The following is a 138,840-nucleotide window of genomic DNA, read 5'->3' as shown; positions in this document are numbered from 1 at the left end:
GGTTTGGGCCCTGGGCAACCTGATCTAGTAAAGGTGTATGTTTGGTGGCCCTGCCAGGCAGGGGGTTGGAACTACATGATCCTTGAGGTCCCTTCCAACCCGGGTCATTCTGTGATTCTGTGATTTCAAATCTGCATTATCACTTTAGGATATGCCTTATCTCTGGTCCTGTTGCACAAAGAATAATATTCCTCAAACAAACAAACAAAAAAAAAACCAGTCACGTAAATAATAATCTTATCTTACCTCGTTAACAGTATAATGTGGTTTTCTTCTCACTTCGCTTCCTTAACAAGGTGTAAAGTTGCAGTTTGCCTGATAAAGCAGGGCAGTAAAAACAAAAGTGCAGTTAGTGTTTGAACTGTTTAGTCATGAAATTGAAACTACAGAAGGAGCTACGGTCAATAAAGAGCTTTCAGATATCCAGATCAACTTGAATTACAGTTCTTTAAGCGGTGGGTTATAAAGTTACTGATAAGAGCGCTGTAACTGTGAGATATAAAAGTTTATCTCCCAGCAGTAATGCCAACATACAGCGCTTCATTAAAAGTCATATTCTGAGCTTTCAGTGCCCTATCTGAGGAATCAATGCTACAATCAATTCTGACAGGAAAGGCTTCCAAGCCAATGCATCTTATTTCTAGTCTACCTGCAAAGATAGAAAGCATTGGTCAGTGAATACCCAACTGTGAGTAGTTAGATGTCACTTATGTTAATGCTAAATGTGCAATCCAAGGGATGTTTACTGGGCAACACGTTTTGGAAAGGAGAACTGAAAAATAAGTAACCTTGAGGAATTATTATTATTTTTTTTCCATGTTAAATGTTAGGCGGTGCACTTTTACATGTAATTCAATCAAGATTTGTGCCATCAGCTGCATAGAACTGTGGCTCTACCCATATCTCGCCACCAACATGAGAAGTTATACATGGATTTGTCTACAAGTCTGGAACTCAGCCACTCTTTCTGGGAAAGTGTGTGCCTATGACTCAGTACACACATACTTATCTATTAATATGTTTGCAGAAGCAAACCTCACATCATAAAAATATATTGCAGGGTAATTCAGCTGTTACTAATTGTATGGCCTAAAAGCAAATTGTTTAATGTTTTGTTAATATTTGAATATAACGGGGTTTTTTTATCTTAACATGTATCGATAACGTTTCTTTTTTTCAACAACTGTTGCCCCTTAGAGTTTCTGCTGGAAAGAAATGGAACTGAAGGAATTTTGTGGTCGTTAGATGAATCCAATTCATAGAGATTTAAAATACTTGGTTAAATTACAGTAAATGTCTGAAGTAATAGGTTGTACTTTTTATGTCTGATGTTAAGTTTATCTGTCATTTAAAGTTAAATGTATCCAATTCCAGAAAGTACTGAATTTCAGTAAAAATACAAGGATTCCAGTAACTGTGCTGGATATTCCACATTCCCTTTATTGAGTATATTGATGTAGTCTCAGCTTTGATCAAGTTCAAAATGCCAACTGTGGTTTGGTTATGGGAAGAATTTGTCCTTTTTCTAGTGCTAGGAGTCCTGCAGTTTGCAGCACCTCTGCAGACATTTAATATTGATGGCCTCAGCTCCAGGAGGCAAGATATTCCCCTTCACAAGTGTTGTGATGAGGGAGGACAGCCCCGGTCTGCAATAAGTGGGGAAGGTGGAAGAGAGATTTTGCCTCCTCTTCAAGAGCACAGAAAACAGAAAGGACAAACCAGGACTCCAAAGCCTGGTCAGAACGCCTGTAAAACAGTACTTGGGATAATCTGCTAATGAACTGCTGTGTTGGCAGCTAGTTTGGTGTCAAGCGGTTCTGCCTTTTGTTTTAATAGCCTAGCTGAAGAGGCTTAACCTTTAACATTCACAGTGAGACTCTGCTGGCCAGCAGCCACCTTTACTGTTGAAAATCTGCAGAGTCGTTGGCAAAAGGTCTCTCCTGCAGACCAGTAAGTTCCTGCCAGTGAAAGACTTCAGGAAAGAACTGCTTCTCTTAATGGTTGTTGCTACTGCAAGCAGACAGGCTGTACTGTTTAGGACCAGGGTGAGTAAATAGCCTGAAAGCTTTACTAACACCTCACATATGATAACCTAATGACACATCTTTGTTTTCTCATAGGTATTTAGTCTCTGATACAGTGAAGATACTGCAGTGGAGGAAGCCTATCTCAAGGCCGAATTATATATATTATATATATATATCAGGGCCATGTATATAATATATATGATATATATTATATATACATATTATATATATATATATACATATATATAATGAATATGTGTATATATATATATAATATATATATATATTCTGCTCAAGACTGAACGTAATAAATTCACTGTAGAGGAGTGTGCGCATTTAACTGTGTCGGTTATGGCCTTAACAGTTCGTGTTAATCAGTACTTGTATCTCTGAGGTAGTAATTTGCTAACAAATTTTTCATACAAAATATGGATCACCCATTCATTATATTTCATCCATTATTCTAACCACCGTTATCACTGTATGGCTTTGTAACTGCTGATAACTGCACAAAGGGCACATTAACAAATTAAACTGCTTTGCAATTAAGGTCGGGGCAAGCTGTCTAATTTGTTGTACTCCAGCTGGGACAGATCTGTTTGTGTCACTGCTCTTGTGTCATGTCGTCCAAACATGCCTTCACTGATACATAAGGTTGTCATCTAACAGCTGACACTTAGCTGCAGTTCTTGCTGCTGGCCACTTCATGGTTTTATCTCATTCATAGTTGTAATTACTATGACAAGTGCAAGTTGTTTCGCAATGACAGCGTTGTTTTTTTAGTGACAGTGTTTATTCTATCTGTAATGCAGCCAAGTCTGGGTCAGGTCCATAGCGCTGGAAATGAAAGTAGTTGGTAACCCTGGATATATTAATTTCAGCTAAATAATGTTAAGAATTTGTAATGAAATAAAATAGGAGGAGGTAAGGTAATAGGCAGAGTTAAAACCAGCAGTTCAAACAGCAGTGTTTTTGATGGAACTACTTCTATGGGCAAAGAAAAAAGAAGAGAAAGAATATGATTACCAGGGAATTGCATGCAAGCATTTGAAAGCTTGTGAAATACATACAACTGCTAAAGCCAAAGCAAATGCTTTTGATTCTAATTCAACACACTGCCTCCCCTGATTACACATTAACACTTTCCTAAGATGCAGCCATGCGATTTTTCTGAATAAACAATATAATATTAAAAAACAGAGGGTTTTCATAGGAACGAAGTATTTTTAAGTCCTGTGCCCTTCCAATTTTACCTCCTTGGCTTCCTTATTAAGAAACAGAAGTGTTGAAGTCTGTGAGAATTAAGAGTTTTCAGTTCCAAACGCTGCCTCAAGACTGTCATCAACCTGTTCTACCAAAATGGATGTGCCGAAATTTTGAAAAGGAAGTCTACCTTTCCCCTCAACCCTTTCCAAAGAGATTGGCCAAGGCTCATTTTCTAACATGAGCATTTCCGTGAGTGTTTACATATATTTAGGAAAGGGAAAACTGATGTGGACTGTTGAGTTTCCCTGGTGAGGCCTCATCTGGAATATTGTGTCCAGTTCTGGGCTCCCCAATACAAAAAAGACAGGGATCTCTTGGAAAGAGTCCAGCGGAGGGCCACTAAGATGGTGAAGGGCCTGGAGCATCTCCCCTATGAGGAGAGACTTAGGGAACTGGGTCTGTTTAGCCTTGAGAAAAGAAGGCTGAGAGGGGACTTCTTATTTGAAGTGCTATGCCTCTTTTGGTATCTGCTTTATTTCAGAATTGATCTGCTAGCACTGAGTAGAAAGTAGTGAGTCAGCAGATGTTCTGAGCTTCTAAAGGAATTGAAGAACAAAAAGGCTGAGCTGGTGCAAGGAAAAAGCATGTGTCATTACAAGCTACAGCTCTATTGCTTCAGTGAGTACCCCTATGGAATTATTTTCTTCACCTCCCTATCACTGCAAGTGATGAATGTATGAAGTCTTCATTTGCAGAAGCTAGAATATCTCATTGCTTTATCATTAGCACACCTACAAAGATGCAATTTTGAGTCTGGAAGGTAATTTGGACTTATGAGGGCAAATGTTCTTGTACAGGTATTATGTTGCAATTTAATGTTATCAGAATAAATCAGCCTTGAGTAAAGTTCAGCAAGGAGAAATATAAGGAAGGAAAGGGAGAAAGGCAAGACAATTCTATGATTCTATAATGCTAAGAAATGCAGTGTGCTGCTACTCCAATAGTATCTTTAAAAGCTGCTCCTTTTCATTTCACCATGTGTGAAGAAGGGCTGAATGATTTAGCAGTATTTACTTCTAGAAAAATTATTAAAAGATAGTAATCTTCAGATATCCTTAAAGAATGCTGTCAGTTGAAGAACCAAATGAGTTGGGATATTGTGAGTACTAATGCAATGAAATATGATACAATTGAAATGAGTAATTAGTTTAATTTAGATCCCTTAAGGGTCTGACTTCTGTTAATGACTTTCTATGATAAGTCATTCATGAAGCTCAGGGGTGAACAGAGTGAAAGAGAGAATACAGAAGCCAACTGTATCCTGGGCTTCATCCCAAACAGCGTGGCCAGCAGGGTGGGGGTGTGATCCTGCCCCTGTGCTCTGTGCTGCTGAGGCCGTACCTGGAGAGCTGCATCCAGAATGTGGAGTTCCCTGTACAAGACAGATGTGCACCTGTTAGAAAGCATCCAGAGGTGGGCCACAAAAATGATGCAAGGGATGGAACACCTCTCCTATCTTCTTTATATGATATCCCGTCACCAAAGTATAGCTGAGCATTTTGTTCCTCATTGCTCCAGCTGAGCCCTCATTGCAGGCCTCATTTCTATTGCCAGCCTGCATACGACCGGAGGAATTTCAGCAGCTCTGAAGAGGCAGCACAATGGCAAATGAAATGTACACAAGGTCAAGGAAGTACAGATGACTTACATCTTGCACGTGATGTGGTAACAATACTGCTTCCAGAAAAATGGTTCTAGGTCACCCTGCCTGAGTGGGGCATAGTACAAGGTGGCCTCACAAGGTCCCTCCCAACTTCAGCTGTTCTGTGAAAAAAACACAGCTATTCATTTAGGCAGTGAAGTGTGTGGCTCTGATCAACGTGGTGTTTGACTGATACATGTAGAAATCAAACAACCTGAGCCAAAATGTGCACAAAACTGATCACTGGAGGTGGGCTGAGGACAGCTGCCAGCTGCCCACCAAGCCACTCTCACTCCCCACCCTTAACAGGACAGGAGCGGACAGCCGGTGACTGGAAGCAACTAACTAAAATTGAGTGGTGACATTTCAACATACAGCAACTTAAACTGCTGCTGGTCATTCAGTGGACTTGACAGAAAGTACTAGCAAAGAAAGCATTACTTAGGGAGGGGTAAGGATCTGCTGCCTGCCCTAACAAACCAGAGGACAGCTCTAAATTAATACTCTGGGAAGAGAGTAGTTGCTGTCCCACTGGCCTTCCTTTACTTTTCTCCTTTCAAAGTTCTGTCTTGTTACACCACGTGATTTCTTGTTTCTAAATAGCAAATATGGTATTACTTAGATCCCTTTTTTAGTAAATATTCCCTAGAAATTCTGGGTCAAGATATAGCATAGGGCTCACAGATATAAAAACAGAACAGAGGACATGGTTTGTGAGTTTTCTTGGTCTTGTCGTACAAGAGGAGGCAGACTATGAAGTTGAAAACTAGTCTATTTGGAGCCAAGTGTCATCTTTTCATTAAAGAACAAGATAGATTGTGAGCCCGGTATCACACAGTGAGGGTCTCAGAGAAAGTGCAATATTCTCCTGTCTTCAATTACTACTTCTGGATATTGATGTTAAAGGTACTGAAACACAGGTTGGGACACCAGGTGTAAATAAGCTAGGATAAATTCTCTGTCACCCCAGTTCTGCTGAAAATATGCTGGGGTTTGGGTGTCTTTTTTTGCTTCCTCTCAGAAGCACTGGGAATCAGCAACAGTTACATGTGCACAATTGGGCTGAATGAACATAATGCAGTACAGCGCATTACGTGCTCCAATGAGCTCAGCATTTTCTTCGAAATAAAACTAGGTTTAGCCCACAGAGAGAGCATGTCAGTGATCAAACTGTACTTGCCTCGAGGAAAAACAGGAGGAAGAATCTCTAAGGTTTAATTCTATAAAACGAAGTTTCAAAGAGACTACTGAAGTGCATGTAATTGTTCCTAACTCTTTCTGAAAGGTCAATTCTTAGTTCCCTTCAGGACAGTGTAAGAAATACAAGTTTCATAACTGGTGAGAAAGTCCTTCGTTTCTGTAGGAGGTCAGTTCTAGACAACACAGGCTGTTGGGAATTTCATTTATGCAGAGACCCATTTCAGGTGTTACTGTACAACTAATAGGGCTTCAAAAACCCTGTTCCCATCTGTAACAGCCCATGCAAATGTTGAATTAGATTCCTGCTTACAGCTCTTCTTAGCAATTACATTTTATAACTGAAAATGCAACCTTCAGCTGTTGATGCTCTTAAAGAGGTACCAGTCCTCATGGAAGGCTCTGTTACAGTTCCACCCCAAATTCTTTAAAGTCCTTTTCATTTACAAAGGCTGTTTTTAATATTCTCTCTATTCTTCTGATGCCACTACTCCCACTACTGTATATGGAAGAATAGAACCCGGCTTTTAAGGTAAGCTCATCTATCAATAGCAGCCAAGTCACACCACTTGTGCTAAAGTGGCAAGGCAGAAAATAACTTTTTTTACATAAGTGTTTTTTTCATTGGTAGATTTATGGTAATACTGAAAGATCATGTCCTGCTAGACATAGCACATACACTAAAGTATAGCAACAGAGTCTGTACTGTTACATATATCAAATAGAATCATAGAATCATTAAGGTTGGAAAAGGTTCCTAAGATCATCCAGTCCAATGATCAAACCATCCCCACCATGCTCACTAACTACATCCACATTTTTTTAACGGCTCCAGGGATGGTGACTGCACCATCACCTTGGGCAGCCTGTGCCACTGCCTCTTTCCTATAAACCAATTTGAACTCCCTCCCCCACCAGCCCCCAGTGCAACTGGAGCCCATTCCATCTCATCCTTTCAGGAAGCTGCAGAAAGCAGTGAAGTCTCCCCTGAGCATCCACTTCTCCAGACTGAACAATCCCAGCTCCCTCAGCCACTCCCCATAAACCTTGTGCTCCAGACCCTTTGCAGTTCTGTTGCCCTTCTCTGGACACACTCCAGGGCTTCAGTGTCTTTCTTGTAGTGAGGAGCCCAAAACTGAACACAGTACTTGAGCTGCAGCCTCACCATTGGCAAGTACAGAGGGACAGTCACCTCCATAGTCATTAAACACAAACATCAAATAAAAGCACAGAGTTCTGTGTCATTGTGTTTGAACCTACAACTTTTCGATTCAATAAAATATGGTATTCATAATGCTACATGTAAAAACTTGATTTACTTAGGCTGTGCAGTAGGAACAAGTCTTTAGAACAAAACTGTTTGTATGTTTGCTGGAGGTTTTCGTGTTTAATACATACCCTCTGAACTATTAAACCAGCAACAAGAGAATCCTAGAATCCTTATAGTTGGAAGTGACCTCTGAGGGCAATCTAGTCCAGCTCACCTGCAATGAACAGGGACATGCAAAGCATGAGCAGGTTTCCTAGGCCCTGATGCAGCCTTGCCTTGAAAGTCTCCAAGGATGGAGCATTCACCACATCTCTGGGCAACCTGTGCCTTACCACCCCCATAAAAGACTTTTACTTATATCTAACCCAAATCTCCCCTCTTTCAGCTCAAAACCATTTCCCCTTGTTCTATCATAACCAACTCTGCTAGAGTCTGTCCCGTTCTTCCCTGTATCTCCTCTTTAGATACTGAAAGGCCGCTCTCAGGTCACCTCAGAGCCTTCTCTTCTCCAGGCTGAACAGCCCCAGCTCTCAGCCTGTCCTTGTAGGGAGGTGTTCCATCCCTTGGATCATTTTTGTGGCCCTCCTTGGGATGTGCTCCAGCAGCTCCATGCCTCTCCTGCACTGAGGACTCCACATTCTGGGCTCAGTACTGCAGGTGAGGCCTCAGCAGCACAGAGCTGAGGGACAAGAAGAGATGCAAAAGGAAGCACATTCAGATTACATGATTGCCTGTCCCAGCTAACAAATGGTAAAGGTCCTATAGACAACCAGGTCTGCAACAGCTACAACGATGTCAGCTCAGTAGATGCCTCCCCTCTGCTTAACAGCCAGTAATTTTTGGAAAAACAATTGCTTATTTCATTATGTAGGTGAATGTTTCAAGCGTCCTCCATCTTAGTAAGACACCAGCCTACACATAACTCTATCAAGGGCAACAAGCACCAGTGCAGGAATATCAGCTGCAGTGAGACCAAGAACTTAGAGCAAGCCTTTAGAGACATTTGCTCTTTAGAGGGTTGCTAAAAGCATCACTCTTAATCACACAGGGCATAAACACCAAAGCTGGACAGTCCTTCAGTGGGTGATGCCCAGAGCCCCAGTGCAGTGCTGGTCAGCCAGGCTCTGTGCTGCTGTCCTGGCATGGATGCTGCTAACTTCACAGCTGGCAGTTTAAAACAAAGCCTTAGTACTGCGTGATTCTGTATATACAAAACCTAAGTGTGTTAAAAGGTAACAGGGCAGAGTGCTACCTCAGCAGCTTGGAACAGCAGTGGTACTGCTATGGGCCACTAACCACAACGTGTTCCAAGAGTTTGGCTGAAAGCCCTAAAAGCAGCGCAAGAGAAACAAACCTTCTATACTCTCTCTATACACCTGCAATGCTTTGCCTTGAAATGAGAGAGGACTGGCAAAGCCGGTGAAGCACATTGGAAGCATTGTGTTACTGCTGCCTTCCTGCTGAGCTCGCTGAGCGACCACTAATGCCCGGCACTGCTGCGGAACCGCTCCAGCGGAACGTCAGCTGCCGCAGGAGACGGCTGCACGCTGCGTCTGTCTGCTCTACAGCGGCTCATGCAAATGCAAAATAATTGGAAAGATCAGATGAGCTCTCTCTAAACAACTGAGTTTCCAGCGGTTGGGTTACTGCCAGCTGAACCAGCGGGATTTAAAATAAACACGAGTTTCTGCGCCAGTTGCAGAGCGCCAGATGCGCTGAGCCCACCGAGGGGGCAGTGCTGGGGTGCAGCCCCCCACGGCACACGCAGCCAGCTGGGCTTGGGGTCACCGTGCTCATTTCCTCTGCTGAAGGGCTCTTCATTGCATACAGCAATCTTGGATTACGAAGGAGCATGGGCCGCAGCTCAACTGTTTTAAGTGCTGCCAAGAAAAAAAGGGGACTTGGGCAAAGGCCAAGCTAGCCAAGCACAGAATTGCCAAACCAAGGCTTTCAATAAATCAGTTCCCAGAAAGTCATGAGACTGGCAATTTAAAGAAAAAAAAAATACACTCGTGAGACTTTAATAATAGTTTGGGGTTCTCTTCATTTCCTTTCTGTGCTCTTATTTCCTTTCTTTGCAAGCCTGGGAAAGGAACTTGCTTGATTCTTTTCTGATTCTCAATTCCTCACTTACCATCTGATTCTGAAATGATGCAAGGAAGGCTTTGATTAAAGTATTATAGAAATGATAACACGTGGCAGCTTTGAGTGCCCCACTGTTCAGGTTCCAGATGCGCTCCAAGGCTGCCAGAAAAAGGGATCATTTTTCCTCATTCGGTTACACCATTGGAGACAAAACATAACTGATAAGCTTATTCCAAACCAGACTCTATGCAGTCCCTAATGTACAGTGCCTTTTGGTCCACCCATGTCTGCTTCGCGTGGCTTTTGTTTTTTCAGTCTTTTTTATATATGTATTGATAGATAACAGATATGATGATGCACATGCATAAATATTTGCAGCATCAGAACCTGGTCCTTTTCCACATGTGCACAGAGGTATCTAATATGGAAAGTTCTCTTACACAGCTGCTTATGTGTACCTTAAGAAGAAGAGCCACTTTATTGCTTTATGCACTGATAAACATTTCTGTTTCCAGTCACATCAACTGTGACATCTAATGAAAGTGACCAATAGCAACAAAATGTATTTCAATTCGCAGCCTTGGCCGGAGGGTAGTTTCAACACACATGCATCTGATTACTCCAGTTTCTTGCCAGTTCTCCAAATTCCCATTTTTATTCTATATACTCATTAGAAATCTGTCCATTTCCTCCTTCGGGATGCAAAAAACCAGATGAAAACTTTCGCCTCCCTCCATTACCGCTCTGCTCAGCACTATGATCAAGTGCAGCCCGAGCTTGCTGTGCCTCCTGGCGGGCACACAAAGCTCCTGCAAGCCTTTCTATGCTACCTTTGTACTTCACTTTCCCTAACAATCTCACACCAAACGCTTTCTCTTGTGTCATTGAGCTGCTTCTCAGCACAAACTAACAGACTGCCTTTAGAAGTAAGTGTGTTCCTTTCTAGGAGGCTTGTACTCTTCAAAGATAACAAAGACCAACATGCAGTACTTGTATATTACTCACTCCACCTGGAAATGACAGGACAGGATCGATACCCTTGCTTAATGGAGAGCTCTGCCTTACTCTTAGTTGCATGTATTTTTACAGAACAATTGTAAAGACTTCTGAAAAAGAGAGTGCAATGTGTTACAGGTAGTTCATAACAGCACTGTGCAGAGAAGAGAGGTGGGCTCCAACCGGGTTCTGCCTCATTCCCAGAGCTCCATCTCTTTGAATGACAAACTCCAAACATTTCTATCTGTTCCCCACTGCATTTCAGCTGCTGTAGTGAAACCAGCAAAGACAAAGCAACTGAAAACAAACCACTTTCTTGCCCTGTTGTACTGCACTTATCAGATCCTCAGCAACAAATGGGCAAAGTTCTCAGATCCAAATCACCCTTTAACTGCAGAACTTTCTGGCAGCCCCACATGGATTCTGATGGCACTCAGATAACCTGCCCTTACAGAAAGGCTTACGAACCACTTTAATTCTCAACATAAAAACAACCACGTCACAAACATGTCTTCATACCGTGTCTCCTGCAGATGAAAAACCAGGAGTCGCAGTGGTCATCTTCAGTAACTTGTGGAGATTATCTGATGATCATTTGGATACATGCAGAATGTTGTTATCCTCCTAAACCCTGAAATTTCATGCCAGATAGGAGAAATTTGATTCCACTGCCAAGCAGCATAAAACAAACCAAGATGAGACAGCTGCTCCCAGAATAAACTTTCTTGTTTTGTAAGCTGGTTGATGGAACTTAAAGGGCTGGAAACAGCCCTTTCACCTTCTTTTTGTTTTTTTGCTAGGTTATTTTTGCATAGGTAACCTCTAAGAACACTCTACACACCTGGCTGCATGAACACCACACAGCAAAAGGGAGGGTGAGGCAAGCAGGAGCAGGACTGCGTCATCTTCACCCCAGGTTCCTATGAACTTCCATGGCACTACACCCCAAAGCCTCAGTTATAAAGCTGGGGGCAGAAGATTGTATAAATACATTGGTGTTATCTCATAGAAATTGTTTGCCATCTAGTGGTTTGTTGGTCTCCTGCAAATAGGAGCTTAAAAATAATGAATAGGAGTACATACTTGCAATATATATATATGTTTCCCAGTATACTGGAATCTACACAAATGCATAGGAAAGATGAAGCTTGTATAGCAAAATGTTTATCCTTACAATGAACACGGGGGTGGGCTCTGTGTTTGGAGGTGGGAGATGTCAGGGAACAGCGAGAGATGGTAACTCTGCAAGGGAACGTGGCTGGAAGCCAAGTGGAGCAATGAGGCAAGGAAAGCAGTCACCTCACCAAGGAGTCAGGGAGCATAGCAGCAAGCCAGAATCAAAATTGGTTTCCAAGATAGCAGTCAGGGTCAGCAGCAGTTAGTTGTTCACTCAGCAAGGCCACGGTGACGAGGCACATCTAAGGCCATATCAGGATGCTAAGTCAGTGAGTCTGAGTCAAGGCCAAACAGACCCTTGGAGACGTCAGACAGTGCAAATACAGCTGCTGCATGGCTGCACTGTGCAGCAGGCAACGGCCAGCATAAAACATCTGCTTCAAAGAGGCCCCCAGGAGGAAGGACAGACAGCTCCTCACTTCTAGCTTTTACTGCAACAGCTCTAATCAGTGAAGGCTCTGACTTTGGACTCTGCCAACTGAACATTTACATAGGGGTGATGTGCTCAGGACCATGGTCATCTAAGGGCAATGACAGAGCCAGGGAATGTGCTGAACGTGGGGGGTAAAGCTGGTTAATGGAAACAGCCTTCGTCATGAAAGCACCATATGGATGTAGGTCCCACATGGAAGGAACTGAAACAAAAAAATGCTTCCTGGAGCACAGGAAGTTCTGCATGAATGTGTGCAAGATCTTCTTTGTAGTGAGGGTGATGGAGCACTGGAACAGGCTGCCCAGGGGGGTTGTGGATTCTCCTTCTCTGGAGATATTCATGACCCGCCTGGACGCCGACCTGTGTGACGTGGTGTAGGGAGCCTGCTTTGGCAGGGGGGTTGGACTCAATGATCTCTAGAGGTCCCTTCCAACCCCTACAGTTCTGTGATTCTGTGATTTGGGACTACTAGTTTGATGTGTACACAGAAATAACCAGATATAATCTTAGGATGTATGATGGCTGTAGAGTCCCTGTACAAGTGAATGCAGCATTTAACTAGTTGCCCAGGTTTAACATGGATGAATTCAAAGTAGCACATGGAGAAATTAGGGAATATGGGAAAATTAGGAGAATTACATAAGAGTTTCATGTCTTGTGAAATCAGCTGAATAAAAACAGAGTATAAAACAAAAGGGCTGGAGAGGATACAACAAACTGTGAGTGAACATCAGAAAGGTTAAGAACCATTTAAACTCATGGGCAGCACTGGGCAAGAAAAAAAAGATATCTATTATCCTAAAATAAAAATTACTTTAAAAAATGAATTATTTGAAAGTTAACACATAATTAGGCTTTATGCTCTTCCAAGGAGTGAGAGTGATCTTTTTATTTATTTATTTATTTTCAGTGGGGTTAATACCAGCTAAAAAATAAAAATGAAGCAGCAGATAAATACTTTTCTGTTGAATTTCTTGAACTGTACATGACAGCAGAGGTTTAGACTGGAAGGTCCAGAGGATTTCTTTCAGATTTATTTCCTGTTTTAACCATTAATTTACCAAAAGCAGCCTCTGGATAAAGTCTGATTATCTGATGCACTCTTTTGAGCTTACAACACTAGAAATCCGCACAAAGCTGAAGTTATCTATATGCTGCCTCATGTATGTGCATATATGATCCTATGATGTCTGAACGTTTACTTTTTCTGATGTTTCAAAAGAGAAATTCAGTGACACTGAGCTCACAAGTGTGAGGGAATAGCAGCATACCTGCCGAGGATCTGGCCTCGTGCTATTTTTCAGACACTACTTTTCTACATATTCATGAATATTGACTGCATTTATGCAAATATAGAATCATAGAGTCAGTTGTGATCGAAGGGACCTGTCAGCGCCTGAGGCGGAACTGAAGGAACGAGGCGGGAACGTCGGCCCGTCCAGCTACTCGGCGCTACGTTACGCAGTTTACGTACCGCCGTTCCTCCCACCCCGCGGTCTCCTCTCGATGCCGCCAGGAGGGGGCGGGTAGCGCGTTACGTAGATGGCGTAGACCGCTGCGAAAGTCGCCGCAGCTTGCGCCAGAGGCGTAAGAGCCGAGACTTTGCCCCCACCCCTCCCGGTGCCGAGGCCTCGCGCTGCCGCCCGACGCCATGGCCGCTCCGGCACCGCTCCGCCTGCTCTTCCGGGCCGCCGCAGCCCCCTCCCGTCTTTGGTTCCTCTCCGCCTTGCCGGCATCTGGAACGGGGCCGAGCTGCAGCGCCGCGGCCGTGAGGGCGTTGCGGCCGCTCAGCCTCTCGGCGCGGACGGCGCGCAGGTAAGCGGGTCGGGGCGGCGGGCGGGCTCCTCGTGGGGCGGCCGGGGCCGAGGGACGGTGGTGCCGGGCCGCACTGCGTGACCTTCCCGCGGCGCCCTCTGTGCCCTGACCCGCTCCGACGCCTCCTCGGCTCCGTGTCGCCTCTCCCTCAGGCCGAGCTCCGCGTTGCTGGAGGTCCTGTAGTGTCTGGGGGGGCCCGGAGCTCGGCCTGGCCGGGCCTTGCGTTGTGAGCGGGCTGCGGGCGATGCGTGTTGGTGGAGCCGAAGTGCGGAGTAGAGCTGCTGGGCTTCCTCGGGGAGGTCATCGTACGGCGCCATGCTCGCTGCTGGGCCGCTGGGAGCACAGCGGGGACCCGTCCTTGCTTATAGCATAGCTCTTCACCTGATCTAGTAAGTGTGTATGTTTGGTGGCCCTGCTAGGCAGGGGGTTGGAACTACATGATCCTTGAGGTCCCTTCCAACCCGGGTCATTCTATGATTCTATGATTCTATGAAAAGTGCTTGTACTTAAGCTGTGTGGAGCCCCTGACCAGTCTTATAATGTCACACAGCCCTCACCTGTAGGTTTGCACTTTAGTAGGTATCATCAAAGCCTGCCTTCCCATCTGTACCTCGAGCATTCAAACAGCCTGCTTCCAGTATTGAAAATACAGATTTAAAGGCCAGATTATCTTGGCTGTCAGGCCCTTTGACTTAGAGCAGGGCCTCCAGCCAGCTGCCCGGCACTGTGGGTGAGCCTGGATTGCTCCCAGCTGCTCTCACCACTGTGGCTGGACTCATAGAATATCCCAAGTTGGAAGAGACCTATAAGAATCATCAAGTCCAACTCCTATAGATTCATAGAAGTCATTTCAGTAGTTTGCTTTTAATCTCTCCTGTAGATGCTCTTTTAAAGCGTTGCCAAGGCTTCAAAAATTAAAGTTATTGAACTAGGTACAAATGGGAGGAAATAGATTACTGTAAAGGGAAAATATTTTCTTACCTGATTGTAATTACTTCCTCAATTTACTGCTGTTTTTTTTTCTTAAGACTTACTTTATCTGGATGTTGTATTAAGACCTGGTTCCTTAACTTTGTGCAATCAGCCAGTGTCAGTCCAATAAAAAGATTGATAATAGTAGATGCGTATAAACTCACCTATACTTTTGTCTAGAAACTGAAGGCCTAGCTATATAAAGTCATCAGCAGCAGGGATTCTTGTGAGCAGAGGTTTCCAAGGGTGTCAGTGAGCTATCAGGCATTGTTTTCATTCCCATCTTTATTTTTATTCAGCCTGTTTTTTCCTGTTATCCCCATTTTGCATTTAATGGGGAACAGCAGCTATCTAACAGCTCTCCTATAGTATAGAGACTATGAGTTGCAATATTTATGCTTTATGTAAATCACATGAAATATGTTTGGTTCTTTCCAGGAATCCTGAGGCTATTTATGCTTGCGCAAGACCTGGCATATATTTCATGTTAGTTTTCTGTGAGCAGTTCACAGAGCGGTGGGGGTTTTGTTGCTCTTGTTGTTTGTTTGTTGTTACTTTTTTTCTTTCCCCATGTAAATGATGTCTGGGTAGACAAAAGTTGCTTGAAACTTATAAACCCTAAATTTCTTTCTTGCAGTTTTGGGCCCCTCACTGCAAGAAAGACATTGAGGCCCTGGAACGTGTTCAGAGGAGGGATACGAAGTTGGTGAGGGGTCTGGAGCACAGGCCTTATGAGGAGCGGCTGGGAGAGCTGGGATTGTTCAGCCTGGAGAAGAGGAGGCTCAGGGGAGACCTTATAGCTCTCTATAACTTCCTGAAGGGAGGTTGTAGTGAGCTGGGGGTCGGCCTCATCTCTCGTGTAATCAGTGATAGAACTAGAGGGAATGGTTTTAAGCTGTGCCAGGGGAGATTCAGGCTGAACATTAGGAAGTATTTCTTCTCAGAAAGGGTAGTCAGGCATTGGAATGGACTGCCCAGGGAGGTGGTGGAGTCACCGACCATGGGAGTGTTCAAGAAACGTTTGGGTGTGGTGTTGATGAATATGATTTAGCTTGGAAGTATTGGTAATGGTTGGACTAGATGATCTTCTACGTCTTTTCCAACCTTGATAATTCTGTGATTCTGTGATTCTGTAAATGTTGTTCCACACAGGTGGGATTTTTCTTCTGGTGGAATCTCTCCATTCTGACCCTGTGACGAGTGACGTGCTTACATTTCTGGAAGCATTTTCAGCAGTCAGGTTCACATATTGTAAAGCCTCAGTGATTTGGAAATTAAACCTTCTGTCTGTGCAAAGGATACTTAAGATGTCAGTCGCAGGAATCACAGGGTGGGACCTCAAGGATCATGGAGCTCTAACCCCCCTGCCACTTGCAGGGCTGCCAGCCTCCACATTTACAGAATCACAGAAGAGAGAAGAGGCCAACCCCCAGCTCACTACAACCTCCCTTCAGGAAGTTATAGAGAGCTATAGATCAGATTGCTCAGGGCCCCATCCAACCTGGACTTAAACACCTTCAGGGACAGGATATCCACAACATCTCTGGGCAGCCTGTTCAGCTCCAGGAAGACAGATACTACTTGAAGACCAAAGTGTCTTAAACTTTGTTACAAATAAATTTCAGTTTCAGTGATCAACCAGGTGGATCAATCCTCATAGGAGGGATTAATTTTGTAACGTTCTTTAACAAAAACTGATGGGTTAAAGATGGCACTTCAGTTGGGCATGCCCTGCCCTGTTGCTGCCCCACAGCTGGTAGAAGCCAGTGTAAGATGGTGGCTGCAGAAAGAGGGGTGTTGTTCCTGTGTTCTCATTTTAAACAGATGTGTCATGTAACAGGTAGATCTGACTGTACCAGTTCTGCTGTTCCTATGGCCTCAGGGCTGCCAAGATTGGTTTTTAGCCCATTCTCTTTCCAGCCCAGTTCACTGCAGGGCACTTGTGAGTGCTGGAGGTGAAGTGAACAAAGGAGGGATGGGAGATCTGTGGTTAATCTGGCACTGCTGTTATTCCAGTGTAATCACTGAGGAAGATAGTTCAAGTGCGTTGTGAAAACCTGCCTACCAAGGGCCACTTAAGGAGACACTTAGGAAGGTTCCAGTCATCTCAGAGGACTATAGTCAGACATCTTGCTATTTGGGCTGTGTTACTGGTGATTGCCTTATGCTGTAGTGGGAGAAAGTGTCTGTTGTAAATATTGAGTGCCTTTTTAAGCACTTGCATTGATAGACGCCTTAAGCCCATGTAACTGCATCCCTGTCTCCTGCTAGGATCACGTTTGTCATATTGACAGAAATGTTCTGGTGAATGTCACTCCAGTCTTCAAAAAGGGCAAGAAGGAAGACCGGGATAACTATAGGCCAGTCCTGGTGCACGACAGGTTGACCATGAGCCAGCAGTGTGCCCTTGTAGCCAAAAAAGCCAATGGCATACTGGGGTGTATTAAAAAGAGCGTGTCCAGCAGGTCGAAGGAGGTGATCCTCCCCCTCTACTCTGCCCTGGTGAGGCCTCATCTGGAATATTGTGTCCAATTCTGGGCTCCCCAGTACAAAAAAGACAGGGATCTCTTGGAAAGAGTCCAGCGGAGGGCCACTAAGATGGTGAAGGGCCTGGAGCATCTCCCCTATGAGGAAGGACTTAGGGAACTGGGTCTGTTTAGCCTTGAAAAAAGAAAGCTGAGAGGGGACTTGATCCAGGTTTATAAATACCTGAGGTGTGGGAGCCATAGTGGCGAGGCTGGTCTCTTTTCAGTAGTGCGTGAGGACAGGTCTAGGGGTAATGGGATGAAAGTACAGCATAGGAAGTTCTGCACGAATGTGCAGAAGAACTTCCGTACGGTGAGGGTGACGGAGCACTGGAACAGGCTGCCCAGGGAGGTGGTGGAGTCTCCTTATCTGGAGATATTTAAGACACGCCTGGACGACGACCTGTGTGACGTGGTGTAGGGAGCCTGCTTTGGCAGGGGGGTTGGACTTGATGATCTCTAGAGGTCCCTTCCAACCCCTACAATTCTGTGATTCTGTGGCCGGATTTACGTGGCAGTAAAATGAATACAGCAACGTGCTGCAAAAGTAACCCCAGCTTGGAATGATCCTATTTAAAGGTGCGATACCTCTAGCTAAGAACATTTTAAACTGTTATGTTTTTGTATGTCCAACTTAGGAAGATACCCCTGTGTACAACAGTACAAGCCTTTAAAGCCAATACATTTATGTATTTTAAAAAATGCCATCACCTTCGATTACAGTGATGAGATTAATGCATCAGACACTGTTTGAGCATCACACAATAGACGTTAAATAGAATGTTGGCAGTCTGATTCATCTAGTGTTCAATACCGAAGCACACAGTTGGCCAGTGCTTCTGAAGGAGAACTGATGTTTCTCAGAGAAAACAGCCGAGGCGCTGACGTGCTCCCTGCCCTGACGCCTCGGCTGAAAACCGTCCCGTTGTGCCCCTGGCAACGGCTGAGCCCACGCTGCGGGCTGTACGAGCAGCACGGGGTGCCCCGGCCTCATGGCCTCCCGCATCACGGCGCTGGATGAGCACATGGCGGTTGGCTCACGGGCTGTCATAGGGCGCTGCGGTTCTGTGACCTCAGAGCTCATTGTGCTGTCAGTGCAGAGATTCTTGGATACGGGGAAGGGTGTCAAATAAGCAGAGGTTTGGTCTCTGCGTGTATCTTGGGGATGCTTTGTCCGTGTCTACAAGCGCACACACCACACACAGGCACACACGTGTAAAGACGCTTCGATGTGATAAGAGGGACCGCACAAAGGAGAGGCACCAAGCAACGGATTCACGAATCAGGCTTTATTGGGAGGCAGACCCGGAGACTGTCACAGAGCAGCGAGGGCCGGAGGTGCAGCGCTCTCCTCACGCACTGACAGCTGCAGGGCTGACACCAGGAGCATGCCGTGTTCCAGCCGTGTCCGTGTCCCTGGCCTAGAAGACAACAAACCCTCCTCCACCACCCGCGCTCACGGTGATGCGAAATGGGAGCAGAAGCGCCTGGACTCCCACTCACAGTGGTTTCCACACCGTGCCCATCCACCCCTTCCTCTCCCTATCTCTTCTTCACTTCAGCCCCTGCTTCTCCCCATCCCTTCTCACCTGGGCTCCCTGCTTCCCCCTATCTCTTCTCCCTCGGCCGCCTGCTCCTCCCCACCCCTTCTCACTGCAGCCCCTGCGTTTCCCCTCCCTTCTCACTTTCAGCTCTGCTCTGCTGCTGCTCGCTTGCCGCTGTCCGCTCTGCTCTGGGCTGCCGGCTCACTGGCACTGCCGCTCACTGGCCACTCGCCCTTTATATACCTGCAGGGGGGGTTCCACCGTTCTAACCTCTGTGACTCTGCCTCCCACATCATCACCATGGCAGGTGGACGCTGGGAAGCTCATGGAAGGCCCGCCCCTCAAACTGCCAGCGTCTTCTTGATTTATTTAGTTTTGCTTTTTTGCAGTTCTAATGAAGTAAAATAACCAATCGTAAAACACACTGTAACTCCAATTCAAAAAGTGTTTAATATATGGTACCCACAGCACAACGTGGTTTCAACAATTATTTCATTAAAACCTGGTACAAAAACATCTCAAAGAGGCATTTTCATGGGCTAAAGTTTTAGAAGGAGAAAAGATTTTGAGTGGAGACCACGCATTATTCTGGAAGCAAATCCTCTCTCCCCAGTTCTTTGTCAGCAAAGTCATCTTCCTCTGTTCTCTTCCTTGCTGCAGTTTTTAGGTCTTTCTGCTTGTGGGCCAAGCGGGTCTTTGTAGGAAGCATCTGGGATTTAAACAAGTACATTTTGAAACAGTTGATCTGCAGTCCTTTTAGGCCTTGGTTTTAAACACCTCTAATCAAACACCAGACTGCTTTCCTAACATGACACATCTGGAAAGGTTTCTTCTTATGGCAATGCAGACTAGAAAGATCACTGAAAGGAGAAGAAAGATACCACATTTGGATTCTCAAGATATTTTTCCTGACCAAACCTTGCAGCAGACACACAGGAACATAAAATAAATGTTTAGTTGGGCCTCATTCCTTAATATGTGCAGATCTTTAAAGTGAGCTCTGAACTAAATGTGGTAATTACTGCGCTGGCTCTTCCAAATAACACAATTTCCTCCTACTTCCCCTCTCTTTTGACGGGTCTGGGAATTCACAAGTGCGTAAGAATACCCACCTTGCCCCTATTATCTTACCGCTGCTGCTTTGCATAGGGCTCGAGCTTGTTCCAGGCAAAGCTTTTAGTTTGGCACTCAGTCTTTCCGCCCTTTGCTACCAACCACAGCAGTCAGAAACACAGGGCAAAGGCCGTCAGCCTCACCTCTGTCCAGGGCACAGGTGAAAATCGGCAATCGGCTTGTGCGGATGGCATCTCTAGAACAACTGGTGATAAGCGAGGTTATCTAGGAGTATATGCTATGTTTGTTCACACAAGGGGAGGTCAATGCCTCGACGCAACTCTGGTGGCCTTTTAATGAAAGGATACACGTAGCTGGTGGACGGCGGGGAGTGGTCGATGTATGCTAACCCTGATTTCAGTAAGCGCTTGATACTGTTCCCCAATAGAGCACACTATCTATCACAAAGAGCATGAGGAAGTACTGGCGAGAGGATGAGTGGCGATACAGGTGTCGACAGAGTTGGGGTCGACCACACTTGGCTCGAACTGGCCAGTGAGTGCAGGGTTTGTCGTTGGCGTGTGCAGTGTCTGGCGTGGAGCCTGTAATATGAGCGCGTCCCCCAGGGGTCTGTACTGGGTCCGGTCTTGTTCAACAGTCTTCATCAACGACCTTCGCCAATGGATGAAGGGATAGTGACCACCCTCAGCAAGTTTGCTGATGAACCGACAGCTATGGGAGCGATTGGCTGATACCACCTGAAGTGCCGTGCTGCCATTCAGTGAAGACCTGGATGGGGCTGGAGGCTGGGCAGTAAAAACCGAATTGAGGTGTAAAGCAAGGTAGAGTCCTTGCAAACGCTGGTAATAATAATTGCATGCACCAGTACAGGCTGGGGGAAGAGCTTTCTGGAGAGGAGCTCCTGCTGCGAGGGACCTGGGCCGTCTGGTGAGACGACAGACTGACCATGAGCCAGCAGTGGTGAGCCCTTGTAGCCAAAAAGCCAATGGCATACTGGGGTGTATTAAAAAAGAGCGTGTCCAGCAGGTCGAAGGAGGTGAATCCTCCCCCTCTACTCTGCCCCTGATGAGGCCTCATTTGGAATATTGTGTCCATTCTGGGCCTCTCCAGTACAAAAAAGACAGGGGATCCCTTGGAAAGAGTCCAGCGGAGGCCAACTAAGATGGTGAAGGGCCTGGAGCCATCTCCTCTGTAGGAGAGACTTAGGGAACTGGGTTGTTTAGCCTTGAGAAAGAAGGCTGAAGGGGACTTGATCCAGGTTTATAAATACCTGAGGTGTGGGAGCCATAGTGCGTGGGCTGGTCTCTTTTCAGTAGTGCGTGAGGGACAGGACTAGGGTAATGGGATGGAAACTACAGCATAGGAAAGTCTGCACGAATGTGCGCAAGAACTTCCTTTACGTGAGGGTGACGGAGCACTGGAACAGGCTGCCCAGGGAGGTGGTGGAGGTCCCCTTACTCTGGAGATATTTAAGACACCCGCCTGGAACGCCGACCTGTGTGACGTGGTGGTGTAAGGGAAGCCTGCTTTGGCAGGGGGGCTGGACTCGATGATCTCTAGAGGTCCCTTCTGACCCCTACAATTCTGTGATTCTGTGAATGAGTGTTTCAGTGAGCTCTGAAAGGACTTCTTCAAGAACTTGAACAAACAAAAAACAGCAACATTGTTGCTGGTTTACTTTAGCTCTCCAAATTGGAATATCTACTTGCAGATGTAATTAAACCTATTAGCAAGGTTGTCTGTTGCTGAAGGCAGTGGATTTTGCGCTGTGTATCTGGAAGGTGGGTGCTGGTTTCCTCATCCTTGCTGTGGGAGGCAGGAAATGCTGAGCAGAGGAGTGGAAAGAAGAGCACAGTGGTAACTTAAACTTCTGTGGAAAGGCTTGCAGGAAGTGCTCCCTCAATACCACAGGTGACTGCAGACACAGATTGTATCATGTGAAGATGCATCTTCTAGGATTTCAGGATTTTGTTATATTGTGAGCTTCGTTTGAATCATGCAGGTCCACAGTGGTGGCCCTTTGTTATTGATTATTATTTTGGAATTAATTTATGATTAATAGTCACCTGCAGTTGCCTTCCAAAAAGTAGGCTGAGGGGTGATACAACAGGAGTTGGTCACAGCATCACGATGTGATAGCAGGTACTGCTGCCACCTGAGCTTACAGCTGGCACAAGTGCATTAAGTGTAGAGCAGTGAATGTGTTTGTTTTTCAAAATGAGCTTCAACTTTAATTGCTAGAACTGCATTTGCTTTTGTAGCCTGTTCCAAAGGTGGTTGACTTGCTGATGTGACATTAAGGCCACTTTAAATTTTATTAATATTCAGCCCTACAAGTTAGAGTTTCCTAGGAGGTGGCTTGGTTTTTCAGGCTTGTATGTGTTCTGTGTTGTAGATCACTTAAAGCAAACAGTTATTACAAAGAGCATATGTAATATGAAGTGAACTGTTCTCAGTTTGAAATCCACATTTAAGGTATAGATGTTGCATTAGCTTTCAGTCATTTTATGTGTATCTCTCACCTCTCAGCATGTTTCTTCCCTGTCTAGCGAGTTTTTCTTGTGTTGTTCACTTGCTCTGATGAAAAGCACAGTTTATTCTAATGAACTGTGTTTTATTTGCTATTATATTAACGACTCTCCTTTAATTTGCATGTGAAAGGAAACCGTATGGAACACCTGATTTGTTTCCATATCAAAAGCATTAGTCTTAAGAAAAATAATTCCCTTGCATTCTGCATGAAAACTTAAGTATACACAACTGCCTAAAAAGCAAAGCAGGAGACTTTGCTGTGATGTCTGTGTTGAAATTTTGATGCACTTCACTAGAAATATTTACAAGGTGAAATTCTAAGAGAACCTGCAGTCAAAAAAGGTGGATACTTTTGGACCACTTCTGTTATTGGAAGGAGAACAGAATTCGATTGTAGAGGTAATGAAATACCTGAAGTTCTAACCAAGCATGGGAAAATCGTAAACTCGGTAATTGTTTTTAGTGTTATCTGCCAGATCATTTTGTAAATGCAAAGTGTGAGTTCCCAGAGAAGTGTGAAGTACTTCAAGTCAGCTCTTTTAGTTGGTGAAAATACAAATAGTGTGTCTAAAAGAAAGCATTGAATCCCTTTCAAGCATCAGGGTTCTGTATGGGTTCTAGTGACAAAACATAAGCTGAAGGGGTTTTTGGTGTTGTTTTTCATGTCTTTGTGTTTAGTGTCACCAGTGAATGCCTGTACCCATTACAGCTTTGAAAAGTCAGTAACTCCATTAGAGTTCTGTGTTCCTGCCGTTGATAGAAGTTATTGTTGGAGCAGTATTCAATCAAATGTAAAGATCTAAAATATAATGGATTTGCTTCTTTAGTTCCATTATGTGCTTTTCTTTTTCAGCTCAGAAGATAAAATAACTGTTCATTTCATAAACCGTGATGGTGACAAGCTAACAGCCAAAGGAAAACCTGGAGATTCATTGCTGGATGTTGTTGTTGAAAATAATCTAGACATAGATGGTTTTGGTAAGTGGATTCCCTGAATGCTATATTCAGTGTCTGGAAATAAGGATCTCTTACCAGTTTATTCATAAATATTTATGAACGTATTTGTAAAACCTGGATGTGGAAGAGAATCCAAATAAAATACTTATAGAATATTTTGGATCTAGTTCTTAAAGACATTTGGGGTGAGCCTTGCTTGAAGGAATTGAAGGAGTATAATGGTGACAGAATGGTGTCAAGGAGGAATCCTAAGAATAATAGAATGGTTTAGGTTGGAACAGGCCTTGGAGACCCTTCAGTTCCACCCTCTGCCATGGGCAAGGACATCTCCCAGTAGACCAGGTTGCCCAAAGCCCCAGCCAGCCTGACCTTGAACACTTCCAGGGCACCAGATCTCTGTGCAGCCTGCTCCAGTATCTTACTTCCATCTGAGTAAATAATTTTGTCATAATATCAAATCTAAATTTACCATTACTCTTTGTCCTATAACTTACACTCTCTGACAAAGAGTCCCTCTCCAGCTTTCCTGTAGGCACCTTTCTTTAGGTATTAGAAGGCTGATATAAGTTCTCCCTGGAATGTTCTCTTTGCCAGGCTGAACAACCCCGACCCCCTCAGCATGTCTTCACAAGAGGGGTGCTCCAGCCCTCTGATCATCCTTGTGGCCTCCTCTGGATCTGCTCCAACAGCTCTATGTCCTTACAACAGGGCCCCTAAAGCTGGATGCAGTACTGCAGGGTGCGATCTTACAAGAGTGGAGTACATGGGGACAGTCACCTCCCTTATCCTGCTGTCCAGGTTTCTTGTGATGCAGCTAAGGATACAGTTGGCTTTTGGGGCTACAATTGCATGTTGCCAGCTCATGCTGAGTTTTTCATTGACTTTCTTCCCCTATCCCCCTGCCCCTCCTGATCCTCCCTTCTTAAGTCCTTCACCTCATGGCTGCTCTCAATTCATTTTCCTCCCAGCCTGTATTTGTGCTTGGAATTGCCCCAACCTGGGTGCAGGACCTTACACTTGCACAGGTCAACCTCTTCAGATTATCCAAGTCCCTCTGGATGGCATCCATTCCCTCTGCTGTATCTCGGCCTCACCAGTCAGCTGAGTGTTGTCTGCAGACTTTTTTGAGGTGCTGTCAATCCCACTGTTTATGCCACTGTCAAAGATGTTAAATTGTGCCAGTCCCCCGAGGGACAACTGCTTGTCACTGTCTGTCACAACTAGACATGGCCACAACTCTGGGTGTGACCATCCAGCCCATTTTTTATCCACTCGGGTCCATCTGTCAGATCCATGCCTCTGGTGCAGAGACAAGAATGCTGTGTTGGGGTAGTATCAAATGCTTTGTGCAAGTCCAAGTAGATGATGTTTCCTTTGTCCTCCAACACTGTAACCTTGTCACAGATAGTTACCAGACTTGCCAAGCACAATTTGCCCTTAATTAAGTCATAACTGGTTGTCACCAATCACCTTCCTATTTTCTATGTGCCTTAGCATAGTTTCCAGAAGGATTTGCTCTGTGACCTTGTCAGGCACAGAGGTGTGAGTGACTGGCCTGTAGTTCTAAAAAGAAAAAGATCTTCCTTTTTCTTTTTAAAAAATAAGGGTTCTATCTCTCCTTTTCCAGTCAGTGGGAACTGTACTGAACTGCTACAACTTCAAGAATACGATGGATAGCAGCTTAGCAACTTTGTCTGCCAGTTCCTTGGAATGCACTGATGCATCCCATCAGGTCTCATGGACTTGTGTGTATTCGGGTTCCTTAGATACCTTGAGTCTGATCTCTTCCTACAGCGGACAGTTCTTCACCCTCCCAGTCCCTTTGCCTTCTGTGACTTAGGCAGTGTGTCTAGAGCAGTTGCTGATTAAGGCTGAAGCAAGTAAGTCTGAGAACTTCAACCTTCTGCATATCCCACATAACCAGCTCTTGTTTCCTTCCAGGGGGGGGCTCACATTTTCCTTAGTCTTCGTTTTATTGCTGGCAGTGTTTAAAGAAGCTTTTCTTGATGCCCTCTGTGTCTCTGGCCTGATTCAATTCTATCAGTGCATTAACTTTCCTAACCCGATCTCTGTCTGCTTGGACAATTTCTCTGTGAAGATGAGAGATGCCACTTGTGAGATTTCTGAGCTAAAAGCTTCTGAAGGCCACACTCAAATGGTGTATTTCTAACAGTGCTGAGTTACTTCTCTATTGTTGTGTGATCTGAATTTGTTATTTGGCTTTTTGTAGCGTATATCGCTGTAGTATTTGAATGACCAATGAAAGAAACAACCAGGTATATGTCAGTTTGCAAAGAAGAGCAGAAACTTCTTATAAAAGAAGTGAGGTAAAGGAGACTGATGTGTTCGGGGTATTGTAACTCAGCACAAGTTCTGTTTAGAATCAAAACAGAAGTTAAGAAACCTCCCTTTTCCTCCGAACTTTGGACTTTCCAGTTAGTTCCATGGTAGTTACAGGCTTCTGACTATACAAAGCAAACTTTCAGAGCATTTGCTTAAATTAATGAGAGTCTAAGAAGGAATAATGCAAAGTAAAGCAGGAAGTGGGATTATGGTTTGCATGAAGAAATTGCAGAGTGGGGGTAAGTATATTAGCTCAGCACAGCTTAATGTGTGTTTTATTCAAGTATGAATACATGCCGTTGCTAGTAGAAAAATCCGTAAGGTTCTAAAGAATATTATTAAGGGTTGTGTACATTCAAAGAATAAACCAAAAAATGCACAATGAATTGACATAGCTACCTTTAGATGTCATTAAATAAATCCATTGTATAGGTGTATGGCTTCTCTTTAGTCTGCAGTTAAGGTCCTCTCATTTCACATTAATTTCAGCCGTGTTAAAACATATAGTAAAGTGGACTAAAAAAGATAATGTTGTCAATAGACCGTAAATAATATCCAAAATATTTGAGATACTTTTACCAACCTTTAATTGTAACATATATAACAATTCGATAATAATTTGATAGTGAAGCATCATACTAGAGCAGAGAAATAATGCAGTGGAAATAGTGTAGAAACATATTCTCTTTTGAGAGGGGGGCTGGACAATGAGGAGAAAATGTAAAATGCAGGTGTTATCTATTTACTTGTATCACTAGGGGGCATCCTATGTGCAGTAATAGTGGTAGAACTGTGTGTATTGAAACTAAACTGCTGCACAATTCATCTGCCCTGGAGTAGTTTGCTGCTGCTTGGCAGTTGCAGTAAGACCTTCTGCTGTTTAAACAGTCTACTGTGTCTGATTTTTCTTTTTAACTTATTTATTACAATTTTCCCTAATGTTAAAAGACACACATTATTGATGTGACCGCTTCTACATTCAGCACTTTAAAGTTTCCCACATCTATTTTTATGTACATGAAGATGTGATATATTTTCAAAATCGAATCATGCAGAACAGTATCATGCCTGGTTTGAAGATGTGTTGCTAATACCTTTCTGAAGTGTAGCAGCAGAGTGCTTTCTGCGTGGTTTTTCCAGTCTGGTGATGAGTTACACTGTTTATTATGTTAGCATAAACATGTTCTATATTAAAGTATTGGTGTGAAATTCAGTTATCTGGAATTTTCTGTTAACTTGCTGTTCTTTTTAGGTGCGTGTGAAGGAACATTAGCCTGTTCAACGTGTCATTTAATCTTTGAAGACCACATATTTGAGAAACTAGATGCAATTACTGATGAAGAGATGGACATGCTAGACCTGGCATATGGTCTCACAGAAACGTAAGGCAATGTAATGCTTTGCTACATCAGTAAATGGAAAGGAGGGTTTGCAAGTGGAGCAGTCCAGTGTTCTTTGAAAGCACCTTAATCAGCTTTTAGTGAATAACTACATTCTGTTACATGGGTAGGACTGGGAAGTTGCAATATTATTTGAGTTCATACTAATGTTGGTACTGATCATAGAATCATAGAATTACCCAGGTTGGAAAAGACCTTGAAGACCTTGAAGATCATCAAGACCAGTACCCTAACTTTAAAAACCTTCTGCTAAATCATATCCCTGAGCACCACATCCAAATGGCTCTTAAACAAGTCCAGGGATGGTGACTCAACCACCTCCCTGGGGAGCCTATTCCAGTACTTAACTACCCTTTCTGTAAAGAAGTTCTTCCTAATATCCAACCTAAACTTGCCCTAGTGCAACCTGAGGCTGTTTTACCTCATCCTGTCATTTGTCATTAGTGAGAAGAGACCAGCCCCACTTTCACTGTAAGAACCTTTCAGGTACTAGAAGAGGGCGATAAGGTCTCCCCTCAGCCTCCTTTTCCCAAAGTGATGATGAAGTGTTGGTGAAAATGTTGTCCATTATTGTGATTCTGATCAGTGACTCTTCTTACTTGTCTGATGTGGGAGTGTCAGATCCTGAAGTATGATCAAAATCCCCAGTTTCTGGTAGAAAAACTTTGCTACTGTGTTCCTGTGTGTGAACTTCCTTCTTGCTTCCCTTCTGTTTTCTGATCCTATCAATCAGCAGTTAGTTAATTTGTTTTATGGATGTGTTTACATTAGTATCTTAGTTTGTATCAGACCCTCCTTTTGCAGAACAGTAGAATTATCAAAGTTGGAAGGCATCTTTGGGCTCCTCTGGTCCAGCCCCTGCTCAAGCAGAGCTACCCAGAACGAGGGTACCCAGGACCACGTCCAGGAAGCTTTTGAATATCTCCGAAGAGGAGACTCCACAGCTTCTCAAGCATTTGTATCTATTGATAAGATCTCTCTTGAGCCTTCTTTTCTCCAGGCTGAGATGTTCTACATGGCTTTGTCTCCACTCATGTCAGAGTGTTTTACTCTTCTGTTCTTTATCCTCCCCACTGTCACATGCCTCATAACATTCTCATTTCAGAGCATTTCGTTTCACACACCTGTTCCTAGTGGGCTGCCTGCTGCTGTACACATAGCCTGTCTCAGAGAATGTAGCCACGTGAGGTATAGGTAGTTGTACTGAGTGAGGTTTATTAGCTCTTTCCTTCAGGTTTCAAAGGAAGTGCTTCTTGAAGCTTCTGTGAGTCTTTCCAGTCATCTCAGAGGGCTAGAACTGGCCTGTACAGTATTAATTTTTCAGTGTGTCTGCAAGGAGGTATTTTGAATTAAGCTTTTTATCTCCTTTTGCCAGTAACACTGGAATCTTGTAGAAATTTGTTCTGCATGACAGTGCACTTTTTTTTTCTCATTTCAGCCAAATCTTATCTTTTTAGGAGATTGAGAAGGCAAAGAAGTCAAGCTAAGAAGCCTGTTGCAGCTTCTATTTTTCTCTGTCCATCTTTTAATTAAAGGCTTAAAACAAGTTTTTTGTTTTGTTTTTTTAATTGAAGAACTGAAAAGCAGTAGGAAGCCAGAGTTCTCTGTTTAATCCCAGTATTAGTTTAATCCAAAGAATTTTGAGAGAAACTAAGTTTTAGACCTTCTGAAGACCTTTAGCCTTGAGAAAAGAAGGCTGAGAGGGGACTTGATCCAGCTTTATAAATACCTGAGGTGTGGGAGCCATAGTGGTGAGTCTGGTCTCTTTTCAGTAGTGTGTGGGGATAGGACTAGGGGTAATGGGATGAAAGTACAGCATAGGAAGTTCCGCACGAATGTGCAGAAGAACTTCTTTATGGTGCGGGTGACGGAGCACTGGAACAGGCTGCCCAGGGGGGTTGTGGAGTCTCCTTCTCTGGAGATATTTAAGACCCGCCTGGACGCCGACCTGTGTGACGTGGTGTAGGGAGCCTGCTTTGGCAGGGGGGTTGGACTCAATGATCTCTAGAGGTCCCTTCCAACCCCTACAATTCTGTGATTCTGTGAAGACTTTGGTGTTTTGTTGGTTTTTCCTGTCATAGAGTCATTTCTATGGCCAGAAATCTTTCATGTGTGAAAGAACAGCTTTCAGAACAAGTGAGTGCTGAAGTGATCCTCTGGTTTACTACAGGTTGGTGTTATGTTAGGGCAGAGCATTGCAGTAAAAGTTTAAGTTAAAGTTTTTTCTTGTCACTGACTCTGGAACTGGAGAAGTTTCAACTAGCAGCTGTTGTGAGTATTAATATGTCTTAAAATGAGGGGCTGATTAAAAAGGCTAAAGCAAACTTGTTTGTTTTTAGAATAATGCTTCAGAATAATAGGGGTTATTCAACATAATAAGATGAGAGGGAAGAAAAGCAAACCCTGGCAAATTAAATGTTTAAAAAATACTGAGATAAAAGCCAAACAAATACTTGTCTACTTTTCAGCAGGCTGTTTGTTCTTATCAGAAGCAAAAAGGTCATCTGCATGAGGAACTAATAGATGATGCAGATGCTGCACTTAAAATGCAAAGAGATAATGTAACAGCAGATGTTTTTTGCATTGTTTTCTCTGGAGCTTTTACAGGATCTCCTTGCGCTGAAAGCTTTCTTGAAAGATCTCTCTTATGTGTCTGTGGAAGAAGTAGTATTACAAATAAATCAGTAGTAACAAATGGAAAGGGTAGGTGGTATTCATCCAGGAGTTCTAAAGGAACTCATATGACATTGCTTCATGAGATTTGATTAGTTAACTTAACCAGCTTCCAAACTATAGGAATGGAAGGTAGCAAGTTAACCATTAAAATATCATTATTGACTATAGAGAACAGTTAGTTCCATACTGGGTTCATTAGGCTTGTGTCTATTGCCTGTTGGCTTTTTTAGCTTTTGCTAAATAGTAGTAAGGAAAGAATTCAACAGAGCTTAGTTAGACAGAAGTAACAGATATGGGAGTTCATAAATGGATCACAGAACATGAAGGTTACTTCATACTTCCAGAAGGTACTTGGCTTCCAAAGTCCTTTACTGAGTTCTGGATTGCTGCAGGGTAAGAGCAGAGAGCCGTTAGTTGGTCAAAAATAATGTTTTTCAACAGGATAGAAGTACTTTTCTGTCTTGTAAATGTAGGTGGTCAAGTGGGATCTGAAACTCATGTGTGCTAGATTTTGTACATTGACCATATCTATGAAATACCTGGGGAAAAAAAAAAGATGAAGACTAAGATGACAAAGTTCGTATATAGTACTGTGTTTCTGGGAGGGGTAAAAAAACAACCTTGGGGAATCTTTTCCAATTGACTGACAGGAATTGAATTTGTTGTTAATAGATCACAAAATCATAGGGCTGGAAGGGACCTCTGGAGATCACCTAGTCAAACCCCCATGCCAAAGCACATTTCTTACAGTAGGTTACATAGGAAAGTGTCTGTGTGGGTCTTAAATATCTGCAGAGGAGACTCCACAATGTCTCTGGGCAGCCTGTCCCAGTGCTCTGTCACTTTAGAAGTTCTTCCTCATGTTATACAGAACTTCCTGTGCTCCAGTTTGTACTTGTTGCCCCTTGTCTTGTTGTTGAGCACCACTGAAAATAGAACAGCCTGTCCACTTGGCACCTTCCCTGTAGATATTTATAAGCATTGATAAAATCCCTTCTATATTCTCTTCCCCAGGCTGAACAGTCCAGGTCTCAGCCTGTCCTTAGAGGAATGCTGTAGGCCCCTAGTCATCTGTGTGGTGCTCCACTGGTCTTTCTAGGAGTTCTCAGTCATTCCTGAACTGGGGAGCCCAGAACTGGGCATAATACTCCAGATGTGAAGGCTTGAATGGCTTCCATTGGAAGGAGTTGGCAAGTCATTCTTTTGGGGGGCCCAACCTTCTTAGGCTGTCAGGGGAGGGAAGAATTGGGTTAGAGGTCCATGTCAAGCACTGCAGAAGGATTTGTATAGGAAAAGGTGCTTTCTTACTGAAGGTGTTAGTTAGCTTTATGTAGTTATTTGTACTGCCACATAGCACTTCTTTGTCCTGAGCCTGCTATTGCAGATGAGGTTAAATGTATTGTTGTGCTACAGAGTACACGTGCAATTAGCATTGGCTGTTTTTGAGAAACAAATTTCAATCAATTTAAGCCTTGCAAACAGATCTCTATAGTAGAGATGTACTTTGCGATTTAATTTTTAAAGCTACTGTTCTGTAGTATTCATTAGTTGAAATTTTCTGGTAAGATACTTTATGCATATGTTCTAATAATTAGAAGCTGATGTATACAGTCATTAACATCACTTTTGTATCTAGCACTGAGTTGGAAACTTCAGTAGTTGATCACTGTGTGCTTGAAAGTGTTACGTGTTCGTATTTATGTAACGGTACTTCTTAAATGATTTCTATGCCTACATTTGTATACTGATGAAATTATTTTTCAACTGGTGACATGGGATATTGCCCATCCTTGCTGAAGTTTATGGATTCAGTACTTAAATATCAGGGCGTATAGGTTGAATTAACTGAATTCCTTTTGCAAGGAATGAGCTTTGAGCTCTGATGTTAAAACAGTCCAGCTGCACCGTGCTGGACTGAAGAAGCAAAAATGGAAGAGAGGATTAATTCAGTGGTGACTATTGAGATTAAAAATGATTTTAAGAAGCTGTTTAAATCTGCTGCCTCATCCAATGCACACAAGCTGTGTTTGCTTGTTTCTGTGATCATAAAGTTTTGGTTGGGTGGGTGAATTTTTAGGACCATAAAGATGCTTTTCAGAATATGTTCCTGTTTTTCATGGAGTATCATCATCCACTTTCTTGTAAAAAATCCAACGATCCTCAGCTGTAATTGTCTTTGTTTATGAACTGCTAAAAAGTTGGCAGGCTTCTTTCATGTGTGTAATTGCTGGCAAACGTGTTAAGCTCGCAGTGAGCGAGTTGTGAAGAGATGGAATTTGAGACGATAGAAGTTGATGAAGCTATAATTTGTGCATGTAATGAGGTAGTTAATGTACCCCATGTGGCAGCTCATGCATGCTCTCCATTACCTTACCACAGAGGTGTTTCTTTTGTTAATTTCAGTCATAGGAAGATATTTCTTCTTAGATACCTGTTTAAGTGCTAACTGTGTTAAGAGGAGATAAATAGGTATGGCAAGGGAGGTAGGTATGGTAAAGGGAGGATGGTTGGACTAGATGATCTTATAGGTCCTTTCTAACCTTGTGATTCTATAATTCCATGGAATAGATACTTTGTCCTGTAAATATCTAAGGAAAAACACAGAACTCCAGGTAGAAATTCTGTAAAAATCCAAAATGTTTGACTTGGTTATGAGCTTTTTGAAAGATACAAGTGACCCAAAAGTTCCTAATCTCTTCTCACTCGGGTTGTACCTTGTTGGGAAGCTATAAAAGTTAAATCAACCAGAGCTGCCAGGTGAGTTGTACAAATGTGTGCTCAGTTTTCTTCAGCTGACTTAAGGCTGTGGGTAAGTTAGTCTTTGCTTTTACTGAAGCTTTCCATCCGATTGCCTTGGTCTCTGCAGAGATGCTGAGTGTTCTGTGGCAGATCAAGTGTCTGTCCCTACCTTTGGCTGAACTATTAGTAAGTCACTGAAAATGGAAGGGTCACCATTTGTACGTTTCCTCAGCAAGTGGGAAGTACTCAGGTTAAACTTCCCAACATAAACATCCCAAGTTAAGGATGTAAGTCTATGACTATGATTGATATGACATATATTTGTGTTCACACAAGCTGCTTCTCTTGGTTATGACCATGCAGTAGTAGGAGGTCACTTTCTGGACCATAAAGTGTTTGGGTTGGCTGAATGTTGGGGAAGTGGGGCTGTAAATACTGGTAGGTGTACAGTTGGCTAGAACTAAAACCAATATTATTTCCTTACAGATCGCGTTTAGGCTGCCAGATCTGCTTGAAGAAGTCAATGGATAATATGACTGTTCGAGTACCAGAAGCTGTTGCTGATGCCAGACAATCAGTAGATTTGAGTAAAAACTCCTAAAAGAAAACATCGTAGGAGTTTCAAAGAAGCTTAATTATTTTTATAACTTATTTTTAAATGTGTAATTAAATATGGAAACTTACATAATTGTGAGTTATTTTATATGACTATCAGTACTAGATTAACGCTATTTTAATTTTTCTTTATAGAACCTCCTATATTTTTACGCTTCGGATGCAATAATACTTCTAAATGATCACTGGACTATAAATGTTAACAACTGTATTACAGGTTTCATATAATTTTTCTCTGCCAAAACCTTTCTTGATGACTGAAAACTGAATCACTTGTACAAGACTTGCAGACCCCCTGGGCATTGCGAGGTGTGAGGCCTAGATCTGATAGCTGGTCTTGTGAGATTGCAGAAGGGCTTTTTCATGTGTTGCTCTTAAAGATTTATGCTCAGAACTAATTTACTTTCTTAGTGAATATGATACTTCCTTTGCAAGTAGTGGATTTTCTGGTAGTTGTTTTCCAGTTTTTGTAACTTACTAGAGATGTGGCAAATCCCATCTCATGAAAATATTGTTAAAACCATAAAAACGAGGGGCCAGTACAGAACTGGGCACATGCAATTTGGTTGTTGCAGTATGTCGCAACTGTGGAGGTTGAAAAGGGCTTCGGGTAAAGGCTTGGAGCTGTATGAAACAGGAAGTAAATGCAGACTCTTACCATTCTCTGAAGTTGGATGGCTGAACTGAGGTTGAAAAAGAGATTGATGTAGATTGATGGCTAAGAAAACTCAGTTGGGTCTTATTTTAGTTGTTCTAAAGTAGGCTAAAATAAAGTAATGTCTAAGACTTGCATTGGTTTACCTGCTCATTGTTGCCAAGATAACTAAATGCAGTGGCTGTCACTAATACAGCACTTATTACTTTTATAACATTATTTTAAGATTTAGGGCTTATTATGCATGTAACATGTTTATTTACATTTGAATGCTTTAATGCATTCATTAATGCCTTATTTGAACTGGTGACAATGATGCCTGGGCATCTTTTCTTGCATTGTATTTATGGAGAGGAAAAAAACACAAACTATTTTTCCAGTGTCGAGTATTGGAATTATTTTGCACTTCATAAAAGTGGGGGGGACAGGAAGTCCCTGTTAGAAAAAGAAATATTTTCTAGAGCTGTTTTGAGGGGATAAAAAGGCTTGCGGTCCTTGCTTTCCTCTCTGAGCAGACATTCCTTTGCTTTGTGGTGCTCACTTTGGACTTTCCCCTAAAGCAAGGTATGCTTCATGTGCGAGATCTGCTCAGAGAGCATTAAGGAGTTGGAAATGAGCTTTGTATCTCATCGAATTAGAAGTACAACTTCAGAGTTGAAATTTCCTGACTTATTGAAAGCTGGAGAGATTGAGGTTGGTTGGAGAAGTGTTCTGAAGATGCTGCTGTCTTCCTTTGGAACTGCTGTGAGCAGCTGTAATTTAGAGGTTACCCTTCCACAATCACATAAGCTCGCTGTCTGTATTGCCTTTATCCCAGGTTCATTTATACACTGCACTTCTTATTAAATACCAAACTTTTATCATTTTTACATGAGACACAGCTCAACTTCCAAGAGAGAGAACTCGGGTCATAACCAGATGTGCTGCGTCTTACAGGAGAAAGGACCTGAAGTTTCAGTAGAGATGTGACGTTTCAGGGTGGGGCGTGTTTGATTGCGGGGCTCTCTGTGTTACTGCAGCACTGAGCTCTTCTCCTGCATGGAATCTTGAAGTGCTTAATGCTGCCCTGAACAAAAGTGAAAAGTCTGCTGTCCAAGTTTTCCTTAAAACACAACAGAACAAGCTTGGTTTATATGTGCTGCTTCTTACTATAATGAGTTGGAGTCTCCTCTAAGTATGCCAATGGGGGGAACAGCAGGACAAGACAAATGGGGGGAAAAAAACACCTTCGAAATCCTTTTGAATTTTGGAAGAATTCCATGGTTCATATAAATATAAGTGTCAAAAGACAGAAGAACAGGTGTGGAATCCCCACCATCTCAGATATACTTGTGTCCTTTTTGTCAAAGTGATTTGCAAATAAATCTTATTTTATACCACTTTCTGACACACCTTGTTTGTATTGATCTGTGCTCCCTTGGGATGTGTTTCTGGGTATAAGGTGGAACTTCACCTCGTGGTGCATAGTCACATGTATGTATGAACTGTTGCTCAATCACACGCAAAGCATCAAAACTAAAGATGTTTGTTTGAGAAACTATTGTTTCTCAGAGAAAACAGCCGAGGCGCTGACGTGCTCCCCGCCCTGACGCCTCGGCTGAAAACCGTCCCGTTGTGCCCCTGGCAACGGCTGAGCCCACGCTGCGGGCTGTACGAGCAGCACGGGGTGCCCCGGCCTCATGGCCTCCCGCATCCGCGCCGCTGGGATGAGCACATGGCGTGGCTCACGAGGCTTTCATAGGGCGCTGCGTTCGTACCTCAGAGCTCATTGCTGTCATGCAGAGATTCTTCGATACGGGAAGGTTCAAAATCAAGCAAGTTTGGTCTCCTGCGGATTCAGGGGACGCTTGTCCCGGCTACAAGCGCAACACACCACACACAGGCAACACACGTGTAAAGACGCTTCGATGTCAAAAGGGACCGCACAAAGGAGAGGCCACCAAGCAACCGATCTACGAATCAGGCTTATTGAGGACAGTACCCGGAGACCTGTCACAGAGCACGAGGGCCGAGCACGCTCTCCTCACGCACTGACAGCTGCAGGGCTGTACACCAGAGCATCCGTTTCCATGCCTGTCCGTTCCTGGCCTAGAAAACAACCAAACCCTCCTCCCACCACCCGCGCTCACGGTGATGCCGAAGGAGTCAAGAACGCCTGGACTCACTCAAGTGTGTTCCACACGTGCCCATAGTCCACCTCCTCTCTCCCTAATCTCTTCTCACTTCAGCCCTGCTTCTCCCCATCCTTCTCACCTGGGCTCTGCTTCCCCCATTCTTCTCCCTCGCCCCTGCTCCCCCAGACCCCTTCTCACTGCAGCCCCGCCGTTTCCCTCCCTTCTCTACTTCAGCTCCTCGCTGCTGGCTGCTCGCTCTCCGGGCTGTCCGCTCTGCTCTGGGCTGCCCTCACTGCAACTGCGGCTCTACTGACGGCGGCCTATATACCTTGCAGGGGTGTTCCACCTGTCACCCTGTGACCTGCTCCACATCACCCATGGCAGGTGGACGCTGTGGATGCTCAATGGAACCCGCCCTCCAACTGCCCGTCTTATTGATTGATTAGTTTGCTTTTTGCAGTTCTAAGAAGAAGCAAATACCATCGTAAAACATCACCGTATCTTCAAATCCAAAATGTAATATTTGTAACCAAAACATAAAGTGTTCAAACAATATTTCATTAAACCTGACAAAACCTATCTCAAAAGAGGCATTCTTCATGGCTAAAAATTTAGAAGAAAAGATCTGAGGGACCACGCATTATTCTGGAAGCAAATCCTCTCCCAGTTCTTCAGCAAAGTCATCTTCCTCGTTCTTTCCTTCGCGCAGTTTTAGGTCCTTCTGCTGTGGGCCAAGTGGGTAAAGCATGGTCACACTGCATCTATTCCTTTAAAGTATAGAAAACATTTGTTAATCAATAGAATCATAGAATTACCCAGGTGGAAAAGACCTTGAAGATCATCAAGTCCAACCGGCAGCCAACCAGTACCCTAACCTAAAACCCTACCACAAATCATATCCCTGAGCACCACATCCAAACGGCTCTTAAACACAACCAGGGATGGCGATTCAACCACCTCCCTGGGGAACCTATTCCAGTACCTAACTACCCTTTCTGTAAAGAAGTTCTTCCTGATATCCAACCTAAACTTGCCCTGGCGCGACTTGAGGCCATTTCCCCTCATCTTGTCACTTGTCACCAGTGAGAAGAGACCTGCTCCACTCTCACTGTAAGCACCTTTCAGATACTGGAAGAGGGCGATAAGGTCTCCCCTCAGCCTCCTCTTCCCCAGACTAAACAGCCCCAGCTTCCTCAGCCTCTCCTCGTAGAGCTGATTCTCCAAGCCCTTCACAAGCCTTGTTGCCCTTCTCTGGACCTGCTCCAGCACCTCCATGTCCTTTCTGTACTGAGGTGCCCAAAACTGAACACAGTACTCGAGGTGAGGCCTCACCAATGCCGAGTACAGGGGCAGGATGACTTCCCTAGTCCTGCTCAACACCCCATTCCTGATACAAGCCAGGATGCCTTTGGCCTTCTTGGCTGGATTTACATGGCAGAAGAATAAATACAGCAACATGCTGCAAAAGTAACCTGTCATGGTTTAATAATTTTGTAATTTTGCTATCAGTATTCCACATCATAACATCATATAAAGCATGAATAATTTTACTGAATCTGCAACTTATAGAAGAAGACTACATCTCCCAGAGAACAACACGATAGGTCACGGGACCTGGACTCTATATTAACTCGGTCGCAGAACAGACTGACGTCTTTCGAGTTCTGGCGTTCAGGGGAGTGTGTTTGGATTCTTCAGCCGTTCACCTAGATTTCACAGTAGGCCTCTCAGTTACGGGACTCATTCTCTCTCCTATTTTGCTTGATTTGTTAGCTCAATTTTCAATTATATTGTATTCTATTGTGTTATCCTGTATTTCGATATAGTATTTAGTAAATAAGTGTGCCTCCTTACATCGTTGCCGCTGTTTTCTTTTCCTAATTAACTTTTTCCTTTTGGCCTAGGGCCCTTCCGGGGCCCATGGCCCCAGTCACGGACGCAGGTGGATTTTTCATTCAAACCGTGACATAACCCCAGCTTGGAATGATCCTATTTAAAGGAGCGAAATCTTTAGAAAAAAGCGGAAAAAGGGAAAAGCGCCCCACGCCTCGCCGCATCTCTCCTGGCCTCGCGTACCAGGAGGATCGCGGACGCTCACGGAAGAGGCGAGCACTCCGGTGGGGAGAGAGCCCAGCCCCGAGCTGAAGGAAAGAAGGAGCACGCAATGCAGAGAACAGACCGGTAGGTTGGTGAAACACAGCTTGATTGTGAGCCATGCTTGTAAAGGATGGAAATGTTTTTCTTTTATTGTCTCAAAGTTTGCTTTGTGAGGCCTTTCTGATGGGCAACTGCTAACTCTCTAGGAGAGTGAATGGTGGGTGTCATCGTGACACAGCACCTCTGCTCATGATTGCAAGCAGGACAGGCAGTCTTTCTCAGGGGTGCGGCTTGGAGGAGCTGACCACTGCGAAAGGTGATAATGCTTGTGCCTGGCAACAAAGGCACCACTCCCTTATGGCTTATCTCTTGGGCCAGGTATGTCACACTAAACTAAGGAGAAAAAAAAACCCATAGAAATGGAGGATAAAGGGCCCTTGCTAAACTGGGGACTTTGGAGACAAACTCCCAAAGACACTTTTGACGGAGATTCCCTGAGGGGAAAACCTCCTCGGAAGAACCCCGGGACCGGCTTGCTGTGGAGCAACCTGGCTGTCTCCCATCCCCCGCGGTGATCAGATGAGTTCCTGAGATCCACGGACCTACTGTGTACCTCGCTGGACCCACGGTGGTGACTATCTCTTTTGCTGTCTGCAAAGACTCCTTCCTTATATTTCCTACTTTCCCTATCGCCCACCTTCCCTTCCCAATCTCCCTAAAAACGGCTAGGACTTTAATAAACTGGTTGGACCAACATTTGAACCGGTGCTTCTTAATCTCACGCTGGGTATACACATATCAAAGAACCTTGCCTCCCTCCTATAAATTGGAGGGAGACAGTGCTTGAATCGGTGCGGATCAAGCACGAAGGAGAACTGATGTTTGTCAGAGAAAACAGCCGAGGCGCTAACGTGCTCCCCGCCCTGACGCCTCGGCTGAAAACTGTCCCGTTGTGCCCCTGGCAACGGCTGAGCCCACGCTGCGGGCTGTACGAGCAGCACGGGGTGCCCCGGCCTCATGGCCTCCCGCATCACGGCGCTGGATGAGCACATGGCGGTTGGCTCACGGGCTGTCATAGGGCGCTGCGGTTCTGTGACCTCAGAGCTCATTGTGCTGTCAGTGCAGAGATTCTTGGATACGGGGAAGGGTGTCAAATAAGCAGAGGTTTGGTCTCTGCGTGTATCATGGGGACGCTTTGTCCGTGTCTACAAGCGCACACACCACACACAGGCACACACGTGTAAAGACGCTTCGATGTCATAAGAGGGACCGCACAAAGGAGAGGCACCAAGCAACGGATTCACGAATCAGGCTTTATTGGGAGGCAGACCCGGAGACTGTCACAGAGCAGCGAGGGCCGGAGGTGCAGCGCTCTCCTCACGCACTGACAGCTGCAGGGCTGACACCAGGAGCATGCCGTGTTCCAGCCGTGTCCGTGTCCCTGGCCTAGAAGACAACAAACCCTCCTCCACCACCCGCGCTCACGGGTGATGCGAAGGAGCAGAAGCGCCTGGACTACACTCACAGTTGTGTTTCCACACCGTGCCCATCCACTCCTCCCTCTCCCTATCTCTTCTCACTTCAGCCCCTGCTTCTCCCCATCCCTTCTCACCTGGGCTCCTGCTTCCCCCTATCTCTTCTCCCCTCGGCCCCTGCTCCTCCCCACCCCTTCTCACTGCAGCCCCTGCGTTTCCCCTCCCTTCTCACTTCAGCTCCTGCTCTGCTGCTGCTCGCTCTGCCGCTGTCCGCTCTGCTCTGGGCTGCCGGCTCACTGGCACTGCCGGCTCACTGGCACTGCCCTTTATATACCTGCAGGGGGGGTTCCACCGTTCTACCCTCTGTGACTCTGCCTCCACATCACCATGGCAGGTGGACGCTGGGAGCTCATGGAAGCCCCGCCCCTCAACTGCCAGCGTCTTATTGATTGATTTAGTTTGCTTTTTGCAGTTCTAATGAAGAAGCAAAATAACCAATCGTAAAACACACCGTATCTTCAAATCCAAAATGTTTAATATTTGGTACCACAAACATAAAGTGTTTCAACAATTATTTCATTAAAACCTGGTACAAAACCATCTCAAAGAGGCATTTTCATGGCTAAAAATTTTAGAAGAAAAGATCTGGAGTGGACCACACATTATTCTGGAAGCAAATCCTCTCCCAGTTCTTTGTCAGCAAAGTCATCTTCCTCTGTTCTTTTCCTTGCTGCAGTTTTAGGTCTTTCTGCTTGTGGGCCAAGTGGGTAAAGCATGGTCACACTGCATCTAGTTCCCTTTATAAGTATGAAACATTTGTTTAATCATAGAATCATAGAATTACCCAGGTTGGAAAAGACCTTGAAGATCATCAAGTCCAACCGCAGCCTAACCATAGTACCCTAACTCTAAAAACCCTACACTAAATCATATCCCTGAGCACCACATCCAAACGGCTCTTAAACACAACCAGGGATGGCGATTCAACCACCTCCCTGGGGAACCTATTCCAGTACCTAACTACCCTTTCTGTAAAGAAATTCTTCCTAATATCCAACCTAAACTTGCCTCTGGAAACCTCTGGCCAAACATCTTGATTTTATTAGTCTTTTTGACATATAGGAAGTCAATGTAGTGTTTGAGATCTTTCAGAACTTTTAGCATAAGTTCTCTTCAGGACATCTTCGGTAATTAACAGATTTAGAAAACATTATGAACCAGCTTACCAGAATTAAGTAGTACCATGGGCTGCTCAACTTTGAGAAGAGGAGGCTCAGGAATATCCCATCAGTGTCCATAGAGAACTGAAGGGCGAGTGCAGAGAGGATGGAGCCAGGTTATGCTTGGTGGTGCCCAGTGCCAGGACAGGAGGCTGTGGGCATAAAGTGGCACCCGGGAGGGTCCCTCTGAACACCAGGAGCACTGCTTTGCTGTGCAGGTGACAGAGAACTGGCACTGGCTACATGAGGGCTGTGGAGTCTCCTTGGGGATCTTCCGAAGTCTCTGGAGGCCCCTTGTGTTGGGAGCAGCAGTGCTGGCTGTGCGGTGTGTTCTGGCAGTACTGCAGCTTGCACTTCTAAAATAGGGCTATGACTTGTATCAAATGTAATTTATTTCAACGTTTTTGCTAAGCCAAAACATAGTGGTCTGTTTGTTTTGGAGGGATGGGGCGCAGGCCGTGAGGATGGGCTGAAGGCTTTTTCCTTCTGTCCCTGGATTTGGGTCAAGTGTTTGCAGCCTGAGGCCGATAGTCAGAGCAGCCGCCAGCAAAATGCTCTCCCAGGAATGAACTCAAATAACGCTCGTCTCCCTCCAGGCCTAAAGTGATGACAAATTCTCGGCACCCTCCTGTATATTCCTGTATCTGGAGGAGGAGGAGAAGCCCCATCCTGTGGTTCTGGTAGGCACTGCCTCATTTGGGAGCTGCCAACCAAACCTGTGTGTTGGGCACTCGGGCAGCGCTGGGCTCAGAGCCAGCATTCATCTCACACTTGTGAAAGCTTTAAAGAAAAGATTTTGCTCAAGCACAGGCATTTCTGGTACTTGACCCCCGGGAGAAGGTTAACTTTACAAAACTCTGGGACCTGGAGGTCCAGCTGGGAGGAAGCAGAGATGTATTGAACCTGTTATTTATGGTGAGCGTGGTGCTATATGGTGTGCTGGGACAGGCCCCAAGCTGCTCAGCTGACAGTGCCTGTTAACTGCTCATAGAGGCAGTGAAATATTGCAGCGAATGCCCTGTGATTACTTCACACTTTTATTCCAGTAATTAATTCCTCTTGCCAGGTAATTGGTTTTAACTCTTTACTGCTGTGCCCAGCCTCATCCATTTATCCTGCACCAAAGCACATTCCCATCCGGAGCATGGGCAGCATGGCAGGAACCCTGTGTTCTCCAGGAACTCCTCAGACTTCAGTGTTTCACATCAGAATAACCTGGTTTATTTAAAATACATTAGCATTTTCTGCTTAAAAGCACTTTTTCTCCCTCCATGCAACTCTCAGATGCAGGCTGCTGGAACTGTAATTGCTGGAATTGCAGAGGGACATCCCAGCCCCTGAGCCTTCTTCTCATTGAAGAATGCAATGACTGTGATCATCATAACTCAATTAAGCTGGAAGAAAGAGGAACACAAGTGCTGAAATCTGAAGCAGGAATCCTGTGCCAGCCTTCCCCACTGACAGTCATTAATCCCCTGGAACTGAACCTGGACGAACTTCCCCTTCCCTCCCAGCTACCACATGCCTCATCTCTATGACACCACTTGTTTTCTCTCACAGCTCTTTTCCTCTGTTGTCGAACATTCCTCTGAGATGAGGCCTTCCACCTTCATCCCTGGCCAAGCCCCCTTGCCAGCTCCCTGGGAGGTTTGTGTCCATGTGCTCCTGCATCTTGGAGCTGCAGCTACACTGGGATCCTGCATCATCTCTTTCCCTTCCTCCTCTGCAGTCTGGAGTTTTTTAGGAAGGAGAGTCCTTCCTCCTGCAGGCCTGGGGCCTCCAGTACAGGAAGGATTTGGAGCTGTTGGAGTGGGTCGAGAGGAGGGCCACTAAGATTATCAGAGGGCTAGAGCATCTCTCCTGTGGAAGACAAGATGAGGGAGTTGGGCTTGTTTAGCTTGGGGAAGAGAAGGCTCTGAGGAGACCCTCATTGTGGCCTTCCAGGACATGAAGCGAGCTTACAAGAAGGAAGGGAATGACTTTTCATGTGGTCTAATAATGACAAGACAAGGGGGAATGGATTTAAGCATTTGCTCTAAGGAAACAGCACATCAATAAATCTAAAAATTCCCCTATGTCAGTGATGAAAAAAAAAAAAATCTGAAGAAGCTTTTCAGAGATCAAGGCTGAGGAGGAGAAATAATAATTGTTAGCTGACCACCTAGTTGAAATGTGGCCATGTTTATTACAGAGAACCAGCCCTTCCCACTCTGAAACCCGATCAGAGCTGTGGCTTTACTCCAAACAAACAGCGTTATTCAGGTGGGGTGGTTTAGGCAGTAAGAGTAGTTGAAATCTCTCAGACCATGGAGAAGGTACAGATCACAGAATCATAGAACCACAGCATCGATTGAGTTGGAAGGGGCCCTTAAAGGCCACCTGGTCCAACTCCCTGCAATGAGCAGGGACACCTACAGCTCCAACAGGTGCTCAGAGCCCCATCCAGATTGACCTCGAGTATCTTCAGGGATGGGGCATCCATCACCTCTCTGTGCAAACACACTTACTATAAAAAATGTGTTCCTCATCTCCAATTGAAATGTCCACTCTTTTAGTTTGAACCCACTTCCCCTTGATCCTACTAAATAGTCTGTCCCCTTCCTTCTTACAGCCCCTTCAGATATTGAAAGACTGCTCTCAGTTGACCTTGGAATCTTCTCCAGGCCAAACAGCCCCAGCTCTCTCAGCCTGTCCTCATAGGAGGTGTTTTACCTTGCGTCATTTCTGTGGCCTTCCTCTGGATGCACCCCAACAGGTCCATGTCATCCCTGTACTGAGCGCTCCACATCTGGACACAGTACACTTGGTTTTCCATGAAAACTTTTTTGGTTGAGCTCGACAATCACTCATGGCTTTTGGTATTTAGTATCATGAAGCTGCACCTGGCTCTGAACTGGCTAATTCTGTAGTTGATCTGGCAAGGTCTGTCTCCATTTGGTGTCTGTTGGACATGAGGTATCTTGCTTTGATGGTGGGATTGTATGAGTGGGAGTGCCTGGAGGGCTTGAGAGGCTGTGGGTAAAGCTGGTAGTTCCAAGGAAAGTTATTTCAAGGTCTGATCTTTCAGCTACTTTGTAATTATCCAGCTTTCTTCAAGATGTTCTCAGAAGGAGAAAGAATCTTATGATCTTAGGTGGGAAGCTGTTGGCTTTTTCCCCCTGTCAGTCTGTACGAAGTACATAAATACTCAGATAGAATCATTTTTATCATATCAAATTAAGGAAATTAGAGTGGGAGGATTAGAGGAATTTTTAATTATCTCTGGCTCTGTATCTAAGGTGTTTTTTTCTGTGATGAAGGCAAATCTTTTCACCTCCACAGAGCAGCTCCAGGATCACAAGAATCGCTTCTGCTGGGCCCCGGATGGTGAGAACTCCACGGCTGTGGCCACTTCTGCTTGCTGCAGTGGAGAGATCGACTCTTAATCTCTTCATTTCAGGATCTTAGCTTGTTTTAGCTTGTTTACTTATAGAGAGATCTGTACTGTGCTCCTCTGCTTATGGAGCTGTATAATCCCTGCTGCCTGTGCTGCCCATGGAGGGATGCTGCACTTCTTGGGCCAAACATCAAACAGCGCATGGGATAAAAAAAGGTAACGCATTAATTGTGTTATTTAAATGCATTTAGTGGATATTCCCTATCAGTAGTAATGACATTTTTGGGAAGCTTTTGTTACAGTGTAAGATAAGAATAGAATTAATGGCTCCTGAAAGCAATTACTCTTAAAATCATAGCTTGTCTCAGGAGCTGAAGGAGATGTGGGAGCTCCTGAGCAAGGCCAGAAAAGCTGAACATGAGGAGACATGACTCTTACTCCTGAGCCAGGTTTCTACCTGATAAATTCCACAAACACACCCACTCTTTGCTTTTTTCCCCTTTAAATGAGGAGAAGGTCACCCCTGGGCAGCCCGAGGGGTTGCCAGGGCACCTACACATGCAGTAGCCACCGCAGTAGTTCAAAGCAGAGCTTAAGTGGTCGGTTGTGGCTGCTGCTGCCAAGGGGTGGGTGCAGCCTGTTGCTGGCAAGGAGCCCTTGGGCAGCTTCTGGGGTGTGCACTGCACCAGAATTCTGCTGCTTCACTCTGTTCTGCATAGGCCACTTCTGGAGGGATTCTGACTGCTCTTCAATGCACTTCACAGATGAAACAGTCCTAAATCACACCTGAAGCAGGATTTTATCTAAATTCCAACTAAAGCCACCAGAATTCCACCTAAATCCTAAAGAATCTGTTAGCCATCTGCTTCCTTCCATTCCCTGTGATAGCACCAGCTCAGGTGATGTTGCCCTTTTACTGATTTAGTAAATGTGTATGTTTGGTGGCCCTGCTGGGCAGGGGGGTTGGAACTACATGATCCTTGAGGTCCCTTCCAACCCAGGTCATTCTGTGATTCTGTGATTCTGTAATTCTGTGCCCTGCCTGAATCTCAGTCTCCTTGTGTCTGAACAGCTCCCCACTTTGGGTGCTCCTCTCTCACCCCAGCTTTACTGCAGTTATTGCCAACTCTGTGAGTCCCTGGGTGGTGACAAGCATCCTTTCTCTGCACCATATCCCTGGGGCTGTTGTGTAAGGCAGAACCTTGCTTTGCAGCACTTTCTGTGGCAGGATTTGTAGTAAAATCATACAGGGTGGACTGGAAGGAAATCTGAGGTGGCAATGACCAGATGGCCTTCAATCTGAGTTCTAGGTGAAAGGGATTAAGCCAAAAGTAGAGGATTGCTGCTGGGGCTGGGGGAGGATCACTGTCCCATCTTGCTGTCTGCGCTGCTGAGTGGCATCCTCAGATGTTAATGAGCACAGGAGCAATTTTGGACACAGAGAGCCCTGCAGCCACCCTGAGAGAGCAAAACATGCTCTTGGCTTAATGAGGAGATGGGCTGAAAGCATTGCACTGCAGCTCGCTCGTTAGCCTGCAGCAGGGAGGGATAAAGCCAGAGATTTGCCTGGTTAATCCTCTACCCAAAGCTGGCACGAGAAGGAATGAGAAAATGAAAGGATGTGCGAAATACCAATAAATTGGATTGATGCGGTTAGTCAAATGCATATTGTGGAAGTGTTTGAAGCTCTCCCTGGAGTTTTCTTCTTTTGGAAGAAGAAGACTTAAGGCAATTGCAAAAAAAATGATAGGCAGTGAGTGAGCAGCCCAGCCCCTCTGCTGCCTGCCTGCTGACACAGCTGCACCCATCTGCACCCATCACTGCTCCCCTTCCCCAGTGGAGCATAATCATAAAATCACAGAATTTTTTGAGTGGGAAGAGACCCTTAAAGGCCATGTAGTCCAACTCCCCTGCCATCAACAGGGGCACCACAGCTCCATCAGGCATTCAGATCCCTACCCAGATTGACTTTGAGTGTCTGCAGCGAAGGTGCAAAGCAAGCTGACGGTGGGCAGGAAACATGGCATGTACAAAAGGAGCTGGAAGGGCAGTCACCAAGTGAGAGCTCCTGTGGGTGCCTGCTCAGGAAGCAGCTCTGTGGGGGTCTCTCCTGACCTGTTCACTTCTGCATCTCCAGAGAGTGACTCAGTTCTCCGGGTATGAAACTGGGGGTCTATGCTATGAAACAAATAACAGCAAGAAAATCTAATATCAAAATGACCTGACAGTACCTGACCTGGGACAAGACACCACCAAGATGAGGTTTGGCTATGAGAAGCTGTAGGATGTCCAGCACAGAACCAGCTGTCTGTCACAGAATCACAGAATGATTTGGGTTGGGAGGGCCCATAAATCCCACCCAGCCCCAACTCTCTGCCATGGGCAAGGCTGACCCCACCAGCTGAGGCTGCCCAGAGCCCTGTCCTACCTGGCACTGAGCACCTCCAGGGATGGGGCAGCACAGCCCTCTGGGCAGCTGTGCCAGTGCCTCACTGCCTTCGGAGTAAAGAATTTCCTCCTAATATCTAACCTAAACCTGTCCTCATTTAGCGTAAAGCCATTCCTCCTTGTTCTGTCACTATCTCCCAGTGTAAAAAGGCGGTGACCACAAATCTTCACCCACTTCTGCCTGCAGTCCACAGTATCACCTGCAAAGAGCATGGTGTGCAGACAAGCTGTGCAGCCACTGGACAACAACCCCATGCCTCCCGTTTTGCTTGCAAAGAGCTGCTGCCCAGTCTCTCCCGCAGCAATAATAACAATATTGCCAAGCATATGCATTTCTGGTTTTACTAAAGCTTGGCATTTCAGATAAGAGACTTCAGAGAGCTAATTAGCACGCAGGCTCATTAAGTGCTAGGAAATGCGGAAGGTAGATGGGGCACCCAGGCTGTTAACCCATTTCCCAAAGGCAAATGCATCTCTGCCTCTTTCAGCTTTACGCAGAACAACCCAAATCCTTGGAGCTGCTCAGGGAACCCCTTTATAGTATTGACCTCTTCTTGTGTTGAGGATCCTTGAGCTGTGGCAGTGAGGCTGTGGGGCAATGGCACATCCCTCCTTGCCATTCCAGCCCATATCTGCAGAGAGAAAGGAAACCCGAGGGAAGGGATGGCAGCTCTGCACTCTCATTCTCCTCTTACTTTTTCTAACAACGTACAGAAATGGCTGTGGGTTCGTGTGGAAGATAATTAATGATAGTAAATAACATTTCCTTGTGCTAGGAGTGAATAGTGCCCTGTGTTTGGACATCTCATTGTGACAGTGCTCTGTATTTAATTCAGCTTCACAGCAGAGGCGCACTGAATTATTCATTGCAAGTAAATGATCTGAAGAATGCAGCCTCTTTTTTTTCCTGTTGGCCAACCTCATGAGTTTCCTCTGCTGCTCTTTCCTGCACACAGCAGTGTCCCTTCAGCAATCTGTGCAGCCAACCCGCAGCACAGGGCTTTTGTTAGTTGTGAGCATGTGTGAGTGTGCTGGGGGCTGCAGGAGGAGGGTAACGGCCTCTGTGTGCTGCTAAGGGGGAAACAGCAAAAAGCAATGCTGGGCACGCTCCTCATCTGTGAATACATAAAACACACACGTATGTGCACCCAGCCTTTTGTACACACTGGGGATCAGGGTGCATGGTGCCGTGTGGAGCCAGGAGTTGGCCTTGATGATCCTTGTGGGTTCCTTCCGACTCAGGACATTAGTAAGCCTACAAAGCAGAGATGCAGATGACGCACTTTTGGGCTGGTTTTGGTGTCAGGCTCTGTGTTACCTATCAAACTCATCCATTCTGTATCTATCTGGACAAATATGAACCTCTTCTACACAGCTTCAGCCAGTAAAAGACTATTGAAAGGCAGAGGGCTGTACCCAAGGAAGGAGGCAGAGCAGGTGCCATCTCCAGCCCCATATCTGCAGGGTGGCTCCTCCTCCATGGATGGTCCCAGCACTGTGTGGGTGTGTGGGCTGCCCTGTCTTCATGCTCTGGGATCCCACCACTGGAAGGAGTTGTTCCTCTGAGGTATTTGGTCAAAAAGCTTTAATCCATCACTATTTGTGATGTGTCTGTCAGTGAAGCCCCTGAGTTGAGTAGCACTGGGCAGCCTCTCAAGGACAGCGCCCATTGAGTCGTCCAGAGCTGCACTCAATGTGGAAGTTCCCTCTCCAGCAGCCTGAACATGGGGCATGTGGCAACACATTACTGCAGCTTTGGTTTGAGTCTCATGGAAAATGAATGAAAGTAGAGACTTTTCCGGGCTTTTCACACAACATTTCTGTTTGCTGCTTTTTGTTGTTGTTCTGTTTGTTTGTTTCTTCTAAAGAATAAGGTCACCTTTGTTAGAAGGTTTTGTTTTTCTGTTAAAAAGAGATCATTCCAAGTGTATTTTTTCCTTTGGAAATACATAAGCTGACAGAAAAAGAAATCTGAGGTGCATGCTTTTGTCAGCTCCTTGTAATCAATAACACCCACATAAAAGAAAAAGCTGAAATCGGGCATCAGCAAGGAAACAGGCTGAGCTTGTAACATTTGGACTGACCTATTTTGTACACATTTGCTGAGAGGAAGATACATGACAGCAACCCAGCCTTCTGCCTGCAGCCTGATGCATTACCTTGGGTTGGTTGGGTGCTCAGATGAACATCCCTCACGCATTATATGAAGGCCGCACTCAGATGCACTGACTGGGGTCCCAGCTTCACTGCTGTCAGTTGGGATGTGGTGCATGGGAGATGGCATGAGCTGAGGACATTATGCTTATAAAAATGGTTGGGATCAAGTTTCATCATCCTGAGAATGAAGAAATATTTGCTAAGTTTCTACTTTAAGAAATAATAGAGAGATCTCTGCAATAGAAATTAAAATGGAGAGCAGAAACTTGATAGGGAGCAATTTTTCCAGGAATGCAGGAACATCTGGTTTGGTTTCTAATTTATTTAGAAAATAGGCACGTGGGCTTTTGCCTAGTGAGGAATTTAAGAACATAGATGACATTACTGTGCTTCTCTGGGACTATTTGTACTCTAAGCCAAGCCCAAGGCCAGGCATGCTGCTGACGTTCACCTTTTAGACTCTTATTGCAAGGAAGCTGTGAGGGGTCTGGAGCACAAGGCTTATGGGGAGTGGCTGAGGGAGCTGGGATTGCTCAGTCTGGAGAAGAGGAGGCTCAGGGGAGACCTTGCTGCTCTCTGCCTGAAAGGAGGATGTGGTGAGGTCGGGATCAGCCTCTTCTTACACAAACTGTGATACGATGAGAGGGAAATGGCTTTAAGTTGCCCTAGGGGGATTCAGGTTGGATTTTAGAAAATATTTATACTCAGTGAGAGTGGTGAGGCAGTGGCACAGGCTGCCCAGGGAGGCGGTGCAGTCACTGTCCTTGGAGGGGTTCAAGAAACATGGAGATGTGGCACGGTGGGGATGTGCTGATGGCTGAACAGAGGCCTTTTCCAACCTTAATGATAATGAGAAGTACAACATCATTTGGATGCTCACCCTTCAACCGTTTCTTGCGGGCAATGAAAATTCATCAGAGCTTGCATAGATCTTAGAAATAATTAGCAAGAGAAAAATGTACGGACCTGGTTTTCCCTCTGCACATTTCTGTTAATATTTAGTAGGGAGACAGCTGTGCCACGGAACTATTCAGATGGGCAGGAGCAATGAAGTGCATCTTTCACTGCTCTCATCCACAGAGACCCATTTCTGCTGGAAAAGGACACTGAGGCCTGGACATCCTTGGCTGCCTGCTCACCTTGGTACTCGTGGAGTCAAAAACACTAATAGAAACAGGACAGTGGTGTCCAGACATCCATTTTGTAGGCAGCTGTGCCAACAGAGCACCCAATGGCTGCCTTCTTTTGTCCTGCCTTGCCAAGCTGCCTCGTTCAGCTCTGCAACAGGGACAGCTCGTCTCAGGGTCCTCAAGGGCATTTCAGCCAAAACTGTTTTGTCCAAATATGATGTTTTTAGTTGGTCACTTGCACTAACAAAGGAGGAGGTAAAGCATGAGGACTGAGCCTTCCTTCCCCTCTAACATCAGAATTACAGCTGCCTTACAGAGCAGATTTGCAGCAGTTTGACGGAAATAGTTTGTGACAAGAGAATCAAGTGCAAAGCAATAATTTCTGCATTGAAAACACCTCTCACAATAAGGTCACCAAATGGCTAAATTCTGAGACATTCAACTGAATGCGGCTGGCAGTAGCTACCAGACTGCCTGTCCTCAAGGAACTGCTGACATTTGTAGTGAACCCATTAAGAAATCCAGACAAAAAAAGGCCTGGAGCAAACCTGCTCTTAAGAAAAAACCATTACGGAGTGAACTGTACATATTTATAAAGGACAATGATGCCCAGGACCTTTAGGCTCTGTGTGACAGCCGTATCCTAAGAGAAATATTCAGCACCTTTAACCAACTGCATTTCCCTGTGGACACCGGTGGGTCAATTAGTTTATCCCCACAGTGGTCTCTGTACAGAGATGTGGTCAGCTCAGGGAGCAAAGGAATCCTTCTGTGAGGGAGAGTTCTGTCTGGGATCCCTGAACACTGAGAAGAATTTCTTCTTGGAGAGAGAGGTAAAGCATTGGAATAGGCTGCGCAGAGCAGTCCCGATTCCTGGAGGCATTTATGAGACGTGGTTGTGGCATTAGGGGACACGGCTCAGTGATGGGGCTTGGTAGGTCAGGTTGATGGTTGGACTTGGTGATCTTGAAGTCCTTTTCCAAGCTAGATTTTATTATGGTTCTGCAATTGTAAGACCAGTCATACAGATGGAAACAGGGAACAGAGGAGGCAGGTAAGTGCCAAATGTCACAGAGCACACTGAGAGCAAAGCTGGAAAGGAAATGTAGACCACCAAATCCTGGGGTAAGAGTACATCTCAAGAATAAGGAAGAAGTTGTACCAGTGGGTGTTAGCAGAAGCCTGGCGGTTGGAAGCATGGCTAAAGGACAGCTTCACTCTGAAGGTCACCTTCAGTATTTCCCAGATTACTGAAATATTATTCCTGTCTCACCTCCCTGGGGTGCTCAGGGGAAAGACCAGTAGAGAGCCCTGCTACACGGATGTTGGCTCCCCAACAACAGCACACCTGGAGCTGCCACATATTGGAGTCCTCAAGGTCACATCCAACACTCTGAAAAGGCTCAGTACAATTTATTTTAGAACTTAATAGCATTTAATTCCTTTAGTAAGCACCACAGACAGTGATTTTCTCCATTAGTGCTCATTTTAGTGACTGCCACAGAATGAGCCTTGTGCAGCAGCAGGGTGCACGTCTTTCAAGACAGGAGTGTGTATTAAATTGCGCTGGGTCTACATCCAGCTTGTTCACCATATGTTTAAATTTGAAAGCGCTCTAACATTAGCTACAGCTCAAAAGCAGACACGTAATTTGTTTCACATCGAAGCACTCTTGGATATACTTTAACTTCAGCCTAGAGGAGATAAATGACTTGCTGGAAGATACCACTTCTAGGACAGAACATTTATATTGTAGAGACTAGAGATTTTTCTAAAGCTTTATTATTGTTGCAATGAATCAGCGTTTGCTCCTTGATGTAATCTTGGCAGGGTGGCAATGTGCTTTTTGCTGTTCTGAAAAGAAATGCGGAGTAGCTGTTTTATTTCAAAATAACATCATATTTTTTTTTTGCTTTGAAGGAGGTGCATATTGCAGAGCTGTTAGATGACAGGTCTCAAAATACACACAAAGGGTTTTACCTTTGGAAGGTGACTATGACAGACCAGATGCTACATAGTATAATTTTTATTAAAATAGATAAATATGAGAAATGTGAAAAAAAGAATTAGTAGTTAAGTATTTGAGCTCGTAAACATGCTGGTATAGTACCAAGTGTGCGGTATTTTATTGCATGACAAGGTTGTCTGCAAATACCTCTCTGTTCGCTGATAGAACCACGAGCAGGGTTAGAAACACAACCAGCAACCTTTGATTCCATATCTTCCGGTAAGCATATTTCTAACTTTGTGAACACCCACCCCAAACCTGATGGAGATTTCCATTCTGCCTGGTACTGAGCTAGCAAGCTTTCTAACTGAGACCAACTGGAAATGGCTTATAGCTCTGGGCAGTGTTTGCCTTTCTCAGAAGTGCTGAGCAATTGGGGAGCATAAGTAGCTTTACCAGAGAGTAGCTGAACAGAATAGGATCTGAAACCCCAGGATTGGACTGTACAAACTGGAGTGGGGGAGGGCTTTTGAGAATGGAAAGCTAATTAATGAATGCATGCAATTTCAGAAGCGCTGCATGCAAGCACACATGCCCAGATGTGTTTTCTTTAACCTTGTTGTTCCTTCTTGCCTTCTCCGTCATCCTGCTGATGTTAAATAACAGATATTGCTCCTCTCCTTCCTTTCTCCCTGCCCCAATATCTACTACCTGAAGGTATCTTTGCACCTCCATATTGGCAAGAGTGTCCCGTTAGCAGAAAACAATCTTTTACTTTTTTTTTTTTTTTCCAGAAGAAGAGCAGAATGGTCAGAATTCCTGTTTGAATCACATGAAAACTGGCCAAAGTTAAGAGCATGACAACATGCACTTTGACTGATGGCACCCAAAGAGGAGAAAAAATGCTGCCCTCCTTTCCTGGGCAACATCCACGGTAGCATCGCTGGGACTTTTGCTTCGGTGATAGTTTGCAGAACTAGAAATAACCACCTAAAAAACATCACAGAGAACATAAACTGAATGGATGACATAACAAATAATATTTAATATATAGCATTGAATGCATACACATCAGTACCAGTGCTGTAACAACAGAACAGAACTCATAAAATTAGCAGCAGTTTTTGCAAGTACAAAAATACACATTTTTTCAGAACATATATAATAGCAAAATTTATCAGGATATATTATACAAACTCAAAGAATTTAGATAATGCAATACTTTTAATATATTATATGATGTTTTAGGTGCTGCATAATAAAATTACATGTGTTCTGCTTGCAATAATACATAACGCCATTTACAGCGATGTTAAGGAACTATTCACAACTTAAACATGAACAGAACAGCCAACGAAGCACAATAAATGACTGAACACACAGAGCAGGGAGGTGTTAGTTACAAGCTTCAGCATTTATCTTTACATATTTTTGAGCTCATTTCTTTTCTTTCCATTGCAGCATGAAAGAAATAACTACACCTATCGAACGTACCCCAGAAACATACAGAAAACAATACACTTATTCCTTGGAGGGCAACCAAGGTCATTCCTATCGGTTTCAGAACAGTAGTATAATACCACAGTTATGGGATCTACACTGACTTTGCACGCTACGTCAAAGCACACACGACTGAGACTCACATGGGCAAGGCTCAACACACAAGTGGTCACGGGGTGTCCCAGCAGGCACCCTGCTGCCCGAGGGGCTCTGAGAGCAGGGCGCTTTCTTACTTAGAGCCTGGGATCTTGTCAGATTTTCAGGAGTTTCTGTTTGCTTGCTTTCAGCAATGTGGATTATTCTTACAATATTCTTTTGCAAAGTGTGATGTAGGAACGTTAACAGTTTCCTGGAAAAAGAAAACCCATGAGTTCCGGGACTGCTCAATTGGATTTGAACAACCTGGATACCGAACTTAAAATGAACACGCGTTAACACCGAAGGCATTTTCTTTATGGTGTTTATTTTAAGTGTTAAGATTCCTCTGCAAAAAAAAGAGCTTTGGTCAGTCTCTTCAAACTTTGGATTGCTGCAGTCCTCTCCTAGACCTCCTCTTTGATCTCAGATCATGAAGTCTGTCTCTTCCTGCGACTTTCAGAGGTAATGGCTGAATGTCGGGCTTAACCAGATAGCCATCAACTCCTTCAGTAAGTTTCAGAGGTGCCGGCCTGCTGTTGGGCTCCAGCAAGCTCCCCTCAGCCAAAGCCTCGGTAGGCTGTGGAGATGGGGGCACCCTACTGGGTGCAACCAAATAGTCATCAGGAGGCTCAGCAGCAGTCTCTTCTTGTTTCTTTACTGGTTGAAAAGTGCTGATATCAAAAGGGGAGGAGGTTTCAGTTGGGGTAAACACAGATTGGTCTGAAAACTGAGAGAAAGCACTGTCCAGGGAGCTCATTGATGACAGAGATGGAGATGTGCCGGGAGAAGACAGGCTAGAAGAGCTAAATCCTGAGCAAATATTTAATCCTTCTGGCGTTGGAGGCAGAAGGCAATGGGGCAAGTCTTTCTTTTCAAGATTTTGGTTTGTGTTGTCACTTTTACCAATGTTAATCCCTATGATCAAGCTCTGGTTGATAAGCTTTTGTCCTTCCATTTGCAATGACCGAAGCTGATGGAGATAGTCTTCATCTTCATAAGAGAGGACAACATCGCAACTGGCTTTGCGTGCTGCCTTCTCGTGACCATCACCAGCGTGGACAAAACTGGGGGCAAGGAGGCCGATGGCGGGCTCTGAGGAGCGCCTGTGTCTCCTTAAGGTTTTGAGGACACCTGAGGTAGTTGCCGAAGTGAAGCCCAATGCGCTGGAGCAGAAAGACTCCTTCTCTGAATTTTCTTGCGATGCAAACTTACGGTGTACATCAACAGAAATTGTCAACTGTTTCGATTTGGTTTTATTTTGGATTTCATCCACCTCAGTCTGCTCTGAATCGCCGTCACTCAAAGTGAAGATGGACTCCCTGCTCCTGTTATCCTGATCTCGGTTCTTGATCCAGTCACTGGAAGAGGAGTCGGCTTCATCATTTGCCTCATTTTCCAGGCTATCATAGGAAGAGTCATTCAGATGGAGGGAAGCCACATCTGCAAGGACAAACCAAGTGGTAGCATGTCAGTGACCGAACCACCCTGCCTGCCTGCATTTATTTTTGCTAGTATCCTTTAATTTTAGGAATATTGGCCATTTATTAAAGTCTCTTCAAACTGAAATGTCAGTAATTTCAGAAACAAACGGTGCCTAAAAATACTTGAAATTAGCGGTCAGTTGCAGTTCTGGTTCTCTTCAGCTAAGAAACACAGAGTAATTGGACAAACAAGATTTCTTTGTGCTTTGGTGTTGGTCTTTTTTTTTCTTTTAACGTTAAGACTTGAGTAGTACAAAAAAATCCAGCTCAGAACAATAATTTATATATAGCATATTAAATCAGAAAATTATTGAATGTTTCTTTCTTTTTGTTACTGAACAGTGAAAACATCATTTAACCTTTCATTCTCTCTCCTATACAACAGAAGAAAGCAGGGCACACTTCATTCAGCTAAGCCGTGCACACATGTACCCTGTTCTGTAGACATGATAATTGGAATTACATTAATCTCTTTTGCTCAGGGCTATGCTAAGCTGACTTATCTCACATTTGCAGCAGACTGAGTTCAGGTATGGGTAGTTACCATGCCTCAGTGCCTGCTGGAAAACTTCCTCAGACACATTAACCTGCCATGGGTATGAGATCTCAGTTGCAGCACAGCATCACAGGATGGCTGAGGCTGGCAGGGACCTCTGGGTCCATTGGCTGCCCTGCTCCAGCAGGGACACCCAGAGCAGGATGCCCAGGGCCATGACCAGGCAGCTCTGGAAGATCTCCAAGGAGGAGACCCCACAGCCTCTGGGCAGTCTGTGCCAGTGCTCCATCTCTCCATCATCTGGTGCTCAGAGGGAACCCCCAATACTCCAGTTTGTGCCCACTGCCTCCCTGTCTTGGCATTGAGCAGAGCGTGGCTATGTCCTCTTTGCATCCTCCCTTCATTTTTCTATGGACACTGATGGGATCCCTCCAAGCCTCCTCTTCTCCAGACGGAGCAGTCCCAGCTCTCAGCCTCTCCTCAAAGGAGAGATGCTCCAGACCCTGAATCATCTTGCCATCCCTTTGTTGTACTGTCTCCAGCAAGCCCATGTTTCTCTGGTACTGGGGGGGCCAGAAATGGACTCAGCACACCAGATGCGGCCTCAATGGTGCTAAGCAAAGGGGAAGGTTCACCTCCCTTTGCCTGTTGGTGATACTTTGCCTAATGAAGCCAAGAACCCCATCAGCCTTCTTAGCAACAAGGGCACACTGACGACTCAAGTTTGTGGTTCTATTTCTGGGTAGGGGCACAGGTCAAATTTCACAATATTCCACTGGAGGTCATTCATGAAGAGTTTTGGATTTCAACAGAGTCAGTCTGGCATGCCAGGACAAATGCCATTGCCACTTTCACTGTAGTCCTGTTATATCAAAATCTATTTTGCAGAAATGCAGCTTTACATTCATTTAAGGAGAGACCTGAGCCTCCAGTCAAAATCCGTTTTCTGAGAGATGAGGTGTGAAAAAGAACAAGAACGATATTCTGGAACATACTGCATATCAGCCAACTACACTGCTGGCCATTTTCAGTCCCCTCTTCTATGACTTTGCTACTCTAGAAGCAAAACCTGCCTGTTCCATTAAACATCTGGAGAGCTCTCTCTTGACGATAAAGGATGCTTTCAGCCCTAATATAACAGAGCGAGAACCGTACTGTAACTCTTGTTGATCACTGACTTTCTGAAATACTGAGAAGACACTGTCTAGAACACAATTTCAGTATTTGAGATGAAATCTTCTTGCTCTCTCCTTTCCTCCTTCTTTCTTCATTTATTTCCCCCCCACCTTCCCCTAAGCTCCCTCTCCCCTTTTTTCAACGTATTGGCTCAGATGACTGGAATAGAAGCGTGGGATTCTTAGGGAAAGCTTTTTGTGGTGTGGTTTAGTTCTGTGGCAAGATGGATCACTGACTATCACCAATACTTTGGGTAAGGAAAAAACAACAGGAGTACATGGGAACACCATGTGAAGAGGGAATGGCCTCCTTCCATGTACTATAATCAATCTTTGTTGGTCTGGGATTGGCTAATAAGATCAAAACTTCATCTTCGTTACCTGAGCCACTTTCTCTCTTGCAAGTCATCAGGATTTCTCCAAAGAGGGAGTTAATCTCCTCTCCAAAAATCTTGCAGCAATTCTCAGTGAGAAACTGCACCAGACTGGAAATCTGCAACAAAGCAAGAGGAGAGAGATGTTTTGTCACATCTTGCATTATTACATTCAGGGCAAACTCATCTTACAGAGGAGGAATACAAGCAAGCTACTCATCCATGAAGTGTTTAAAATAGTCTAAATGGAGGGGCTCTCCCCAGCAGACCATCCCCTGGTGGCCCAGCCCTGAGCTCTTGCCATAAGCCATCCCTGAGCTCTCTCAGGTGTGCTGAGCCAGGGCATGCAGGGATGTGGCTCTGCAGGTGATGAGGGAGCCATAGAGAGCAACGTGGCATCTCCTCAACAACACCCTGCCTTGTATGTTATACCCTGTCACTAGAATTATTTTTACCAAATGTTTCCCACATCATACCAAATTCCACCTTCTTCAGCAAAAGAGTAGCTGGTAGATGGCATTCATCCCATTATCTCTTTCCCTGACACCCACTACAGTCCTATCTCCTATCTACATCCCTCTGACCCTTGACTAGGGTCCAAATACTGCTGGTCTTTACACATATATCTTTTTCATTTTTACTCTGTCCTGTTCAAGGCCATCACAACTGGGGATCTTTTCAATGACAGAAGTCCTCTGCTAATGCACTGTGTATTTCTTTATGACCTCTCTCCCCTTTTCTCAGACAGATAATAATTATGGATTTATGAATGTTTCTGGAGCACTGGTAAGAGGATGAGAACTGATCTGAAGAGGTACCAACTATCTCACTTTGGTAACCAATAGGCTGTATAGGGATATGGTTATCTGTGTTTGCTACATTGTGGTGTCTCCTACCTTTTTTGTGAATTCACTTTCTATATCAGGAGTTGAGGAAGCAGGAGGCCAGAGCAGGCTGGGCGCAATGCAGATGGCAAGATTAAATGCATTCATCTGGTTCTCTTCAGATCGCATTTCTATGCCATGTAGTACTCCAAAGATGTAACGCAGGAGAACAACATTAGCTCTGGGGAGTTGCTCTATTAACCTGAAAGCATGTACAAATGTCATTCTTCAAATTACCGACTAGAAAAAGTAAAAACCTTGAAGATAACTCTGTATTTCATCTAAATTGCTTGACAGTTCACTGTTCACTGAACCAAAAAGTCCAGTTGTCACTACCCACCCTCTAGTTGCCATAGGTATGTATGTATGCACCATGCACCAGGTTCACTGGTGTACAAAGCTCTGTTCCCCATAACATAAGCTTTGCCCATTTTCTGCTTGGTATCATCTACAGAGTGGAGGCTTTCCTTGTCACTGAGCTCATGTTTCATTTACAATTCCATCTTCAAAACAGTCACTAACATTAGAGATGAATGTGGGAGAAAATATGAGGAATTGATTTTTGCTCCCCAGGACCTCCATTTTCCCTGTGGATAACTCTGGTTTTGGTATCAGGCAGAAATCCAGGTCTTGGACAGCAAGTTTATAAACATTGTACATGTTTCCCATGAAAGGATATTCCATTTGTTGGCATCCACAAAGCAGAAACGTATGACAAAAGAGAGTCAGAAATTTGCCCCATATAGGCTCTCCCTTAAATATATATGTGAGTTTAAATGCTCTGTCATATACAAAGGTATTTTAGCACTTATTTAAACTGGTGGATTTTTTAATTGCAAGTTTTGAGTGGAATGTTTGGGATTCTGCATTCTGGGATATCATTTTACAGAAGCAGAATACAGAGAATACGCGTAACTCTACCTTTGGATACTTTTTATCTTCTCTTCATTATTTCCTTGATCCATTACAGAGACCCATTTATCACAAAGCTGGGATGTCAAAATGCTGCCTGGGATGTTGCGAAGAAAATCCTTATCCAGAGAAAAGAAGAATAAAATGTGAACAGCTGTTCTGGAGGGTGGGAGGAAATAGGAAGAAGCAATGCAGATACAAGAGGATGTTTCAGTGGGGCAGCACTAACTGATAAGCATCTTGATCCACACAGCAACCAAAACCAGCAGAAAACTATCTCAGATAAAGAAGCACTTTGGATTATGCTAAAATGGAATTTTTTCCTGACCTGTCCTCACTCTTTCTTATCAACGGAGGTATTTGGATGCTTCATCTGCTGTTGGTGAACTGAAAAAAAACCCTGCAGTGGGTCTGGTTATTTTGATACTGTATGTCTGCATTTACTTATCACTTGAATTCATCCATAGCTCATTTGTTCCCCTCAGCTGACAACTTTCAACACCACCAGACCATACGCACTCCCAGCCTACCTTCCTCTGGGCACAGTCCCTTGTGGTAAAGGAATATTTACCCTGGTCAGGGTTAGTCTTCCAGCTCTTGTCTCCTAAAACCTCAAATAGCGGCAGGTAAACTGCTGCAGCTTGGAAAGAAGCCCAAATTCCTGCTTCTCAAGTCCCAAATCCCAGCTTCCACAACTAGTTAAGGTAAGGGAAGCTACGGTTTGTACAAATAACACATTCACTCTTACTATGATGCTGGCCCCTATACTCTTAAATGCACATCCTAAACCATCAGCAGCAATGCAATGGTATCTTACCCATGAAAACTTCTCATGTGGCAGCAAGAGAAATGCTTTTTTTGATATATTTATGGGTTTTTTTGTTTGTTTTTTTTTGTTTGTCCAAAGCAATGTTTGCTTCAGAATGAGGAGGGGATGATAACAATTTCTTTTAAGCTAAAAACTACACATAAACGGACACACTATAATAAACTGTGAGGACAGATATGCTCCTTATAGCTGACATTTTAGTGAAGGCTTGTGATGCTTTTTGCACAAGCAACATTGCTTTTAACATAGAAGTTTGTAGAAGATAATCAACGAGAAAATGAACTGAGATTTGTTGGGCAACATGATATACTAGCAAGGGTCTGAATAAAGAAACAGGACTGCAAATCTGCCTTTCTGGTATTTAACTGACTTTCAGGTGAGGCTAAGAGAATGATGTGAATGTGTCAGCCCACTATTCTTAATTGAGCCTACTAAGTCTTCTCCACTTGTTTGTGCCTAAGATCTGTGCTGCTCTCACCTGAGAAGGGAGAAAGGAACATTTTTCACATACCTTAAACAAAGATGCTGTCACAAAGATGGATTCACAGGCTAAGTCCACTTCAGCTCCTGAATCCAGCTTCTCCTTGAGCTCTTTGCAGGTTTTTGCACTTCCAGAGCGTCTGAAAATACCCTCGGTGGAAGGGCCTTCTTGGTACAGGAGGGAAAGCATATCCTAAACACAATTAAAAGGCAGAGAGGGTTTCTCAGAAACATGTTTTACCACTGTAATATTGTTTTACCAATTTGGTCACAGGCAAAAACCTCTGAGTCCTCAGAAAGTTCACACACAGGTCAGGGCTCTCCTCCAGACAATGCCAAGCTGTACAGCACAGCTATGGCCCGCAGTGCTGATTTTGGTACACATCCCTTCAAAAATACTGTGCCACCACTGCTGAGCACTGACCTCATGGACGATCTCCTCCAGGGTCTGGGTAAGTTTTAGCCAAGTCATACAAACAAATAAATGCTGTGGCATGGGAAAAGGCTATTGTCTACCTAATGCAGAGCCCTCTGCAGGAAGATAGATAAAAAACCCTCCCTGCTCACCAGCATGTTCAATCTCAGCACCGATCAGAGATGATTTCTGTTCCAACTGACACCCTGATGTCTGTAAAAAAGGAGATTTCACCTGCTTGGAAAGCGATTGTTTATATCCACCTGTACTTCTCCATCAGATCATTGCTGGATTATGCCCCTTCTGGGCTTTGGGAGCAGAACAGCACTCTGCAAACAGCTCAGGGCTGCTGGTGAGACCAGCTGTAAGGCTGGATTGGCTGCTGGCTCCTTTGGGCTGTCTCTCTGACATGCCCACCATCACCTCTCCAAAGATTTGCTCTAAGAAAGAGGTAATGGCTTCAAGCTGCAGCAGGGGACATTCAGTTTGGATATCAGGAAACAATTCTTCTCAGAGTGGTGAGGCAGTGGCACAGGCTGCCCAGGGAGGTGGTGCAGTCACTGTCCATGGAGGGGTTCAAGAAATGTGTGGATGTGGCACTGAGTGATGTGGTCAGTGGGTACAGTGGGGACAGTTTGACAGTTGGACGAGTTGATCTTAGTGGTCTTTTCCAACCTTAATGATCCTGCAGTTCTGTGATTCTAAGCAATGTGGGAGTTGTCACCTTTATCTCTTCTGAGGGAAAACACACGCACACAGTCTTTGTAACTATGTGCATGCACACACTGGTCTGAGGACTGAGTTATCAAAAGGCAAAGGAAGAAAAGGTACAAAAGGAGAGAGCCTGACATCACAAAACCAAGCCACTCTAGCAGTAATGGCTAAGCAGAGGCTTCTGGCTTCTCTCAGAGTCTGGTCCTGGCACACATTAATGCAGATATCTCTAATGGAAGCTGTATTTTTAATCTTTACTTTCTTAATGTTTCTTTCTTGCTCCTGTAGAAGTGGAAAGAAATGTGTGTGCAGCAGGAGCACCTCGCAAGGCAGCAGGACTCATGTCAGCATTTACATTTGTTTTGTGGGGATCTACAGCTCTGCTGACAAAACACCACTCTCGCTGCATAAACAAACACCTTTAAAATATATTTGGGATAAAATAGCCACAAGATCAAAGTTGGAAAAAAAAAGTAGTAAATCCAAAAGATTACACAAAGGAAGCTAATGGTGTAAGATAATTCAGTGAGGCAATGACTAACAGAGAGCCCTTCAGCTGTGAAATCAAGTTTGGAGCTTTGCAGCAGAGATATCAAATACGCCTGCAACATTCATTCCTAATATCTCCCTTCTCTTGCAGATAAATCCCACCTCATATCTCAGATGCAGTTTTCCATTCTCCAGAGATGCTGCATGAAATCAAAAGCAAGTTACATTTTGTGGCATAAACACAGTGTTCTAAGATTCAAACCACAAAACCTACCAAGCTCTGATTCTATCCTTAGTAACTCTGCACTTTCTTCAGATACAATTTGCCTAGTAGTTCTGTTTTGAAGAAATTTCCAAAATGCAGCTTTGGCTCCTCTCTCAAAGGGAGAGAAAGAGACACCAGGTCCTCATAGGGCTCATCTCTAGAGGGATTATTTAAATAGTGATAAAAATTTACACTGCCCCCTCAAAAGAAAATAGCAAACCCACGCTCTCAAAAGACCTGAAAAGTCCTGGTGTGATTCACTGTTCAGGAAATGATAAAGCAGCACATCAAGCACGAGCTTTAGAGACAAACACATCTGTTACTGTAAACTGATGTAACCCCATAGATTTCACATTGTTCCAGCTGGAAGCCAGTCTGCTGAAATAAAGTCCAATCCTGCAGGTCCATGGTGGGAATTGCTCCCTCCCTTTGGTAAACATTTCAATTGCTGCATCAACAACAGGATTCCTTCCTGACCCAAAATCACAGAACCACAGAATCATTCAGGTTGGAAAAGACCACTTATATCTTTCAGTCCAAACGTCAGCCCATCACTGCCATACCACTAACCATGTCCCTCAGTGCCACATCACCACATCTCTTGAACCCCTGTAGAGGTGGTGACTGCACCATCTCCCTGTGCCACTGCCTCACCACTCCTCCTGACTAAAAATGAGGACTCAGAGTGCTTGTCTGCCCTGGGGTGGGTGTCTTCAAGAAAGGCTCTGGAAAGGTTGGAGGGCAGGTGGCATTTCTGTGCAAGCATGGGCTGCCTATACTGGACAGCAGATATCACCTGCTCGTGGTTGGGAATTCTACAGAAACCTTACAAGTGATTTGAAAAGTATGCGTGAGTATGGTGTTTATTTGCACCACATAAGTGAGGATTTGGGAACCAGCCTTACAACATGGGCTATAGAGAAGCAGCAGCCCAGAGCAGTCACATGCTTCTCAAGCTGTCTGGCATTAACCAGGCCTGACCACAGTGTATGTTAAAAACCAAAGTTTTTGTTGGGAACCATAGATGAGGTTTCCTGCTGTTTTCTCTGCTTGAGTAATTGCGGTGTCCCATTTCCACAGCATCTCCGTGTTCTCATTGGCTGCACAAAGACATTCCACCACTGTAAGAGCCAGCCCTGTGCCTGGACTCACCAGGAGAGGCTTGGGCAGGTTGTCGTCCTCGCAGATGGCTGTTAGCAGCAGCCCAAAGAGCTTCCCAGGGGCAGCAGATGTCGAGGAGAGGGGAGCGTTGTCCAAGTGGGTGCCTGGGCCACGCCAGAAAGCCCAATTTATGATGGATCTTTTCCTTTTAAATGACTTCTGGCTCAAGTCTGTGAAAAGAGAGAGGTGTTTATTAGAAGAAATGCATTTCAATTCTAACTCCAGTATTTGTTTTGCAGTGGTTGCTGTGGTATCGAAGGAAAAAATGTCATGAACTGAACCAACATCCTGGCATCCGGCTTGGCCTAATCCACCATGTACATACCTGTGCGTGTGCGTGTGACTGCAGCCCAACCACGCTCTCAGGAGGATCACCAAGAGCCACACTGCACAGCCTGACCGCAGTGTCAGCACCTCAGCCTGAGCACTTTGCATATGGTTGGCCTGTGCTCAAGGCCTCATCTCCCATCTGTAGGTGTGAAACCACAGACCTTCTTTGGGACAAGTGCACACACAAGCACCACCAGCCTCCCCTTGGCTGACTGTCTGGAGGTACCCAACTTCCCCCAGCACTGTGATGAGCTTCTGCTGTTGTAGAGGGCAGAGGGTAGAACTAATACTTGCAGAAGGACAGATTGCAACATAATACCAGATTTTTCTCTCCTGTACTTTACTATGTGTGGTTTTTAGCCCAGGCAGTGATTTTTCTTATACATCATTCCAATCTGGAAGATCATGTTCCCTTAGGGAATGGGTGGAAGGCTTTTCTTTAGCGATTTACAGGATGAAAAGTTACAGTTTAACTCAAAATGTGAACATACCCATACTAAAGCCTGATGAAAAATTCCTTTCATAAAAAAATAATGAGGATATACATTTTAAGCAGCCCAAAGCTCCATGAAATATAAGCTTGGCAATGTCTATGGCTTTACTTGACACATCATGTTTTGGGAGAATATAAGTACAACTTTCAAAACAATAATTTTTCTTTCAGGTGAGCAGGGCATTTGCACATGACTATGGCTTGCTCCACTTAGAACTCCAGACACACAATCACAAGTATAGTTTGGTGTGGCTTTTTTCTGACAGCGTTGTGTATCTCAGCATGTCAAAATTAAGGAGAGATTCTATTTTAGAGGGGAAAAAAAAAAAAAAAGAGTAGCAGAAATGAAAGAAAAACAGTGTCAAAATAAGGAACTTTTCTCAGACTCATCTCTTGAAAGCCACGGCCCAAATGGACGATGTGAGCAATGGGTAACTGTGATTAAATGCAGCTCTCCTGGAACAGGAGGCAAAGCTGAATGGATGTTCTTCAGCACACCAGGACAGAAACCAACAAGTAATGCCAGGCAGCAAAATGCCACCTCACTTACAAAATCAACACACTGAGCAACAGAACTCATTCGTTTCCCATCCCTATTTCAAAGGGGGGGGGGGGGGGAAGTGTCAGGGTAAAGAGCAAATGCAAAGAGGAAGATGTACGTTTTCCCTTCTTGAATCTCTGCAGAGCTACATTTGGTGTACAGCCTGCTCCCAGCCAAGACAGATGCAAGTTATCACTCTGTGGAAGACACAGCTCCCATATGCAGACACCAGAGTGCACCCCAGGGCCTGCTATGGTGGGTTATTCTAACCCAGAATCAGAAAAAAAAGCAACACCACGTTGGCTGCCCATCTTGCTCGGAGCTCACAACAGGAGCCATCTGCCTAGGGATCATCTGGGCTCATATCTTACACACAGGGGATTCGGTTTCTTCATTGGCAGCATCTCAGTTGCACAAGTGCTCATTTCCTCTTCTCACAGACTAATCGGGAACTTCCAAAGAAAACCTCAGATCTGCTTAGAAACACAGTGTCCTTCCTGACCAAATCCTTTCAAACAGTTTTCAAAGACCTTCTTTCTGTATTGAGACCAACTCGCTGACAATTTGCTCTCTCTTTTACCAGACGACTAAATAACAATTTGGATGACAGACGAGTCACTGACAGCAGTCAGCTCTTTCAAGTCAAACTTAAGGCAAATTAGCATCTATGGTATTTTTTAGATGTGTACTCATGAGCATGACTTAATGGCCGTGTTCAGCAGCAAGGTGCTGGTTCTGTTATGTGTTGAAAAGCTGCAGGAGGGAAACATCGTGGTGTTCCCACACAGTAAATTCTTCTGTAGGTTTTTCAGCTATTCTGCCAGCACTGCTGACACAGCTACAGCAGCACAGTTGGTGTCCACACAGCTTCTTATCTCACAGGACAGCCAGTAGTCAGTCGTGTCACCACCCATACGGCCTCACGTGGTTCAGCTGAGCAGTTTCATAGAGTCATAGAATCATTTCAATTGGAAAGGACCCTTTAATGACCACCTGGTCCAACTCCCCTGCACTTAACAGGAACACCTACAGCTCCACCAGGTTTCCCAGAGCCCTGGGAAGCTTCCCCTTTGTGTGTCTGGTCCAGCAACACCAGTGCCAGGGGAGCTGATGTACCACAGATGATGGCAGTGGGGTGGCAGGAGGAGGATGGTCTTGGTGGCACAGAGTTGCTCAGCCTCACAAATGTGAGATCCTGGCCAGGGTAACATTTGGTTAAAAACTGTACGGTTCTGAACTTGCCAAGGGTGCATGCCATGTCTGTACTGTGGTTACAGGGAGAGGTGGCTGAAGATGCTGCTCAAACTTGGATTCCAAGTTTCTGGTTTTATCACGAAAAAGAAACAGAATATTGTTAGTGCTCAGGTAGCACCACCACCAGAAGAGCAACCACTTGCTGAGGAGCAGGGAAATCCTCTCCTGCCTGGGGTGAGTTTCTCTGGAGCAGGGAAGGAGGGTTACATAGTGTATGGGCATCAAAGAGTGGGCAAACAAACCCTCCTCCCTATAAATTACCCTATATGTGGTGCTGTGCCCAGTGGTCCCCCAGCAGTCCCACACTGCTTGGTTTGCTGACCTGAAGACAAGCCCAAAACCAAATCATAGCCTTAGCTAGCACAAAGACACCCTTCATCCTTTTCCAAAACCAAAACAGGTGAGAAAGTGGTGGGAAGAGCATGATGAACAGCAAGGTGATCTGGTTTGCAACAACCAGACCTACACACTACTCTAATCGGTTCGATCAGCAGAGGATGGAAGCAGGTAAGGCACAAGGACAAACAGCTTCTCCTCCAGCCGTGTGGCCCTGGCCCTCCTTCAGTTGTACAGGCAGCCCCAGTGCCAGCCTGGCCCCTTCCCACAGCTCAATCCGTGCTGCCGACATCACATCTGTGCTGATTTGCATTCCTATTTTCTCTTGCCAGTCAATGTCAGCTGCCAAGCGGGGCCTGTAAACCTAATTACACCCCTCTGCTAGATTGCCTCATTCTTGAAATATGCTGTGAAGTAATACATGATACAAATTACTTGGGGAGAGGGGGGTAAAGGAGTGTGGAAAGGAAATTAATTTATATAAAAACACAATCAATTTCCGGAACAATTTGTAACAGGTAATAATATTGCCTTGCTACGTTTAATTTCTCAAAACATTACAAATGGATTCTACTCATACATTTTAGGAGATCTTGGCTATTGGGGGCTGCAAATTATAACAGAGTGCACGTATATTATATTTATTGATATGGAGTCATTAATAGGGAAGAAGGGCAGAATACCCAACTATGCTTAGCGTGATAGCATGTGAAGCACAATAAGAACACACTGTGGGATGAATCCTTGTCACATGGTGTTTATAGCCTAACGCCCCAGCCTGTAAAGATCTGCCCATATGTTCTACCCGTGAGCAGTCACCGTATCGTTGACAACAAAGTGCAAAACAGAGAGCAGGTGCTCATATTTTTGCAGGACCAAGGCCAAAGGCAGGAGAAAATATTGCTGTCTTCACCTTACACAGGGAATAGTGAAATAAAGAAGCAGTATTCCCTCACTGCACCTAGGTACAGTGCCACAGAATCATGGAGGTAGAAAACCACTTAGATCTCCCAGTCCGACCATTAAGCCATCCCCATCGTGCCCACTAGTGATGACCCTCAGTGCCACACCTCCACACTTCTTGAACACTTCCAGGGACAGTGACCGCACCACCTCCCCGGGCATCCTGTGCCGCTGCCTCACCACCCTTCCCGAGAGGAAATTTTTCCTAATACCCAACCTGAACCTCCCCTTGCGCAACTTGACAGACATCTGCCCGCTGCTTCTCACTGCCCACCCTCCATCCCAGCACTCTATCTTCCCCCAGCCCTGCCAGGCCACGGGCAGGCTCTGCGTTCCGGAGGCAGCGGCAGACCACGTACCGTGCAGCGGTGGGCTCTCGGCCAGGCGGCTTGGCTTCAGCACAAACTGGCACTGCAGCTCCTGGGGCAGCTGCTCAGTCAGGAAGTAGCCCTGCAGCTGCCTGGGGCAGGCACAGTGCTTTGAGCCATGGGGCATCGCATCGCGGATGTGGCTCATCTTGATCCCAAAGGGATATTCGTGGCCTGTGCAAAAAGAAATTCCTGTCATGTGGGCTGGACTGGCTGGAGGCTCTCACAGCTCCCACCTACCTTGGAGGAAAAGCATTTTACATGCTGGCCACAGCAATTTCTCAATTACCTGAGAATTGTCACTTTTCTGCATGTTTACACTGGCATAAATAATACTTGGGCAGATATGGAGTCACTGCATTCAGGGTAACTAAGCATATGTAAAGCTGCCATCAGACCTTGTACAGCTGCATCACATAAAAGCCCATCAGTAGAACAGGAGTGACTGTTTGTGTGTTCAGTGTCTATTCTTTCTCTTGCTTTACATGTGACACTGAAGGTTTAGGTGCTGGTTTCTCATACAATTCTGTCAAGAAACATGATTCTGGGAGCAGTCACCTGTCACCTGAGTGTGCAAAACAAACAAAGTCCACTATGAAAGTGATGCTCCCTGCCTCTGCACGGTAATGAAGCCAGGAGAAACACAAGTGCACCTCCTGCCTGAGGCTGAGAGGAAGGAAACACAAGTCCTAGGGCTGCTGCAGGTGAGCTGCAATCAACGGCACCTTTTGGGACTGTGCAGAGGCAACTCATTTCTGGAGGAGCTTTCAAAACTGCCAGCAGAAAGACACGTTTTGAACTTGTCTAAACACATGGCAGCTAAAGCATATTAAATCTGATATGTATTAGTTAATTAAACTGGTTACCTTGTACTTAAATTTGAGGGCTGATAGTGGAAGTAAACCTATTTGAGACTGTAGGTAGGGTGAAACTGAAATGTAGTCAAACTGCTTCAAATGTGCACCCCTGATAAAAGCCAATAAAAGGTTTATCTGATAAACCTTTGTGTAAATATCAGGAACAGCATCAGTTGGATTCTTCTTTTACAAAGCTTGTACCTCAAACTTCCAGTGAGAGAGTGTCAGTTAGACAGGTCTGCCTCATCTCTAAATGCTCTGCTTCTGTATTTAAAACTACAAGTGGGATTTTACCTGGCTGAGCTACACATAATAGTCTACAAGACAATGTTTGGTACATTTCAAAGACAAAACAACATGCAATGTCCATAAGGTGTTCAGGTTAGACATTTCATACATATTACTGTTGTCTGACTACAGCAAAGCATTTGTAGCTTAGGATGCTTTAAGAAGGAATGCTAAGATTCACAGGAATTAGATTTGCAGGAGGAAAACAGAAATTCCATGATTTTTTCTTGTTCTAATTGTGTGTGAACTCTTATATAGCACAAGTAATGCTGGACTTTTGTGGGGGAAAGGTTCTTAATATTGGGAGGATTTATTCTCGGAGAATCACAGGCCAAAATCAAACCAGCCCATTTCATCACTTCTCAGCTTTGGGTTGGTTTCTGGTGACAGAATGTTTAGAAAAGCATTTTAGAAAGTGAATAAGAAATAAGAACAGTTTGCTCCTACTCAGAGGGGAGCTGCCAGCCGGTAAGAGAGTCATAGAATCATTGAGTTTGGAAAAGAACTCTAAGATCAAGCAGTCCAACCATCCTCATCGTGCCCAATGACCACATCCCTCAGTGCCACATCTCCACATTTCCCAAACCCCTCCAGGGACAGTGACTGCACCACCTCCCTGGGCAGTCTGTGCCACTGCATCACCACTCTTTCTGAGAAGAAACGTTTCCTAATACTCAATCTGAACCAACCCAGTGCAACCTGAGGCTGTTGCATCTTGTCCTAACACTAATACAGATCTGCAGAAACACAGGTCTGCAAAGGCCCACTGGAATCAGGTGAGCTGTGGAAGCACAGAACATTTCTCAGAACTCTGCTGAGCTGAACTGAGGAGGAGAGGAGAGTAAACAATGCTATGGGACTGTAGGAGGAAATATGGCAAAGCTGGAGCAGCTCCATGGGAGGAGGCAGCTGAGGGGAGAGGTTGGCTCTGGGAAAGACAGAGGCTTGTGCAGCCAAAAATAGCAAAAACAGAGCAGGAATAAATGAGCTTTTTCTGTCTCTGTGAATGTGACACAATCAGACACGTTGCTCATCAGAATTAAGGATCAGCATCTGCTTAGCTCCCTAAACAGGCAAACTTGGTGACAGGGAAATAAGAGGAAGAAAGGGGAAAAAAGCAGCCCAAAAAACAGAAGAGGAAACTGCACATCAGTATTCTCTGCATTTCTTGCTTCCTTCAGCACTAAAAACAATGAGTGAAAGCTGAAAAATAAGATGATGTCACCAACATACCAATGAGAGGGTATGGAGCGTCTTCTCTTCCTGAAATCACCCACAGCTTGTAGTCTTTCTCAGAGCCCTGTGGAAGCAAAATCAAGAATAAGTTTGCCAGCCACTACAAATAAGTTCGTGTCAGGTTTCTCACAATATAACCATAACCTGCACCTTGCCACTGACATCAGTGGAGCCCCATTTATTTCCACAGTGCCTGAAGTTGCTACCATGCAAGTTTCTGAATTCTCTACCATGGGGAATTCAGCCCCTCACCTGCAGCCATCCCAGCTGGTACCCAAGGGACTTGTGGCACTCAGCACGCAGCCTTGTATGCCCTGCTGTGCAGGTGCTGGGAGTGTAAGGGCTCAGGAGCATTGGATGCTGCTCTAAGGCTGCGGAACCCTCCTTCATAATGCACAGTGGGGAGGATAAATTTACATCAAAGGAGACAATTTCCAGAAGATTGGAGAATGTGAGCAACTTTAGGCAAAGCCTGTAAAACTGCTGATTTGAAAGCACATTCTACATATTGCCCTTAGCGTAAATACACGAGTCAATGTAACAGCTTACTTGAAGGAGGTGAATAGCACGTTATTTCAGATATGAAAGCGAGGCAATAGAGACAGAAAGAATGCCATTTAATACTAACCACTTCCAGAAGGAAAGGCAGCAGTGAAGTGGATAACTACATTGTATGAAACGCGAACTACTGCACCTTAAATGCCTTTTCAGTGAGGATAATTAAAGCCTAAAAGTTCCCTGGCTACAAAAGATGATAAATACCCCAAAGCCGAATTAAGCTCAACAATTAAATCCTACCTCTTTGTAAACAGATTTGCCCACTGTTAGGTACTGTCTGGACCTTAATGCAGTGTCCCAGAGCTCCTGAGACTCTCCTGTTTGCTGCACACGCCCACTATAGTGCCAATACACCCCATAAAGACCATGCGGTTCGCTCGCTGAGTGACAGAGCTCTCTGGGCAATATTAGCACTGTTGTTAAGTCAGCTAGCAGGAGGCAGAAGGAAAATAAATAGGCTTTGGAGACATCTCTGGTGCCTCAGGGCAAGCTGCCAGGAGCAAATAAATACAGCTGAGGAGCACAAGAACAGTATTTACTTTTCCTTTTAAATATATATATATATATGAAGGGGTTAGTTACTGGGAAGAGGGGGCAGGGAAGGAGAAGAGCCAGGCAGGGCTCATCTCCTGATTGCAAATGTCCTTTATGGGCTTTATGAGGCTGTTCCAGAAAAAGCAGTGAGTGTACCTACGGAGCTGGAGAGCCCAAAGCCCTTCTGTCTGTTCCCCTTGAACATCTGGGAGAAAGGCTCAATGTCATTTTGTGAGAACTGGTTGTCATTTTATCAGAGAAACCAGAGGGAAAAACCCCGATGCATGAAAACAGAGTGAGCTCAGACAAAGTAACATGAACCACACAACATGGGGAATGTAGTTTTTATAACTGCTATTGAAAAGTCATAGAGCTCCTTTCAAGTGGTTCTCTCTGGACATGAAAAGCCCCTCGAGATGGTGCATAAGGAAAAGCTCCCTCGCAGTCAGATCAATCCTTTGGGGGAGCTGGGTGATATATAGACTGCAGCTTAATTTATTTAGCTCATCTGATTTTATTGCTAATCTGATCATCTGCCACTAATGAAAAAGGCTTTATGCTATGCAGATGCAGTGAAGAGATGCAATATATTACTCTGAGCAAATGATTCCATGGGCAAGATTGTACATCTTGCAGAAGGCTTTCTCTTTTTTTTTCTACTTGAAATAAGATTGTAAAGAGGAGGAATGGCTTGACAGTGCTACATGCAAAAGAACACAGAGCTGCACCAAAGCAGCTCCTCCTCCCATGCACCCCAAACAAAACAGTCTTTTTTAGTAACACCATCTTCCTGATTTTTCTGTAAAAGAAATGAGAAAATGCAAACGACATCCATGAAATAGGCAAAAATGAAATATACTGTGATACAGAATCGCAGCTGTAACATAGTGTGGTCTTCATTCTTGACATAGACTGGTTCAGTCTTAGGCAGTTTCAGACTGTTGCTTCAATTGGATGAATTCAGATTCTGTGTGATCACTTGGTTACTCTCTTCTCACATGATACCAAAGATCTGTGGGTGTTTACAGGGTCTGATCTGGACATGCAAAAGCAGCGCTTGTGCCTGTAATCTGGGGACATAGCTGACCATGCATTTCTGCATATTATGAAACTGACAGACAAGCAGGTCAGCAGGTTTCCTGCTCACAATGAAGTACACAAAAGGAGCTGCATCGAACTCACTTTTTTTGTATCAAGATTCTCCTCTCACCTATCAGCAAAATGGATTTAAAAGCAACTTCAAACACAACTTATTCATCACAGGGATGGGAGACTTATCCAACACTTTTAAGGTGTTTGATGATCTCTGGAGGTCTGTATATTAGCGAAGTATCGCTTAATTCCAACGACACTGAATTGCTAATGATAAAGGCTTTGATTTATGTTCACATCCTAAGTCTTGGAAAAGGTGCAAGAGAAGATTTGATGATTAAAAGCGACTCATTAAGACCAGTGCAAGTACTCACAGAAATTCCCAGCTGCTGCAGGGCCATGAGAATGACATCATTGGCTGTATCAACATTGGTTACATTTAGGGTTTTTGACTGCAAACAGAGAAAAAGGAGAAAGGCAAAATGGCATTAAAAACTGGATTTGCACAGAGTATCTGAAGTCCAATAACTGCATGATTCATTGCCAAAACAAAGGGGAGTTAAAATTTTGCTGAATAAGGAAGTTATACTGCAGAGAAAGACCCAGCTGCCTGAGACAGAGGTCTGACTCCTCTGCCTTGTCACACACTGCCTGTATTCGCTCCCTGCTTCCCCGAGAGCTCCATCAGAAGGGCACAGTGCCATGATTCCTGGGGACGAGATGCATGCATGTCCCCTTTGAAAATAAAAGAAACATTTCAGTGCTTTTCAGGCTTCATATCAATTGTAAATCACTTCCTTCCCTTTCTATTGAAGAACTCCTGGTAAGAGCACACTGTACATAGGCTGTTCTCTATATTCTTTGCCGCTTTCTATATAGTCTTCTCAAAACTAGATCTGGCTTAATACCAGAAACACTTCCTCTTGGGAATGTGTCCTCCAGTTAAAAACATTGCCCCTCCAGCACAGTAGCAGTAAAGAAGAACAAAGTGGGCACAAAGGCCCGTTTTCTACACAGCAATGGCAAGACTCAGCACCTGCTGCCCAGAGCCAGGCCTCCTCCTGAACCATGGGATGTTGCTATGCACTATCATGCTGCACGTCACACATTTCAGGATTAACAACTCCATTCCCATCCCTGCTGCAGTGCACAGCACCACTGCAATCACCTTGCATAGCGGAAAAGCAGGTGGGGAGAGCATGTCCAGAACACCTTTTCTCAAACCTCCCAATGTCCCAAAGGAAGGGCGGCGGGGAGGGGGAGGAGGGTGCAGAACCAGGATGTCAGTGTCCCTGCCCATCCCAGGACAGTTTGCTGTAGCCTGCAGCTCCGTGCAGCACATCAATTTTATGCTGGCCATGTGATGTTTAGGTGAAACAGCCGCCTGACATTCTGCATTTAGACAAGATCTGAGCTGTACAGTGTGTAAGTCCCTGATGGTAACAAGCTGCCATGGCAATCAAATGAAAGTAGTGAGAGTATTCTACATCTTGCTTGAGGACATATCTGAATGCTCATACCATAAAAAATTTAACATTTGCCCAAAGCACTGACATCTGGCTCTCAGCAGTAGGTCAGCACATTTGCATAAGTTTTGCTCTGGGCTAGAATATAATAAAACGGTTTATGCCTTGTGTTTACCCTTCCCTACCCTCCAAAAAAGAGAAATATTTCTCAGGCATCCCCAGCTGCTGTAGTACAGGCAGCAGAGTGCCATAAGAACTATTTGCATCACTAAGTTTCCATCTGCTCCTCCTCATCTGCTTTATTACTGGTAACGGCTAGGCTGCAGTGTGTCATTTCTAGGACCAAGATCCATTTCTAGGATCAGGAAACTGTATTTGGCACATGAATTAACTACAGCAAAGGAGAAAAGATATCCAAAATCCCCCCAAACAACCGTGGAACAAGAGTGCAACATCGGGGTGCAGGTGTGCTTTATAGACATTTACACCTGAGCCCACCTTGATCTGCAGTCCTTCATTTGGAATACCACAATTATTGTTCATTAACATTTCTCTTAGCAACTCAGCAATTCTATTACAATTCACTTTGACAGAGATTTTCAGAATAAGGCGGAATTCTTTATGTTTCTGTCACTGCCAAGTACAGAATTCAGTGTTGAGCAAAGACATCCAATGAAGTCTAACTGCGGTGAAAACTTCTCACATTCCTGAAAACGCTCTTTGTGCTTCTGAGCATGAGATACGTGTCTTAAAAGTACCATTAGAAGGAAAGGACAAATGTCAAAGAAGCAGAGGGAGAATGGATGGATTACCACTGAATGCCAGCACATCACTGGGGGAACTGCCTACCTACAAGGATTTTGTTTAAAATGGTAAAAAATGGCTTGGAAAAAAAGATGCAAATCACTCTGTAGACAGTCTTTCTCTACCAACTTCCTTTGTGCCCACAATGTACCAACATCCCCGAGCTGATGAAAACCACATTTAGGGCAATTTCAGAGTGTTCATGTACACAGCTTTACAGATTTATGATCATTATAAACAATAAAACACATTGCAGCATTGCAGAATTGAATGAAGGCAGCTGTGAGTTTAAATCAGTTTTAAAAGCAAAAAAAAAAAAAAAAAAGGAACACTGTACTTGCATTTCTGAAAATGTTTATGCATGAATTCATTTAGATATGGTTTGGGGGGGGTTAAACTCTAAAGTCTTTAGCTTGTGTGTTGGACCCAGTATTTCTAATCAAAGAATCATTAAGGTTGGAAAAGACTGCTAAGATCATCCAATCCAAACATCAGCCCATTCCCACTGTGCCCACTGACCACATCCCTCAGTGCCACATTTCCACATTTCTCGAACCCCCCCACGGATGGTGACTGCCTCACCACTCTTCCTAAGTAGAAATTGTTCCTAATATCCAACCTGAACCTCTTCTGGCACAAACTGAGGCCATTCCCTGTCATCCTCTCACTGTTACCTTGGAGAAGAGGCCAACCCCTTCCTTACTAAGAACACTGTCTTTTAAAAAGAACTCACTCAGTAGAGACAGGAAACACACACTTGAGGGCCGCATATGCTATGTCTTCTAGAGGGGGTTAGATCCTTAAAGGAGGCTGTAACCCAAAAGAACCCTCCCATCCCTGACATGCACAGGATTTACAGATGATGTGGATTTATACCCCTAGATTAGCTCAAGAGCACTTACATATGCACAGGTTCCAACATCCTTTGCAATGATCTTCAGAGGAATGCTTTTAGGATAGTCTTTTTCTTTCTCTTCCCTTATTCGACTGCCAAAACAAATGCAAAACAAGTGAATATTTAATATAGTAAACATAAAGACCAACATTTAAATAGCAATCAAGCAGAAACCACGTAGGAAGATCATTTTCATATCTATTGCAATAGAAAGACCTCAGAGAAAAGGAAAGCCTCCAGCATGTTCTGACCATAGTACCTAGAAATACCCCGCTGTGTCCAAGTTGCTACACTGCAGAAATCAGTGTAAACAGCAGAAGAACCAGATTTAAAATCCACACGTAGACTTCCCAGCAGTTTTCATTTTAAAGAGCCCATCAACATGGCATCATTCTGCTTTAGAATCACAGAATCACAGAACTGTTTGAGTGGGAAGGAACCCTTAAAAGCCACCTAGCCAGACTCCCCTGCAGTGAACAGGGACATCTGTAGCTCAGTCAGGTCATGGCATAACTCAGTGATTATTTGAGAACATGACAACTACTTATGAAGGATGTGAATTCCTGATCAGTTATTGCACAGGAGGGTCTATACAGCTAGGCCTAACTATGAAGAACGGGATGCAGCAAAGTCAGGACAGTTTTAAACAGAAATGCAGATAAAACTACTAATCACTGTAATGTCTCAGGCTGTACCATCAGCTTCTGCTGAAATCATTTACAGTTCATCATCCAGAACAGTGAAAGAGACTGAACAGGAGAAGAGTGAATTATAAATCACCCCCAGGAGGGATGACTTGAACAGCCCTGTGAACTGCAAAGAATGAAATAAAGTTTAGGCGTAGAGAAAACAAAATCACCTTAGTAGTATTCTGTTCAAAACGTTGACTGAAATGAGGTCTCTGTTTACCCAGACCCTTGTGTATATCCTCTGACTTAGGCTACATTTCATACAACTGAAGTTAGCCCCACTGCACTGCACTGCCATGAACTGCAGATAGGTTAGAACAGGGGATTCGGAGCTGGGCTTTGTTAGATGCCATCAATTTCAAAAGAGCCACAGTCTCAACTAGAGTGAAGGTGGCAATGTATACTTAACAGTGAAGGAAAGAAAATACATTACAAATAGCTGCCGTTTTCTGTTGGGCCATGGGCAGCAACAGGGAAAAGAGTTTTCCTCCTTGAGTAGTAACTGGTGCACAAAGGGCACATGCAGCTCTCAGCAGGGAGAAGGTGTGGAATGACTTTTTCCTTTCTTTGGAAGAGCTTCTATAATTATGGCATTTGTACCATTATTTAGGAATCACTGGTCTAGATGGCTGGGAACTTTTTCAGTGCCTTCAAAGACTCTATAATAAAGTACCTTTGCAAAAAGGAGAGCCATGTTTCCTTCTGCTCTGCAGACCTGTAAGAATTGAAGAAAAAGAGAGACAAATCAGCTGTCATTCTGATAGCAAAAGAGCCCGTGTGCAAACCACAGAGAAATGGATTGCTTCTTGGTTGCAAGTGCCACAAATACATACCAAAAATAAAAGGCTTTTTGAAATTTGAATGAAAAACCTGTTTCCCTGCAAAATCAACAGGAAAGGCTGCCAGGGAGATCAAAAGCCCCTGTTGTTATCTTGATCACAGAAATCAAAGCTTTACTGTGAATTCAGATAGGAACTGATGTCCAAAGAGAAGAGCACTCTGCTTAAAAATGATAACTTAATTTAAAAGTATAAAGGTATTTCCTAAGGTATATAGGTTTCTTTCTATTTCTGCCATTTATCTTCTCATTTACTACTTGGCTTACCACCAAATTACAACATACACATATAAACTGCTTCACTCAGAAATGCTTAACTTTGTACTTTTTAACACCTGTCTTGTTTCAACACTTTCAAGGATACAAACCTACCCGGGTAAATGCAGCTAATAACAGGACAGCACAAGGAATTTAACCTAATTTTGTGCCAACTTCCTTGATCCAAATCCTGTCCCAGATGGAGTAGCTGCTATTCCCTCTGCTACTTATGCAAATCAGGTTCTTCATATTGTCAGAGCAGGCATTTAGGGAACTACAAATCTACTGAATGATGCCGCTTCAGGGGCACGCACTTCACAAACACTGTGACTGTGATTCTGCTTTGGCTGCTTCAGCTCTGTAGGATATGCAATCTGTGGACTCACACATGGTGTTTTAGATTTTCTATGTGCTTCCAGACGTAAAACAATTTCCCTTTTATATATCTCTGATTCTGGATTGCTGCTATTGCTTTCATACTCTCCTAGTTTCTGATAGCTATAAAGAACCACACACTGTCTCCAGATCAAAGCTCATGTTTATTGGCAGGAGTTCGATTAAAAATCAATAGAAAAATTCAGTTTTGTTTCAGGATTATTAAGCCAGGAAAAAAAAGTCAAAGCAGAACAAACATCTCAACAAAGAACAGTTTGTGCACAGCACTCTGTGTGGATATCTGTGGATATGAACAACGTGACACAGAAATCAAGCCACACGTGTCAGCTTTTGCTCTCTGAGGGTAAAGAGGAAAATGCATTTTCCAAGTCACAGCCACTGTCTGGGATTTAAGGGTGACAGTGCACTCCCTCACCCACAGTGAGCACACAGCCCTCCCACTGAGAGTGCAATTAGTCTAATCACTGACATTTCCTCTATAGCCCTTATGTGTTCTGCAGTCAGTGCTGCAAAGATGGACCACGGTCTTTCAGTGATTCTGCTTCAGGAGGAATTCTGACATTTTCACTGGCACAATTTTATGAAAAGAGAAATAGGAAAAAGTCGCTGTTTTGCTCTTTGTCTCCTACTACTTCCAGTACAAGCACTTCTGTTTGAAGTTGTCCTGCAAGGGTCTCTTGGATCCTAATAATTAGCTTGATTGTCTACTATTTCTAGTTCATTTTATTAATTAACTGAAGTGTGCAACCAATTATGTTAAAAACAAACAAAAAGAGACTCCCAACCGAGCGAGTCTGCAGCACAGAAAGTGCTGTGCCAAAGCACACATCCTCTCAGATTTTTTAAGTGATAAGGGAGTATTGCTGCTACATTTGCAGAGACTGAAGGTGGGGCAGAGAGGGTGATTTGCTCACAGCAGTAGAGGAAACTATGTTAAGAGTCTTCCTTCCTATACTTCTTCCTTCCTATATTCACCGGTTCTGAAATGACTCTATGGCTGTCTCTACCTCTCAGCCTAAACGCATTTCAGTAACTTGTTAAATAAAACATACCTCGTTTCTTACCTGAAATTTGCCACACAGTTAGTGGTGGGCCAGCCCAAAACAAAGGACCTGTCTGGGTCGGTGCTGCCTTCGCAGACTTCTTCTGTGCAAAATGCTGTCCACATCTCACAGAGACGTGCTTGGCACTTCAGTTTGAAATGAGAGTGCGACCTGATGGCAGAAATTCACGTTTGTCACACACAGGAATACATAACGAGACAGGTTAAATAACTTAAGGTTTCCTCTTCCTTTGAGCGCATCTGAAAGGAAAGGATGGAAAGAGCAGTTCTGCTTTAGTTAAAGAAACCAACGTTTTGTTTGGCTTGCATGTGAAAATGTAACAAATTCTGATCCAAGTGGGATCAACAGAATTGATATGGGAGATAAATAGGCTGCTTGTGACATCATCCACTGACATCTTGCTTTCCGTGACAAAACTGCCCATGACTGGAGCTCACCTCCAAATTTCACCATCAGGCAAAATCACTCTTTGACTTCAGCAACTTCAGCTCTGCTGAGGTGTTAACAGTACAGTATGATTGCTTAGCTCCATGGTCAACAGCTATGGTGATTGTGAATAGCAACAACTTGACCAGACTGAAAAAGCTAGTCCTCAGGAAAGACACAACAGCTTGGGTCATGTCAGGCCTCCACAAACCATCTGCAGGACTTCACAGCATCACAGGATTGGTAGGGATAGAAGGCACCTCTGGAGGTTTTCTGGTTCAAAAGCTTCCTCATGTTCAGAGGGAACCTCCTGCTCTCGAGTTTGTGCCCATTGCCACATGTCCTGGCACTGGGTACTACCGAGCAGAGCCTGGCTCTGAGTTCTTGGCAGCCTGCCTCCAGGTATTTATGGGCACTGATGAGATCCCCCTGAGCCTCCTCTCCTCCAGGATGAACAAACCCAGCTCTCAGCTTCTCCTCACAGCAGAGGTGCTCCAGTCCTTTCATTATCTTGACAGCCCCTCACTGGACTCACGCCAGTATGTCCATATGTCTCTGCTACTGGGGTGCCCAGAACAGGACCCAGCAATCCAGATGTGATCTCACCAGAGCTGAGGAGAGGGCAAGGATAACCTCCTTTGATCTGCTGGCAATGCTTTCCAAATGCAGCTACGAATACTGTTTGCCTTCTTAATGACAGAGGCACAGTGCAGACTTGTGTTCTGGAACACTGTTGATTCGTGTTCACATGTCCATCAGAACCCCAAGTCCACTTTTGCAAAGCTGTTCTGCTGTAAGAACACCTACTGTGTTCTCAGAACATCTACTTATTTACAAAGAAGGCATATTACATGATTTTTCTAAATTCTTGAAATTTAATGTACATCCAAACCACGAGCCTGCTGTGCTAACAGGGAAAGGCTGAAGAAGAAATGGCTCTTCCCTGAAGGCCCTTCTAATCCGAGGACTACAAACAAGAGCATGTCAGCTCATCGCGCTGTTGCAAATGTGGATGGGGATAGTGCCAGGCAGCATGGTGATTAGTGCTCTATAAATAAATATGCCAGGTAAGCACTTCGTTAGAGCTCTGGTACACGACGACTACCTTCTCAGAGATTAGTCTTGTTTACAAGGTATTTGATTAGAACAGACTGAACTAATGCAGTCTGAAGCATGAAAATACTTGGAGTTTGCAGCTTTAAAGAGGATTGAGATGAACTTGCAGTACCTCTGTTGGTCCAGCTGACATTGTGCTGACAGGTATCTCTGAACAGAGCACTGCTGATAACCCTGCCACATTCACAGTGCTGGGAAAGAAAAGACCTCCAGTGCACACCACAACAAAAAGGTGCACTTGAGTGAGAACACTGTAAAATACTGTAAAATGCCATCTCAAACTCTTGCATTTTTAAGCCATATTGTAGTGTTTCCTGCCAGCTGAACATTCCAGCTCTCTTTAAGCTATTACACTTTGTTACCCTGTCCAAAAGAAGCTTAGAATATTTCAATATGCTCATCATTGAGCCAATCTGTGATCTAACAGATAAGATGAATACAGAAAGGAGTGCATCAAGACTGTTCATGGAATGAACTGTAAAAAATGGAGACTTACAGCCAAATACAGACATAAATTGTAGTGTAAATGTAAATAAATGGGTGCTTGGCCTGGCAGCACCATTAAGACTGGGGTTATGCTGGGGATAAGCCTGCTGAGCTTCCCTTTCTCAACTCCTTTTCCCCAGTATTCAGTACAGTGAACTCTCTACTGGCTGCTTCACTTATTAGCATTTACAGTTCATAAAGCCAGGCCCCCGCAGTGCCAGCAGCAGGTGTTGGCAGGGTGAAACACAGAGCTGCTCACCCCGTCGTTCCTGATGTATATCCTTACCCTATTTGCCATGCCTAGTCACAGCTCTCAGCTATCATCAGTATTCGAGTGGCCTGGTTTCTAGAGGCACTGAAACGGGAGCCTCCATTAACATCTAAAGGGCCTGAGGTATTTTATCCCCATCTGCCACATCCTTTCTCCAGTCCATGAGTTCTCAGTGTTGGTGAAAGGTGGGCTGGCTATTTAAGGGCCAAGGCATTACCTCTAGAAGTGAATTTATCATTACTGACTAAGGTAGAAGCAGGGCTGAACACTGGAAAAATGGAAAGAGTATTTCATATTTTTAAAGATGATCTTTATCTAAGGTAATTTTTTAAAGCAGTCCTGTAAAGATCAGGCAGATCCAATTTGCACTGAAATCAAAGAAAACTCATGCTCATCAATGGTGGAGGTACCGATGTACCCCGAGATGTCTTACCTCTGCAGAGCAAACTCAGTTCCTTTGGCTTTCTGTAAGTGGCAATTGGATACCTTGAGGCTGTTAACAGATGGAAGATTAACTTCTCACTAGATTTGCTAATCTTCTTAATAGGACTTTCTGACAAAAGCATTAATGGAACTAGTGGGCAATCGCTACCGTAATTCCACGTATTTACTCAACCATTAATTTCTATGTCCAGCCAAGTTCGGAAAATAACCCTAAAATGAATGTATTTATGTGTGTGTGTGTTATGGAGAAGAAAGAGGAGGCCATTTCCTTCCCTTATAAAAACTTATTTGAGAAACCTCGATCAGTGAACTGAAACGTCCTTGAACTCTGCTGAATTAAAACACACACTCTCTAGAAGAAATCTAATCAGTAAATGGAAAACAGCATACGATTTTGCACTCTTACTATAGGTTTAGTGAAAAAAATACCCAACCCTTTCAATCAATTAATGTATGGCAGTCCTCACACGAAGGCATTAAATGAAGGGACAGAAGAGAGACAAGCACGGGGTATTAGTCTTATTTTTCACCAGCTGGGCTAATGGATGAACTGAAAAGATAACAGTCTGCATTTAAAAAATGATTATAAAGTATCAGAAAATTGATAGGCACCTTGTCCAAAGGCACACGAGATCAGCTGTGGAGAGGACTCACCTCCCCACATTTCCATGGGAGCAATGCCAATTCATTCCTTTTAAGCAGGAGCTCAGTGCTGGGCAGGACTTCGCTCAGCCAACTTAGAGGACACAAGATATTTGTTGCTCCTCTTTAGAGGAATGTACACCCATTTGCCAATCACACAAAATCTAATTACACATGAGCTCCTTTGTGCAGTGACCAGCTACCTCCAGCTCAGCTGGCACTGACAGTGCTCTGAGCTGCATGTAAGAGCCATCTCTTAGATGTGTATAGGCTCCAAGTTAAAAGAACTGCCTAATGAAAAGAATAATACAAACTTTTAACACCTGCACATGGAATAACCTTGAAGTTAAGTCAGACTCATCTGCATCATCAATTCTGTCTACACATTATCCTGGTGACCCTGTGGTCCGACTCTGTGTCCATTATTGGAAAGTCAACAGCAATCCCTAGTTATGGCTGCAGAGCAGTACGTACCACTCAGGTTTTCCTCTAGGAATCAGCAATGGTATTTTAGTGTGTGGTACCTTTAAAAATGCTGATTTTCACATAGTGTTCATTAGTGACAGCTCTGATGTTTAAAAAAAAAATGCTGTCAGGGAGGCTATAGAGAGAACATCCCAATGAGTTCTTTAAAATGCATGAATATAATTCAAAATACACGAAGCGATATCACTCCAAAAACTATTTTTATCATTTCTAGCAAAGATGTGGCTTATTTCTCCCCTTTTCTTTCCACATGCAGAAGCACAATTTGTTCTGTTCCAACTCCATCAAACATTGCAGACTCCTCACCACATTAAATCAAGTGCTGTAAGAGCTGTTATTTTCTCCCTGGGGACCATATTTTGGAGTGGTGACACAGAGTAGGGCTTTCCAATGCTACTGGGAGCCAGCCAGACCTGCAGGAACGCACAGCTCAGCCTGGGGCTCAGCATGCTGACTGGAGGGACTCACCTCACGTGGCTTCAGCCTTCCACAGCTCAGGAGCTCACACCTAAGGCGGTGAGATGATGCCACTGAGCAGCCATTGGGAGCACCCCCCTCTCCACTGCTGATGCTGTTTTCTAAAGGGTTTGCCACAGGGAGGTGCTGGCTTTCCCCTGCTGACACAAAGGACCCTACAAACCTAGGTGAGCTGCAAATACTCATAAGCATTTGAAAGCTTAAATGGAGATGAATCCCAGCCTAAACACAACACAGTCACAAACAAAGGCAATAACATTTATATTACTGCTAGAGCAATAAGATGTCCTGTAAATATCTCAGTGTTCACACCCACCCTTAGCAGAGCATGTCTGGGTACAGTACTCTCCGTGTTGTCACACCACATAAGGTGAAGGAGTTCATCTGGGGGGGTTGCATTCACTATGTGTGATTCAAACAGACACTGTTCAGATTTATACTGAAAACACAGATTTATTCTGGCTTTTCCCAGCGGCCTCTGAAACAACTGCTTAAGCAAAGAGACACATCGCAAAAGCCCAGGATTCACATTGAGATTACCCACCCTGTGAGACTACAAACAGTGCCTAACAGAGAATGAAGCTGTTTCAGGATCCTTTATGGTTATTTTCCCATAACAACAAGCGAAAGCACCCTCTAAAATTGCCTTAAACTACAAATGCTGCATGAAGCTGGCATGCTAGACACAGCTTGTAAATCTGATTTAATTGTGAATGGTAGAGTGAACAATCAGAGCTTAGCAGCAAGCCTGACTGCACAGGAGCTCGGCCCAGACCATTGAGCACGGCTTCCCAGCCCCATGCTGCTCCTGGCACAGCACTGTGGTGCTGCCAATGACTTCTGTTCTAAGGCAGCTGCTCATCAGCTGCTTACCACCTTTCTTCTCAGAAGGAGTGGTGAGGCACAGGATGATGAGGGAGGTGGTAGAATCACCATTCCCAGAGGTTTTCAAGAGAAGGGTGGATGTCACACTGAGTGATGTGGTCTAGAGTGGTCACAGGCATGGGTTGATGGTTGGACTAGATGATCTTAGTGGTCTTTCCAACCTTAAAACTATGATCACTGGAGAGCATCAAAGCAGCTCCCAGGTAAGTGTGAAAGCCTGTAGCCTCTCACCGACACAGCAACCCCATAGGATTGATGATGACTTTCTAATGCAACTTTCAGTTAAGGGGATCCCAAGGGACACACTGAGCAGTGGTGAGTTTAATAATACTCAGTTCGCAAGGCAGGGAACTTGATATAAGCAGTGTGTTCAAGAACATCTGCTACTGCTCTGTGCTGTGAACAATATGGGTTCTAATGTCTAAAAAAGTGACTGCTGAGTTCAGACACCTAACTCATGTTGACCGAACAAAAAGCTGCTTGATGATTTAGGGGAGATTTACTACCAAAAAAGCATGAAGGAATTCCTCTACAGAGAAATAGGGATACTCTGTAGGAGGGGATGCCATACTCACTTGGACTTGGCAACAACCAGAAGGTCTGTGAAGAGGAAGAGGTGTCGCTCCTGGGTCTGCAAGCCTGTCTTCAGCTGCACGTGGCCATCAAGGAGGAACGTCCTGTTGTGGCACATGAAGGACTGCACAAGGGGACATGCCTCTGGGCTGATGGGGGAGAAGCAGCCTTCCCTGCAAATGGAAACAGAGGGAATAAAGGAAACCAATTAACCCAGATGTCAGTGAGTGAGGACTGGGCAGAGACTGTTCACACCCACTGCAAAAAGCAGATGTCAGAACCAGATCTGGGCTTCCTGCACTATGGTGTGCTTTACCTAAGGAACTTCTGGATTAAAGCCAGGACCTATCAGCATTTTTTTCTCCAGATCTTGTAGATCTGACTTTTCCAATTACTTGCATTCCCTAGAGGTCTTTCCAAATGAAACCCTTCCTTTTGGCTGAACAAACAGTTCTGTTTTTATTCAAATATATTCTTCATATATTCTTCAACAAGCAAAAAGAAAAAGAAAAGTCAAGCTAAATCTCGGTTGGATCAGCTTGGCAAGAAAAGCCTGAAGTGAGCAGCTTTGAGCTTATGGTTTATTCCTATACCCACTGGAATGAAAGACAAACACCTAATGATTTTGTTGAGAGAAGAAATGGACATTACAAAGTGAAAGCCCCAAAACACACAGGAGGGATATGAAAGAAAACAAGAGTGAGCAGAGAAAATCTTCGAAGAAGATTACAAGCCTCCTTACACCTCCCTTACAGCCTGGCTGATTTCCCAGCCTCCTCTCCTTGCTGCCTGTAGCTGGATTACTCAGGAAATTATTTAGGAAATCCTGACAGCAGGGAGAGAAAGGATAAGCTCTCAGATTGGCCTACATTAACAGGACACACTTTCACTGATGTGCAAGGGGCTGGTGAGCATCTTGGTTTTTCTGTTTTCCCCTTTCTGGTTGGGAGCCTGAGTTTATGAAGGAATTCCTCAACTTAACTGACAGTTTCCCTCTTGTCTTTAATTACCTGCTCCTTTAGGGAAGAGAGAAAGAAGAAAAACATCTTTCAGATGAATAATGCAAACCAAAGTTATCTGATTGCTCTTAAGCAGAAGGGGTGCTCATGAGGGCAGAGGTTAAAAAACAGAGAGGAACTTTGGTCCAACACACTGGGTGTTGCTGACACACACTGTGTAGCCCACAACATGCCACCTGCATGAGAACTGACCAATTCAGCAGTTCATTGGTGACTGGCAGTTTGCTGGTACTTGGCCCGACAACTTTAATAGAAATAGAGAAAGATGACCAGTCCACCTGTGTAGAAATCATGCCCGGTCTTTATCTCAAAGGTTAAATGGAGAAACAGTGCTTATATTTGAATCCAGTAATGACAATAGTCAGAACAAAACCTTTCATGTTTCACTGCTGCAACCAAACAACCACAAATGTTCATTAAACCATACTCAAATTCCTGCAGACTCAGCCTCAAATATTTCCATATAGGCCACTCAACTTGGATCATTCCTGCTCCCACATTTCATTGCCCTGGTTTGTCATCCCACAAACATGCCAAATTAAACTAAGCAAAACCTTTGTCACACAGATAAGCGAAGGAGGGTGTACGAGGTTTACTGATGCCAGCAAGGCTCAAACTTGGTTTCAGAAAAGGAAAATGCAATAATATAAATCAGCTATTTTAGTGAAGTCCCTTTGACTCAGATCTTTAGTTCTTTCCATGCATCTCTATCATCCGAACTCTAAACAGGACTGATGTGTTTTATCGGAGTTTACCTGACCAAAAAAAAAAGCAAAAAATAATATAGGTGAAAATCTCTTCTTTCTCTGAAACAAAGCAGACAAAAATCAAAGCTATTTATTCAACCAGGCCTTCTAAAGCCCCACAGCTCAGGAAGATGGGGGAAAATCAAAAGCATCCTTTTGATCCTCTCAATTGATGTTCCTTTTCTTCCATTTTTAAAAGACATGAATGAAACACAAGTTTTGTTACATTGAAGAAAATGCAGATAAGCTGTAACCTCAGGCACAGGGATTTATATGAAAGGTAATGTTGAAGTTCAGTTTTTAATGGCTCGCTGATTTTTCTGGCCATTAAATAGGTCTTGTTTTAAAAAAATGCTAAGCAGTCACATATACACTCTTTGAAAATTCATTCAAATAGAATTATGCAAAAATCAGTGCTTATGCCAATGTGATTCATGACATCGTTAAAAAACTTCCACAGAATCACAGAATGACCCGGGTTGGAAGGGACCTCAAGGATCATGTAGTTCCAACCCCCCTGCCTGGCAGGGCCACCAAACACACACCTTTACTAGATCAGGTTGCCCAGGGCCCTGTCCAACCTGGCCTTGAACACCTCCAAGGACGGGGCATCCACAACCTCCCTGGGCAGCCTTTTCCAGGGCCTAACCACTCTCCTAGTAAAAGTATGCCGGTAATCTCGGGCCTTCTCAGAATTCTCTGCGTTCTCCTAAATTCATTCTACAATCAATACTTGTGGGACCCCACAAAGTAACACCTTCCCAGTCTGTAAAGGAAAACAGCCTTCATCCTCATTTGTTAAGAAGGGACTGTGAACTGATATCTGAAAGACAGGGTTATCCTGCGAAGTCAGCGGTCATGTTCTGCTTCATGTAGAATCTGGGCTAACGTTGGCACTTAGATGGCATTCCCACTACACCTGTCTCGCCTCAGTTGGGTATTTCTTCACAAAGTTACTATTTTGGGGTCTGAAATTTTCATGCATGATTTTAACCAAGAAGTAAATTCTGTTATTTGAGGATATCTAGAGGGACTCCCAGCTTATTCAGGAATAGATTAAAATCATTCTGCAGCCTGAAATTAGTGAAAAGATAATTGAAGAGTTTTCTCCTGACATTTTCAGGGCCTAGTTTTCACACCTATTATTTTTCAAATTAATCAGAATAGGTATTTTGTGCCTATTTTTTTTTTTTTTTTCCCAAAGCACAGTGATTTAAAAGGATGCTTCAATTTTGTGGGTGTAACATATGAAGCTGAAAGCTCTCAGTAGTCAGCCAAACACAGAAAATACATCCTCGTTGCATCCAGCTCATATGAAAGCAAACACATCCACGCTCACTCGGGCAATGCTGTGTTTACCAGAAACCACAAAAGAGCAAGCAGTGCTCCTTCTTCCCCCACTGAAACTTCCATGGGGTTTCTCAGAAAAACAGGTACCTGAACAATATGATCCCCAAGGTGTTTGTTTTAATTCTTAGTGTGGTGGAGACATCAGCTTAACTGTCTATTTGTATTGAAAGCAATGGAAGAAATTATAGACACCCACAGAGATTTCAAGTCTATGTTAAGCTGTTATGAAATCGATGATACAAAGACTGTATATGCCAATGGGAAACTTCCCCTTGATTCCAGTGGATGACTTCACCCTATCTATCATTTAGGGAAGCAATCTGTACCCCAATGTACATAAGCTGGCATGAGCTACTGCAGGTATCTCAGCTTCCTTACGTTCTTTTCACACACTGCTTGTGCTCCATCCTAACCACACACCTTGTTCTCATTATTGTCCTCTGTTAGAACTTTTCTCTGCAGATGACAGCTTCTGCAGCTGCAGAAATCTATTTCCTCTAAAGACACAGTCTCAATGCCATCTCCATGGCTGATTTCTACGGACACAACACTCTGCTCTTTAACCTCTGAAGTCACAGAATCATGAAGATTGGAAAAGACCACTAAGATCTTCCAGTCCAACCATCAACCCTACAACACCCACTAACCACATCTCTCAGTGCCACATCTCATGGTTCTTGAACACCTCCAGCCTGTGCCAGTGCCTCACTGCTCCTCCTGAGAAGAAACTGTTTCTATTATCCAAATGGAACCTTCTCTGGTGCAACTTAAGGCCACTATGTCTTGTCCTGTCACTGTTACCTGTGAGCAGAGGCTGACCCCCATCTCACCACAACCTCCTTTCTGGCAGTTGTAGAGAGCAATAAGGTCTCCCCTGGGACTCCTCCAGACTGAGCAATCTCAGAAGTCCTACACATGAGGTAGGTGAGAAATGCAGTTTCATTAGCAGAGAGGGGCAATGGCAGCTACACATTGGGTTGGAACACAAAGCAGTCCAGACAGGTGAGACCCTGCCCAGCAGCTACGCCTACATCAGAAATTTCCAAATTCCTCCTAGAGTGAACAACTCAGCCTAGTCTCATTCCACACATAGGCATATCAAGTAAAATATTTTCTTAAATGCAATATTTGTGCCCATTCTGAAGCCCAGGTAAAGACTCAATTCTTCCCAGTTTGCTCAGCTCTTCCCAGTTTCATCCCTATGTCTGTAGAGCTTGCAGCTCATGGCATAAACCCAACTTCGTTTTAGCCACAACTCTGACACCTATTCCAAAGTGCAGAGCTCACCAAGGCAGAGCAGATGCCAGAACTCACAGCATTCACAGACCACAGGATTATTCTGTTTATCTCAGGGTCTTGCTTTGAATCAATTTAAAGAATCAGCAAATTATCTTTAGGAAAAAAATGCAGCAAATTAATTTTCAGCTTCTGCATTTACATTCTCTTTACTGAGTCAGAGTGCTGGATTGGAGCAACCCAGAGAGAGAAGCAGGAGCTCTTCACACCTTCCTAAAGCTGGGGAAAACAGCAGTTATCTGCACAGTCAGAACTGTATGCAGCCCAGCCCACATTGCAGATTTTAGCCAAAATGAATATATCAGTCAGGGCCAACACATGATTTGTGACCAGCAGAGACATCCTTCAAAACAGTTCTGGTCTAGAAAAATTAAGTCCAGTCACTTTCTTAATGGAGCTCACACTGGAGCTCAGCTACTGATGTTTGCACTTTCTTTCTGTGTCTCCTTCTTTGACACTTAAGTTCATAAAATTTCCTGTCAGGAGAAAATTCCATGTCAGCTTAATAGATGTTTGCTTCATATTTTTGCTAATGACACTGGCTTTGTTAACTGGAGCTTTGAAACCAGGATTGTTTACTGGTGGAAATCATTTAATGCATAAGGTGTATTATGCACATTGTGTGGTTAGAAGTTGTTTTGCATCCGAGATAACAAACTTATTACAGTATTATTCACTGGGTCTCTTCAGCCCGGAGAAGAGAAGGTGCCAGGGGGCCTTACAGAGGCCTTCCAGTACCAGAAGGGGGCTTACAGGACAGCTGGGGAGAGACTTTTTGTAATGGCATGTAGTGTCAGGACAAGGAGAAATGGCTTTAAACTGGAGGAGGGTAGGCTGAGACTAAATATTAGGAATAAATTCTTTACCATGAAGGCAGTGAGACACTGGAACAGGCTGCCAAGAGGCATTGTGGATGGCCCTCCCTGGAAGCACTTAAGGCCAGGCTGGATGGGGCTTTTAGCAACCTTATCAAGTGAGAAGTGTCTCTTCCTATAGCAGAGGATTGGAACTAGATGACCTTAAAGGCCCCCTCCAACCCAACCCACTCTACAAGTATTCTTTAACTAATCACAAGAAAATAGCTTCATAGTGGTGTGCACTCTTGTTTTCTCTGAGATAAGGTGGGAATAAAACCCAGACCTGTAATACATCAGTGAGCACTGATCTGTGTCCCACAGCTGCTAAGAGTGCACTCAAGTGCAGTGTTAACATTTCAAGACTTCAACAACTATCTAATTTCATCATAAATGATAGTTTGGATGTGTGTCATACTGTATCCTCACCAACCTGGCAGTATCACGGTAACCGATCATCACATTCTGTGTGTGAAAAAGAGAAAAGCAAAAAATGCAGAGAAAGATTTTCTTATATATTGAAACAGCCATGCATGGGACTGCATGCTAGAAAACAGGAACAGTCCTGCTTATGCTCTTGATGAATGTAGCCTCTGTCATGCTGATAGCTTATTAAGGTACATGGCTTGAAAGGAGTCCCTGACCATACTAGAAAGTCTGGGGGTGCAACTGGTTTATCACAGAAGATCATCTGAACTCCATCATCCATTGTCTTTGAAGGATGGCTGTGGGACAGTCAAAGCCCTGTGTAGGTACTTTATTATTTTCTCAAATCCAGCCGCAGATGCAAAAGAGGCAGAAACTGGGAAATATGACACATGGTTCTGCATGTTAATGCTGCCTTGCTGGAGGTGTCCTTGTGACACAGCTTCTAGTTGGGCACAAACTCATACCACTTCATGGAAGGAAGAAGATGCTGAAGAAGAGGATGCCAGAGAGCAGGCCTGTCCACTGCTCTGCCTGCCCTGTCCCCAGCAGGATTCTTCTCACACACCAAGGCCTGCTGGCTTCAGGGCCAAGTGCTCTCAGCTCCTCTTGCCACAAACAAGACTCCATGCAGACACAACTCACCCACACAGAGCAAATCCACAGGCTCAGAGCCCTATTTAGACTGTTAGATTTAAAAATAATAATAACAATCCATCGCATTTTTAAAGGTGCAATCCACATGCTGCCTTTCAGCCACAACCAGTGCATTGGAGAGCCACCTGTATGCCCAGGATCTTCCACACGTCTTCCCATTTCAGCTTCTCACCATTTGGAGTAAGCTTTACATCTAAGCTTATCCAGCACCTTATTATAATAAGTGGTAATTATACCTGGAGGGGGAAAGCAAGCACAAAAAGTATCAGCCTGCAGGGTAGGAGTGCTTTCCAGGAAGGTAGGTGAGGGCTGACAGCAAATTAGGATGCTGTTGTAATCTCAAGCTGTCTACTTATAGAAGGGACTTGGACAGACAAGTATAAAACTCTCTTTAATCACACAGGCTGCAAACCCATTTCTGAAAACCTGCTGTCAAACCTCATCCCTGTTCTGCTAAGGGCTTATTTTGCTCAGGATGCAGGGCAGGTTTGCTTGCTGACACCTATGGTAAAGCACACAGAGTTGAAGCAGCGCTCTGTGAAAACAGTACAGCATTCCAGAAATAACATGTCTATTTTCTGCAAGCACTCTATTGAAGTTCTCATAGGCCATTGCCATCACGTACAGTAGCTTTTGTACAGTGAAGCTAGTGAGACCTACTCAGATTTTTAAAGAGCATTATTTATTTTCTAAGTGCTAAAATGTCTGCTTCTATTTGCATAAATGTGCAACTGGTTGAAACTTCTTTTACTGCTTTTCTGCTTCTAAAATTCAGTGGGCATATTATAATTCAAAATATATTGCGAAAATGTTCCAACTGAAATTATTCTAGAATTCTGAAAGTTGTTTCCTAAGCATCTGGAATCATGTTTGCATGATATTAAAATCTACTTCGAAGTAATAAAAGCTATTACAGCGTATCAACATAGTTTACACTGGTTGCTAGAGGTGCCAAAGCGTGTAAGGGCACTTTTCTACTGTAGTCTTCCAAAAATCAGTACACAACTATGACTTGCAGTAAAACATCATATGGCTTTAGGGTAAGAAGCAGCGTTTAAGAAATCCTTACACATTTCAGAATGGAAGCTTGGCAGCTGATCAGAAAACAAACGGCACTTAAGTAATTTCTGCATAGCCAAAAGGACAATATTCTCTGCAGAGCAAACATGTATTACGAGTGGTGGCTGGAGACAGGAAACACATTTGTGGTTTGGTTTACTTCCAGGCTTTTTAAAAATTGTTTTAGTTTAACAAACAGCTGCAAGGTGTTTAATCTGAACATTTAGCATAAGGGCAACATTCTCTACTGGCATGAAGTAGCACCACACGTTTCAGTCATACTTTGCCTATTTCCACCCAAAAAGAATGTAGTGAAAGTTAAGTAAACACCTAGTGAAAAGCTCTTGCTATGTGGGTGTCCTCCAGTACTGGAGATATAGCCCAACTGGAGACCACCAAGTCTAAGGGGTTTTGGTCCAACTCCTCCTGGGAGGGGGAGAAGTGTAAAGGAGGACATATTCTTGTGCAGAAGTCGATGTAACTTGTTTTGGTCTTGGGAAGAACTGGTCCTTTGTTCCGCAGTGCACTCTCACTTCTTTGGAGTGTCTTATGGACAACAAGAAGCATGGAGGAGTCTTTGCCACCTCCACAGTGGCTCCTTTGAACCCATGCTATTGGCATATAGGAGAGCATTCTGGGGTTCCAGCTTCACCCATGTCTCCCTAGACAGGTCCAGTATTATTTGAGTAGCCTGAAGGGATGAGGATTATGTCCTACCAAAACATTTTGTAAAACAGCAATCACAGCTGGGACATTTAATCAACTTAATCACAATTGGGAAATTTAAAAGCTTAGCTCAACTCAGCTGATTGTGAGTTACATCAAGGATGAAATTAACCCTTACTCCTAATGGGGGTTTCAAATATCTTCTCTCAAAATGTACTGAAAGAGTTCAGTGTAGGTCATGCATTAGCCAGGAATTCTAGGCTACCAAAAATAGCCAGGAGATGCTGCAGAGCTCAGCAGAAACAAGCCCTGTCAAGCTGAGGTGTACATATGACAAGCTTGGTGTGAGCATCTTCAGAAATTCCTTCTGGCTCATCATTTATGGCTGTCAGTGAGCCCACATGTAAGCATCTGCCTGCAGCTACTCCACTTCCACTATCTGAAGCTCCCTGTTAGGTAGGCAGTCAATGGACAATAACAAGGCTACTGTGGGACTGTGCCTTTTTAACAGGGAAACAGAGAAGTTTCTAGGTGACTGCTTGAAGGTTTATTGCCTGCCAGACACGTCACACAATTACCAGGTAAGATCAGAAGGGTTGTTTTGGCTCTTTGAAAGCCCTGTTGCTCAGCAGCGATTTCCCTTTAGCCTCTGATTTTGCCATTCTTCAGCAAGTAGTTCACCAAGGCTCATGACACGTGTGGAGAGACCGCAGTTGCACCACAACAAGCTTTAAGAGAAGCATTCAAAACAGTGCAAGACTTCAAAAAATGTGGCCAGGCAAAGCAGAGATGATAGAATCCATCAGAAGCTGTTCTCTGGATGCCCTTTTCAGGAGAAACTTGCTGATGGTAAACAAAGTAATCACACACAAAATTACCCACAAACAGCTCAAGCACTGCCTTTACAAGATAAGCCCCCCTCCAAAGTGGTCCTTTGAGACCACTTTCCTATAAGGGACAGTGCCTGTGTCAGATGGGACTGTCACTTCACTGCACCTGTCCCGGCTCTTAGGGGAACAAATCTGGCTTTGGTTTTCCTCAAGGGCTTTAATTCATGTTTTGATACTAGTACTGCAGCACAGGAATTATCCTATTACAGTGAAGAGATTATCTGATATGCCTGCTGCTGCCAGTCCTTGAATGTGTGTGACCCAGATTCCTATGGACAGCCGGCAGCCACATCAGGAGCAGCCACACATACCTGTTTACCCCTTACAACTACCTGCCTGCACGTGCAAGAGGGTTTTGGTGGGTTAGTCAGAGAATTCTACCTCACTGGTGGCCTGTGATGAGGGAAAAAGATATTAGAGGGCACTCCACATCCCCACACCTGATGGTAATAAGTAATTACATACATGGGAAGCATACAACCACTGTGAGCTATGGATATGAAAGGCTGAACCTGGATATATCAGGGAGCTACGTGCAAAGAATAAAAATCCCAGGAACAGACGTAGTAGTTGCATCACTCTTTTGGGAAGTGGAAGATGAGCTGCCTGAGCCTGGTCAATTCATTTCCAGTGAAGGAGCACAGGCTTCATGGCCAGCAGCTTAGCAAAGAGTAGAGGTGATCAGTGAGGACCTGACTAGTGAACAGGGTAGAAACAACCCTTGCCTTTGTCCAGGCAGGCTAAATGGGATCAGCAGAATGGTTGACAGGGTGCCCCAGGGGACAATGTTCAGTTCTTTGGCATTGACCTGTTCAGTGCCATCAGCTGTCATGCAAAAGCACAACTTCCTAGTGTATGGAGAGCTTTCCTGTCAGCTGGTTAGTGCCTAAAGACCAGAGGCACTTGGGAGATCAGGCAGCCACCAAGGAGGTGTTTTTTAAGTGATAGCTTTAAATTCAGGTACCTAAATTATTCCTATGCATTATCGTTCACTGGATGTAGCCCACGGTACTCAAGCACTTCAGACACAAGGACGGAAGAAATCCAAAGATAGACTGTTATTCTTGCAGCGTGATTAAAAACTCACCCCCCAGCAGTTCTGTACGCCATGAGAAAGCAATTGGAAGTGGAGAAGCAATGCTCTATCAGCCAGGAGGAGAGTTCAATGCATATTTAATGCTGGCCCTTGTCAGAGGTGAGAGCACCAGAGGCTGCACATCAGCCTGCACATCATTAGAGGCTTTCTGCTTGTTTACACAAGATAAACGGCCACAAAGAAGTCTGAGCAAGTCAGTCCTGTGATTTCCTCAGGTATGCTGCTGCCCAAACTGTTTGGCCAGACTGTCGTTTGGCAGAGATTTCATTGTCTAAAACCAGGGATACACAATGGCCGGACAAGGGCTGCATTTTGCCAGATCTCAAGGCTTAATCCAAAAAGCCCCTAAATGGGATGAATCCAAAAGCAGATGTGGGCAGAGAGACATCTGGATGAGCACTCCTCCTGCTGAGCAGTGCCGCTCGCCTCCTTTGTCTTCAGACTGTCACAACTCCATCCAAAGGGGAATCAGCTCAAAGCACGGGTGTTAAACTATTAGTCATTTATTGTAAAATTAATCCCTCATTTAAACTCCAATCCTTCCAAAACCCTGCTTCCAAGCCTGCAGTCTTTTTACCTTTACTCCCTTTCTTTTAATAAAAAGGCAGCAGATCTCTGAGAGCCCCTGCTCATTTCAATCTCCAGATGTACAAACATCGTTATAAGCCACTTTGTATGTAATAAATGAAGACCTGATGTGTTTTATCAAAAACAAACATATGCACACATACACACACATGCTCACACAAAACAAAATAGAAGAAACAGCGGGGCTACAGGAATGCCAGTCTCAGAGTTAAAAGGCCATTTGAGGCCTCAGAAAGTTCACTTTGTTCCTTGTTAACAGTTAATAAAATTTTATCCCCAGCTATTACTACATAAAAATAACTTATTCATTCAAGCACATGGTTTAAAGAAACAACACTCCAGTGTTATAATTGGCTTAAATCACGGATGAATTAGAAATACTATAAAAATGACAACTAATACATTTACAGAATCACAGAATCACCAAGTTGTAAATGACCTCCAAGATTATTCAGTCCAACTGTCCACCTACCACCAATATTTCCCACTAAACCATGTCCATTATTACAGCATCTAAATGTTTCTTGAACAGCTCCAGGGATGGTAACTCCATCACATCCCTGGGCATTCTGTTCCAGTGCCTGACCACTCTTCCTGAGAAGAAATTTTTCCTGATGTCCCACCTGAACCTCCCCTGGCACAATTTGAGGGTATTCCCTCTAGTCTTATTGGTAGTTACAGGGGAGGAGAGGATGACCTGCACACCCCCAAAACCCCCTTTCAGGCAGCTGCAGAGGGCAGTAAGGTCTCCCCTGAGACTCCTCTTCTCCAGACTAAACAACCCCAGCTCCCTCAGCTGCTCCCCATAAGTCTTGTGCTCCAGACCCCTCACCAGCTTTGCTGCCCTTCCCTGGACACACTCCAGGATTTCAAAGTCTTTCCTGTACTGAGGGGCCCAAAACTGAACACAGCACCTGAGGTGCAACCTCACTAGAGCTGAGTACAGGGGATGATCCCTTCCCTGCTCCTTCTGGCTGCACTGTTCCTGATACAAGCCAGGATGCCATTGGCCATCTTGGCCAACTGAGTACATTGCTGGCTCGTGTTCAACAACATTATCATCATTATTTTAATTAAGTGTGATTAATTTTAAAAGGAAGAACAATCTGAAGGAAAGTAGCTTTGTCTTTCCTAAACTTTTCACTGTTTGTATACAAATTCATGTTTCCTTGCCTTGCATATGGAAACAGAACATACTGATGGGAGAAGTTCTCGTTCAGAGAATTATGCTCATTCAGGTAAAGATAGAATGTTAAAATAGCAGAACTTTCCATGAAGCAGAAAATTTCAGAAAAAAATCCTAGTCAGAAAATGTTGAGATTTAATTAAATCTAAAAATGAAATACAGAAATAAAGGGCTCTTCATCTGTGCTGTTGGATGAGCCTTTGGGAATATGACTTTTGCGCCATCTTGATGACTAGAAACTTGGTTTCTAATGAAACCTGCTTGCAGTTCTCACAAAAAACAGAAGCTGTGAAGTTTCAGAACAGGCCCTCAGCCCAGTGGGCACCGTGCTGTTCCCAGTCCTCCCCCCACACTGTTGTTCGGGGGCTACATGGAAGCAAGTGCCACAGGAGCTGAAGAGATAGCGGCTGCCTGGGGCCTCTTCCTGCCACAGCCCCTGAAGCAGAGGTGCTGAGCTTTACCAACCCAATGCACCTTGCAAAGATTGCAGAGGAAAAATTAATTGCTACCATGGAAACGAGAGAAGAATGAGCAGAATGATTATAAGCGAAATACCTGCTTAACAAGTTAGTTACTCACAGTGAACTTATTCCGTTCCTATTCACAATCACATTTTTCTGAAACACCGAGCACTCATCTCCCCTGTGAAAAGGAGGCATTTAGGGCCTCCTGGCAATTTACATTTATTAGAAGTCTCTATTTTTGTCTTCAACCAGTCACATAGCTTGGATCATCCACATATCTTCTGACTAAAACCCTGAAAACACAATGTACAAGACTTCGGGAACACTTTGTATTTGACTTGAGCCAAGTGGAACGCATTACTAGATTACACATATGATCTTCGTTATCTGGGATCTTTAGCATTTGGCACTGGCCCCTGGAAGATAACACACCACAGTCATCTACTGTGCATCAGGAGAAGAAAGAGCAGCTTCAACATGAGCAGCGCAGCCCTGCTTCTATCTGCAGGACAGGAGAACACCCTTGGAGATTTCTGAAATATCCAGTCTATACCTTTAAATTCTTTGACTTTAAATCCAAATAATAAAACTGGGGAGGGCTGACTTTTTAGATATTTCCTTTTCAGGTTCTGCAAAGGTTTGCTTGTAAAGCCATTAAAAACGATTCCTGATTTTATTTTAAAACCTGTCCTGCTTCTCACTTATACCAAAATAATATCATAAAGATTCTTAACTCTGCAATGAAGAGTAGTTTAATTACTGATATTTTAATGTCTTTAGCGTGCAGAGGCATGTACCTATAAATGGTCATGAAGACTAAGCAATGTAAAATCATATTATTAAAGCATGTAAATAATTATATTATTAAGCATGTAAAAATATCATTTTCAAAGATCTGGTGGGGGCGTGCAAGAGGAAAAGGAAAGTTGCCAGCAAAAGCAAGACAGAATTTGGCTGTCCTGTCAAGTATTCTCCATATGAACAGAAGTCTGCCAAAACAGAGCAGAAACTCGTTAGCTTGGGCTTTGTCACATGTGAAAACTGTTTCGAAGGACAGCAGAACAAAGGCTGAAAATTGTGTTCGAAACAAGTCTCAATTATTAACATCAGTTATTTTGAGGAGACAAGACCTGATGCTTAAATCAAGGTCTCAGACATTTCTTTTCTGTTTCAAGCCCATAATTTGTCTTGCACTGAAGTATATCATTAAGTTGTGCAGGACATAAAGGAAAAAAAAAAAAGGAAAATTACAACTGTGCAACAGGTCCAGGTCCAAATATAACCAACCCAAACCCTTTGCTGATTTCATACATATTAATGTAGTTAACAATCAAACTTTCTGCATCTGAATATCAGCCAAGAAAAATACCAAAAGCTTACTCTTTCGGTGCGTTCTAGAATAACTCTGCTCAAACTGCTTCCAAAGAGGACATGTGATGATGTGAAACAGTCCTTGCATGCCTATTCATCACTGCTTTGTGAGGAAAGATAAGCTATTCAGAAAAGAGGAAGAGAAGCAAAACCAGGAGGCAATGAATAGTCTGCATATTTTCATCTGTTGGAAGTAATGGCCTAAATTCCACTAGAATATCTATACTATTTACTATCTTCCCTTGCTGTCTACAGTTACAATTGAGTGAGACAGGGACTGCAGAGTGGTTGTACATCTGTACACCACCGTGCCATTCACAGTTATCTCAGAATCCCTCCACAGGCAAAGTGTCTTGGACTTCTTTATGGCCAATGTGGCAAGGCAAGAACTGTAAGGAAGGCCTAACTTTCATAAAGCCAAATGATATAGCTGATGGAAAAGAAGACAAGCTTTTGAACACACAAGACTTTCCAATTTCCTTCTTTTTTAAGACTGAAGAAGAGCACAGAGGGACAAAACAGTGTCTGATTTTTCCAGCCTGATTATCTCATCTCACATAGATCCTCCTGCCATAAGAGCTACAGCAACACAACCATTTAAAAAACTCAATCCTCCTAATGCTAAAACAGCCATCTCCAGATGTCACAATGGTTTCTTTGAAAATTAATAAGCTCTAAACTGCCCAAAGGTATTTCTGTCCGAAATGGCTGCCACCACATTTTATGAAAATGCCCTCTACATAATCCAAGGGCACCTGACATATAAAGCAGTGTAAAAATACAAGCTGACTTGTGCTTATATGTATTTCCTGCCCTTTTAAACTTTGCACTTGTTCGTTAATTTCAACAAATGTTGAGGTGAGCCAGCTGCTGAGGTGAGAGGATTCATATAAATCCCTCACAGATGTACGCTAACTTCAGATAGGAGTTTTATCATCTACAAGTCATTAATCAACCATTAACAAGTAAGTGTAATGGAGTCCCGCTCTTAAGGTTCACTGCCAGAGGAGAATAATGGATTTTGCAGTCTGGCTGTGTCTACAAGAGGGGGAACTAAGAGCTAAGACAGCTCTGAGATAAAACATTTGGAGGAGATTAGAAAGCACGGGAAGTCATTTTGTTGCTCTCTAACTCGCCTTAAGAGAAAGCACTTCACAGGAGTTAAGCATTTACACAACAAACCAAGTGGAAAGTTCAAACTCATCCATCAGTTTAGTGATGAAGAGGAAGAGGGATGTATTTTGTGCAGCCAAACAAGGAAGTCAGGTATAGGTGAGAATTATTGCTCCTGTGAACAATAATAAACACTACATCATCAAGAGCGTTACTCTCTCACTGACAGGCTTTGAAGCTACAAAATCACCTGCTCTGGCCTCCAAGGTCTTCAAACTTCACCAGACACCTCTTGTTAAGGCCACAGACTCTACTTGGAAACAAGAGGAGCAGCTAAAACGCTGCATGCCCCAGACAGAGGACAGGCAGGGCTGCGGGCAGCACCTAACTTCTCTGGAAATGGCAGGATCAGTCAGGCAAGGTGTTGCTCTTCCTGTAGAACAAGGCAATATTTCCCATTCCTTAGACCTCTCCACCATAAAGTTTCTTCCAACTGGCCTTACAAAAAGAAAAAAAAGAAAATCCTTTTGCATGCTAAACCTGGATCTGGAAGGAATTCTGCCCTGGGCTATGCAAGCAAGACATACTTACACTTTAGAAACAGTGAAATATTATTAGGTGAAAGTTATGTGGTGAATATTATCCCACTCAGTGGCTTCTCCAGCTATGGTCAATCTCTGATACTTATGGGACAGACAATAAAGCAAGGTCAACAAAAAAAGCAGAACTGAAGACAAATGCCCACGTCTGGACCCAGCAGACAAATGACAGAAGCTCCAACATATGAACTTTGAAAATAATACATTTTTTTAGTATTGAGGACCAAGTGTTAAGATAGTTTCAAGGGAAGACAATTGTCCTATTCCTGGAAGTGCTCAGGACGAGGCTGGATGAAGCTTTGCACAACCTGGTCTACTGGAAACTATCCCTGTCTATGAAACTAATTAATCTTTAAGGACCCTTCCAAGGCAAATCATTACGTGGTTAATGATTCTATGACTCTAGGCTTATGGGGACACAGGTGTATAAATGGTAGGAAAATCTAACATCCAAGGGTGGAGGGATTGCATCTCTTGCCTCCTGTACCCTCCAGGTATTGCTGCTCCTCATAGCAGTAGTCCATCTCTAATTTCAGAGTTTCAGTTATGAATGTGGGATCCATGCCCAAGAGGTGGTATCACAACTACGAGTGTAACTACAAATCCAATGTAATAGTAGTAAATGGAAAACAAGTAGGATAGTACAGACAAAATGTTTCAGTAATCCCATGAAGGGGTTACAGAACACCAATTCCATTTATTTTAAAGACCGGGAAACAAAGTAAAAAAGAGGTCGCAGAACAGATTTTACAGCCAGAACCAGAACATGCTGCTGGCTCACAGCCCTAAGCTGAGGCCAGTAGACTACACAAAAAGGTGCAAACACCTTTAGAAATTCAGTTCTCAGCTTCCTCTTTCAAGTCACAGCCAGTAAAAAGACGTGCAAGTCGTTTCTACTCATTTTCCTTTCCTATTTTGCAACTCTGATGTTTCCACAAAATACTTCCACAAGCTTCTGAAATTCTGTGAGATGACAAATATGAAACCAGGTATTAGTTAGATCAAACACAGAAGACTTTCCAAAGTTCACATACTGATTATTTAACACAACACAGTGTAGGAAAAAAATATTCCTTACAAAGCCATACTTCATTTTCCATCAATAATGTTTCTTAGTAAAGAGCTCTACACAGCTGGAAGCATTAACAACCTACCAGATGGTTCACTTCTTGATAAACACTTATGTTTTGTAAGTTTAAAGTCTAATGAACTGTAGTGCAGGAAGATAAAAGTCATGTATGCAGAATGGTTCAAATGGCAGGTCAGGAGAGAAAACTAGACAATGGAACAGCTCCATAGAAGCTCCTGTTTCTATGGCAGCTTTACTCTAGGGTGGGAAGGGAGGAGAAATGGTTGATCCTGGCAGAAGACACAGAAATGAAACGCTGAACACGTCACACATGCACACAGTTACATGCTCTCTCTCACAAGCTGCTATGGTAGGAGGATAAGACAAGGCTGGGACTACCAGATCCTGGCCCACAGCATTCTCCTAAACCAGCATAGGCTTTCAGACCTCTGGAGAGAGTGCATCATAGCAGTCCATCACAGCTCAAAGTAAATTGTACAGTCCCACAATTACCATGCCTGAGTTATACCTGGTACAGCATGTACAGCCAGCAAAACTCACTGACTCACCTTGAGACAGATCTAGATCTGTTAAGTGCTTTGACGAAGATCAAGGATGGTGCAGACTGGCGTCTTTGGGCCAAACTCTTCATTTTTTGCTTGGAAAGAGAAACAAAAAGAAATTGTAGGTGAGATTTGGAACCATTACTGCGTGCATACAGACTTGTAGCAGCCAGACTCCAATTTCAGACCACAAGAAAAAGGGTGAGTTATCACTATCAGAAACCCTGGGAGTGAAAAATGGTTGCAAAATGCCATATATTGAGAAAAATAGGAGCATGGCCTGAAAGCCAGTAATACAGAGAGGCTGACAATTAGCATCCATACAGAGATATCCAAAGTATTGCATACATAAAATAAACATCCAGAGCTTTTCCTCAATCACTTTTTGACCCTTAGGAATCTATTTTACTTTATATGTACTTAGTATCCAGATGATGGTTCAAATTTCAAATACTCGATACATTTCTGTACCAGTCCTGCAATATATTTTAAATTAATGTTTGTATTTTACCCACCTACGTTTATTGGGCAACATTTGTTTCCAAGATCTTTAGAACTCTGAAGAGATATGAGCAAGTTCCTTCCCTATTGATCTGACTAGAACATTGCTCCTCTCTCGCAGTATCATTCCTGATCATGCCTGGGAAGGCAGGGCAGTTTTCAGAAGACATGGGAGAACCGGGAGGGAATGGGCAAAAGGAAACACGGGGAAAGCAGCAGAAAGAAAAACCAACAACAAAGCATAGGTAAGAGATGGAAATGTCAGTAGCTATCAAGGGAGCTTGGATTCCCACTAAGTGAAGTCGAATACCACAATAAAAATACTGAGCAAATAGACAAAGCTGCTTTCCCTAGAGGCAGAAGTTTTCAAAAGCATGTGCTGGAGACAGAAACACACATTTTGCTGCATAGAAACATATTCATCACCACACTGCCTCCCTCCTGCAGCTAGCAATAGGACTATGGTGTGCTGGCCTGAGCACTGAAGCTGCTGTAGGAAGCAGCGTTGCAGCCTGCTGCTGCCAAGGTGTGTGACCTCTGCCCTCACAGGCCCTCCATCAAAGCACATTTGTTGCCTTATTTTGCTCAAATATTTTTCATAATAGACTGGTGAACAAGCAGAGGGGGCTGAGCTCCTCCTGAGACCTATAGACAGAAAATGTCCTGAGCTGGTCCTTCACATCAGCCTGCACACCACTGAGAGCACACAATCAGAGGAACCTCTGGCGGTCACTGCTCGCAGATAATTGCACAGCAAGATTTTCTTCCTTTACCCTAAATATAATCACTGAGTTCCAGGAACAGACATGTTCGGGAACAACTGGTTCTTCTGCCAATTTGTGCTCAGGATGTGGCACACATTTGTTTGGGCATGTGCATGGTTTGGTCCGCTCTGAGAGAAGACACCCGACAGAACCATGTGCTTTACCTTTGACAAGTGTATCTGTTTCACTCACTGCAGTGCATTTGTTATTGTCATTATTTGGTTCCCTATTTATGCAAGTATGCTCATTTTGTTAGATATGCAGTTACAGCTATTACACAGCAGTTGTTATAAATTCAACCATGTAATTTCAGTTCTCCTTTAAAAATGATCTCACCTTGCTGTTTCTTTCATTAAGGCATAACCTTCTCAAGACAGATAAATTAGGTCTGGGACTATATAGATATCTTCTGTCCAACTGAAAATTAACTGAATAATAACTTAATAGATTACTAATAGAATAGATCATACATTTTTCTAGTGAATGAAATCATTAGATCTCACTGCTGAAGCTGCTAGTATTTGAAAAAATATCTATAAATGAGAAGGCATAAAGAGATCTGTGTCTAATAGTCTACAGAAAGCAAGCCACAGATTCTGCTCAACCATCAGATTTTGTAGGAGTTTATATAAAGTATCGACTCCCAGTTACAAATTTACTGAAAGTCTCTTTTTGAGTAGGTGGCTTTCAGGGGGTGGTTTAAACTGGAGCATCTCAGCTCCTGTGAATACAGTGGAGGTTTGGTGATGCTTACAGAGAGATCTTAAATCCTTTGACTGCTCCGGTCTGAAAAGAAAGCCACTGAAAATAAATAAATAAATAATAAAAAAAAAATGTAGTGTTTTGAAATCATGGAAACAAAGGTTGAAAAAGACCCCTAAGATCATCAACTCCAGCCCTCACCTAACACTGCGGGTTCACCACTAAACCACATCTCTAAGCTCTGTGTCCACATATCTCCTAAATACCTCCAGGGTCGTCAATTCCACCACTCCCCTGGACAGCCCATTCCAATGCCCGGTCAGCTTTTCTGTGAAGAAATCCTTCATGACATCCAATCTAAGCCTTCTTAGTGCAACTTGAGGCCATATCCTCACATCCTAGGCTGTTTCCGCATGTATGAAGTCCATGTCCTTGCATCCCAAATGTCTATAAATTACAGCCACTCCTTGCACACTTTTGGGCTAGCAGCACTGAATAGTGCCTTGAATTAAATATCTGAGGACTAAAGACTACAGCATGTTTGATTAGAACTCAGGTGACTCAGGAGAGGATCCCAGGGACCTCAGGTCCGGCCTTTCTGGGCTTGCTGAGAGCAGGCCTGTCTGAGCAGGGCACCACAGCTCAGGACTGTGTTATTTCCCAGGAGGAGATCCCCGAGCCTCTCTCAGCATCCTCTTAATACAGATAGAGCTTATAGAAATAGAGCTTTAAGATATGACAAAGTTCACTTATTAGATTTGGTAAAGGAAAGTTTACAGAGCAAAAATGAAGTGAGTCAGGTCAGCCACGTGCAAATAAAAATGTTACACAGAGACATTAACCATAGACAGGAAGGGTCATTTTGTTTTTATTTTGCCACATACAGAGCCTGAGAAAATAAAAAACCATCACAATGACTTGACTTATTTTGAGGAGGAATAAGACAAATGCATTTTTGGCTGGGTTGGACCCACATGTCTGCTCCCCTCCATCTCCCTGCTTTTCCATGTGCAAGGATGTCACCCTGGCAGTGCAGAGAGGAGCAGACACATCCTGGACAGCTGCAGTGAAAGCAGATGTTTGGGAGCAAAAGGAGATGCAACGACCAAGAATCCAAGCATGGGACACAGAGAAGCATTTCATAATGTGTCCCAAAACACAACCTCCCATTTTTTTCATGTAAATATTAGAGAGGTCAACACAGGGAGAAATCCTCATACTTGCTGGCTGAATCACACCCATGTGAAATGTATCATAAAATCAGTATCCATAATTAATGTTTACAGTATGCCAGATGCAAAGATTACCATCTTGTATCAGTCAGGACAAACTAGAGTTATCTTTGCCTTCTTTGCTTTCAAAAGCCTCAGTTCCCTACCTCCTCCCTTCCAGTTCAGGTTTAACTTCATACTTTCTACATTTCTGGTGGTGGCTGCCTTGATTTCTTTCTTAACAGAAACAAAAAGGGTTGCTTCTGTAGTTGGACTGGGGATCCAACAACACTTCAGTGTTTGGCCAGTTGCTCATCTGGTATAAAAACATGTAGGGTTATAGATTTCAAAAGAATGAACTTCCAGCAGATAATGATCAGACCTGCACTCTGAACCACTGTTTTGTAAACTGAGGGGGTAGGTGGTTTGTGAGCAGATCAGCCCACCATGCTGAGGATAGTAACCCTGCAAAACAGTACTAAGAATACTCTGTGGTTCTTCTTGAATCAGAGCCTTAACCAAGAGCAGAGTTAGAGTACAGCTTTGACAAGTAGTTCACAAGTCTGTGACTGTATGAACAATCTGCTTCTAACTGCCCACATTCAGCTGCTTTGGCTGGTGGTTGAAGTGGGTATTGATAGTACAGTAAATTATTATATCGGAGTTAAGAAATTCATTCCCATTCCTCCTCCTTCAAAAATAAATAAATAAAAGGGAAGCAGCAACATCTGCATGAGATCCTTAAGAAACCATCAAACTGAAGATAAAGCGCTCTCTTGTGATTTGTGTGTATCGCTTAACCATATCAAGCTTGGAAGGAGAATGGCAGAACATAAATTGAATAAAGAATGCCTGAAAAAATGCCTTTGTAGTTAACTGAGAGAAAAGGACATGTTTGGTGCACAGTTCGTCCATCCTGTTTGAGTTGTGCATAAATGAAATGAGTCTTGACCTAGAAGTGTTGACTTCCTCCACTAAATGCACCAAAAAAAACCTAAGATGACCGGCAAGGCTGAATTAATCAGCTCAATTCTCTCCTTGCTATCTGAGCAAAGGACAGGGAACAGAAGAATTTCTAAGCTTAATAACATACAGAACAATGGTCTTCATAGTGAATGCTTTGAGCTTAGGATGATAAAATTATATTACCTGATGTCTATGTACGAGATTCATATATGAAATAGTTGAAAAATGCACTCAGTTCCTAGCTGGCAGGTGAACACAGCAGAAATGCCTCCTCAGCATTGTGCAGACACTTGCTAAAACCCTCCCCAGAGATGAAAGGATTTCAGGCTCTTGACTTACAAGCTCGCTCCAGAAGTGGGTCAAGGCTGGGATGTGTGCCCAGGTCATTTAACTGGGTGACAGGGGCAGCTCTTGGATGGACCAATACCTTGAGCTGAGGATTGCTCCCATGTGGCTAAGCTCTCCCTCTCACAACTTTATTATTTTAGTCAAAGGAAGTCTGATTTTAACAAAGCCCGCTACATGAAACCATCTGAGTTAATAACCATGCAAACCATTCACCCATGCAAACTCTTCTTGTTGTCTGAGTAACAAAACATATCTGTGACACACATTGCTGGATTAGCTAGACATGAACCAAAGCACAAACACAAACCTTTACAGAGATCTGTGCAACAACGTTCAGCTAACTGCTTGACAAACAATGAAACATCAAAACAACACTCATCACCCAGCTGTTAATTCTCAAAGACAACTGGGCATCACTATTTCCCCTGTATTGCCAGGCTTCTTACAAGGAACAATAAATCCCATATTCCTCCATGCCATAATCTAGCTCTTGTTAGACTTACAGTGCACGAATGCCCAAAAAATACCAGAAACAAGAATCTCTTATTCTTGGGTAGGGCAAGAAATGGCCCTACAGTGACCTGTAACATTCCTGAGCCCTTATAAAGAGGGTGAGAAGATGGCTGTGTGTAAATGGCTGGCTCAGGAGGCAGAGTGTGTGCCTATGTGCCTGGTCCCATTTTCCATAACGGCAGAGCAGGTGACAAAACTATGTGCTTATGTTTATGCTGGCAGAATACTTGTACTTACATGGACTTTCCTAAAAGAAAGCTATTTCTGGATGGATAACTGTGGATAAAATGATTGCAGGGGCACAAGAGGAAAGAACTACAAACAGAAAGGAAGAAAAATCTGGTAATGGTGGACCAGCAGCTGCAGATAGAGACCAACGTTAAGGTGGAAATAAAAACTGATGAAAGAAACTGTGTGCAAAAGATGTCCTACTAACCCATCTCCCACAAGATACTAATCTTTGGATGCATGGATATAGATTTGTTGGCAAGATCTCATCCATTTACATCAAAAGCTGCACATGTGGAAGATTATTAAGAACGTGGAGGAGGTCAGCATTGAATGTTTGGCTCCTGGGTCCTGCTGTCTGCTGATCTGTGTCCACAGTGCTTGGACCAGTGACTTCAGATGCAGTGCTTTCAATGGAGCCCAAGTTTTCCTACCTCACAAAACAGAGTGTTAGCACGCAGACATGGTTCTGCCACAGTTTCTGTACAACAAGCCATTCTCTGGAGCAGTTCACTAATGACAGAGGGAGTATCATACAATCACAGAATCATCAAGGTTGGAAAAGACCACTAAGATCACCAGTCAATCCATCCTCACCATGTCCACTATCCATGCCCCTCAGTGCCAGATCCACACACTATTTGAGCATCTCCGGAGACAGTGACTCCATCATCTCCCTGGGCAGCGTGAGTGCCTCATCGAACAGACAATGTAAACCGACAATGATTTGCTATATCTTAGACCCCATATAACATTCTGAGTCCTTCCCCTTCCTACCACCATCATGCAGGATTTAAAAAAACCACAAGACTGGAACACTGAAGAGCTAGATCACATTGTTTTATTCACAATTTTCAATTTCTCACATGAACAGACAAAAGAGGGATAGCTAACTCTCATTCTGAATTAAATCATAAACCTAATAAAAGGCTCATCACTGTAAGTCATCACCAGTCAGCACTGCCTACCAAGGTGGTTCCATCTGAAGGACAAATATGGATGACTTCATTAACAGGGGCTTTTCCAGTTCTCATCAGAGATGCTATAGGGTATGTCTGCAGGATGACAGGAATTGTCCAGTGTCCAACACTTACTTCACAGAAGTGTTCCTGAAAAGCTGAGCTTTCTGGTGGTGTGATTCTGACCGCAGCCCCCCATATCGTCAGCCACAATCACAGTAAAGAGGACAGAGTCTCACAGGAAGAAGAAATCTCAGCCTTAAGGAGCATTATGTCAAAAACCATATATACTCAAGGACATGAGACCAAAGTATCATCAAGTACAATGAAAACACATTCTTGATTCATCTTTGCAGAGTAAGATAGAGGACAGGGTGAAGGTTACGTGAGACAGCCTTTACTCTTCCAATTCAATTTGCTTGAATTTTATCCATTTAGTACACGGTTGGGAACACAGCCCTCCTTTTCCTGACAGTAAACTGTTTCTGTATGTGTGATCAGAATTACAAAGAAACATTCTAATGGTGATAGAATCCCATGCTTTAAGCCTCCACAAACACTACTATACAAAACGGTTAAGTTTTTTGTACACATTGTATGAATAAACATAACAAATTGCTGAGCCTCACAAAAATTATAAGCAGTCACTTGAAATTTTCAAGGAGGCAGCAAAAAATCTTAAGAGCGATTGCTTATGTTACCAAAGATTGTCTTGTGTAAAATATTCAGCACTGGTTGGAATCTAACTCCTCTAAGGGAGAAGTGAAACACCAGAAACTTATAAATACAATTAAATGACCGCAGCTGTTACTGCTGACACAGATCTACTGGCACAGAAGACATGCTGAACCGTTTGTTTTGATAAATTTGTACAAATAAGCTCCATCAGTAAAATCACTTTTACTCATCTTACTTCAGCCCGCTTCAGAGTTGCATCAATTTACTGGTATTGGTTACTATGCAGTACAAAAACTACTCTGCAGGCCAAACAACCACTGTCCAGTGACTCCAGTTAAGTCCAGTAAAGGAGGGAACGCGACCCATCATTTTCCAAAAGGATCAATTAAAATGCTGAGCTTCAGTGTCACGTTACATAAGGGTGTCTTGAATGCTTTACAAGCATTTAATAGGGAGAAGCTCCCAGTATTTGTGAGGTGTGCTAGAATTTCAGATTGCTTTACACGTAAAGAAAAGGAGAGGAAGTGTTTGCAAGACAGTAGTTTAAATGGTCCCACGAAGCAAACGGGGTGAGTTTTGGACAACTTCTATCTCCTGGTCCTATGGTGTGATCCTTCAGCTTTGTTGTTACAGCCAAGTGGATGATAAAATAGGAACTCAAACAATCACAGAATAACTTGGGAATGGTGTAATTGAAATAATAAAGTAAAAACGCTCATTGATGGCTCATCATTCCATGTTTGGGGGGCACTTTTGTCACAGAACTGTTCCTGGAGAGCTGAGATTTCTGGCACTATGTGGTGTGATTCTGACTGCAGCCCTACTGATTGTTGGCCAGGATCTCAGTGAAGAGCACAGAGATTCACAAGCAGTGTGAATGTTAAGTATGTATTTGCAACAATATCTTTAAACGTGCCATGCTGTGTCACCAGTATCAAAGCTGATCTCATCAGCACAACTGCATATAACTGCTGCAAGCAGCGCAGTATGTCCTGTAATAACAAAGCCTTCTTGCTTTGACAAAAAAAATGCTGTGCCTTAGCACTGTGTGGAGCTCAAAACAGGTATTCAGAGAGTCCACAGCAAACGGGGAGCAAAAAATAATGTGAACTGCCATTGAGATCCTGCTTCAAGCAGATTTAGGATTAATCCAGTGTTGAACAGACATGGAGGTAGGGACCTTCTTCCCCAGTCAGACAGAGGCAGCCTGTAAGGAAACTCCAGGGAGCACTGGGACGGTGGAGGAGCACAGGGGCTGGACTGATGCTTGCGGCTGCAGGAGGATTCCCTATGTACCCCCACTGTCTGTGCCTGCAGACTGAGGAATTCCAAGAGAGCTGCCAAGGTCTGTAAAAAGGAACATCCCCGCTCCTTTGTCAGCATGGGCAAAAACAAGGTCTGCGTTCCTTCGATGGAAGCAGGAACAGGAAGCACAAGTGCTACCTTCAGTTCTTGTCTTCAGAAAGCTGAATCATAAAGGATTTGTAGGAAAGCAGTGTTCACCTTCGCAGCACTTGAGCATCGCTTCTCATTTCAGGTGATGTCTGGCATCATGGTAGCAAGGTGTCTTCAACAAAAATCAAAGTGGTAGTAGAACAATCAAAGCCCCACATTTAGCTGCTTCAGGTTCTAAAATAGTACTGGGGAGGGCAAGCATTCACTGCATCCATTTGTCCAGCAGAAGACACTCCACCCCTTCACGTAGGTGTATCACAGTCTTTATTCAGAAACTTATCAAATCAAGGTGTAGGCAGAAGTCAGGCCAAGCACCCCCCAAGCAGCCATTTTGCACTCTACTTGTGCCCTGAGATGTCCCTGGGGCTGCAGTCAGGTGCAAGCCTTGGTGGGATGAAACACACAGGGACACATCCCAGGGTCAGCCCAGAGAGATGCTCTGGAGGAGGAGTGGAACTGGGGGTCCCTTCAGCCACAAAGCCCCAGCCATCACTAGCAGCAGGGCTGGGCACAAGCTACCAGGCATCAAGTGGACAGCTTTAATAAAGAACACCATAACCTGGCCATGTCCTAATCCTCCCAGTGTGTTTGGCAGCCAGTGACACTGTACTCCTCTAAACGCAGACAGAGCATAGATGTAAATGGCGCTGCGAAGCAGAATGGGTACGGCAGGAAGGCACCCAGCCCCACTTCGGTACAAAACCACTATGGTACTTGTTAAGCCAAGGAGAAAAGAGTTCCCCTTCTACATAGTGGGAAGATGTGGTCACAGCAGCTCACTCAATACAGCACAGTGTAAGGCAGAAATGAGCACTCAGCTGCAGGCAGAACAAGCGTTCCACACTTGATCGTGTCAGATGCAACTGGCACAATGCACAGCACAGCTATCATCAGTCACGACAGAGAAAGCAGAGGACACCTCTCCAGGAAGTTGCCTTCACATTTTTCTCACCCGAAGCACACGTGGGAGCCCCCAGCACCCCGAATCGGGTGCAAACCTTCCCCTGTTTGCTCAGCAAATCCCAAACGCGCACCCCATGTGCACCCCACGGCGCCCCCCAAACCTCCCCCCAGGACACACACAGCCGGATCCCAGCAGCTCGCAGGACACCCGCACCGCACAGAGCCGCCATCCCGCATTCCCAGCTCTCGGGGTGACCGCGTGCTGACCCTCCCGGCACCGAGGTACCTCTACGTGACACCCTCGGCTGTCCCCGGTCTCAGACCGAGGGCCGAGCTGTGCCGCAGCCCCCGGCCGGCTGGACACGCCTGCACCGAGCCCTCCCGCGGACACTCGCGGCCCCATCTCCCCCGGCGGCTCCCCACGCACCGCCGAGGACCCGGGGATGACGAGGATGACACCTCCCCGCACGATCTCCCGCGGAGCAGCCTTACCTTCTTCCCGTCGGCGGCGGCGAACGCTCTGCTCTCGCCGCTCACCGAGGACGATCGGCTGGGCCCGAGGTGCTCCTGTTGCGGGGACATGACGTCCATGCGGCCCCGCGCCGCCGATCTCCCGCCCCGCCGTCACCCCAACCGCCGCCGCCCGCACCATGGACACGGCGCGCCGCGATGGCACACGCCCCTGCGGGACACGCCCCCACGCGGGACACGCCCCGCACACAAGCCCCGCCCGCAGCCGGTTCCCGCCCGGCCCTGAGGTGCGGGGGGACGGGGAGGGGGATAGGGACGGGAGGGGGCGACGTGCATGCGCTGTCGTGCGGAGTCGGCGGCGCGTTCTCGCTGTTCTGCGCGTGCGAGTGTCCTGCGGGCGGGGGGTGCAGAGACACCTTGTTATCTCACACAGCTTTCCTTATGTCCGCCTGTGCTGGGATGGCCCTTGGGTAACAGCATGGCAATGTCTGAGGCTCAGAGAGCTGCCAGGCTGCCTCTGCTGTGCTCCAGGACAAGAATCACTGAATAGAGTAATAGAATCATTAAGATTGGAGAAGGCCTCTGTGATCATAATATCCAACTGTCAGCCACTCAACTATGTCCCTCAGTGCCACATCTACGTATTTCTCGATGACCTCCAGGAGCAGTGACTTCATCACAGAATCACAGAATGACCCGGGTTGGAAGGGACCTCAAGGATCATGTCGTTCCAACCCCCCTGCCTGGCAGGGCCACCAAACATACACCTTTACTAGATCAGGTTGCCCAGGGCCCCATCCAACCTGGTCTTGAACACCTCCAAGGACGGGGCATCCACAACCTCCCTGTGCAGGCTGTGCCAATGCCTGACTACTCAGAGAATAAACCTTTCTTCTGGCACAATTTAAGGCCATTCCTTCTCATCCCGTCACTGTTGCTGAGGAGAGGAGGGTGACCCTGGCCTCACCACATCCTCCTTTCAGGTAGTTGTAGAGAGTGATAGCATCTCTCCCAAGCCTCCTCTTCTCCAGACTAAACAATCCCAGCTCCCTCAGCTGCTCCCCTTCCCATAAGCCTTGTGCTCCAGACTCCTCACAGCTCTGTTGCCCTTCCCTGCACAAATTCCATGGTCTCAATGTCTTTTTTGTAGTGAGGGGCCCAAAACTGAACACAGCACTTGAGGTGTGGCCTCACCAGAGCTGAGTACAGAGGGATGATCCCCTCCCTGCTTCTGCACTCCTGCTGGCTGTGCTAATGCTGATACAAGCCAGGATGCCCCATGCCTTCTTGGCCACATGTACTTACACACTGGAACTCACAACATTTCCCACTGTTGGATCTGTGTGGTCTTTCAGCTGCCATATCCAACATGCAGCGGGAAGAGGGCTGTTCCCTCTGCTCTGCTTTGTGCGGCCTCACTTCCAGCACTGGGTGCAGGCTTGGGCCTACAGTATGAGAAGGGCATAAAGCTATTAGGGAGAGTCCAAAGGAGGGCTACAAAGATGGGGAAGGGTCTGGAGTACAATGAGGACAATGAGGAGCGGCTGAAGTCCCTGGGTGTGCTCAGCCCAGAGCAGAGCAGGCTAAGGGCAGGCCTCATGGTGGCTGCATCTCCTCACAGGGAGTGGGTGTACAGCAGAGGAGAAGAGGGAAATTTGGAGGAGAACAGGATGGGTGGTTGAACAGCTCCACATCATCATCACCTGGGAGCAGTCCCACCGTAAATTTGAGCATTCCTTGCAAACAATGTCTAGAAGGCATTGCCCTTCTTTTCTGGACTTCAGTACAGCAGCTTTAGGGAGAGATGGAATTTGTCATTCCTCATCTTCACATTATTTGCTTCTACTCCATTCCAAAAAGTTTGAGTTCTGCAAAGACCATCCTCCATGCTCTTGTGGTCCCTGAGGCCCTTGACAAGAGAAAGCCTGTCCTCTTTTTGATAGTGGCTTGCTAATAAAACTGTTAAGTGCTATGTAAGCAATTGTTAAGTGGAATTCATAAAGGTCCAGAAATTCAAGTTGAGGCAGTTATTAACATTTTGTGCACACAGATTAGCATTAACAGAAAATACCCTATTCTGCCCCTACACACGTTTGCAGAGATCTCCAGGTTTCAGGTTTCTATTTCAGGGCCAGGGGCCAAGCTCTTCTACCCCTTCCACAACTGCTACCCATACACCAGGAAGGAAAGACCATTACAGCCAGGCCTTGTGCGATTTTGAATATCCATTTCAGCCTTATTATATATGCCATGTGAAATTGAGTCCAGTGCATCAAAGAGAAGCTTGCCTTTGAAGGGCTGCATGTCTCCTGCATGCAAATGCTGCTCTGATTTAATTAAGCTTGATTTTATAATTGGTGTAGTTAAACTAGTATGATTCTTGTGAGCAAATAATGACTGGCAGGTGCACCTCAATGTGCTTATGGCCTCATGTCAACAGGACCCATCAGCAAGTGACATTGGGATTTCCTGCCATTTGTCTTTTCTGTATTTTTTCTGTATCTCACTTCTGATTTTTATGCTTTATTTCCTTTGTTTGCATTAATAGGCTCATAAGATTGCTTATTTTGGGCTTCTCTGCACTGAAGATTTCCCTTTGGTCACTGCCAGAGCACAGCCCTTCAACTGGAAATTGTGGGGCAAAGTTAAAAGCCACTGGCTGAATATTCATTCGGAAAGACCTCGCAAAGAGCAAAATATTAGACATGAAAGGATAGCATGCTGTTTAAGATAAGGCCTAATCTCTTCCCTTTGTGGGCAACATTTCTGATGTAAATCTGAGCACTTGCACCCAGAGCTGTTTAACTTTTGGCCTCAGCTAGATGAGCAGCAATGCAAATACCCAGAGCTAATTCTGCATGGCAGTCCTGAGCACAGCATGCTGATGCACTAAGGGGGAGGCTGACTACCTACAAAATATTCAGGACACGCATCTGATCAAGTACAGTCTTGAACTTTCATAGACCTCACTGTGTACCCATCTCACTACATGATTCCTTGAAAAGCCACGGTCTACAGCATTTACAGTGATGCTCAGCAGTGGGACTGGTTCCTATTTATCAACAAGTTCTTGAGAAAGACATCCTATCACTTAAAATTTGATGAGTGTGTGTTAGAAGATGCTTGTCCTAAAGTTGAAGTTGAGAAGTGTGACTGCACACACGGCTCATAAATAACCCATTCTTTATTGTTGTTGTAGTTAGGTGTTGCTGATGGACTCCCTGGAGCTTCACAAAGCACTGGCTGTGCAAGCAGCCAGATTCCTATTTTGGTGGGTTGAGGCACAGAGTAATAAATTGCATAATGTGAGCAAGTTGGCATATATGTGCCCAGTGAGGATTATACATCCATAACAGGAACCTTTCTGGTAACTAGAATGGGAAAAGATTGGGGTTGCATCAAGAATAGAGCACCTTTGTTTTATGGCTGATGGGACTTGGATTTATTGGAAACAGAGGGCAGACTGTTGACGTTGGCTGTACAGGAGACATGAAGGGATCTCCCACAAACAGAGGACCATTCGAGTGCACCACATCAGTCATCCATAAAAGTTATCACTTTATCATCCTTGCTCTGGATTCACTGCAGGCATCGGTTTTCCTATTTCACAGCCTAGACAGATTTTACTTTGAGTGTGTTTAAGAACCCAGAGGGCCATATTTTTTGTCAGTTTGTGTTTTTAACACACTGATGGATAGTATTGCACTTCTGGTCCCTCTCTGGATTTACAGTTTTCCATTCACCATAGGGAACTCTCTTTAACAACCTGTAGGACTGCTGAGCTGTGAATGAGAGGCATTAAAAAATTACGGGCAAGATTTTTAGTTGTCCTTTCATGACACACTCTGGTTTTTTCACTGCAAGAGTGGGATGCTTTCAAAACTGACTCAGATAAATGAAAGATGGGCTGGACATCCTCCTGCAGACAGGGACTCTGCAAGGAAATAGCTGTATATTTCCTGTACAAAGTGTTGAATTACTCAATATAATCTGATGGACATATCTTCAGCTTCTGTAAGCCAAGGTGGGAGCTTAAACTTCACTGCACTACATCAAGCGAGGATTTGGCTCTCTGGCCTGTCTCAGCCTCTAACCACATTGCTGATGGTTTACAGATTAAATGGTCCATTATACAAGGATGGAAATTCCTGGATCTTCTAGCTGATATGCACAACGAGGACTGTCAGACTACAAAACAGGGTCTGGCTTTTTCTGCACTGCAGAAGGGTTTAATCTTGGACTCCCACCAGCAGCAGGAGACACATGGACAATGCCACCACCACTACCATGCTTCAGTTCCCACCTGCTACTGCCAATATCACAGTGTTTTAAGAAAAAAAAAGCAGTGGTTTTGAGGCAGATCTACGTTTTTCCTGACACCAACACTGTAATGGTAAGAAGCAGATTTAGAAAGGGCTACGGTGGATCATTTAACCACGTTGTCAAGCAGGCAGCTTTATCTGCGTCTTTCCTGAAGGGCATCTGGATGACTTCTTCAGACTTTGTTGCGGTGGGGATTTGCAGGCTCCCTCCTGAGCCTGCCTCTGCATTGTCCCTGCAATTAGAAACTTCTTCCTGATGCCTGGCTGCAATCACCTTCTCTTCTGCTAAGCCTATTACAACTCGTCCTAATCCCAGGGGATACAAAAAAGATTCATTCTTTCTTCCTTAGAGCTACCTTTTATCAATTCGGACACTATCTTCCCACATCCTCTTTCCTAGTCTAAGCAACGACAAACCCTTTAAGCTTCTCCTTGCAGTTCGTAAGTTCTGAATCTCCCATCAATCTTGTTCTCTCAGTTCTTTCCATCTGGTGCAGAGCCTTTCTAAATGACGGCTTCCAAAACGTGGTACGTTTTGTGAGGACTATGTGCACGTGTTACTCTTCATTTCACACCCCACCTCCAAAACAACTGTTTTCCTGCTTTTTTTTTTTTTTTATTAGCTACAGCCCAGCGTTAGCATTTTATAAAACATTGGTTGTTTCCCATGATGCGGAAAGACACTTAGCAAGGAGAAATTAATTGGTTTTGTGTTTTCTAAGTGCCATTGTAGCTGCTGAAGCCAGCAAATAGATGTAAAGCTATTAAAATATTTGGATAACGTAAGTTTATCGACAGGTATCTGTACTGCTCTTGTTTCTCAATGTGAAAGCTGTGACCCAGCACTTCTACTGAATCAGCAGTATAACGGCCCTGGTTATTGAGAACAGTGCTCTCAGGCTAAGGGCTATTGCTTTTAAATTAGCACAAAGGTGATCACCGCTGATGTGTATACAATTGGAGGGAAAACTAAACCATTGGATAGTAGAATCATAGAATCATAAAATCATAGAATTGTTTGAGTTGGAAGGGACCATTAAAGATCCAACTCCCCTGCACTGAACAGGGACACCTACAGCTCCATCAGGTGCTCAGAGCCCCATCTAGCCTGACCTTGGGTGTCTCCAAGGATGGGGTATCCTCCACCTCTCTGGGCAACCTGTGCCAGTTCCTCACCACAGTTATTGTAAAAAACTTTTTCTTATATACAGCCTAAATCTCCCCTCTTTTGCTTGAGCCCCTTTCCCCTTCTCCTGTCATCACAGTCCCTGCTATAGAGTCTGTCCCCTTCTTTCTTATAACCCCCCTCCTTTCTTTATAGCTCCCCTTAATCATTGTGGGCTTGAAGTATGTTAGTATTCAGGCTTCAGAAAAGAGTTTGCAACAGTATTAAATCCCTGACCTTCAAAACAGAAAACATTTTGTAAATTCTTGTAAAAATGAAAAATTTTTTGTAGATGACAAAGAGGGGAGAAAGGCATCTAAAAATGCTCATTAACCTGTTTTGGAAACAAAATCCTTTCTCTTGAAAAGAGTAAAAACGTTCATCACTGTGAACACTGAGGATTTGGAGCAGTAGTGCAATAAGAGGGATGGAGTGAGAAGGGAGATGCAAGGCTGGTGATGTGATGCTGCTGGTCTCCAAGCCAGCTCATACAGTGGGAGGGAAGAGGAGGCCTTGGTGGGGATGTGTGGTACCACGGCAGCAGCATGAGTGCCTGGGGAGGCTGAGCTGCCCAAGGGGACAAGTGTGCTGAAAGATAACCATAGACATGAGCGTGCACAGCATTGACAGTACAGCATTACTACTCACTGCCAAATTAGTGTCAAGAAGATCACAGTGCATTTGTTAAACAGAAATGTGAAATAACAATTGTAGGCCTATCCCTCTGCTTCTTCTGCCTTTCGGCACAAAAGAGGTTTGCGACTGGCTCACAGACTTACAGGTCAGTGGAAACTGTTGATCATGAGAAGTTTGTCAAGAAAACGAGTGAGTTATGGGCTTTGGCCAAGCTATGTGCTTGCTTGACCAGTTTTGGTAACCAAGGAAGCAAAAAAGTCCATTTCAATGAAATGAAATTAAAATGCATATGAAAGCACAGCCTCGAATTTGCAGGATTTTAATGCTTCACTGTATGACATAATGACATACATTTTAATGTTCCCAGAACATTTCTGTGAGTTTCAAAAGGTTGAACTGACACTGATGTCACATTATCCACTTGCTCTAAAATACATGCTGGCCTTGTGCTTTATTTAATGCTTTTCAATGTTATTTGGATGCCATAATTTTACAGTTACCTCACTGGATCGATGAGGAAAAGTAAAAAGCTGCCAGATGAAGGTTATTTCATGCACTAAGTCATCAGCAGCCCTGGCTTTTCCCAGCTTACCTTCCTTCTCCACCTGCATTCAAACACACTAAAAATGTTCCAGGAAATCTCTGCCTCTGCATTTACATGTGAGTTGCTCATGAATCACATTTCTTAAGCAGAGAGTTGCAGTCTGATGTTAATGAAGACTCTGGGGCGGTTCTGAATCTGGGGAGGGACCAGTGCCAGAAGCTGGTGCATGTCCACAGGCCTCCAGTGTTATCAGTGGAAGCCTTTGGAGTTTCATCAGTGCCAGAGCTCCCCCAGTCTTCTCTATTCAAAAGTTGCTATTGGCAGAATAATAAAAATTCCCCCATCGCATCTTGTGAATAGTTTACATTGCAAATTCCTAAGGCCTGACTGCTGCGGTGTTCAGGTCCCAAAGCACAGCGGTGTTGCAGTTGCCCAGTTCAAAGCCTGCTTCCCATTTGCTGCAAGGCTCTCTTGGATCTCTCCAGAAATGTAAAAGGCTCCTTAAAATGAAAGATTTCTTTCATTGAAGGCCCCCTTCCAGCACTAGATAGGTGGAGCGAGGCCTGAATGCAAACACAAAGTTATGTTGGAACCTTGCAGGAAAATCTGGGAGGTGCTTCTCTATGGGACATGGTGGCTTTCTGGGCACAGATTCATTAGCCTGGATATTGCAGCCCCTGTTTTTGCTTCCTATTCAAGCCCTGTGCATCTCTCCCCTCTGCCCTGGGGTGACTACACTGGGTATCAGGGCATTGGGCTGCAGAAGTGGCATGGTCACTGCTCAGCACAGCTGTCTTGGCAAGGAGGGCAAACCCACTCAGATATTCCTTCATCCAAATCCATGCAGGTATTTCTGTACAATCGGTGTCTTGGAGACCAATATCAAGGTGAGCCTGCCTTGCCAGCCTGTGGATTTGATTGCTTTATTGCCTAATTGGCAAATGGGAATTGATAGCTAATTGGCATGTGAGTATTAACAAATGAATAATGTGCATAACAATGGGAATAACAATGATTTACTCTGCTGGAGAGTTGCACCTAAAGGCAAGCAGTCACAGCAGGCTGTTTGCAGAAAGCTGCTTCTTTTACTCAGTGCTTTCGATGCTATGAACTATGGCTGTGAAATAAACGTCTTTTTGGTAGGCAATAATAGTGTCCTGCTGCTAAATTAACACCTAAGGATTTCTAATGTACATAGGTTGCTCCAAAAGTAATACCTCCGATTTATTTAATGGAAATTACATCATATACAAAGAGCACCATAACACTAGTTGACAGAGCGTATATTCTCCACTACAAAACATTATTTTTCAGTGGTCACCACCAGTGATGAACAAGAGCCTGCATGCTGTGCTTGTGAAAATCTGTACCAGCAGTGTCACCACTGCTGAAACACACCACCCACCTCCTCCCTGTTTGATCTCCATAAGCATTCAGCGAGCACTGATGTTCACTCCTGGGTGGCACCAAGTTGGGGAGAGGTCAAATCCTCACAATACTGTACTCACCAAATGGTCCTAAGTACAGAACTAAAAATGAAGTGTAGCTCAACAGAATAGTTGCGGTTGATATTAAGTCACTGGTATTTTAGCTGCTCGTGAGGGACAGTGGAGGTGGTGATACATGAAAACCTCTGAGAATTTTGATCTTGTTTGACTTCAAATTTCAAGTTTTCTCTCAGCATTGTCACCTCTTCCTTTTAACCTACCTACAGAAAGGAATATTTTCTCAGGTGTAAAAGAATGCATTTTCCTCTTGCTTTCTTTTTATTAATTGTTCACTTTTCTAATTATCTGCTGGCATTACTCATCTGTTCTCAGCCGTGCTTGCACCTGCAGTGCCTGTGCCTGCAGGGATGTGGGGACAGCTGACAGCAGAAAGCAGACAGGCTCAGTTCTGGGCACAATATTGGCTCGGTCTGTAGGTTGTTTCTCCCCAGCCTTGCCTTTCAGACCCAGTTTTTCTGTAAGAATGAATCAAAGGCCGATCTCTCCAGTCCCTTGTGAGGGTTCTCTACTCATTGTGTAGTTATTCTTTATAACACTGTTTGTAGTTCTCCAGCCAGCTTTCAGTTCATGTGACAATGTTCATTTCCAGGCCAATTCTGGTTATTATTCTTTGGTGTGAGACACCCTATCGTTTGCTTTACTAAAATCACAGTACATTTCCTTTACATCATTGTCTTTGTCCAGTAATGGTAAAAGTCCATCATAAATGTAATCAAGAATGTCTGGCAAGATCTTTTATTTAGAAACACATGTGGCTTATTGCACATAATTCCACTGCCCTCTTGATGTTTCATGATTATATGTTCAATCTCAGTGTTACATTCTTATGGAGGGAAGGGAGGAGACGTTTGTTTCATACCTGACCAATCATTTATTACACATATACACATATCCTATGATGCAGAGCACATGTGCAAGGGAGCCGTGATATTTTTCCACGTGGTTTAGGCTGTTTGTTTATTTTATCATTCATTCTCAGTGAGAAGCTCATCCTTTTCCCGCAGATGTTTCTTGCTTTTGCAAGCTGAAAAAAAATTTGTCTCCTCACTCTCCAAACAGATCAAGTACTTGTAAAATACACTTGCCATGCTAGTGCTCTAACTGTTTCAAGAACTTCCTTCTCGCAGAGCTGTGGTTTACCACCGTGCCATGACTTACCACACTTTGGCACAGAGCTGTAGCTTTTAATCAGAAAGTCAAGCCTTGACCGATTTGAAAATGAAGTGTCTGGAGTATGGGTGTGGAAGATCTGTGACAGATTTGCTGCACTGACTTCTTTCAGCTTTTCTATTTACATCCATTTTAAAAATTCTTCTCCGATATGCACAGCATTAAAAAAAGAAAAAAAAAAAAAAAAAAAAGTGTGACAATTGGGTAACAGTAACTACTTTGCAGCTCAGAGATTCACCAGAGAAACATAATAGTCATAGAATTGTAGTACTGTCTGAGTTGGAACTTAAAGGCCACCCTGTCCAACTCCCCTGCTATGAGCAGGGACACCTACAGCTCCATCAGGTGCTCAGAGTCCCATCCAGGCTGATGTTGAGTGTCTCCAAGGATGGGGCATCCACCACCGCTCTGGGCAACCAGTGCCAGTGCCTCACCACCCTTTTTATAAATAACACCTTTATATCCAATCTAAATCTCCCTTCCATTAGTTTGAACCCATTTCTCTTGTCCTATCCCTGCTAAAGAGTCTGTCTCCTTTCTTACAGCCCCCATTTAGGCACTGAAAGATAGTGCTCAGGTCTCCCCAGAGCTTTCACTGAACAGCCCCAGCTCTCAGCTTGCCCTCATATGTTCCATCCCATGGTTCGTTTTTGTGGCTCTCCTCTGGATGCACTCCAACAGCTGCGTGTCTCTCCTGTACTGAGGACTCCACATCTGGATGCAGGTGAGGTCTCAGCAGCACAGAGCAGAGGGGCACAATCACTTTTCAGCAGGGCTCTGCTTTCAACCTTTCTGAGTTTTAAATAAGTTATCTTCAGACAGCATTTTTCCCTCTGCAGACTTTCTGATGACTTTGAATGTACTCAGGTACTTCTATGGTTGCACAGGCTACTGCTAACTGCAAGGAGAGCAGATTTGGAAATAAACTAATTTATACATAGCAGAGAACTGACAGGTACATGTAAATAAATTATATTTTCATGTATTTATGAGCACTGGGGGCTATATGTATGCATACACATTTTGTCCTTGGATGTCTTACAAATGCACTTGATTGAGGAGATGAAAGATGTACATTTGTTGTGTAATGTAAAAATGAACTGGTTGTTTGGAAAGGGGCAGCTCATATTTCTGCTATGTCTGAAGTCAGGTTTCTTCAAATACTCTCCATGTTTGCCTTGATAGCATGAAAACACTGGTGGGACTTGCTAGCAAGATCTATTTAACTGATTGAAAGCTGAGTAGGCATCTCTGAGCAGCGGGTGGTAAGGACAGGAGATGGATTGAATTAAATCACCGTGATGAGCAGGATTTAGGGAGAAACAAATTTTAAAACTGACATCAAATTGCAGTTGTGACTTTTTCTCAACAGAGACAGGCTGGAACTACTTCACGTAGATCGAGATATAAATCTTTTGGTCTGATCCTGTAATAACCAAGATGTCAGAGATGGTGTTACTTGATTTAGAGTTTGTGGCATCCACTTAATAAGTGGAGGTGAGAGCTCTGCAGTACCAGTGCTGCCACAGTCATCACACCAGATACGGGGACTGAAATGGTTCATCTCTTTTCCTCATGGGATTTTCACTACAGACAAGTCTGTGCTGGAGCAATATTTCACATCTGTCTTCCTGCAGGCGAGGACAACAGCTGTGTGCAATTCAGCATTTTTTTATGTTTTGCTCAGAAATACTTTCAAGTGAGCTTTCTGCACTTGCACAGGGGCTGCTTCTCACTAGGCACTGTTCTCTGTGTTCCCTTGTCTTGCTGAGATGTGAAGAGAGTGACCCATTAGGTGCTGCAGCTTTCTAATAGACAGCAGATCAGGAATTCTGGTCATGTGTCTAAACTAAGTTATCCTGTGAAAAAACTGCTGCGTCAACAAATTATCTCAAAACTTTTTTCTGTTCTGATAGTGTAACACTCAGATAACTGAGTTCAGCTCACTGTAGTGAAGCCTGAGGCAGCAGAATGGGAAGTGGTTGTACCCAGTGAAAATGGAAGGGTGATGGGCAGGGGAAGGGACATAACTGGGGAGAAATTGGACTCAAGTCTGAAGGAGATCTAACTCAATGAGCCCCTTATTAAAAACAAAACAAACAACCCAAGCAGGCCAAGGCTTAAGATGTTCTGGATTCTGAGGATCAATTCAGTCCAGTTAGGACACTTACTCAAGCAGAGTTTAATTGATAAGTTCAGCTATGTAAATAACTAAAGAAAAAGATGTAGTTTTCCAATTGCTTATGGTTGTTTTCATCTACATATAAACAATGTACACAATATAATAACAAATGGTATCTTTGTAGGCAGTTGTCTGTAGTGACCTTCCTCTCGTGAGAAGAGGTGGAAGAAGAGGTGGAGAAGATGTGGCTTCCCTTGTCCTTGGTGAGTTGGTTCTTAACATCTTGTGTTTGTCTTCCTCATTTCTATCTCAAAATACTCAGAGTTGCTTCATACTAACCCAGGCTTTCTGGTTCATTACAGTGGCAGATAAACAGATTTCTAATGCCATACAACAGCATCCACATGCTTCTTTTCCCCGTGGGTTAACAGGAAAGTCTATTCAGGATAAATGAGAGGCACTATCACCTTCCCCATGTCCTGGAGGTTTTGCTGTGATGTACTGCTGACTCTGCAAGCTTTCCCAGCCCCTCCTGCTCACAACTCTTGGAGGCTGGGAGGTGAGCCAAACTCCTGGAGTCTTCTACCAGTCATGAGGGGAGTGCTAACCCAGTCCTTGGAGACAGGTGTCCAAACAGTGGGATTTTAGCAAACCCATAATGCTCCCTCCCTCAGGGTCTGAGAGGGCCCAGCACACCAGCTGCTACGAGCAGCAGTGCAGATTCTCCAGGAAATGGCAGCAAGCATTTGGCTGTGCCTTTGCTGATGAAGGCAGAGTGTGGCCTGGCCCGTGTGGGCATCCTTGCTGGTGCTGCTTTGGGCCTGCTCCTGTTGGCACAGAGCTCCTGGCTTGGTCTCTGAGCTCCAGGCTTACCTAGAGATGCTTCTCAGCCAAGCAGTGCAGTGATGTGGAGAAGATGGAAGCTATGAACTACCAGAAGCAGCAAATTTCTGTCTAGAGAAGACAAATTGGTCGTTTTCCTTGGTTCTGCTAGTATCTGCTCCCCTACTTGGTACATTCATCACTATGAACACCTCCTCTCTAAGTGCGAAATATTTTATCTAACTAACAGATAGCCAAAACCACTCCAGACAATATCTCAGACAATAAATCTAGTATCAAATCCCTTCTCTTACTCTAAAACCTGCTTTTCTGACAGATTTATCACTCACATCTTCCACACTGCATACTGTGATATACAACCACAGCTGAAGAGTGTGACACGATCGTTCCACACCACTTCCATCCTTTGGACCTCTCTCATTAACCACTCTGGCAAGGGGTTAGCCAACTGCTGGCACTTCCACATCTGTGCAGATGTGTCCCATGTGTCTTGACAAAGCTATCTGCTAGCTCAAAAGGCCATTGCTCATGGCACACATCTACTTCTCCATGCAAAGGTCCCAGTTCCTCTGTTGTGCAATCTGTCTGATGTTCTAAGATCACAGAGACAGTCATTATTTCCTCAGCATGCAGAAGACAGTCAGGTACTTTATGGAGTAATGACTTTACTGCAATGAAATTACTCCAACTCTTAGAAGAAAATAGCAACGTGTAACTCCGCTGCAAAAACAGAAAAACTGCAACAGCATCCGTACTCTGAGCAGCCATTACAGAGCTCCCTTTATGAAGAAGATGGAAATTATGGCATTACTCTGGAATTGTGCTGCTGGGCATCAGTCAACAAGAGTGTCTGCTTGTGCTTGATGTGAATTTGCAAGGTTAGGCACCTGGTTTGAAAATGTTCATCTCAGTTTCTTCTAGCTATTTACATATTCTGCTCTTTCCTTGCAGACATTTATTGATTGTTTTCTCTTTAAAGTTTCTAGTATCATCGTTCCAGTTTGTCCTGCCAGGCTGGGTGGCTCCTGGTGGCCCGAAGTCTTTGGTCTCTGCGGTTGAAGGCCATCAACACAGCTTCACTGGGGCTGGCTTGCTCTGTCCTGTGGGGTTTATATGCCTGACTGCATCCAGCACTGCAGGGCACCTGCTTCAGTGCATCACAGCCCAGCAGGCTGCATGGGATCTCCAAAGCAGCTCTCTCACGCTTTGTCCCCTGTACTTTTCCACTTGCTCACTGATGCATCTAACTGTATTTTCGAGGTCTGCTAAATATACAGCCAGCCATAAGCTTCAGCAATCAAACCACAGAACCCAAACAAAAGAAAACTCATTCCTCATTTCCCTGTTTCACCCTCTACCAGACACAAACAACATCTACAACACTTCCCCAATTTAAACATGCATGATTTTCCTGCCAGCCTCTGCAAAATAAAACCAGCATCCTCTCTGGCAAATGCCAGACAAGCTGTGATGCAGCCCTACATATTTTGCCCCAGAGGCAAGCCCTTGTTCCCTCGGTTAACTAAAGAGCTGTTGCTAATATCTTTTCTGACTGTGTTTTAGCACTGTGCTCTGGATTCAGTGCCAACAGGAAGGCAGAGCTAATCCTGATGGGTCCTGCACAGTTCGCACCCACAGCCTCTTTTACCACTGCTGGAGAGCTCTTGTATCACTTATCATCGCCTGACTTCAAAAGAATTTCAAAAGAATAAACTCACCTCATCCTTTGATTGCCATAGGTGAGTAAGTTTCCATGTTTTTAGTGGTGTATATTTTTTAAAACGCGATATTCTGCAAATAGATTTACTATGCACAAAATGAAAGCCTCAGACCAGCAACCCCAGCCAATGTATCATGAAAGTGAAGTGGCTGTAAATGATCTCTGTGCACATGATCACTTTGAAAAACCATTCCTTGATGTCAGCAGAAATCTACTCCTTTTAGGCAATTTCCCCTTTTCTGCGTCTCTCAAGCTAGCACAAAGAAGCATAAAGTAGCATATAAGAAATAACTGTGAGGTCCAGCAAACAACAGCGATCTTTTGGAGACAGATGCCAGATCTGTCTCTTCTCCATCAGCAGTGTTGCTCTCCTGCTTCCTTTGTACTTTCTTTAGATGCTCAACCCCACAGAAGCCATTAGCTTCCTTTCTACTTCCCACAAGACTTCTCCTGCTTCCTTCACCTTCACCCATTTACCTTTTCTTTCCCCATGACTCTACATCTCAACATTCATTCATTAATTATCTGGATGATGAGGCAGAGTGTACAAGAGAAAGAACAGGACTGGAAGGATGGGCTGTTGACTGCGATTGTCCTCCCCAACTGCAGGACTTTGCAATTCTCCTTGTTAAATTTAATCAGGTTCCTGTCAGCCCATTTCTCCAGCCTGTCCATGCCCCTCTGGATGGCAAAACGGCACCCTGATAAGTCAGCCACTCCCTCCTCATTTTGAGTCACCATCAAACTTGTGGAAGGTACACTCTGCCTCCTCATTGAGATCATTACTAAAGATGTTAAAAAAGACTGGACCGTGTTGACCACAGGGGTGCACTGCTAGTAAATGGCCTCCAGTTGGTCTTTGTGCCAGTGCTCACCACCCTCCAGGCTTGGCCTTGACTCCTCCTTCACCCTTTTCCAAATTCCTGATTCAGGATCTCTGGTGGTGGTGCCAGGATGTTTCTGCTTCTCCACCTTCCCCCTCATCCCAAGAGCAAGTGCTGCAGCATGCCACTTGCCCATGGAAGTGCTTACATCCCGTGCAGCTGCTGAGGGTCCCTCAACAATATTCCACCATATGGCACAGCACTCCTCTGCTTTATCACATGGAAAATATCAAGATAATCAGACCTGCCTAGCTGTGATTCATGTAACCATCTGTCTGGGCTTCCTACTATTCGAGTGCTGTAATACCCAGCCTACTAGCCAGAACATAAGCGGCCTTTTGCTGTCCAAATTTCTTAATCTAAACAAACATAAAAGGCCAAATTCTGATCTGGGCTCCATTTGCAAAAATCTCATTTGTGACATTAAATGAATGAATCAGTATGAATCAGTCCGAGCATGGAGTTTGGCACAAAGTTTTCGCACTGATTTATAGTGTCCATCTGGCTGCTCTTAATCAAGGAGAGCCTGGCCTGAGTGCAGTTTTTAAACAATGACGGTATACACAAAACTCACTTATAGCCACATTTGTATTTGGTACCAGAACTGATAACTCAGCTATATCCCTGTTGCATCACATTTATATTGCTTGTCAAATAGGTTCCTGCCCTAAATAAGTCCTCTGCAGTGAGGGTGATAAACTTTTAATGAGAGTTTGGCCATGGACAATTTAACCACTACTAAAGACTGCTCCTGTAAATTGTTCATCACCATGGTCTAACATGCATGTCTTCAGCTACATGGGAAAAACTGAGAGGTGAGGCGGTTGGTTCCCAGCTTTGCTGAATTCCCACAGCATCAGTTGCATTTAGCACTACTAGAAACGTACCCTGTCACACCTTGGTCATCAGGATGCATTACAGTCCCTTTTCCCAATGGCCAAGGAGATCATCAGCCCCTGCTCTCTCTCCGTAAAGCCCACTCTCCACTCCTGGCCACATCCATCCCTCATCAGATGCCAGTGTGGGGCTTCACAGTGGAAGAAACTTTCCCATTGCTAAGTCTCCAAGGCTGGGAGCTGAGAACTCTGCAGGGCAAGCACAGCACAGTTACCTAACAGCCCATGGTGGCTTGTGGAAGCCACCTTGATGCAATATAAAACATTTAGAAACACACTTTTGAGATGCAGAACATCACTCTGCAGAGGTGAAAGTGCGAGCAGTGCTTCCTCTTCCTGGAGATGCTCGTGGACTCAAACCACTGTGTGGCCAAGTGCTGGCAAACAACCTGATTGCAGCAGTGTGTGCTAAAGATTTCTGAGTGTCAGGAATTAGTGACACGCAATTTGCATACAGACAATTACATGAGCCTTCTAATCACTCATCGTGATGGAAAGTCTTTTGGATGCTACCCACAGGACCAGTTATTTTTATAACCCTCAGCTGTTTTAAGTTATTTTTTGAATTACTCTCATTGCAGCTCGATGTTACTTAGTGTGGAGCTGAAAAAAGAAAATGTGCTATATCTAAAAACGAGGAAGAAACAAGAAAAAGGCCCGAGGTTCCAAAAGCAATGTTGTCATAGCTACATTAGGCCTACTAATTACCATAGCAGAAGTTTCTCTGAAAATGGTGTTGGGAAAGACAATAATGGGGCCAGGTAGATCTGCTAGGTGTCCCATATTTGCACATTTTGGCCTGTGTTTTTTATTCAAGCCAAGAAGGTCTCAGAAGTGCCTTCAAAGAGGGTGACAGCCCAGGTATGTGTGGAGTGACGCATTATCCCAATTCTGCAAACTCTCACATAAAGGAGTTGGATCTGTGGTGTTCCTTCCCTAGGGTCTTTAGCATTACTTAACCTAGCCACACAGCTAACAAAGGGAAGCTACCTATGGAAGGAAGCTACCTCTTTGGAAGGAATAATTATTTATTGGATGGATTGAAACCAGTGCCTTAAATACCTTCTGCAAACAGCAGGAGACCCATGAGAGATGTGGGAGCCAAGGTAAAAACCTTGGTTCTTCTCTTTGCCCTGGCTACCCCAGACACAGACTGAGTGCTCTGATCACAAACCTCTTCTGCTTTCTGGATCAAGCCAGCAGCTGACATGGACTGGTGCCCTGTGGCTCAGGCTCTGTGTGATGGCACCTTGGCTCTGGGCTGGCACTTTTTGTCATCCCTCTCCTTCACTGATCCTTCACTTCATTCCTCTCTTCCCTGTACCTTCTTTAAGGGGATGACAACAAGTGCTCCAGAATTAAAGGTACTTAAAAATTCCCCTGTAAATACTATCACCTTCATCTGTAAGCTATTTCTCAATCCTTTTTAGCATTTTCCTGCCTATTCTATGCTGCGCTTTCTGACCTTTCAAATCAGTCTGTTGTGTGATGTGGTTTTAAATACACCCCTAGCATGTGAATGAACCATGCCCCACTGTTTCATGTTGTCCACTCATCCGGTGAGCAAATTTATCAGGTGTCACCTACATCACTAGTTGGAGAGTGACTGCAATTCACGAGAGCTTCTCCATGGGCTGGAAGCCACAAGCATGCAGCCCAAGCACTTTCCTAGAGGCAGCCTAATCCTGAAATCATGGTCTGTCGCTGTCACACAGAGCAGAGCTCAGAGCTGCCCCTCCGCTCCCTGTGAGGAGCTGCAGCCGCCATCAGGCCTCCCCTCAGCCTGCCCTGCTCTGTGCTGCAAGCTCAGGACCCTTTCTGCACAAATGTGGGCATGTTTAACCTTATGTGCAGTGAGTAATTCCCTTGGCTTTATATGCATGGGGCTAATTCGGGGAATGAGTCTCATGTTTCATTATTATAAACATAAACATACGCTCAGCATCAACATAAAGCTGTTCTAGTCACAACCACTGAAGTGCAGCATGCCCTGACTCCTCACCAGTGTATTTTAGGATAGGTTAGAAGGAAGAGAAATCACTCACTCTGCATGGAAGCAGCTAAAACTAGAAAGCATCTGAAAAGATCACATTTTCTTGTTTATCAGCCCTGTGTGTTCTTAAGTGCTTTATTTGTGCTCAGAAGCACAGGTTACAGCAAGGACATAATCATTTATGTGGAGGGACATTTCTGGGCTGTACATAACACAGAGAGGTCGTTTATTTCTATATATTATTGGTTTTTTTCTTCAATTACCTGGAGAAAGGCATTGAAGTGTGTCAGTTTCTGTCCCTTCTGGGTGGACCTCAGCTCAGTGAAATGGGAAAATATAAGGCCTAGGCATGAATCATATCCCAACTAAATCCTGTGTTTGGGGGTGAATTTCCAACACCCAGAGCAGTAATGCAGACTCCCCCAACCATAGCATCCTCCAGAGCTACTCAACCCTGATTGGCAGAACACTACCTCAGGGGCTGGGAAAATGGATGGCATTTTGTTTTTCAACCCCCTTTAACCACAGTGAAATATTTCCAATAAAAATAGGAGCTGTTCAATGTAAGTTTCCAGCATTGCCAAATGACAGCAGCTCTGGGACTTCACAGTTTAGAAAATCCCTTGTTCACCCTTATGTGATGTGTGAGATCATGGAAAGACAGAGCAATGCGCCTCTTGCCTGCCAAACACCCAATCACCATTTAAAAACTTTACAGCATCCCTTGGTGAATATATATTAGCACCGTTTAACTATTCGTAGATACTTTCAGAGAAAGGAAATTGTGAGTATGAAAAATGAGAGATAAAGAAGGCAACCTGTATGGCAGGAAGAAATTATGCAAGGATACAAAGTGAATCTTGAGAACCTGTTTTCATCTCCAGTTGGGCACAGAGTTTATCTTTAAGGTAAACACAGGCTTTTTTGTTACTTACTTCTACCACTGCTTGCATGTTTCCAGGGAGAGTAATAGAAGAGAGCATCCTCCTGTTCATCTGCATACCATCAGGAAGGCTCATCTCCATACCATTATAGGAAGGTGCTCAAGCTGAGCAGGTAAGTACTGGTGTGCTTAGTGGGATCAGCTGGCCAGACTTACCTACAGCCCCACACCATGGACTGGGAAAAGTGCCCATTCACTAATGAGTGCTCAGGCATAGCAATTAGATTGTAAACACTTTGGATTAGCACCATCTGCACCGTGCTCATACACTACCTGCTACAAGAGGCCCTCAGTCCATGCTGCTGATAAGCTTCACAACACAAACACCCGGAGCAAGGAGATCATGCTTTTTCTCATCTCTGCGTGTCTTTTTGGAGAAAGTGGAGGAAATGATCATTTTCAAAAGAACATCATGTTACAGCAGCTCTTAGTGTAGCTCAGTTCTGAACTCGGTAAAGCTTTCCAGCTGAGAAGCAGAGAAGAGGCATATGCAGATTTTTGGACTGGAAGGGAGAAGATGGACTTGAGACAAATCTCCGGAAGACTTAAGTACATTTCCAGGCAAAGACAAATGATTCATCACACTTCTAAAAATGGTTGTAGGCATAAATGCAAAAGCTGTAGCACAACACAAGTGATCAGATTAAGAGGGACCAGAAAGACATCTGTTCTGCAGATCAGGGAGAGCAAAGGAGTTCTGGTGCTGTATCTTCAGGGGACAGGTTGACACCTTCCACACAATCACCAAATCAGAATTTACAGCTCAAAACATTCAGGACAGGGCAACCGGGAAAGTGGTCCTGAAAAGCACTGCGGCTCAATCCAGAACCAGGGCAGCAGCTCATTCACTTTGCTCCCGGGAGCCTTCTGGTCATTGCACCTTGTAGCCTAGCAGCTCAGGATAAGAAATGCTACAGAGATTTTAAAAAGTTCCTGGGATAAAATTCATCTACTTGATTTTGTATTTGTAAGATGTCTGGTGTTTTGCATTTGCCAGGGAAAAATGCCAGATTTTGGTGCCAAAATTTATTTGAGCATTCAATCTACTACTAATGAAACATCAGGTTTGAGGCAGAACAGTAATACAAGACTCTGAACATGGTGTTGTGATGTATCCAGGGATATACATTATAAGATGAACTAGGTTACACAGATGTGATGCAAATGCCACCAAGCATTGCACTGCTCTATAGAGAAACTGAGTAAGAATTTAATAAATCCAGCTTTGCTTTAGTAATCCAGCATAAATTAATAAAAATATGCACTGATTGTAGGTGTTACATCTAACCATGCTGTAGGATCAGTTATATGTAGAGGTACTGACTGCTCTAGAGACCCAGATGGAGTCCAGAAGAGCGCTCAAAGATGATGGGCAAAACCCACATGCATTGAGACATGAATGTAGGCTCTGGGCAACAACACAGCAAGTTTTGTAAACAGGTTCACCTGAACAGGAATGGAACAGTGCATCTTCCAGGGGGAGGAAACTTGTTAGGCTGTGTCCTATTCCCCCCCAGAGCACAGTTAATTCTGCACTGCACAGCTTGTTGGACCTGGCTGGTGTCTCCAAGGACACTGCTCCTGAAGCCCACAGCAGAGGCCTGTGTAATTCTTATCAAAAGTTGCCAAATATTTTCAAGAATATTGATCTCATCTCTCAGTAACAGGAAAGGAGATACCAAAATTAAAATTAAAGCACTAGGAGCTCACTCTAGCTTCTAATGTTGGTTGCTAGTGTGCTCCAGGAGAGCTAGCAGACACATATAACTGTGAGAACAATTTGTGGAGCATCTGGCTTCAAATTAGGAGGAAATATTAGGGGCCTGAGGAACCCCATTATTTTTATGACATCAAATGGTTCATTAGTTTTAAGTAGAAACAGGTGGTTAATGAGAAGCTGTCATTAAACTGGGCCGTGTTTGCTTGTTGCAGGATGCATGAAGGACACCTGACCCAGAGATCATGTCCTAGGTTCCCTCTTTGCACACATCCACCAACCCTTCCACTCAGTCTGAAATAGCAATGACAGAATTGAGAGGGGCTATTTCCTCTCTATGTGTGTAATAAAAGTACATTTTGTGTGAGTAAAATGTGAAAATCTGCTGTCTGATAGACTCACCCCGGCCAGAAACCACAATGAGTCCCCTCCATATGTTGTGGCACAAGCAGACTGCATACAGCTCTCAGCTTGCTGTGAGCGCCTTGCTGGAGCCTGCGACAGTAAAGCTGCGCCGTATCCAGCTAAGATTTCTTTCCAGGACTGATCCATATTTTGGAACATGGAGTCTCCCAGGCAGCTGGATATAGGTGGTCGGGCAGATTTTGGTTACCCAAGCAACTCACCTGTTATGATTCCTAAACAACCAAGATGTTGGAAGGCTGGGGGCTCTCGAGGGAAATGGCTATGGAAAATACAAACAGTTTTCCAGCCATGCAGACATACTATGGTAAGATAAATTTATTGAACTACTTTCAACTCCTCATCGCTCTCTGGCTGACCGGCAGATTATCAACTATCAGACCAGATATTTTGTTATCCTGCTTTTCTTTATTAAATTCTAATACCAGCAAAAGAAGACCTTGCCCTGAAATAGGGCAAGTGAGCTGCCAGCCAGCGATGCCCCACAGTGCATAATGCAGTGTGCGGTGTAGTTCCCTTCAGATGTGCTGCCTGCAATCAGCCATTCCCAGGTTCCAGTGCTTTCATTTGGCTGAACAAGCTGTGAAACGTCATTTGGGATTGAAAAATAGGACAATGATGATGATGGCTGAAAGCCACAGGCATCAGATACGGATGCTGATGCCACACCAACCAGCATTGTTTCAGGGACATCATTTTTCTTCAGAGGGCAATGAGGCACTGGCACAGGCTGCCCAGAGAGCCGTGGGTGCCCTGTCCATCCCTGGAGGTGTTCAAGTCCCAGTTGGATGAGCCCTGCACAGCCTGAGCTGGTGGGTGGCAACCAGGCCATGGCAGGGGGTTGGAGCTGGGTTGGCTTTCGGGTTGTTTGCAACCCAAACTGTTCTATGATTCTCTGATTCTCTGATTGCTGCAGCTAAATTCTCTTGCAGAATATCATGAGATTTCAGTTTATCTTCACCCGGAAACAGTTTTGACTTGAGAAGTGCTATGTTCAATCCCACACAACAAGCTGATTTCCAGCAACCTGCATTTGATGATTTCCATTGCAGATCAGTGCTCATAACCCCAATAACCTTCGCAGCTTCTGATCTGAATCAGTTCCCCAGCCATTTAATTTGAGGCTTGTGATTAATTATGTAGGTAGCTCATGTTAATCAAGGGCTTGTTACCTGTCAGAATGCTCGCCTTGTGAAAGACTGTGTTTCTACAGCTAAGGTCCATCCAAGGAGAATCACAATGGTTCAGGTAGAGCAGTGCCTTTGTTCCAGCCAGTGTCGTGTATTTCAGCTCAGGCAAAATTAATCAGATTTATCCTTTTGCTCTCTGTCTTCTCTGAAGTGTGTTTGCAAAGGTTAGCTGTCACTCACAGAATATAGCTCTAACAGAAATGCTGCAAATTACTCCAGATGCCCTATCAAAATATTTTCAAGGCAGGTTTTTTGGAAGTAAAACTAGTACAATGTGAGTCACCTCTGAAGTCAGACCCAAAGTAGCAGCCGCTGTGATAAGCAGGCTAAATCAAATCAGTGGGTCTGACTCACAGCTCAAATTCATCAGTTTTGCACTGATTTGTCTTTTCTGTTAGCTAGACCGCTTGCACATACTCCATTGATTCAGAGGGAAGTGCAGATCAAGAGGGCTGCACAGCCCCATGTAGAAGCCAAAGGAATACAAGTAAACAAACACTGTAGGACATAGGAAAATGATCCTCTCTGTTTCCTCACTGATCCTCCCTAGGACAAGGAGAAATGGTTTGAGACTATAAGAGGGAGATTTAGATTGGATGTAAGAAAATGTTTTTTTACAATAAGAGTGGTGAGGCACTGGCACAGGTTGCTCAGAGATGTGGTGGGTGTCCCATCCCTGGAGACACTCAAGGTCAGGCTGGACGGAGCTATGAGTACCTGATGGAGCTGTAGGTGTTCCTGTTCATGGCAGGGGAGTTGGACCAGGTGGTCCTTAAGGGTCCCTTCCAACTCAGATGATTCTACGATTCTGTAATTAACCTCTGTTGAAAGGGTAAAGCAATCACTGCCTGAGCAGAGGAGACCACTCAGCTCTGAGAATACAGCTGATCTGCAGTGTGCCAGACAGCAAGCTAGACAGAGACTGCAAGTCTCTTCAGGTGGAAAAAGATCACAGTGCTGCCAAAGCCAGTGTAATAAAACAAGATAACAAAACTACATCTATATCGGTACGCCTGTAGCCATGCAGACCTAAGAAGCCTCCATGAGCCCAAGCCTAAGGCAGCCTCTGGATGCCTTGAGGCAACCTATGCTCTTCAAGGATACGAAATTAGACAAAAGACAAAAAGCAAAAGATGAGCCATATAAGTTCAGGAAGACTCTTGTAGTCCAGGATGAGACATGGGATGGACAGAAATTTGATGGAATGTAATTTCCAGAAGTAGTTAGTAGACACAACTTTGGAAGATGCAAGGAGGGAAACCAATCTGTCATGGGCTGTTACTCATTCAGCCAGTGCTGGCTTCATGCTGATTGGGCTGACAAGGTACAACATCCCTCTGCCAATATTCCAATCACTTTTATTAAATCAAGGCTAAATAGTGATGCTTTGGACTCACTTCTAGAGGTAAGAATTGTGTCTCAGTGACAGATATGCTGCTCCTCCTTGAGAAGGCTTTTCTGGGAAAAAAAGTTCTGATGAGTTTTGGGAACTGTTATTGCCTAAGATGCTCATTGTGCTTTCAGCTTCAGACAGTTAATCACAATTTGAAATGTGAATGATTCTTGTCTACCAAAATTATTGAGAACCTCATCTTAGAGTTTTAAAACACCCAAAGCTGATGGCTTCAAAAAGCACATACTATTCCCTGAGTATGTTCAGCTATCTCTGCAGCTAAGCAACATAGTAATTTTGGAGTAGCACAATCCATTTGGGATTTGAAAATTAGCATATAAGCTTAAAATGCATTTGATTAATTTTTCTTAGTGATTAATTGGTCTTTAACAAAGGATATTGGCTCATAATTTACTGCAACAGTGGGCAAATTACAGGATTTCAAACTCACGTTTCTTCCCTGAACAGGGCACTCTATATTCGCAGTTAGTACATCTGGTCTCCTGTTCTTCAGTGAAGGTCAGTGTTGAAGTTAAGCAAGACTAGGAGCAAAGACTAATGTATTTATAATTAGGTTAGGATTTCTGAGGTACAACAGAAATTTTGAGCTTGTACTCTTTCTAGGCATGATGCCACTGCTCAAGTTGCTCATCATTCACGTCACAGATTAGATGTTTTGGAGAGAATCACACTGATAGAGGGCTGTATTGTGCCCACCCTAATCTGAATTGTTTAGTTATGCCAAGAAAGATGTGGTGGTGCCTGGTGCACTAAGACAGGGAGATGACAAGCTGCCTCTTCACTTAAGGAAGAAAGAATAAACAACTTGGAGTTTGAGAAACCTTTACACCTATCAAACACCTGTTGAAAGTGACCAGATCCCCATTACTCCATTTTCCTCGCTGGGATCTAACTAGCAGAAATACTGCAAGTATTGAAGTAAATTCTATCTCAGAAGAGGTGGACAGTATTTCTACCAGCAGCGACCATGCACTGTTACCAAGGTGATGAAGCATCTGGAGCACCAGTACTATGGGCAGCAAGTGAGGGAATGGGGATTGCTCAGTCAGAAGAAGAGGAAGCTCAGGGAAGACCTTATTGCTCTCAACTGCTTGAAAGGAGATTGTGGTGAGGTGGGGGTCAGCCTCTTTTCCCAGATAACAGCAGTAGGGTGAGAGGGAATGGCCTGAAGTTTTTTCCAGAGGAGACTCAGGTTGGATATTAGGAACAATTTATTCACAGAAAGAGTGGTGAAGCATTGGAACAGGCTGCCCAGGGAGGTGGTGGACTCACTGTTCCTGGAGGTGTCCAGGAAACATGGAGATGAGGCGCTGAGGTATGTGGTCTAAAGTGTCACAGGCATGAACTAGTCTTAGTGGTCTTTTCCAACCTTAACTCCATGACAAGACTATTTCAGAAGCCACTGGAAAGAAACAGTCTCACTGAGCAGATATTCTGTGCACATGTGTATGTTTGTATGAAGGGGTAGATTGATGGTGTCCCTTTATGTTATAATTATGTTTATACACAGTATAACAGATCACCAGCTTCCCAGTGACAGTGTGCAGGCACCAACCATTAGTTGTATACTCACTGAGCACCATCAGCAGTGCCAAGAGATGTTTCCTAAGTGCCGTGCAAGCTTTGCTGCCTTTGCTGCAAGTAGGAATACTTTCCATTCTAGAAGGCCAACACCATCCTGGGCTGCATCAAGAAAGGAGTGGCAGCAGGGAGGGGGAGGGGACTGCCTCCCTCTACTCTCCCTCATGACACCCCATCTCAAGCACCACATCCAGATCCGGGACTTTGTGCACAAGGATGCAAAACTCTTGGAGCAGGTCCAGAGAGGAGACAGGAAGATAATCAGAGGGCTGGAACACTTCTGCTGTGAAGAAAGGTTGAGGGAGTTGGGCTTGTTTGGTCTGGAGAACAGAAGGCTGGGGAGGCCTTACTGTGGCATTCCAGTACTTGAAGAGAGCATATTAACAGGAAGGAGACCGACTTCTTACATTATCTGATAGTGATATGACAAGAGGGAATGTCTTTAATCTAAGAGGGGAGATTTAGTTTAGATGTTAGGATCTGGATGTGGCAACCATCTCCATGGCAGGGGATCAGCCATGATCAGCACTGTGATGCCCACAATAATCATTCATGCTCATGTGGATTTTTCCATTGCCCACCAAGCTGTGTGCTCCAGCATGGACAATGTGGGTGGCTTTGCCCAACACTGCCCCTGCAGAACCATGGCCTCCTGGAGCATGGCTCATCTCAAAACACACCCACTTCCTCCAGGCAGAGGTGGGCTGAGCTGTGCTGGGTGTTCGGTCACAGCAGAGTGAAGGTGGTGCAGCCCACCTAGCTGAGATGCGTCCATCCCGTGCCTGAGTAAAAGGGTGATAAGCAGGAAAGACACCAGAATCATACACCCACCTGCAGCATGCAGCATGCGAGCACCCTGGCTACCTCTGTCTTTCACTCTGCAGGGGAAAAGATAAAAGCTAGAGATCTGTGGGAACACCACAAAGCCATATTTATAAATGAGCTGCCTCTGTTCTCTTGGTTTATACTAGATGTATTTATTAGAAATACAACTGAGTAATTGCAAGGACACAGTCAATTTCAAAATTAATGCATCTCTGCCTGGAAATTACTTCTTACAAATAAAGCTGTGGCTCAGTACAAATGAAAACATGACAGAAGGAAAAGTCCCTGTTATTCTTTGTAAAAACAACATTTTGCATTCACACAGCCCTCCATCTCTTCGCAGCCATCTCTTGTCTCTTTGTCTTAGCAGTCACTCTCTCTCTTTAGAGGCTGTTTGTATGGTTGCATTAGAGGGAAGAACATTCCTATTAGAAATAAAGGCATCAGAGGGTGGGAAGAGTCCCATCCACCACTTGCAAGCCAACTAAATGCAAACTGAAAGAGAAAATCTAAATGAAAACTAATTCTGCACATAAAAGTACCTGGGTGCTTGTGCTTATGCCTGTATGAAAGTATTTTATATAGGAAGGGAGAGAGAAACGGCTGTGGTAATGGGGAATGGGTCTCCTCGAGCATGTCCAGGTGTGTGAGCCCCAGGGCTGCCCCACTCCTGCACCCCAGCCCCAGCTGTCCAAACAGCCCCAGACTGCCTTTCAATACCATAAAAGTTATGAATAATGGGGTCTTGTTCCCTGCCTGCCAGTGTGTGACCCTCTGCAGGTCACTTTCTCCAGATATCCCCCATAACTGTTACTGCTGGAAATTTGCTGTTCGTAAGAAGCAAAATGAAAACTGCCCTTCTTCTGGTTGCAGCTGTGCTAGAGGTTTAAATGTACAGCTCCCATGGTCTGGCCAGGCCCAGCTGACCCCAGGCTACCACAGCCACCCTTGCACAAGAAGGAAGACCCCTCCACAGGCCCAGCAGACAGCAGGTGGGGGCTTTCAGGCCCTACCCAAGCAAAGCCTCACTTTGCACAGGGGTGTCCTATCTGAGTCAAGTAACACTGCTCCCTGTCCTGTTGCCACACACAGAGGTAGCAAAATGTCTGCAAAATGCCAACAAGATTGTTCAAGGTGACACCAAACATTTTTTCCTGGGAATGACTGTGACACAGCCCTGCCAGCTGTCCACCATGAGGTCCCACACTGCCCATGGACACACAGTGTATCACCCACCTGTGTTCCATGTCCTGGAGCACCAACAGGCATCACTTCCATTTGTCTTTGCTGAGTTTGGGGAACAGTCCTTCAGAAGGGTGAAGTATAAAGGGTGTTCACTGGCACAGGCTGCCCAGAGGAGCTGTGGGTTCCCCATCCCTGGAGGTGTCCAAGACCAGGTTGGATGGAGCCCTAGATCTGATCTGGTGGGTGGCAGCCCTGCCCATGACACAGGAGGCTGGAACTGGGTGGGCTTTAAGATCCCCTCCAACCCAAACAAGGGAACAAGTTATTATTGCAGCATATTGTGTTTGGCATACGGATTATTAAAGAAGTGTTGGAAGTCTCTTTCATCGCCCATAGGAGCAGTTTTTAAGTGCCTCATAATAAGAATGCTTTCCAAATCTTTCATAAGCTTAGCATCAAGTAATGAAGTAAGACTTGTCCGAACTCATATCCTTCTTCCTCTCAGAAAGAAAGGGCAAATATTTGGTGAACCCATAAATTATGGATAGATGGGTGGATGGATATTAAGAGCAGAATGTTCTATTCTTAGAATTATGTAAATGTGATTTGAATAGAATTTCTCACAGGGCTTGTGCAGAAAGATAATGGGAAAATTGCATTTCTAATGTACCAGGCTATTTTGGAGCCTGGATGAGTTCATTCTCGGAAAATGAAAATTTTTCCAGTGCCACCAAAAAAAAAAAAAAAAAAAAAAAAAAAAAAAAA

At 44.3% G+C, this 138,840-nt stretch overlaps 2 protein-coding genes and 2 long non-coding RNA genes across 8 annotated transcripts in view; 2 read left to right on the top strand and 2 right to left on the bottom strand.

Moving 5' to 3' along the window:
- Positions 1–13,612: 13,612 nt before the first annotated feature.
- On the top strand, positions 13,613–35,323 carry FDX1 (ferredoxin 1). 3 transcript variants are annotated; one of them, XM_032442170.1, is made up of 4 exons: positions 13,613–13,907; positions 23,408–23,532; positions 27,107–27,236; positions 28,712–29,017. In XM_032442170.1, exons 1-4 carry the CDS (start codon positions 13,744–13,746, stop codon positions 28,785–28,787), a joined length of 495 nt encoding a protein of 164 aa, XP_032298061.1. In that variant the 5' UTR covers positions 13,613–13,743; the 3' UTR covers positions 28,788–29,017. The 3 variants fall into 3 exon arrangements, with proteins under 3 accessions (XP_032298061.1, XP_015707682.1, XP_015707683.1); XM_015852196.2 differs by lacking the exon at positions 28,712–29,017 and adding an exon at positions 33,156–35,323 and having other exon boundaries at positions 13,636–13,907; XM_015852197.2 differs by lacking the exons at positions 13,613–13,907; positions 28,712–29,017 and adding exons at positions 14,208–14,296; positions 33,156–35,323.
- A 4,126-nt stretch (positions 35,324–39,449) lies between these two features.
- On the bottom strand, positions 39,450–40,006 carry LOC107308342. Its single transcript, XR_001552756.2, has 2 exons — positions 39,858–40,006; positions 39,450–39,596 (listed from the first exon to the last, which is right to left on the bottom strand). It is a non-coding gene; the product is annotated as an uncharacterized LOC107308342 (long non-coding RNA).
- Positions 40,007–52,921: 12,915 nt separating this feature from the next.
- On the bottom strand, positions 52,922–111,226 carry ARHGAP20 (Rho GTPase activating protein 20). 2 transcript variants are annotated; one of them, XM_015852194.1, is made up of 16 exons: positions 111,016–111,226; positions 101,302–101,390; positions 84,286–84,456; positions 81,210–81,269; positions 78,478–78,627; positions 76,595–76,636; positions 75,240–75,324; positions 72,442–72,519; positions 69,881–69,947; positions 67,494–67,676; positions 63,209–63,387; positions 60,205–60,366; positions 58,874–58,983; positions 57,965–58,154; positions 57,076–57,187; positions 52,922–54,982 (listed from the first exon to the last, which is right to left on the bottom strand). In XM_015852194.1, exons 1-16 carry the CDS (start codon positions 111,112–111,114, stop codon positions 53,919–53,921), a joined length of 2,841 nt encoding a protein of 946 aa, XP_015707680.1. In that variant the 5' UTR covers positions 111,115–111,226; the 3' UTR covers positions 52,922–53,918. The 2 variants fall into 2 exon arrangements, with proteins under 2 accessions (XP_015707680.1, XP_015707681.1); XM_015852195.2 differs by lacking the exon at positions 81,210–81,269 and having other exon boundaries at positions 111,016–111,152.
- Positions 111,227–124,522: 13,296 nt separating this feature from the next.
- The window catches only part of LOC107308340, a 31,656-nt gene continuing 17,338 nt past the window's right edge, over positions 124,523–138,840 (top strand). For both annotated transcript variants that reach the window (XR_004305975.1, XR_004305976.1), the window contains exons 1-2: positions 124,523–125,043; positions 129,759–132,187. This is a non-coding gene — a long non-coding RNA (uncharacterized LOC107308340). The remainder of the gene's footprint in view (positions 125,044–129,758; positions 132,188–138,840) is intronic.

Source organism: Coturnix japonica, chromosome 1 (genome assembly GCF_001577835.2).
Source record: "Coturnix japonica isolate 7356 chromosome 1, Coturnix japonica 2.1, whole genome shotgun sequence".
Lineage (NCBI taxonomy): Eukaryota > Metazoa > Chordata > Aves > Galliformes > Phasianidae > Coturnix > Coturnix japonica.
The sequence above is the reverse complement of the archived record's forward strand: the minus strand, read 5'-3'. Positions and strand labels throughout refer to the sequence as shown.

Excerpts from the sequence above, each read along its gene's own strand:
- FDX1 (XM_015852196.2), top strand. The coding sequence starts at position 13,744 with ATGGCCGCTCCGGCACCGCTCCGCCTGCTCTTCCGGGCCGCCGCAGCC. Across the intron at positions 13,908-23,407 it reads TCGGCGCGGACGGCGCGCAG|CTCAGAAGATAAAATAACTG; the intron begins GTAAGCGGGTCG and ends TTTCTTTTTCAG. Across the intron at positions 27,237-33,155 it reads GCATATGGTCTCACAGAAAC|ATCGCGTTTAGGCTGCCAGA; the intron begins GTAAGGCAATGT and ends ATTTCCTTACAG.
- ARHGAP20 (XM_015852194.1), bottom strand. The coding sequence starts at position 111,114 with ATGGACGTCATGTCCCCGCAACAGGAGCACCTCGGGCCCAGCCGATCG. Across the intron at positions 57,188-57,964 it reads AAAGTGAATTCACAAAAAAG|ATTTCCAGTCTGGTGCAGTT; the intron begins GTAGGAGACACC and ends GCTTTGTTGCAG. Across the intron at positions 54,983-57,075 it reads CAAGAGAGAAAGTGGCTCAG|ATGTGGCTTCCCTCCATCTG; the intron begins GTAACGAAGATG and ends TTGTCCTTGCAG.